The 121,072-nt window shown below is 46.3% G+C and overlaps 1 protein-coding gene across 5 annotated transcripts; it reads left to right on the top strand.

Moving 5' to 3' along the window:
- The first annotated feature begins 35,268 nt into the window (after window positions 1-35,268).
- Window positions 35,269-103,383, top strand: LOC135531966 (selection and upkeep of intraepithelial T-cells protein 6-like). 5 transcript variants are annotated; one of them, XM_064959653.1, is made up of 14 exons: window positions 35,269-35,535; window positions 68,345-68,701; window positions 72,670-72,954; window positions 73,134-73,250; window positions 82,836-82,862; window positions 84,041-84,067; window positions 84,756-84,788; window positions 86,702-86,728; window positions 88,258-88,290; window positions 89,779-89,808; window positions 90,646-90,678; window positions 92,224-92,247; window positions 93,644-93,880; window positions 102,663-103,377. In XM_064959653.1, exons 1-14 carry the CDS (start codon window positions 35,463-35,465, stop codon window positions 103,343-103,345), a joined length of 1,986 nt encoding a protein of 661 aa, XP_064815725.1. In that variant the 5' UTR covers window positions 35,269-35,462; the 3' UTR covers window positions 103,346-103,377. The 5 variants fall into 5 exon arrangements, with proteins under 5 accessions (XP_064815725.1, XP_064815730.1, XP_064815726.1 ...); XM_064959658.1 differs by lacking the exon at window positions 73,134-73,250 and having other exon boundaries at window positions 102,663-103,383; XM_064959654.1 differs by lacking the exon at window positions 84,756-84,788 and having other exon boundaries at window positions 102,663-103,378.
- Window positions 103,384-121,072: the final 17,689 nt, after the last annotated feature.

Genomic DNA, 121,072 nt, shown 5'->3' with positions numbered 1-121,072 from the left:
TAGCACCATGTCAGGGGATGGTCTGGTTAATATAGCACCATGTCAGGGGATGGTCTGGTTAATATAGCACCATGTCAGGGGATGGTCTGGTTAATATAGCACCATGCCAGGGGATGGTCTGGTTAATATAGCACCAGCAGGGGACTGGTACCAGGGGATGGTCTGGTTAATATAGCACTGTACCAGGGGATGGTCTGGTTAATATAGCACTGTACCAGGGGATGGTCTGGTTAATATAGCACCATGCCAGGGGATGGTCTGGTTAATATAGCACCATGCCAGGGGATGGTCTGGTTAATATAGCACCATGTCAGGGGATGGTCTGGTTAATATAGCACCATGTCAGGGGATGGTCTGGTTAATATAGCACCATGCCAGGGGATGGTCTGGTTAATATAGCACCATGTCAGGGGATGGTCTGGTTAATATAGCACTGTGCCAGGGGATGGTCTGGTTAATATAGCACCATGTCAGGGGATGGTCTGGTTAATATAGCACCATGTCAGGGGATGGTCTGGTTAATATAGCACCATGTCAGGGGATGGTCTGGTTAATATAGCACCATGTCAGGGGATGGTCTGGTTAATATAGCACCATGTCAGGGGATGGTCTGGTTAATATAGCACAATGTCAGGGGATGGTCTGGTTAATATAGCACCATGTCAGGGGATAGTCTGGTTAATATAGCACCATGTCAGGGGATGGTCTGGTTAATATAGCACCATGTCAGGGGATGGTCTGGTTAATATAGCACCATGTCAGGGGATGGTCTGGTTAATATAGCACCATGTCAGGGGATGGTCTGGTTAATATAGCACCATGTCAGGGGATGGTCTGGTTAATATAGCACCATGTCAGGGGATGGTCTGGTTAATATAGCACTGTGTCAGGGGATGGTCTGGTTAATATAGCACTGTACCAGGGGATGGTCTGGTTAATATAGCACTGTACCAGGGGATGGTCTGGTTAATATAGCACTGTGTCAGGGGATGGTCTGGTTAATATAGCACTGTGCCAGGGGATGGTCTGGTTAATATAGCACTGTGCCAGGGGATGGTCTGGTTAATATAGCACTGAACCAGGGGATGGTCTGGTTAATATAACACTGTGCCAGGGGATGGTCTGGTTAATATAGCACCATGTCAGGGGATGGTCTGGTTAATATAGCACTGTGCCAGGGGATGGTCTGGTTAATATAGCACCATGTCAGGGGATGGTCTGGTTAATATAGCACTGTGCCAGGGGATGGTCTGGTTAATATAGCACTGTACCAGGGGATGGTCTGGTTAATATAACACTGTGTCAGGGGATGGTCTGGTTAATATAGCACTGTGCCAGGGGATGGTCTGGTTAATATAGCACTGTGCCAGGGGATGGTCTGGTTAATATAGCACTGAACCAGGGGATGGTCTGGTTAATATAACACTGTGCCAGGGGATGGTCTGGTTAATATAGCACCATGTCAGGGGATGGTCTGGTTAATATAGCACTGTGCCAGGGGATGGTCTGGTTAATATAGCACCATGTCAGGGGATGGTCTGGTTAATATAGCACTGTGCCAGGGGATGGTCTGGTTAATATAGCACTGTACCAGGGGATGGTCTGGTTAATATAACACTGTGTCAGGGGATGGTCTGGTTAATATAGCACCATGTCAGGGGATGGTCTGGTTAATATAGCACCATGTCAGGGGATGGTCTGGTTAATATAGCACCATGTCAGGGGATGGTCTGGTTAATATAGCACTGTGTCAGGGGATGGTCTGGTTAATATAGCACTGTGTCAGGGGATGGTCTGGTTAATATAACACTGTACCAGGGGATGGTCTGGTTAATATAGCACTGTACCAGGGGATGGTCTGGTTAATATAGCACTGTGCCAGGGGATGGTCTGGTTAATATAGCACTGTACCAGGGGATGGTCTGGTTAATATAGCACTGTGCCAGGGGATGGTCTGGTTAATATAGCACTGTGCCAGGGGATGGTCTGGTTAATATAGCACTGTGTCAGGGGATGGTCTGGTTAATATAACACTGTACCAGGGGATGGTCTGGTTAATATAGCACTGTACCAGGGGATGGTCTGGTTAATATAGCACTGTGCCAGGGGATGGTCTGGTTAATATAGCACTGTACCAGGGGATGGTCTGGTTAATATAGCACTGTGTCATTCCAGGGGATGGTCTGGTTAATATAGCACCATGTCAGGGGATGGTCTGGTTAATATAACACTGTGCCAGGGGATGGTCTGGTTAATATAGCACTGTACCAGGGGATGGTCTGGTTAATATAGCACTGTGCCAGGGGATGGTCTGGTTAATATAGCACTGTACCAGGGGATGGTCTGGTTAATATAGCACTGTGCCAGGGGATGGTCTGGTTAATATAGCACTGTACCAGGGGATGGTCTGGTTAATATAGCACTGTGCCAGGGGATGGTCTGGTTAATATAGCACTGTACCAGGGGATGGTCTGGTTAATATAGCACTGTACCAGGGGATGGTCTGGTTAATATAGCACTGTACCAGGGGATGGTCTGGTTAATATAGCACTGTGCCAGGGGATGGTCTGGTTAATATAGCACTGTACCAGGGGATGGTCTGGTTAATATAGCACTGTGCCATGCCAGGGGATGGTCTGGTTAATATAGCACCATGCCAGGGGATGGTCTGGTTAATATAGCACTGTGCCAGGGGATGGTCTGGTTAATATAGCACTGTACCAGGGGATGGTCTGGTTAATATAGCACTGTACCAGGGGATGGTCTGGTTAATATAGCACTGTACCAGGGGATGGTCTGGTTAATATAGCACTGTACCAGGGGATGGTCTGGTTAATATAGCACTGTACCAGGGGATGGTCTGGTTAATATAGCACTGTGCCAGGGGATGGTCTGGTTAATATAGCACTGTACCAGGGGATGGTCTGGTTAATATAGCACTGTACCAGGGGATGGTCTGGTTAATATAACACTGTGCCAGGGGATGGTCTGGTTAATATAGCACTGTGCCAGGGGATGGTCTGGTTAATATAGCACTGTACCAGGGGATGGTCTGGTTAATATAGCACTGTGCCAGGGGATGGTCTGGTTAATATAACACTGTGCCAGGGGATGGTCTGGTTAATATAACACTGTGCCAGGGGATGGTCTGGTTAATATAGCACTGTACCAGGGGATGGTCTGGTTAATATAGCACTGTACCAGGGTATGGTCTGGTTAATATAGCACTGTGCCAGGGGATGGTCTGGTTAATATAACACTGTACCAGGGGATGGTCTGGTTAATATAGCACTGTACCAGGGGATGGTCTGGTTAATATAACACTGTATCAGGGGATGGTCTGGTTAATATAGCACTGTACCAGGGGATGGTCTGGTTAATATAGCACTGTACCAGGGGATGGTCTGGTTAATATAGCACTGTACCAGGGGATGGTCTGGTTAATATAGCACTGTACCAGGGGATGGTCTGGTTAATATAACACTGTGCCAGGGGATGGTCTGGTTAATATAGCACTGTACCAGGGGATGGTCTGGTTAATATAGCACTGTACCAGGGGATGGTCTGGTTAATATAGCACTGTGTAATACCAGGGGATGGTCTGGTTAATATAACACTGTACCAGGGGATGGTCTGGTTAATATAGCACTGTACCAGGGGATGGTCTGGTTAATATAGCACTGTACCAGGGGATGGTCTGGTTAATATAGCACTGTACCAGGGGATGGTCTGGTTAATATAGCACTGTTCCAGGGGATGGTCTGGTTAATATAACACTGTGCCAGGGGATGGTCTGGTTAATATAGCACTGTGCCAGGGGATGGTCTGGTTAATATAGCACTGTGCCAGGGGATGGTCTGGTTAATATAGCACTGTACCAGGGGATGGACTGGTTAATATAGCACTGTGACATGCCAGGGGATGGTCTGGTTAATATAACACTGTGTCAGGGGATGGACTGGTTAATATAGCACTGTACCAGGGGATGGTCTGGTTAATATAGCACTGTACCAGGGGATGGACTGGTTAATATAGCACTGTGACATGCCAGGGGATGGTCTGGTTAATATAGCACTACCAGGGGATGGTCTGGTTAATATAGCACTGTGCCAGGGGATGGTCTGGTTAATATAGCACCATGCCAGGGGATGGTCTGGTTAATATAGCACTACCAGGGGATGGTCTGGTTAATATAGCACTGTGCCAGGGGATGGTCTGGTTAATTATAACACTGTGTCAGGGGATGGTCTGGTTAATATAGCACTGTGCCAGGGGATGGTCTGGTTAATATAACACTGTACCAGTGGATGGTCTGGTTAATATAGCACTGTACCAGGGGATGGTCTGGTTAATATAGCACTGTACCAGGGGATGGTCTGGTTAATATAGCACTGTGCCAGGGGATGGTCTGGTTAATATAGCACTGTGCCAGGGGATGGTCTGGTTAATATAGCACCATGCCAGGGGATGGTCTGGTTAATATAGCACTGTGTCAGGGGATGGTCTGGTTAATATAGCACTGTACCAGGGGATGGTTAATATAGCACTCTACCAGGGGATGGTCTGGTTAATATAGCACTGTACCAGGGGATGGTCTGGTTAATATAACACTGTACCAGGGGATGGTCTGGTTAATATAGCACTGTACCAAGGGATGGTCTGGTTAATATAGCACTGAACCAGGGGATGGTCTGGTTAATATAACACTGTACCAGGGGATGGTCTGGTTAATATAGCACTGTACCAGGGGATGGTCTGGTTAATATAGCACTGTGTCAGGGGATGGTCTGGTTAATATAGCACTGTACCAGGGGATGGTCTGGTTAATATAGCACTGTGCCAGGGGATGGTCTGGTTAATATAGCACTGTACCAGGGGATGGTCTGGTTAATATAGCACTGTACCAGGGGATGGTCTGGTTAATATAGCACTGTACCAGGGGATGGTCTGGTTAATATAGCAACATGCCAGGGGGTGGTCTGGTTAATATAGCACTGTGTCAGGGGATGGTCTGGTTAATATAGCACCACAGCAAGGGATGGTCTGGTTAATATAGCACCATGCCAGGGGATGGTCTGGTTAATACAGCACTGTACCAGGGGATGGTCTGGTTAATATAGCACCATGCCAGGGGATGGTCTGGTTAATATAGCACCATGCCAGGGGGTGGTCTGGTTAATATAGCACTGTGCCAGAGGATGGTCTGGTTAATATAGCACCATGCCAGGGGATGGTCTGGTTAATATAGCACTGTACCAGGGGATGGTCTGGTTAATATAGCACTGTGCCAGGGGATGGTCTGGTTAATATAGCACTGTACCAGGGGATGGTCTGGTTAATATAGCACTGTGCCAGGGGATGGTCTGGTTAATATAGCACTGTGTCAGGGGATGGTCTGGTTAATATAGCACTGTACCAGGGGATGGTCTGGTTAATATAGCACTGTGCCAGGGGATGGTCTGGTTAATATAGCACTGTGCCAGGGGATGGTCTGGTTAATATAGCACTGTGCCAGGGGATGGTCTGGTTAATATAACACCATACCAGGGGATGGTCTGGTTAATATAGCACTGTGCCAGGGGATGGTCTGGTTAATATAGCACTGTGTCAGGGGATGGTCTGGTTAATATAGCACTGTACCAGGGGATGGTCTGGTTAATATAGCACTGTGCCTGGGGATGGTCTGGTTAATATAGCACTGTGCCAGGGGATGGTCTGGTTAATATAGCACTGTGCCAGGGGATGGTCTGGTTAATATAGCACTGTGCCAGGGGATGGTCTGGTTAATATAGCACTGAACCAGGGGGTGGTCTGGTTAATATAGCACTTTGCCATGCCAGGGGGTGGTCTGGTTAATATAGCACTTTGCCATGCCAGGGGATGGTCTGGTTAATATAGCACTGTGCCAGGGGATGGTCTGGTTAATATAGCACTGTGCCAGGGGATGGTCTGGTTAATATAGCACCATGCCAGGGGGTGGTCTGTTTAATATAGCACTGTGCCAGGGGGTGGTCTGGTTAATATAGCACTGTGCCAGGGGATGGTCTGGTTAATATAGCACTGTGCCAGGGGATGGTCTGGTTAATATAGCACTGTGCCAGGGGATGGTCTGGTTAATATAGCACCATGCCAGGGGGTGGTCTGTTTAATATAGCACTGTGCCAGGGGGTGGTCTGGTTAATATAGCACTGTGCCAGGGGGTGGTCTGGTTAATATAGCACCATGCCAGGGGGTGGTCTGGTTAATATAGCACTGTGCCAGAGGATGGTCTGGTTAATATAGCACCGTGCCAGGGGATGGTCTGGTTAATATAGCACTGTGCCAGGGGGTGGTCTGGTTAATATAGCACTGTGCCATGCCAGGGGATGGTCTGGTTAATATAGCACTGTGCCATGCCAGGGGATGGTCTGGTTAATATAGCACTGTACCAGGGGATGGTCTGGTTAATATAGCACTGTGCCAGGGGATGGTCTGGTTAATATAGCACTGTACCAGGGGATGGTCTGGTTAATATAGCACTGTGTCAGGGGATGGTCTGGTTAATATAGCACTGTACCAGGGGATGGTCTGGTTAATATAACACTGTGTCAGGGGATGGTCTGGTTAATATAGCACTGTACCAGGGGATGGTCTGGTTAATATAGCACTGTACCAGGGGATGGTCTGGTTAATATAGCACTGTACCAGGGGATGGTCTGGTTAATATAGCACTGTGTCAGGGGATGGTCTGGTTAATATAGCACTGTGCCAGGGGATGGTCTGGTTAATATAGCACTGTGCCAGGGGATGGTCTGGTTAATATAGCACTGTACCAGGGGATGATCTGGTTAATAAAACACTGTGCCAGGGGATGGTCTGGTTAATATAGCACTGTGCCAGGGGATGGTCTGGTTAATATAGCACTGTACCAGGGAATGGTCTGGTTAATATAGCACTGTGCCAGGGGATGGTCTGGTTAATATAGCACTGTACCAGGGGATGGTCTGGTTAATATAACACTGTGTCAGGGGATGGTCTGGTTAATATAGCACTGTGCCAGGGGATGGTCTGGTTAATATAGCACTGTGCCAGGGGATGGTCTGGTTAATATAGCACTGTGCCAGGGGATGGTCTGGTTAATATAGCACTGTACCAGGGGATGGTCTGGTTAATATAGCACTGTACCAGGGGATGGTCTGGTTAATATAGCACTGTACCAGGGAATGGTCTGGTTAATATAGCACTGTGTCAGGGGATGGTCTGGTTAATATAGCACTGTGCCAGGGGATGGTCTGGTTAATATAGCACTGTGCCATGCCAGGGGATGATCTGGTTAATATAGCACTGTGCCAGGGGATGGTCTGGTTAATATAGCACTGTGTCAGGGGATGGTCTGGTTAATATAACACTGTACCAGGGGATGGTCTGGTTAATATAACACTGTACCAGGGGATGGTCTGGTTAATATAGCACTGTGCCAGGGGATGGTCTGGTTAATATAGCACTGTGCCAGGGGATGGTCTGGTTAATATAACACTGTGCCAGGGGATGGTCTGGTTAATATAGCACTGTGCCAGGGGGTGGTCTGGTTAATATAGCACTGTACCAGGGGATGGTCTGGTTAATATAGCACTGTGCCAGGGGATGGTCTGGTTAATATAGCACTGTGTCAGGGGATGGTCTGGTTAATATAGCACTGTACCAGGGGATGGTCTGGTTAATATAGCACCATGTCAGGGGATGGTCTGGTTAATATAGCACTGTACCAGGGGATGGTCTGGTTAATATAGCACTGTGCCAGGGGATGGTCTGGTTAATATAGCACTGTACCAGGGGATGGTCTGGTTAATATAGCACCATGTCAGGGGATGGTCTGGTTAATATAGCACTGTACCAGGGGATGGTCTGGTTAATATAGCACTGTGCCAGGGGATGGTCTGGTTAATATAACACTGTGCCAGGGGATGGTCTGGTTAATATAACACTGTACCAGGGGATGGTCTGGTTAATATAGCACTGTACCAGGGGATGGTCTGGTTAATATAGCACTGTACCAGGGGATGGTCTGGTTAATATAGCACTGTACCAGGGGATTGTCTGGTTAATATAGCACTGTGCCAGGGGATGGTCTGGTTAATATAACACTGTGCCAGGGGATGGTCTGGTTAATATAGCACTGTACCAGGGGATGGTCTGGTTAATATAACATAGTACCAGGGGATGGTCTGGTTAATATAACACTGTGCCAGGGGATGGTCTGGTTAATATAGCACTGTACCAGGGGATGGTCTGGTTAATATAGCACTGTACAAGGGGATGGTCTGGTTAATATAGCACTGTACCAGGGGATGGTCTGGTTAATATAGCACCACAGCAAGGGATGGTCTGGTTAATATAGCACCATGCCAGGGGGTGGTCTGGTTAATATAGCACTGAACCAGGGGATGGTCTGGTTAATATAACACTGTGCCATGCCAGGGGATGGTCTGGTTAATATAGCACTGTGCCAGGGGATGGTCTGGTTAATATAGCACTGTACCAGGGGATGGTCTGGTTAATATAACACTGTACCAGGGGATGGTCTAGTTAATATAGCACTGTACCAGGGGATGGTCTGGTTAATATAGCACTGTGCCAGGGTATGGTCTGGTTAATATAACACTGTGTCAGGGGATGGTCTGGTTAATATAACACTGTGCCAGGGGATGGACTGGTTAATATTGCACTGTACCAGGGGATGGACTGGTTAATATTGCACTGTACCAGGGGATGGTCTGGTTAATATAGCACTGTGCCAGGGGATGGTCTGGTTAATATAGCACCATGTCAGGGGATGGTCTGGTTAATATAGCACTGTACCAGGGGATGGTCTGGTTAATATAGCACTGTACCAGGGGATGGTCTGGTTAATATAGCACTGTGCCAGGGGATGGTCTGGTTAATATAGCACTGTGCCAGGGGATGGTCTGGTTAATATAGCACTGTACCAGGGGATGGTCTGGTTAATATAGCACTGTACCAGGGGATGGTCTGGTTAATATAGCACTGTGCCAGGGGATGGTCTGGTTAATATAACACTGTGTCATTCCAGGGGATGGTCTGGTTAATATAGCACTGTACCAGGGGATGGTCTGGTTAATATAGCACTGTACCAGGGGATGGTCTGGTTAATATAGCACTGTGTCAGGGGATGGTCTGGTTAATATAGCACTGTACCAGGGGATGGTCTGGTTAATATAGCACTGTACCAGGGGGTGGACTGGTTAATATAGCACTGTACCAGGGGATGGTCTGGTTAATATAGCACTGTACCAGGGGATGGTCTGGTTAATATAGCACTGTACCAGGGGATGGTCTGGTTAATATAGCACTGTGCCAGGGGATGGTCTGGTTAATATAGCACTGTGTCAGGGGATGGTCTGGTTAATATAGCACTGTACCAGGGGATGGTCTGGTTAATATAGCACTGAACCAGGGGGTGGTCTGGTTAATATAGCACTTTGCCATGCCAGGGGGTGGTCTGGTTAATATAGCACTTTGCCATGCCAGGGGATGGTCTGGTTAATATAGCACTGTGCCAGGGGATGGTCTGGTTAATATAACACTGTGTCAGGGGATGGTCTGGTTAATATAGCACTGTGCCAGGGGATGGTCTGGTTAATATAGCACTGTGCCAGGGGATGGTCTGGTTAATATAACACTGTGCCATGCCAGGGGATGGTCTGGTTAATATAGCACTGTACCAGGGGATGGTCTGGTTAATATAGCACTGTACCAGGGGATGGTCTGGTTAATATAGCACTGTACCAGGGGATGGTCTGGTTAATATAGCACTGTACCAGGGGATGGTCTGTGTTAATATAGCACTGTGCCAGGGGATGGTCTGGTTAATATAGCACTGTACCAGGGGATGGTCTGTGTTAATATAGCACTGTGCCAGGGGATGGTCTGGTTAATATAACACTGTGCCAGGGGATGGTCTGGTTAATATAGCACTGTACCAGGGGATGGTCTGGTTAATATAGCACTGTACCAGGGGATGGTCTGGTTAATATAGCACTGTACCAGGGGATGGTCTGGTTAATATAGCACTGTACCAAGGGATGGTCTGGTTAATATAGCACTGTGCCATGCCAGGGGATGGTCTGGTTAATATAGCACTGTGCCATGCCAGGGGATGGTCTGGTTAATATAGCACTGTGCCAGGGGATGGTCTAGTTAATATAACACTGTACCAGGGGATGGTCTGGTTAATATAGCACTGTGCCAGGGGATGGTCTGGTTAATATAGCACTGAACCAGGGGATGGTCTGGTTAATATAGCACCATGTCAGGGGATGGTCTGGTTAATATAGCACTGTGTCAGGGGATGGTCTGGTTAATATAGCACTGTACCAGGGGATGGTCTGGTTAATATAGCACTGTACCAGGGGATGGTCTGGTTAATATAGCACTGTGCCAGGGGATGGTCTGGTTAATATAGCACTGTACCAGGGGATGGTCTGGTTAATATAGCACTGTACCAGGGGATGGTCTGGTTAATATAGCACTGTACCAGTGGATGGTCTGGTTAATATAGCACTGTACCAGGGGATGGTCTGGTTAATATAGCACTGTGTCAGGGGATGGTCTGGTTAATATAGCACTGTACCAGGGGATGGTCTGGTTAATATAGCACTGTACCAGGGGGTGGACTGGTTAATATAGCACTGTACCAGGGGATGGTCTGGTTAATATAGCACTGTGCCAGGGGATGGTCTGGTTAATATAGCACTGTGTCAGGGGATGGTCTGGTTAATATAGCACTGTACCAGGGGATGGTCTGGTTAATATAGCACTGAACCAGGGGGTGGTCTGGTTAATATAGCACTTTGCCATGCCAGGGGTGGTCTGGTTAATATAGCACTTTGCCATGCCAGGGGATGGTCTGGTTAATATAGCACTGTGCCAGGGGATGGTCTGGTTAATATAACACTGTGTCAGGGGATGGTCTGGTTAATATAGCACTGTGCCAGGGGATGGTCTGGTTAATATAGCACTGTGCCAGGGGATGGTCTGGTTAATATAACACTGTGCCATGCCAGGGGATGGTCTGGTTAATATAGCACTGTACCAGGGGATGGTCTGGTTAATATAGCACTGTACCAGGGGATGGTCTGTGTTAATATAGCACTGTACCAGGGGATGGTCTGGTTAATATAACACTGTGCCAGGGGATGGTCTGGTTAATATAGCACTGTGCCAGGGGATGGTCTGGTTAATATAGCACTGAACCAGGGGATGGTCTGGTTAATATAACACTGTGCCATGCCAGGGGATGGTCTGGTTAATATAACACTGTGCCAGGGGATGGTCTGGTTAATATAGCACTGTGTCAGGGGATGGTCTGGTTAATATAGCACTGTACCAGGGGATGGTCTGGTTAATATAGCACTGTGTCAGGGGATGGTCTGGTTAATATAGCACTGTACCAGGGGATGGTCTGGTTAATATAGCACTGTGCCAGGGGATGGTCTGGTTAATATAGCACTGTGCCAGGGGATGGTCTGGTTAATATAGCACTGAACCAGGGGATGGTCTGGTTAATATAACACTGTGCCATGCCAGGGGATGGTCTGGTTAATATAACACTGTGCCAGGGGATGGTCTGGTTAATATAGCACTGTGTCAGGGGATGGTCTGGTTAATATAGCACTGTACCAGGGGATGGTCTGGTTAATATAGCACTGAACCAGGGGATGGTCTGGTTAATATAGCACTGTGTCAGGGGATGGTCTGGTTAATATAGCACTGTGTCATGCCAGGGGATGGTCTGGTTAATATAGCACTGTACCAGGGGATGGTCTGGTTAATATAGCACTGTACCAGGGGATGGTCTGGTTAATATAGCACTGTGTCATTCCAGGGGATGGTCTGGTTAATATAGCGCTGTGTTGGGGATGGTCTGGTTAATATAACACTGTACCAGGGGATGGTCTGGTTAATATAGCACTGTACCAGGGGATGGTCTGGTTAATATAGCACTGTGTCATTCCAGGGGATGGTCTGGTTAATATAGCGCTGTGTTGGGGATGGTCTGGTTAATATAGCACTGTGTCAGGGGATGGTCTGGTTAATATAACACTGTGCCAGGGGATGGTCTGGTTAATATAGCACTGTGCCAGGGGATGGTCTGGTTAATATAGCACTGTACCAGGGGATGGTCTGGTTAATATAGCACCGTGCCAGGGGGTGGTCTGTGTTAATATAGCACTGTACCAGGGGATGGTCTGGTTAATATAGCACTGTGTCAGGGGTTGGTCTGGTTAATATAGCACTGTGCCAGGGGATGGTCTGGTTAATATAACACTGTACCAGGGGATGGTCTGGTTAATATAGCACCATGCCAGGGGATGGTCTGGTTAATATAGCACTGTACCAGGGGATGGTCTGGTTAATATAGCACTGTACCAGGGGATGGTCTGGTTAATATAGCACTGTGCCAGGGGATGGTCTGGTTAATATAGCACTGTGCCAGGGGATGGTCTGGTTAATATAGCACTGTACCAGGGGATGGTCTGGTTAATATAGCACCGTGCCAGGGGGTGGTCTGTGTTAATATAGCACTGTACCAGGGGATGGTCTGGTTAATATAGCACTGTGTCAGGGGTTGGTCTGGTTAATATAGCACTGTGCCAGGGGATGGTCTGGTTAATATAGCACTGTACCAGGGGATGGTCTGGTTAATATAGCACTGTACCAGGGGATGGTCTGGTTAATATAGCACTGTACCAGGGGATGGTCTGGTTAATATAGCACTGTACCAGGGGATGGTCTGGTTAATATAACACTGTGCCAGGGGATGGTCTGGTTAATATAGCACTGTACCAGGGGATGGTCTGGTTAATATAGCACTGTGTCATGCCAGGGGATGGTCTGGTTAATATAGCACTGTACCAGGGGATGGTCTGGTTAATATAGCAACATGCCAGGGGGTGGTCTGGTTAATATAGCACTGTGTCAGGGGATGGTCTGGTTAATATAGCAACATGCCAGGGGGTGGTCTGGTTAATATAGCACTGTACCAGGGGATGGTCTGGTTAATATAGCACTGTACCAGGGGATGGTCTGGTTAATATAGCACTGTACCAGGGGATGGTCTGGTTAATATAGCACTGTACCAGGGGATGGTCTGGTTAATATAACACTGTGCCAGGGGATGGTCTGGTTAATATAGCACTGTACCAGGGGATGGTCTGGTTAATATAGCACTGTGTCATGCCAGGGGATGGTCTGGTTAATATAGCACTGTACCAGGGGATGGTCTGGTTAATATAGCACTGTGTCAGGGGATGGTCTGGTTAATATAACACTGTGTCAGGGGATGGACTGGTTAATATAGCACTGTACCAGGGGATGGTCTGGTTAATATAGCTCCATGCCATGAGATGGTCTGGTTAATATAGCACTGTGCCAGGGGATGGTCTGGTTAATATAGCACTGTGCCAGGGGATGGTCTGGTTAATATAGCACTGTACCAGGGGATGGTCTGGTTAATATAGCACCGTGCCAGGGGATGGTCTGGTTAATATAGCACTGTACCAGGGGGTGGTCTGTGTTAATATAGCACTGTACCAGGGGATGGTCTGGTTAATATAGCACTGTGTCAGGGGTTGGTCTGGTTAATATAGCACTGTGCCAGGGGATGGTCTGGTTAATATAACACTGTACCAGGGGATGGTCTGGTTAATATAGCACCATGCCAGGGGATGGTCTGGTTAATATAGCACTGTACCAGGGGATGGTCTGGTTAATATAGCACTGTACCAGGGGATGGTCTGGTTAATATAGCACTGTGCCAGGGGATGGTCTGGTTAATATAGCACTGTGCCAGGGGATGGTCTGGTTAATATAGCACTGTACCAGGGGATGGTCTGGTTAATATAGCACCGTGCCAGGGGGTGGTCTGTGTTAATATAGCACTGTACCAGGGGATGGTCTGGTTAATATAGCACTGTGTCAGGGGTTGGTCTGGTTAATATAGCACTGTGCCAGGGGATGGTCTGGTTAATATAACACTGTACCAGGGGATGGTCTGGTTAATATAGCAACATGCCAGGGGGTGGTCTGGTTAATATAGCACTGTGTCAGGGGATGGTCTGGTTAATATAGCACCACAGCAAGGGATGGTCTGGTTAATATAGCACCATGCCAGGGGATGGTCTGGTTAATACAGCACTGTACCAGGGGATGGTCTGGTTAATATAGCACCATGCCAGGGGATGGTCTGGTTAATATAGCACCATGCCAGGGGGTGGTCTGGTTAATATAGCACTGTGCCAGGGGATGGTCTGGTTAATATAGCACCGTGCCAGGGGATGGTCTGGTTAATATAGCACTGTACCAGGGGATGGTCTGGTTAATATAGCACTGTACCAGGGGATGGTCTGGTTAATATAGCACTGTGCCAGGGGATGGTCTGGTTAATATAGCACTGTACCAGGGGATGGTCTGGTTAATATAGCACTGTACCAGGGGATGGTCTGGTTAATATAGCACTGTACCAGGGGATGGTCTGGTTAATATAGCACTGTACCAGGGGATGGTCTGGTTAATATAGCACTGTGTCAGGGGATGGTCTGGTTAATATAGCACTGTACCAGGGGATGGTCTGGTTAATATAGCACTGTACCAGGGGGTGGACTGGTTAATATAGCACTGTACCAGGGGATGGTCTGGTTAATATAGCACTGTGCCAGGGGATGGTCTGGTTAATATAACACTGTGCCAGGGGATGGTCTGGTTAATATAGCACTGTGTCAGGGGATGGTCTGGTTAATATAGCACTGTACCAGGGGATGGTCTGGTTAATATAGCACTGAACCAGGGGGTGGTCTGGTTAATATAGCACTTTGCCATGCCAGGGGGTGGTCTGGTTAATATAGCACTTTGCCATGCCAGGGGATGGTCTGGTTAATATAGCACTGTGCCAGGGGATGGTCTGGTTAATATAACACTGTGTCAGGGGATGGTCTGGTTAATATAGCACTGTGCCAGGGGATGGTCTGGTTAATATAGCACTGTGCCAGGGGATGGTCTGGTTAATATAACACTGTGCCATGCCAGGGGATGGTCTGGTTAATATAGCACTGTACCAGGGGATGGTCTGGTTAATATAGCACTGTACCAGGGGATGGTCTGGTTAATATAGCACTGTACCAGGGGATGGTCTGGTTAATATAGCACTGTACCAGGGGATGGTCTGTGTTAATATAGCACTGTACCAGGGGATGGTCTGGTTAATATAACACTGTGCCAGGGGATGGTCTGGTTAATATAGCACTGTACCAAGGGATGGTCTGGTTAATATAGCACTGTGCCATGCCAGGGGATGGTCTGGTTAATATAGCACTGTGCCATGCCAGGGGATGGTCTGGTTAATATAGCACTGTGCCAGGGGATGGTCTGGTTAATATAGCACTGTGCCAGGGGATGGTCTGGTTAATATAGCACTGAACCAGGGGATGGTCTGGTTAATATAACACTGTGCCATGCCAGGGGATGGTCTGGTTAATATAACACTGTGCCAGGGGATGGTCTGGTTAATATAGCACTGAACCAGGGGATGGTCTGGTTAATATAACACTGTGCCAGGGGATGGTCTGGTTAATATAGCACTGTACCAGGGGATGGTCTGGTTAATATAGCACTGTACCAGGGGATGGTCTGGTTAATATAGCACTGTACCAGGGGATGGTCTGGTTAATATAGCACTGTACCAGGGGATGGTCTGGTTAATATAACACTGTGCCAGGGGATGGTCTGGTTAATATAACACTGTACCAGGGGATGGTCTGGTTAATATAGCACTGTACCAGGGGATGGTCTGGTTAATATAGCACTGTACCAGGGGATGGTCTGGTTAATATAACACTGTGCCAGGGGATGGTCTGGTTAATATAGCACTGTGCCAGGGGATGGTCTGGTTAATATAGCACTGTACCAGGGGATGGTCTGGTTAATATAGCATTGTTCCAGGGGATGGTCTGGTTAATATAGCACTGTGCCAGGGGATGGTCTGGTTAATATAGCACTGTGCCAGGGGATGGTCTGGTTAATATAACACTGTGCCAGGGGATGGTCTGGTTAATATAGCACTGTGCCAGGGGATGGTCTGGTTAATATAGCACTGTACCAGGGGATGGTCTGGTTAATATAACACTGTGCCAGGGGATGGTCTGGTTAATATAGCACTGTACCAGGGGATGGTCTGGTTAATATAGCACTGTACCAGGGGATGGTCTGGTTAATATAGCACTGTGTCAGGGGATGGTCTGGTTAATATAGCACTGTGTCAGGGGATGGTCTGGTTAATATAGCACTGTGTCAGGGGATGGTCTGGTTAATATAGCACTGTGCCATGCCAGGGGATGGTCTGGTTAATATAGCACTGTGCCAGGGGATGGTCTGGTTAATATAGCACTGAACCAGGGGATGGTCTGGTTAATATAACACTGTGCCATGCCAGGGGATGGTCTGGTTAATATAACACTGTGCCAGGGGATGGTCTGGTTAATATAGCACTGTGTCAGGGGATGGTCTGGTTAATATAGCACTGAACCAGGGGATGGTCTGGTTAATATAACACTGTGCCAGGGGATGGTCTGGTTAATATAGCACTGTACCAGGGGATGGTCTGGTTAATATAGCACTGTACCAGGGGATGGTCTGGTTAATATAGCACTGTACCAGGGGATGGTCTGGTTAATATAACACTGTGCCAGGGGATGGTCTGGTTAATATAACACTGTACCAGGGGATGGTCTGGTTAATATAGCACTGTACCAGGGGATGGTCTGGTTAATATAGCACTGTACCAGGGGATGGTCTGGTTAATATAGCACTGTACCAGGGGATGGTCTGGTTAATATAACACTGTGCCAGGGGATGGTCTGGTTAATATAGCACTGTACCAGGGGATGGTCTGGTTAATATAGCACTGTACCAGGGGGTGGTCTGTGTTAATATAGCACTGTACCAGGGGATGGTCTGGTTAATATAGCACTGTACCAGGGGATGGTCTGGTTAATATAGCACTGTACCAGGGGATGGTCTGGTTAATATAGCACTGTACCAGGGGATGGTCTGGTTAATATAGCACTGTGCCAGGGGATGGTCTGGTTAATATAGCACTGTGCCAGGGGATGGTCTGGTTAATATAGCACTGTACCAGGGGATGGTCTGGTTAATATAGCACTGTACCAGGGGATGGTCTGGTTAATATAGCACTGTGCCAGGGGATGGTCTGGTTAATATAGCACTGTACCAGGGGATGGTCTGGTTAATATAGCACTGTGTCAGGGGATGGTCTGGTTAATATAGCACCATGTCAGGGGATGGACTGGTTAATATAGCACTGTGCCAGGGGATGGTCTGGTTAATATAGCACTGTACCAGGGGATGGTCTGGTTAATATAGCACCGTGCCAGGGGGTGGTCTGTGTTAATATAGCACTGTACCAGGGGATGGTCTGGTTAATATAGCACTGTGTCAGGGGTTGGTCTGGTTAATATAGCACTGTGCCAGGGGATGGTCTGGTTAATATAACACTGTACCAGGGGATGGTCTGGTTAATATAGCACCATGCCAGGGGATGGTCTGGTTAATATAGCACTGTACCAGGGGATGGTCTGGTTAATATAGCACTGTACCAGGGGATGGTCTGGTTAATATAGCACTGTGCCAGGGGATGGTCTGGTTAATATAGCACTGTGCCAGGGGATGGTCTGGTTAATATAGCACTGTACCAGGGGATGGTCTGGTTAATATAGCACTGTGCCAGGGGTGGTCTGTGTTAATATAGCACTGTACCAGGGGATGGTCTGGTTAATATAGCACTGTGTCAGGGGTTGGTCTGGTTAATATAGCACTGTGCCAGGGGATGGTCTGGTTAATATAACACTGTACCAGGGGATGGTCTGGTTAATATAGCAACATGCCAGGGGGTGGTCTGGTTAATATAGCACTGTGTCAGGGGATGGTCTGGTTAATATAGCACCACAGCAAGGGGTGGTCTGGTTAATATAGCACCATGCCAGGGGATGGTCTGGTTAATACAGCACTGTACCAGGGGATGGTCTGGTTAATATAGCACCATGCCAGGGGATGGTCTGGTTAATATAACACCATGCCAGGGGGTGGTCTGGTTAATATAGCACTGTGCCAGGGGATGGTCTGGTTAATATAGCACTGTACCAGGGGATGGTCTGGTTAATATAGCACTGTACCAGGGGATGGTCTGGTTAATATAGCACTGTGCCAGGGGATGGTCTGGTTAATATAGCACTGTGTCAGGGGATGGTCTGGTTAATATAGCACTGTACCAGGGGATGGTCTGGTTAATATAGCACTGTGCCAGGGGATGGTCTGGTTAATATAGCACTGTGCCAGGGGATGGTCTGGTTAATATAGCACTGTGCCAGGGGATGGTCTGGTTAATATAGCACTGAACCAGGGGGTGGTCTGGTTAATATAGCACTTTGCCATGCCAGGGGGTGGTCTGGTTAATATAGCACTTTGCCATGCCAGGGGATGGTCTGGTTAATATAGCACTGTGCCATGCCAGGGGATGGTCTGGTTAATATAGCACTGTGCCAGGGGATGGTCTGGTTAATATAGCACCATGCCAGGGGATGGTCTGGTTAATATAACACTGTACCAGGGTATGGTCTGGTTAATATAGCACTGTGCCAGGGGATGGTCTGGTTAATATAGCACCATGCCAGGGGATGGTCTGGTTAATATAGCACTGAACCAGGGGGTGGTCTGGTTAATATAGCACTGAACCAGGGGGTGGTCTGGTTAATATAGCACCATGCCAGGGGGTGGTCTGGTTAATATAGCACCATGCCAGGGGATGGTCTGGTTAATATAGCACTGTACCAGGGGATGGTCTGGTTAATATAGCACTGTGCCATGCAAGGGGATGGTCTGGTTAATATAGCACTGTACAAGGGGATGGTCTGGTTAATATAGCACTGTGCCAGGGGATGGTCTGGTTAATATAACACTGTACCAGGGGATGGTCTGGTTAATATAGCACTGTGCCAGGGGATGGTCTGGTTAATATAGCACTTTGCCATTGGATGGTCTGGTTAATATAGCACTGTGCCAGGGGGTGGTCTGGTTAATATAGCACTGTGCCAGGGGATGGTCTGGTTAATATAGCACTGTGCCAGGGGATGGTCTGGTTAATATAGCACTGTACCAGGGGATGGTCTGGTTAATATAGCACCATGCCAGGGGATGGTCTGGTTAATATAGCACCATGCCAGAGGATGGTCTGGTTAATATAGCACTGTGTCAGGGGATGGTCTGGTTAATATAACACTGTGCCAGGGGATGGTCTGGTTAATATAACACTGTGCCAGGGGATGGTCTGGTTAATATAGCACTGTGTCAGGGGATGGTCTGGTTAATATAGCACTGTGCCAGGGGATGGTCTGGTTAATATAACACTGTGCCAGGGGATGGTCTGGTTAATATAGCACTGTACCAGGGGATGGTCTGGTTAATATAGCACTGTGTCAGGGGATGGTCTGGTTAATATAGCACTGTGCCAGGGGATGGTCTGGTTAATATAACACTGTGCCAGGGGATGGTCTGGTTAATATAGCACTGTGTCAGGGGATGGTCTGGTTAATATAGCACTGTGTCATTCCAGGGGATGATCTGGTTAAATTCTCCAGCCATTGTTGGGCTCAAGAGATTTCACTTCACACTTCAGTACTAATTGAAGTAGCAGCCGAGCAGCTTAGTTAGTTATTTATTATGTATTATATAACAAAAGAGAGTCTTATACTTGTTTGCTTCAGAAGTAGGTTCAGAATGACTCTCTCTGTGTTGGTATTTCCAGGTTCCGCTGCGTTTCTTCTACTAGTTTTGGTTTGTTAGAAGTTTGTTATTTGGGTGGGGGTGGGGGGGGTGGAGGAGGCTGTGAAACTGCTGCCATTTGTTGGGCTCAAGAGTTTTCACACATCTCACTTCACACCTCAGTGCTAATTGAGGTCTGTTCTGCCCTAGCTTTATTAAAATGACCCAGAGATTATTATATTTTACTTTTGGTTTCAGAAGGTTCAGACTAAACATTACTCACTCAGTGTAGGATTGTATTTCCAGGTATATGCAGGTTTTGGTTTGTTAGTTGTTTTTTCTTGATAGTCCTTGGTAGTAAGAATCCAATCTTGACAAAATCAAATTATTATGAATTTGTGAATTTATGATTTGAAGGTTTTGATGTAGAGGGTAGTATCCTGTATATGTCCTTGTGGAAAAAAAAATCAGCAATTATATTTTTTGAAAGAATATTTCAGGAGCATCACGATCTCTTTCTCCTGTCCCCCCCCCTCTCTCTCTCTCTCTCTCTCTCTCTCTCTCTCTCTCTCTCTCCCTCTTTCTCTCTCAGTTCTCTCTCTTTCAGCCTCTCTGAGTGTCAGTCCTGACAGATCTCAGTTCTTTGAATATGAGTCTGTCACTCTGAGCTGTGAGGTTCAGGGGAATTCGACTGGATGGAGAGTGGTGAGGAACACATCGAGAGGAATCCTTTCAGAGTGTAATACTGACTGGGGAGAACAAAAAGGGTCTTCATGCATCGTGTTGCTAATACCATCAGACAGTGGAGTGTACTGGTGTGAGTCTGGGTCTGGAGAACACAGCCATGCTGTCAACATCACAGTACATGGTATGTCCACATACACCATCTACTGACATAGTGTTTAGTGATTCATCTGGTTTCAGATAGCTGATGTTATGTTTATATATGATGTTTATATATTATATACAGCTGGAGCTGTGATCCTGGAGAGACCTGTTTATATATGATGTTTATATATTATATACAGCTGGAGCTGTGATCCTGGAGCGACCTGTTTATATATGATGTTTATATATTATATACAGCTGGTGCTGTGATCCTGGAGAGACCTGTTTATATATGATGTTTATATATTATATACAGTTGGAGCTGTGATCCTGGAGAGACCTGTTTATATATGATGTTTATATATTATATACAGCTGGAGCTGTGATCCTGGAGAGACCTGTTTATATATGATGTTTATATATTATATACAGCTGGAGCTGTGAGACCTGTTTATATATGATGTTTATATATTATATACAGCTGGTGCTGTGAGAGAGCCCTGTTTATATATGATGTTTATATATTATATACAGCTGGAGCTGTGATCCTGGAGAGCCCTGTTTATATATGATGTTTATATATTATATACAGCTGGAGCTGTGATCCTGGAGAGACCTGTTTATATATGATGTTTATATATTATATACAGCTGGAGCTGTGATCCTGGAGAGACCTGTTTATATATGATGTTTATATATTATATACAGCTGGAGCTGTGATCCTGGAGAGGCCTGTTTATATATGATGTTTATATATTATATACAGCTGGTGCTGTGATCCTGGAGAGACCTGTTTATATATGATGCTTATATATTATATACAGCTGGAGCTGTGATCCTGGAGAGACCTGTTTATATATGATGTTTATATATTATATACAGCTGGAGCTGTGATCCTGGAGAGACCTGTTTATATATGATGTTTATATATTATATACAGCTGGAGCTGTGATCTTGGAGAGCCCTGCCCTTCAGATTATTTAGTTGTTCTTTACACTGTTAAGAGGTGCTGAAACCTGCATTATAAACTGGGTGGTTCTTCTTTACACTGTTAAGAGGTGCCACTGCTGGTGGGGTCTCTCTATCTGTAAATAATTATATAATAATAATATATTGCTCATAATACAGATCTCATTCTTTCTCCAGCTGCAGGTCCATCTCCCATTCCATCTCCAGCAGTCCCAGTGTTGTCCATGTCTCTACCCAGGCTGCTGTGTAGTCTACTGGTGGGGTCTCCCTACCTGCTGGTGACCATCATACTGCTGGTGAAAGGCTGCAGGAGCAGGGCTCAAGGTGAGAACCTGAGTTCATACAGGATCACCTCATTCCAACTCCAGCCCTCCACTAATATTGGCACCGTTGTTAAATATGAGCAACATTTTTATTTTAATCATCTTGGTCTTTAATTAAAAACAAAAATCCAAAATATAATTGAAGTGAAATGATTGAAAACAATATTTTTCTCCGGAACATTATTATTATTGTTATTATTATATTGTATTATTATTATTAAACATAAATTCTTATGAGTGAAGTATATTCCTACAGGATGCAGGAGGCAGATGTTTGGAGTCTCTGATATTTATTAAAAAATACAAATCAAATCAAATGTATTTATAAAGCCCTTCTTACATCAGCTGATATATCAAAGTGCTGTACAGAAACCCAACCTAAAAACCCCAAACAGCAAGTAATGCAGGTGTAGAAGTACGGTGGCTAGGAAAAACTCCCTAGGAAGGCCAAAACCTAGGAAGAAACCTAGAGAGGAACCAGGCTATGAGGGGTGGCCAGTCCTCTTCTGGCTGTGCCGGGTTGAGATTATAACAGAACATGGCCAAGATCAAATGTTCATAAATGACCAGCATCAAAAAATAGTAATCACAGTGAACAGATCAGAGTTCCATAGCCGCAGGCAGAACAGTTGAAACTGGAGCAGCAGCATGGCCAGGTGGACTGGGGACAACAAGGAGTCATCATGCCAGGTAGTCCTGGGGCATGGTCCTAGGGCTCAGGTCCTCCGAGAGAGAGAAATAAATAAAGAGAGAATTAGAGAACGCACACTTAAATTCACACAGGACACCGGATAAGACAGGAGAAGTACTCCAGATATAACAGACTGACCCTAGCCCCCCGACACAAACTACTGCAGCATAAATACTGGAGGCTGAGACAGGAGGGGTCAGGAGACACTGTGACCCCATCCGATGATACCCTGGTCAGGGCCAAACAGACAGGGGCAGGTCAGGGACAGGCAGAAGTCTGCAAACCAGGTCAGAGTCCAAAAGGTACAGGGCGGCAGGCAGGCTGAATGGTATGGCAAGTGGGCTCAGTGTCAGGGCAGGCAGATTAGGTCGGAACCAGGAGGACTAGAAAACAGGGACTAAAAGACAGGAGTATGGAACAACACGCTGCTAGGCTTGACGAGACAAGACGAATTGGCAACAGGCAGACAGAAAACACCGGTATAAATACATAGGGAATAATGGGGTGCCGGCGATGACAACCGGGACCGGACAATCCTCTCCTCTGGGCCATAACCCTCCCAGTCAACCTCGGAGGAATGAGCCGAATCCAGGACCGGAACCAAATCTGAACAAACATCCGGTTAAACCACCCACTGTAGCAGCAAGACATGAGGTGAGGAGGATGGTCACAGAGCAGATCTATACAGGCGAGAGAGAGTGTCAAGCTTCATATTCTTGGAGCCTGGGCAGTAGGAGATGGTAAAGTTGAATCTGATGAATAACAGAGCCCAACAGGCTCATCATTGACCAGGACCTGGAACACTGAGGGAGCGTTGGAGTCCAAACGGAATGACCAGGTGCTCATAGTGTCCATTAGCAGTGTTGAAGGCTGTCTTCCACTTGTCTCCTTCGCGTATCCGAACTAGGCATTCCAAAGGTCCAACTTGGAAAAGATGGTTGGAGAGGATTGAAACCCGAGGAGAGGAGTGGTAAAGGGTAACAATTCTTAAATGTTATTGAGGTCCCGATAGTCATGGATGCAGGGTCTAGTCCTTATTTTCCACAAAGAAGAAGCCTGTGCCATCAGTTAAGGCAGGAGGACGAATGCTCCCAGCAGCCAGAGAGTCCTCAATGTACTTCTCCTTGGTCTCAGGGCCAGACAGGGAATATAGCCGCCCACTAGGCAGTGTGGTACCCAGGAGGAGGGCAATCGTAGGGACGATGCAGAGGAAGGGAGGTGGTGCAAGCCTAGCTGAAAACCTCCAGGAGGTCCTGGTACTCCACGGGAGAAAAACAAGGCTTTACCAGAGCCCAGAGGAGGACGTTCCGGAGCAGGCTGCGCCGCCTTAACAATCGTGTCTATATTGAGAGGAGAGAGGAGGATCCCAGTGGACAAAAAAATCTCCAAGGATCACAGCTGGAGAATCTGGGGACAGAAAGTCTCCAAAACCACAATCAGAGGCCACCTATTTATTTAACTAGGCAGGTCAGTAAAAAACAAATTCTTAATTTCAATGACAGCCTCGGAACTTCCTTGTTCAGGGACAGAACAACAGATTTTTTTTTACCTTGTCAGCTTTGGGATTCAATCTTGCAACCTTTTGGTTACCAGTCCACCGCTGTAACCACTAGGCTACCCCTATATAACCAGAAGTTGTTTGCCATATGTTATTGTAACTTTCAATTGGACCGGGTTCTATGGCCAGATGAGACCAAAATAGAGCTTTTTCTAAACAAATACCAGAGGTGGGTTTGGTGTAGTCAGAAAGAAAAGCACCTCATCCCCACTGGGAAGTTTGGTGGGACTGTTTTACTTCAGACGCCTAACAAGGCCCTCATCCCCGTCATTCGCAGGAGAAAGAGACAGTGATATCAAGGACAAAGAGCCTTGTAAGGATCCAATGGCGAGAGTGTAATCTACATTTTATTTATTATTTATTATTACCATAGGTCCTAGCCAATAATCAATCAATAATATCAATAGATGATCATGTATATCCTACCAACAGGACATTAAAAACGGTAATATCTTAGGTTTCACTGAGTCTGAATAAATGAATAACATACAGCTGCAGGGTTTTACACTTTTTCGGCAGAATAGAACAGCAGCCTCTGGTAAGACAAGGGATGGCAGTCTATGTATATTTGTAAACAACAGCTGGTGCACCATATCTAAGGTAGTCTCGAGGTTATGCTCGCCTGAGGTAGAGTATCACATGATAAGCTGTAGACCATACTGTTTACACAGAGAGTTTTCATCTATATTTTCGTTGCTGTCTATATACCACCACAAACTGATGCTGGCACTAAGACTGCACTCAATGAGCTGTATAAGCAAACAGGAAAACGCTCAACCTAGTGGCCAGAGACTTTAATGCAGGGAAACTCAAATCCGTTTTGCCTCATTTCTACCAGAGGGAAAGACTCCTTTATTCCACACACGGAGAAGCGTATAAAGCTCTCTCTCGCATTTGGAAAATCTGACCATAATTCTATCCTCCTGATTCCTGCTTACAAGCAAAACCTATAGCAGGAAGTACCAGTGACTCACTCAATAAGAAAGTGGTCAGTGGTCAGATGAAGCAGATGCAGAGGACTGTTTTGCACAGACTGTTTTGGTAGCACAGACTGGAACATGTTCCGGGAGTCTTCCGATGGCATTGAGGAGTACACCACATCAGTCACTGGCTTCATCAATAAATGCATCGATGACATCATACCCACAGTAGTGACAGTACGTACATAACCCAACCAGAAGCCATGGATTACAGGCAACATCCGCACTGAGCTAAAAGCTAGAACTGCCGCTTTCAAGGAGCGGGACTCCTACCCGGAAGCTTATAAGAAATCCCGCTATGCCCTTCGAAGAACCATCAAACAGGCAAAGCGGCAGGACGATTGAGTCGTAGTACACCGGCTCTGACGCTCGTGGTAAACCATTACAGACTACAAAGGGAAGCCGAGAGCTGCCCAGTGACACGAGCCTCCCAGATAAGCTAAATAGGTTCTATGCTCGCTTCGAGGCAAGTAACACTTTAAACAGGTCAACATTCACAAGGTTGCAGGGCCAGACGGATTACCAGGACGTGTACTGCGAGCATGCGCTGACCAACTGCCACGTGTCTTCACTGACATTTTCAACCTGTCCCTGATGGAGTCTGTAATACCAACTTGTTTCAAGCAGACCACTTTAGTCCCTGTGCCCAAAAATACTAAGGTAACCTGCCTAAATGACTTCCGACCCGTAGCACTCACGTCTGTAGCCATGAAGTGCTTTGAAAGGCTGGTCATGGCTAACATCAACACCATTATCCCATAAACCCTAGATCCAATTTGCAAACTACCCAACAGATCCACAGATGATGCAATCTCTGTTGAACTCCACACTGCCCTTTCACACCTGGACAAAAGGAACACCTGTGTGAGAATGCTATTCATTGATTACAGCTCAGCGTTCAACACCATAGTGCCCTCAAAGCTCATCAATAAGCTAAGGACCCTGAGACTAAACACCTCCCTCTGCAACTGGATACTGGACTTCCTGACGGGCCGCCCCAGGTGGTAAGGGTAGGTAGCAACACATCCGCCACGCTGATTCTCAACATGGGGCCCCTCAGGGGTGCGTGCTCTGTCCCTTCCTGTACTCCCTGATCACTCATGACTGCATGGCCAGGCATGACTCCAACACCATCATCAAGTTTGCCAAATACACTGATTGAACCAGGTTGTAAAGTGTTGATAACTGTAGCTCTGATTGAACCATGTTGTAAAGTGTTGATAACTGTATCTCTGATTGAACCATGTTGTAAAGTGTTGATAACTGTAGCTCTGATTGAACCATGTTGTAAAGTGTTGATAACTGTATCTCTGATTGAACCATGTTGTAATGTGTTGATAACTGTAGCTCTGATTGAACCATGTTGTAATGTGTTGATAACTGTTGCTCTGATTGAACCATATTGTAAAGTGTTGATAACTGTATCTCTGATTGAACCATATTGTAAAGTGTTGATAACTGTATCTCTGATTGAACCATATTGTAAAGTGTTGATAACTGTCTGTTTAGGGGAAACCAGGATACCCAGGAAGACCAACCAAGACCAGTTAGGTGAGTTTCTACCTTACAACACAATCGCTGCAGGGGCACAATATGGTATTCTGAACACAGTGTGTACTATATTATATTACCTCTTAGTAGAAGTAGAAAATAGGATGGATTAGAGTCAACTACCACAATATGGTAATCTGAACACAGTGTGTACTATATTATGTTACCTCTTAGTGGAAGTAGAAAGTAGGATGGATTAACTACCACAATATGGTATTCTGAACACAGTGTGTACTATATTATATTACCTCTTAGTAGAAGTAGAAAGTAGGATGGTTTAGAGTCAACTACCACAATATGGTATTCTGAACACAGTGTGTACTATATTATATTACCTCTTAGTAGAAGTAGAAAGTAGGATGGTTTAGAGTCAACTAAGGCAAATGACAGACGGAGTATATACAGTGATAGAGTGGGGATTGGAACCATGTGTGTGTAATGATGACGAGACGAGTCCGGAGTTGATGAGTGAAGGGCAGCAGCAGGTTCGGCAAAAAAGGCCGGCGACGCCGAACGCCTGAGCTGGACAGGAGGGGAGAAGAGAAGGCTGGTGTTACTACCACAATAACGGAACTGATAACAGAACTGATATGAATTCATGCATTTAGGAGTAAATATCCCAGTATTGATAAAGAGTAAATAACCCTGGTATTGATATTGGAGAGCTGGACATAAGCAGGAGCCTCATTGGAAGTCATTTGATAGGATTCTAAGTAGCACAGTATTGACTAGTCAATCATCTGATATGATTTACATTTCTAAGTGGTTCTGTATTGGATAAGTAAATACATGGCCACACTGATGAACTACTTCTGTGTTGAACAGGTGATCATGTTGAAGAAGAGTGAGGCTGAGATCACCTGATCACCATAACAACCATCAGAATGGAACTCATGGAATTCTAATATAGAACTGTGAGTCACAATGCTGTATGTTGTTACATTGTAGCTCCACCTGCTGGAACAATAGTGGCATTTGATCTAATGTGATCTATTAACTGATACATGTATTATTCTGATTGGAATGTGTTTTAATATAATGTGTGTTGTATTATTCATTCAGCAGCTGTCCATTAACATCAGCCATATACTGGTCATATACTGTGTAGCATTATGGTTGATACATTGTAAATGCCTTAACTTTTCATGTCTATACAGATCAACTGAGAGGTGTTGTGGTTCAGGCATTATTGTCACAGGTTCAGTATAATGTTATACCGTTACATGTTACAGAGATAGAAAACATACAGGAGAGGAGAATTCACTTATTATAATTATTTACTTTATTTTCCCATTTTGGTCTCATTATGTTATTTTGTTTAAACATGAAACTAATGTAGTCCTTTTGTTTTATTGTGGTTGTTTTGTGCAAAACCATTATTTTTCATTTAATCATCTAGCTAAGATTTTGCTTTTGTCTTTGTAGCATATAGAGTTAAATAAATTACTTTCCTCAATCATGTAGCCCGTTTTTAATCTGTTCTGAATGACATCAAAACCACTCTGTTTTAATCCCCCTACAGCCCCCAGGGTTTTTTATTTTATTTATATTTTTCACCTTTATTTAACCAGGTAGGCTAGTTGAGAACAAGTTCTCATTTGCAACTGCGACCTGGCCAAGATAAAGCTTAGCAGTGTGAACAGACAACACAGAGTTACACATGGAGTAAACAATTAACAAGTCAATAACACAGTACAAAAAAGGCGAGTCTATATACATTGTGTGCAAAAGGCATGAGGAGGTAGGCGAATAATTACAATTTTGCAGATTAGCACTGGAGTGATAAATGATCAGATGGTCATGTACAGGTAGAGATACTGGTGTGCAAAAGAGCAGAAAAGTAAATAAATAAAAACAGTGTGGGGATGAGGTAGGTGAAAATGGGTGGGTTATTTACCAATAGACTATGTACAGCTGCAGCGATCGGTTAGCTGCTCAGATAGCACATGTTTGAAGTTGGTGAGGGAGATAAAAGTCTCCAACTTCAGGGATTTTTGCAATTCGTTCCAGTCACAGGCAGCAGAGTACTGGAACGAAAGGCGGCCAAATGAGGTGTTGGCTTTAGGGATGATCAGTGAGATACACCTGCTGGAGGGCGTGCTACGGATGGCTGTTGCCATCGTGACCAGTGAACTGAGATAAGGCGGAGCTTTACCTAGCATGGACTTGTAGATGACCTGGAGCCAGTGGGTCTGGCGACGAATATGTAGCGAGGGCCAGCCGACTAGAGCATACAAGTCGCAGTGGTGGGTGGTATAAGGTGCTTTAGTGACAAAACGGATGGCACTGTGATAAACTGCATCCAGTTTGCTGAGTAGAGTGTTGGAGGCAATTTTGTAGATGACATCGCCCAAGTCGAGGATCGGTAGGATAGTCAGTTTTACTAGGGTAAGTTTGGCAGCGTGAGTGAAGGAGGCTTTGTTGCGGAATAGAAAGCCGACTCTTGATTTGATTTTCGATTGGAGATGTTTGATATGAGTCTGGAAGGAGAGTTTACAGTCTAGCCAGACACCTAGGTACTTATAGGTGTCCACATATTCAAGGTCGGAACCATCCAGGGTGGTTATGCTCGTCGGGCATGCGGGTGCAGGCAGCGATCGGTTGAAAAGCATGCATTTGGTTTTACTAGCGTTTAAGAGCAGTTGGAGGCCACGGAAGGAGTGTTGTATGGCATTGAAGCTCGTTTGGAGGTTAGATAGCACAGTGTCCAAGGACGGGCCGGAAGTATATAGAATGGTGTCGTCTGCGTAGAGGTGGATCAGGGAATCGCCCGCAGCAAGAGCAACATCATTGATATATACAGAGAAAAGAGTCGGCCCGAGAATTGAACCCAGTGGCACCCCCATAGAGACTGCCAGAGGACCGGACAGCATGCCCTCCGATTTGACACACTGAACTCTATCTGCAAAGTAATTGGTGAACCAGGCAAGGCAGTCATCCGAAAAACCGAGGCTACTGAGTCTGCCGATAAGAATATGGTGATTGACAGAGTCGAAAGCCTTGGCAAGGTCGATGAAGACGGCTGCACAGTACTGTCTTTTATCGATGGCGGTTATGATATCGTTTAGTACCTTGAGTGTGGCTGAGGTGCACCCGTGACCGGCTCGGAAACCAGATTGCACAGCGGAGAAGGTACGGTGGGATTCGAGATGGTCAGTGACCTGTTTGTTGACTTGGCTTTCGAAGACCTTAGATAGGCAGGGCAGGATGGATATAGGTCTGTAACAGTTTGGGTCCAGGGTGTCTCCCCCTTTGAAGAGGGGGATGACTGCGGCAGCTTTCAATCCTTGGGGATCTCAGACGATATGAGAGAGAGGTTGAACAGGCTGGTAATAGGGGTTGCGACAATGGCGGCGGATAGTTTCAGAAATAGAGGGTCCAGATTGCCAAGCCCAGCTGATTTGTACGGGTCCAGGTTTTGCAGCTCTTTCAGAACATCTGCTATCTGGATTTGGGTAAAGGGTCTTGAGTATCTTCTAAATACTCGATTCCAGGTTTTCCCTACAGCCCCCAGGGTCTTGTATCTTCTAAATGCTCCATTCCATACAGCCCCCAGGGCCTATCTTCTAAATGCTCCATTCCAGGTCCCCCTACAGCCCCCAGGGCCTTGAGTATCTTCTAAATGCTCAATTCCAGGTTCCCCCTACAGCCCCCAGGGCCTTGAGTATCTTCTAAATGCTCCATTCCAGGTTTCCCCTACAGCCCCCAGGGCCTTGAGTATCTTCTAAATGCTCCATTCCAGGTTCCCCCTACAGCCCCCAGGGCCTTGGGCATTCATTACATGATCAAAGTATGTGGACACCTGCTCATTGAACATCTCATTCCAAAATCATGGGCATTAATATGGAGTTGGTCCCCCTTTGTTGCTATAACAGCCTCCACTCTTCTGGGAAAGATTTTCACTATATGTTGGAATGTTGCTGCAGGATTTGCTTCCATTCAGCCATAAGAGCATTAGTGAGGTCAGGCCCTGGTGTTGGGCGATTAGACCTGGTTCACTGTTGGCTTCTTATTCATCCCAAAGGTGTTCGATTGGGGTAGAGGTCAGGGCTCTGTGCAGGCCAGTCAAGTTCTTCCACACCAATCTCAACAAACCATTTCTGTATGGACCTCGCTTTGTGCACGGGGGCCTGAAACAGGAAAGGGCCTTCCCCAAACTGTTGCCACAAAGTTGGAAGCACATAATCGTCTAGTGTCATTGTATCCTGTAATGTTAAGATGTCCCTTCCCTGTAACTAAGAGGCCAAAAACATGAAAAACAGTTCCAGACCAATATTCCTCCCCACCAAACTTTACAGTTGGCACTATGCATTGGGGCATCCGCTAAACCCAGATTCGTCTGTCAGACTGACAGATTCATCCGTCAGACAGCCAGATGGTGAAGCGTGATTCATCACTCCAGAGAACACGTTTCCACTGATCCAGAGTCCAATGGCGGTGAGCTTTACACCACTCCAGCCAACGCTTGGCATTGCGCATGGTGATCTTAGGCTTGTGTGCGGCTGCTCGGCCACCATTTCATTTCATGAAGCTCCAGACAAACAGTTATTTTGCTGAAGTTGCTTCCAGAGGCAGTTTAGAACTCAGGTGGTAAGAAAAATCCTACTCAAGTAGAAGTTACTTTAATGAAATTGTAATCAAGTAAAAGTAAAAAGTAGCACATTTAAAAAGTACTTAGAGTAAAAAGTTACTTCTAAATTGATTTGCTACTTTGACGGTTATTTTCAAGAATGGAAGTTCATGTGAAAAGGAGTGGCAACTAAATGCTTCATAAACAAATGAATATTTAAAAAGATAATTGTATATATATATATATATATATATTTTAATATATATATATATTGAAATATATATATATATATTATATATTTAAAAAATAATTCTGCAGAATTGAGTGTTATTTGTCTGCGTGCTCACGCTGTTCCTGTCTCGTTCCATATTAAATGTTTGACTCCCCTGCTTCGCCTCTCAGCAGCATCCCTTGACATTGTATGTTAAGTTGAAGATTTAATATAAAATCAGCTGGATCTTGTTGGTTAATTTCTGGTGTTTTATGGAACATTTAGCCTCAAGCATTACATGTAAACAACATTACATATACAGAAGTACATAGAAAATTATTTTTTTAACAACTTCCACACTTGTTATTCTCAGATACTGAGATTGATTTGAGTTGTTCAAATACATTCAGACCACAAATTCTCTAATGTTGATTTGAGTCCATGTCTGTACATAGTTACTGTTGAAGTAGGACACGTTTATTCCTTTGTTTTGTCTTTGTTTATATGGTCAGGGCGCGAGTTGGGTGGGCAATCTGTTTGTTTTTCTATGTTTGGCCTAGTATGGTTCTCAATCAGAGGCAGGTTTCGTTAGTTGTCTCTGATTGAGTCGTACTTAGGTAGCCTTTTCCCACGTGTTTCGTGGGTGTTTGTCTTACGTGTCAGTCGCCACACGGGACTGTTTCGTTGATGCACGTTTATTTTGTTCCAGTGTTCAGTTGTGTTTTTGAATAAATCAATATGGACACTTACCACGCTGTGTTTTGGTCCGATCCTTGCTTCTCCTCCTCAGATGAAGAGGACGTTACAACACCTTAGCCAAATACATTTAAACTCATTTTTTCCACAATTCCTGACATGTAATCCTAGTAAAAATTTCCTGTCTTAGGTCAGTTAGTATCACCACTTTATTTTAAGAATGTGAAATGTCAGAATAATAGTAGAGTGATTTATTTCAGTTTTTCCCAGTGGGTCAGAAGTTTACATACACTCAATTAGTATTCGGTAGCATTGCCTTTACATTGTTGAACTTGGGTCAAACGTTTCAGGCCTTCCACAAGCTTCCCACAATAAGTTGGGTGAATTTTGGCCCATTCCCCCTGACAGAGCTGGTGGAACTGAGTCAGGTTTGTAGGCCTCCTTGCTCGCACACACTTTTTCAGTTTTGCCCACACATTTTCTGTAGGAGGTCAGGGCTTTGTGATGGCCACTCATATACCTTGACTTTGATGTCCTTAAGCCATTTTGCCAACTTTGGAAGTATGCTTGGGGTCATTGTCCATTTGGAAGACCCATTTGCGACCAAGCTTTAACTTCCTGACTGATGTCTTGAGATTGTACTTCAATATATCTACGTAATTTTTCCTTCCACATGTAGCCATCTATTTTGTGAAGTGCACCAGTCATTCCTGCAGCAAAGCACCCCCACAACATGATGCTGCCACCCCCGTGCTTCACAGTTGGGATTTTTATGCCGGTTTTGGAGCAGTGGCTTCCCTATAGGACTCGTTTTACTGTGGATATAGATACTTTTGTACCTGTTTCCTCCAGCATCTTCACAAGGTCCTTTGCTGTTGTTCGGGGATTGATTTGCACTTTTCGCACCAAAGTACATTCATCTCTAGGAGACAGAACGCATCTCCTTCCTGAGCGGTATGACAGCTGCGTGGTCCTACGGTGTTTATACTTGCGTACTATTGTTTGTACAGATTAACGTGGTACCTTCAGGCGTTTGGAAATTGTTACCAATGATGAACCAGACTTGTGAAGTTCTACTATTGTTTTTTTTGTAGGTCTTGCCTGATTTCTCTTTATTTTCCAATGATGCAATGACGCAAAGCGGCACTGAGTGTGAAGGTAGGCCTTGAAATACTACCACAGGTACACCTTCAATTGACTCATTATGTCAATTAGCCTATCAGAAGCTTCTAAAGCCATGACATCATTATCTGGAATTTTTCAAGCTGTTTAAAGGCACAGTCAACATAGTGTATGTAAACTTCTGACCCACTGGAATTGTGATACAATGAATTATAAGTGAAATAATCTGTCTGTAAACAATTGTTGGAAAAATTACTTGTGTCATGCACAAAGTAGATGTCCTACCTGATTTGCCAATACTATAGTTTGTTAACAAGATGTGTGTAGTGATTGAAAAATGAGTTTTAATGACTCCAACCTAAGTGTATGTAAACTTCTGACTTCAACTGTATATGCAAAGGTTATTGTCCAGTACCTGTAAATAATGAAAAAAATAAAAACATAACAAAAAAACAATTAAAGAGTCAAAGAGCAAAATATATCATCATATGGACAATTAAAACCTCTTGGAGTAAAGAAATCATTCAGACTGTGATGACATCAGCTTTGTCAGTCCCAGACGTCTTGAACTTTGGCAGAAGGATTGCAGCAGCAATCTGAATGGCACATTTGGCTTCCAGCCTTTTGAAGTTTAGTTTTTAGTAAGAAGATCTGGCAGCAGCGTGTTAGATGCTTCCTCTGTGGACAAAATGGTTACATCAATCTGGGCAAAATGTATACAGCCTGACCAGTTTGGTTTTATACAAATGATCTTAAACCAGCATCTGTAATTATTTGGTCAATGACAACATTTTTGTTTTGGCTCTGTAGTCCAGCACATTGGATTTTAAAAGATACAATGGGGTGAAAGTGCAGACTGTTAAGAAGGTGTTTTATTCATAACAAATTAACCATTTAGAAATTACAGCACGTTTTGAATAATGTCACTGTCCAAATACATACGGATATTAGGGAATATTGTTTTCTTTCCCCCAGTTATAAGAACTATTGTTTTACCAAGCATTATTCTTGGCTATTATTGGAAACTCAGTGATCCAACCAGATATAGCTAGGTAATACGCAAGCAAAACAAAATAATAGACTTACCTAAAAATCCCAGGTCTCAAAATTATTTATTTATTTTATCTTCACAAGTTCATTAATTAGTTCCTGCAGCTGTGTAAAGACGTTGTTCAGGCTTCTAACTAGCTAGCAACACGAGCTAGCTAACGTTAGCATTATGCTACTGATTTAATGCAATGGAACTGGATAGTAGCAACACTTAGCTACATTACACAACAAACGCCATTCATGCCAATAAAATATATTTACAACATGTTGATGTGTATCCTTTTTCTAGATTGTTGGTTTTGAAAATGTACTTAAGTAAAAGTACAGCTTTTGAAAAATACAAAAAAAAAGTACAAGTCCACCGAAAGCTACTCAATTACAGGAACGTGAGTAATTTGTTACTTCCACCCCTGGAACTCGGTAGTTGTAACTGAGGACAGATGATTTTTACAAGCCACGTGCTTCAGCCCTCGGCGGTCCCTTTCTGTGAGTTTGTGTGGCCTACCACTTCGCGGCATGTTGACTCTACCTTTCTCTCTGATACAATTAGTGTAATTTCTGCCATACTGCTCACACCTGTCTAGATAGTCAACAACTGAAAGTGAATATCACATATATTTTATATGATCAATGTTCTTGGGTCATTTCACATCGTAAATTGTTTCTAGTTGAAATATTTACTACAGCCTAGTTGTTGTCACATTCATTTCACGATTCACATTAGTGCTCGTATGTGTTTGAGGAAATTTGACAGGAAGTTAATGTCCATATCAGAACACTAGATGGAGCTAGATATCGCGAGATGGCATGAAGTTAATGTTCATATCAGAACACAAGACGGAACTAGATATCGCGAGATGATATTCAACTAGAAGTACTGTAAGTGAAAGTGAAAGTGAAAGTAAAGTGTGAAACTCCACCACCCTTTTCCCCCGTTATTTCTGGAACAGACGTCGTGTTACATTCTGTTCGTTGACAAATTAGTCATTCAACTGTTTTGGTTTATTTTTCTAAACTCCTAATAGTTTTATTCACCAGTTACAAACAGCTTTACCTTGGAGTCAGACTTGTTTTGTTCATGAAATGAAGACCTTTCCGACCTCGGCGGTCTGGTGTTTTGGGATTCTGTTCATCAGTGTTTCATTGATAACGACAGGTAGGACACAACATTATTCCTTCATTATTTAGCCTGTAGGCTATTTTATTATCTGAACATAATATTAATAAGAAAGAAACGGGGAGAATTGAAGTGCAGGATCATAACCGAGTGCATGAAATGTCGATGTCTTGTCGTTGCTGTGTTGTCTGATCAGACGGGGTAGTTTGGGTGTGGTGCTGTAGGGTGGCAGACAAAAACTATTTACACAGTACTTCGATACGGCAGTGACTGTTTCGCAGCAGGTTAGGAGAATTAGTTGAATTATTTAAAGGTTAGGAAAATGGTTCGTGAAAGTGCTCTCATAAAATGTTACGAAAATCGTAACTGTATCGAAGTGGCGTGAAAATAGTGTCCGCACAAGGTAGAGAACGGCGAAACTTGTTAGGCAGGAAGAGGAAGTGTCGCCATGTTTATGACTAAAAAGAGGAGACGTTTTACCATCTAAGTTGAAGAGACAAAGAATTCCTAACGTAAAACCTCAGGCCGCCATTACTGTGGTTACATTTTCAGTTCATGTATTTCCCTTCAAACCAACACACCTAAGAATTGTGCAGTGGATATACACAAATACGTGACTCGTTTCAGGAATTTTTATTTTATTTTTTACATTTACTTTGAATGACATTACATACCAGACATTTTTAGTAGAAGCTGTTTCATGTGTTTCTGTGACGATTCTATAACCATTTGGGATGTTGGAAGTTCTGTGCAACTTCCTTGGCCATTTACACCAAAACATAAAAGATAGTTTTTGACCTAATTGTCACATAACAGCTAGCCATTCATTATTGAAAATATAACTATCAAACCTGCATTACAAAGACCCGCAGCTGAAGGTGTCCTGCTGCATGGTGGGAGTTATTTCCCCTCCCTTCCACTTCATGTCCACCCAGTCGTCTTTTCCATGGCAGGATCTTCTCATTTTGAAGTATTCTCTTTTTTATGTAATTAATGAATGTAATTCTGATTAGTTATAGGCAAATTAATACACAGGCCACATTTGTATGCTGTTTACCTTATCAGCATAATCTAGTAGAGGTAATTTCCTTTATGCCCCATTCTACACACAGACTAAATTATAGGCACTGAGCCATTTTCATCTTCATATCAGTACCATTATAGATCATGGTAATGACCATAGAGATAAGTCTTTATATCAGTACCATTATAGATTAGGGTAATGACTATAGAGATAGGTCTTTATATCAGCAGACTGATCAGTAGACGGAGTGTTCAGTAGACGGAGTGTTCAGTAGACGGAGTGTTCAGTAGACGGAGTGTTCAGTAGACGGAGTGTTCAGTAGACGGAGTGTTCAGTGTGTACCGTAGATGGAGTGTTCAGTAGACGGAGTGTTCAGTAGACGGAGTGTTCAGCAGATCGAGGGATCAGTGTGTTCAGTAGATGGAGTGTTCGGCAGACGGAGTGTTCAGCAGATCGAGGGATCAGTGTGTTCAGTAGATGGAGTGTTCAGTAGATGGAGTGTTCAGTAGATGGAGTGTTCAGTAGATGGAATGTTAAAGATCATGTTGCTATAGGTTACTATTAAACTGTGTATGGTGCAATAGATGATAGGACACAAAACACACTGTTGACCAATTAGAAATAATCAAATAAAACAATCACCTAACAATCACATATCCCGTAAAAAAAAAAAGTGTAATCATTCTTTGTATGATAACTAGTACAAAATATTTTGATAATTGTGCACATTTTCGCCCTAATTATTAATTTACAAAGTATAGATGACGGGAGTCTTATTCTGAAGAAATCCAGAAATATGTGACCTGGAAGTTCTTCTTGCTTCACAGCAGTCACAAGGCATTACCATATAGAATGACAGAGGCCTGTAATGGCCAATAGGCTGTTTAAGCATGTGCAGCACCATTTAGGGCTTCCACCATTTTCAAGGGGTCAAAGTAGTCAACTAGGTGGGGTTGTAGCCTCAATGGCACTGCCCATGCTGAAACAGATCAAATTAAATCAAGCTTTATTTATACAGCACATTTCAGACATGAAACACAATGTGCTTCACAGTAAAAAAAAAAAAAAGAAAGAGGAAAAAAAAAGAGGAAAATAAAAACTAAAATATTAGTTAATATTAATATTAATATTAATATTATTATTTACAGATTCAGCCCCCCTCAGGTTCTCTGGCAGGCTATTCCAGAGGCTGGGGGCATAATAGTAACTAGAGGCTGGGGGCATAATAGTAACTAGAGGCTGGGGGCATAATAGTAACTAGAGGCTGGGGGCATAATAGTAACTAGAGGCTGGGGGCATAATAGTAACTAGAGGCTGGGGGCATACTAGTAACTAAAGGCTGGGGGCATAATAGTAACTAGAGGCTGGGGGCATAATAGTAACTAGAGGCTGGGGGCATAATAGTAACTAGAGGCTGGGGGCATAATAGTAACTACAGGCTGGGGGCATAATAGTAACTACAGGCTGGGGGCATAATAGTAACTAGAGGCTGGGGGCATAATAGTAACTAGAGGCTGGGGGCATAATAGTAACTAGAGGCTGGGGGCATAATAGTAACTAGAGGCTGGGGGCATAATAGTAACTAATGGCTGGGGGCATAATAGTAACTACAGGCTGGGGGCATAATAGTAACTAGAGGCTGGGGGCATAATAGTAACTAGAGGCTGGGGGCATACTAGTAACTAGAGGCTGGGGGCATAATAGTAACTACAGGCTGGGGGCATAATAGTAACTAGAGGCTGGGGGCATAATAGTAACTAGAGGCTGGGGGCATAATAGTAACTACAGGCTGGGGGCATAATAGTAACTAATGGCTGGGGGCATAATAGTAACTAGAGGCTGGGGGCATACTAGTAACTAGAGGCTGGGGGCATACTAGTAACTACAGGCTGGGGGCATAATAGTAACTAGAGGCTGGGGGCATAATAGTAACTAGAGGCTGGGGGCATAATAGTAACTACAGGCTGGGGGCATACTAGTAACTAGAGGCTGGGGGCATAATAGTAACTAGAGGCTGGGGGCATAATAGTAACTAGAGGCTGGGGGCATAATAGTAACTAGAGGCTGGGGGCATAATAGTAACTAGAGGCTGGGGGCATAATAGTAACTAGAGGCTGGGGGCATAATAGTAACTGCAGGCTGGGGGCATAATAGTAACTAGAGGCTGGGGGCATAATAGTAACTAGAGGCTGAGGGCATAATAGTAACTAGAGGCTGGGGGCATAATAGTAACTAGAGGCTGGGGGCATAATAGTAACTAGAGGCTGGGGACATAATAGTAACTACAGGCTGGGGGCATAATAGTAACTAGAGGCTGGGGGCATAATAGTAACTAGAGGCTGGGGGCATAATAGTAACTAGAGGCTGGGGGCATAATAGTAACTACAGGCTGGGGGCATAATAGTAACTAGAGGCTGGGGACATAATAGTAACTAGAGGCTGGGGGCATAATAGTAACTACAGGCTGGGGGCATAATAGTAACTAGAGGCTGGGGGCATAATAGTAACTAGAGGCTGGGGCATAATAGTAACTAGAGGCTGGGGGCATAATAGTAACTACAGGCTGGGGGCATACTAGCATAATAGTAACTAGAGGCTGGGGGCATAATAGTAACTAGAGGCTGGGGACATACTAGTAACTAGAGGCTGGGGGCATAATAGTAACTAGAGGCTGGGGGCATAATAGTAACTAGAGGCTGGGGGCATAATAGTAACTAGAGGCTGGGGACATACTAGTAACTAGAGGCTGGGGGCATAATAGTAACTAGAGGCTGGGGGCATACTAGTAACTAGAGGCTGGGGGCATACTAGTAACTAGAGGCTGGGGGGCATACTAGTAACTAGAGGCTGGGGACATACTAGTAACTAGAGGCTGTGGGCATAATAGTAACTAGAGGCTGGGGGCATAATAGTAACTAGAGGCTGTGGGCATAATAGTAACTACAGGCTGGGGGCATACTAGTAACTAGAGGCTGGGGGCATAATAGTAACTAGAGGCTGGGGGCATAATAGTAACTAGAGGCTGGGGGCATAATAGTAACTAGAGGCTGGGGGCATAATAGTAACTAGAGGCTGTGGGCATAATAGTAACTAGAGGCTGGGGGCATAATAGTAACTAGAGGCTGTGGGCATAATAGTAACTACAGGCTGGGGGCATACTAGTAACTAGAGGCTGGGGGCATACTAGTAACTAGAGGCTGGGGGCATAATAGTAACTAGAGGCTGGGGGCATAATAGTAACTAGAGGCTGGGGACATACTAGTAACTACAGGCTGGGGGCATAATAGTAACTAGAGGCTGGGGGCATAATAGTAACTAGAGGCTGGGGGCATAATAGTAACTACAGGCTGGGGGCATAATAGTAACTAGAGGCTGGGGCATAATAGTAACTAGAGGCTGTGGGCATAATAGTAACTAGAGGCTGGGGGCATACTAGTAACTACAGGCTGGGGGCATAATAGTAACTAGAGGCTGGGGGCATAATAGTAACTACAGGCTGGGGGCATAATAGTAACTAGAGGCTGGGGGCATAATAGTAACTAGAGGCTGGGGGCATAATAGTAACTAATGGCTGGGGGCATAATAGTAACTAGAGGCTGGGGGCATAATAGTAACTAGAGGCTGGGGGCATACTAGTAACTACAGGCTGGGGGCATAATAGTAACTAGAGGCTGGGGCATAATAGTAACTAGAGGCTGGGGGCATAATAGTAACTACAGGCTGGGGGCATACTAGTAACTAGAGGCTGGGGGCATAATAGTAACTAGAGGCTGGGGCATAATAGTAACTAGAGGCTGGGGGCATAATAGTAACTAGAGGCTGGGGGCATAATAGTAACTAGAGGCTGGGGGCATAATAGTAACTAGAGGCTGGGGGCATAATAGTAACTGCAGGCTGGGGGCATAATAGTAACTAGAGGCTGGGGGCATAATAGTAACTAGAGGCTGAGGGCATAATAGTAACTAGAGGCTGGGGGCATAATAGTAACTGCAGGCTGGGGGCATAATAGTAACTAGAGGCTGGGGGCATAATAGTAACTAGAGGCTGAGGGCATAATAGTAACTACAGGCTGGGGGCATAATAGTAACTAGAGGCTGGGGACATACTAGTAACTAGAGGCTGGGGGCATAATAGTAACTAGAGGCTGGGGGCATACTAGTAACTAGAGGCTGGGGGCATAATAGTAACTAGAGGCTGGGGACATAATAGTAACTACAGGCTGGGGGCATAATAGTAACTAGAGGCTGGGGGCATAATAGTAACTACAGGCTGGGGGCATAATAGTAACTAGAGGCTGGGGGCATAATAGTAACTAGAGGCTGGGGGCATAATAGTAACTAGAGGCTGGGGGCATAATAGTAACTAGAGGCTGGGGGCATAATAGTAACTAGAGGCTGGGGGCATACTAGTAACTAAAGGCTGGGGGCATAATAGTAACTAGAGGCTGGGGGCATAATAGTAACTAGAGGCTGGGGGCATAATAGTAACTAGAGGCTGGGGGCATAATAGTAACTAGAGGCTGGGGGCATAATAGTAACTACAGGCTGGGGGCATAATAGTAACTAGAGGCTGGGGGCATAATAGTAACTAGAGGCTGGGGGCATAATAGTAACTAGAGGCTGGGGGCATAATAGTAACTAGAGGCTGGGGGCATAATAGTAACTAATGGCTGGGGGCATAATAGTAACTACAGGCTGGGGGCATAATAGTAACTAGAGGCTGGGGGCATAATAGTAACTAGAGGCTGGGGGCATACTAGTAACTAGAGGCTGGGGGCATAATAGTAACTACAGGCTGGGGGCATAATAGTAACTAGAGGCTGGGGGCATAATAGTAACTAGAGGCTGGGGGCATAATAGTAACTACAGGCTGGGGGCATAATAGTAACTAATGGCTGGGGGCATAATAGTAACTAGAGGCTGGGGGCATACTAGTAACTAGAGGCTGGGGGCATACTAGTAACTACAGGCTGGGGGCATAATAGTAACTAGAGGCTGGGGGCATAATAGTAACTAGAGGCTGGGGGCATAATAGTAACTACAGGCTGGGGGCATACTAGTAACTAGAGGCTGGGGGCATAATTAGAGGCTGGGGGCATAATAGTAACTAGAGGCTGGGGGCATAATAGTAACTAGAGGCTGGGGGCATAATAGTAACTAGAGGCTGGGGGCATAATAGTAACTAGAGGCTGGAGGCATAATAGTAACTGCAGGCTGGGGGCATAATAGTAACTAGAGGCTGGGGGCATAATAGTAACTAGAGGCTGGGGGCATAATAGTAACTAATGGCTGGGGGCATAATAGTAACTACAGGCTGGGGGCATAATAGTAACTAGAGGCTGGGGGCATAATAGTAACTAGAGGCTGGGGGCATACTAGTAACTAGAGGCTGGGGGCATAATAGTAACTACAGGCTGGGGGCATAATAGTAACTAGAGGCTGGGGGCATAATAGTAACTAGAGGCTGGGGCATAATAGTAACTACAGGCTGGGGGCATAATAGTAACTAATGGCTGGGGGCATAATAGTAACTAGAGGCTGGGGGCATACTAGTAACTAGAGGCTGGGGGCATACTAGTAACTACAGGCTGGGGGCATAATAGTAACTAGAGGCTGGGGGCATAATAGTAACTAGAGGCTGGGGGCATAATAGTAACTACAGGCTGGGGGCATACTAGTAACTAGAGGCTGGGGGCATAATAGTAACTAGAGGCTGGGGGCATAATAGTAACTAGAGGCTGGGGCATAATAGTAACTAGAGGCTGGGGGCATAATAGTAACTAGAGGCTGGGGGCATAATAGTAACTGCAGGCTGGGGGCATAATAGTAACTAGAGGCTGGGGGCATAATAGTAACTAGAGGCTGAGGGCATAATAGTAACTAGAGGCTGGGGGCATAATAGTAACTAGAGGCTGGGGGCATAATAGTAACTAGAGGCTGGGGACATAATAGTAACTACAGGCTGGGGGCATAATAGTAACTACAGGCTGGGGGCATAATAGTAACTAGAGGCTGGGGGCATAATAGTAACTAGAGGCTGGGGGCATAATAGTAACTAGAGGCTGGGGGCATAATAGTAACTACAGGCTGGGGGCATACTAGTAACTACAGGCTGGGGGCATAATAGTAACTAGAGGCTGGGGGCATAATAGTAACTAGAGGCTGGGGACATACTAGTAACTAGAGGCTGGGGGCATAATAGTAACTAGAGGCTGGGGGCATAATAGTAACTAGAGGCTGGGGGCATAATAGTAACTAGAGGCTGGGGACATACTAGTAACTAGAGGCTGGGGGCATAATAGTAACTAGAGGCTGGGGGCATACTAGTAACTAGAGGCTGGGGGCATACTAGTAACTAGAGGCTGGGGGCATACTAGTAACTAGAGGCTGGGGACATACTAGTAACTAGAGGCTGTGGGCATAATAGTAACTAGAGGCTGGGGGCATAATAGTAACTAGAGGCTGGGGGCATAATAGTAACTAGAGGCTGTGGGCATAATAGTAACTACAGGCTGGGGGCATACTAGTAACTAGAGGCTGGGGGCATACTAGTAACTAGAGGCTGGGGGCATAATAGTAACTAGAGGCTGGGGGCATAATAGTAACTAGAGGCTGGGGACATACTAGTAACTACAGGCTGGGGGCATAATAGTAACTAGAGGCTGGGGGCATAATAGTAACTAGAGGCTGTGGGCATAATAGTAACTACAGGCTGGGGGCATAATAGTAACTAGAGGCTGGGGGCATAATAGTAACTAGAGGCTGTGGGCATAATAGTAACTAGAGGCTGGGGGCATACTAGTAACTACAGGCTGGGGGCATAATAGTAACTAGAGGCTGGGGCATAATAGTAACTACAGGCTGGGGGCATAATAGTAACTAGAGGCTGGGGGCATAATAGTAACTAGAGGCTGGGGGCATAATAGTAACTACAGGCTGGGGGCATACTAGTAACTACAGGCTGGGGGCATAATAGTAACTAGAGGCTGGGGACATAATAGTAACTAGAGGCTGGGGACATAATAGTAACTACAGGCTGGGGGCATAATAGTAACTAGAGGCTGGGGACATAATAGTAACTACAGGCTGGGGGCATAATAGTAACTACAGGCTGGGGGCATAATAGTAACTAGAGGCTGGGGGCATAATAGTAACTACAGGCTGGGGGCATAATAGTAACTAGAGGCTGGGGGCATAATAGTAACTAGAGGCTGGGGGCATAATAGTAACTAGAGGCTGGGGGCATAATAGTAACTAGAGGCTGGGGGCATAATAGTAACTAGAGGCTGGGGGCATAATAGTAACTAGAGGCTGGGGGCATACTAGTAACTAAAGGCTGGGGGCATAATAGTAACTAGAGGCTGGGGGCATAATAGTAACTAGAGGCTGGGGGCATAATAGTAACTAGAGGCTGGGGGCATAATAGTAACTAGAGGCTGGGGGCATAATAGTAACTAGAGGCTGGGGGCATAATAGTAACTACAGGCTGGGGCATAATAGTAACTAGAGGCTGGGGGCATAATAGTAACTAGAGGCTGGGGGCATAATAGTAACTAGAGGCTGGGGGCATAATAGTAACTAGAGGCTGGGGGCATAATAGTAACTAATGGCTGGGGGCATAATAGTAACTACAGGCTGGGGGCATAATAGTAACTAGAGGCTGGGGGCATAATAGTAACTAGAGGCTGGGGGCATAATAGTAACTACAGGCTGGGGGCATAATAGTAACTAGAGGCTGGGGGCATAATAGTAACTAGAGGCTGGGGGCATAATAGTAACTACAGGCTGGGGGCATACTAGTAACTAGAGGCTGGGGGCATAATAGTAACTAGAGGCTGGGGGCATAATAGTAACTAGAGGCTGGGGGCATAATAGTAACTAGAGGCTGGGGGCATAATAGTAACTAGAGGCTGGGGGCATAATAGTAACTAGAGGCTGGGGGCATAATAGTAACTGCAGGCTGGGGGCATAATAGTAACTAGAGGCTGGGGGCATAATAGTAACTAGAGGCTGAGGGCATAATAGTAACTAGAGGCTGGGGGCATAATAGTAACTAGAGGCTGGGGGCATAATAGTAACTAGAGGCTGGGGACATAATAGTAACTACAGGCTGGGGGCATAATAGTAACTACAGGCTGGGGGCATAATAGTAACTAGAGGCTGGGGGCATAATAGTAACTAGAGGCTGGGGGCATAATAGTAACTAGAGGCTGGGGGCATAATAGTAACTAGAGGCTGGGGCATAATAGTAACTACAGGCTGGGGGCATAATAGTAACTACAGGCTGGGGGCATAATAGTAACTACAGGCTGGGGGCATAATAGTAACTAGAGGCTGGGGACATACTAGTAACTAGAGGCTGGGGGCATAATAGTAACTAGAGGCTGGGGGCATACTAGTAACTAGAGGCTGGGGCATAATAGTAACTAGAGGCTGGGGGCATACTAGTAACTAGAGGCTGGGGGCATAATAGTAACTAGAGGCTGGGGACATAATAGTAACTACAGGCTGGGGGCATAATAGTAACTAGAGGCTGGGGGCATAATAGTAACTACAGGCTGGGGGCATAATAGTAACTAGAGGCTGGGGGCATAATAGTAACTAGAGGCTGGGGGCATAATAGTAACTAGAGGCTGGGGGCATAATAGTAACTAGAGGCTGGGGGCATAATAGTAACTAGAGGCTGGGGGCATACTAGTAACTAAAGGCTGGGGGCATAATAGTAACTAGAGGCTGGGGCATAATAGTAACTAGAGGCTGGGGGCATAATAGTAACTAGAGGCTGGGGGCATAATAGTAACTAGAGGCTGGGGGCATAATAGTAACTACAGGCTGGGGGCATAATAGTAACTAGAGGCTGGGGGCATAATAGTAACTAGAGGCTGGGGGCATAATAGTAACTAGAGGCTGGGGGCATAATAGTAACTAGAGGCTGGGGGCATAATAGTAACTAATGGCTGGGGGCATAATAGTAACTACAGGCTGGGGCATAATAGTAACTAGAGGCTGGGGGCATAATAGTAACTAGAGGCTGGGGGCATAATAGTAACTAGAGGCTGGGGGCATAATAGTAACTAGAGGCTGGGGGCATAATAGTAACTACAGGCTGGGGGCATAATAGTAACTACAGGCTGGGGGCATAATAGTAACTACAGGCTGGGGGCATAATAGTAACTAGAGGCTGGGGACATACTAGTAACTAGAGGCTGGGGGCATAATAGTAACTAGAGGCTGGGGCATACTAGTAACTAGAGGCTGGGGGCATAATAGTAACTAGAGGCTGGGGACATAATAGTAACTACAGGCTGGGGGCATAATAGTAACTAGAGGCTGGGGACATACTAGTAACTAGAGGCTGGGGGCATAATAGTAACTAGAGGCTGGGGGCATACTAGTAACTAGAGGCTGGGGGCATAATAGTAACTAGAGGCTGGGGACATAATAGTAACTACAGGCTGGGGGCATAATAGTAACTAGAGGCTGGGGGCATAATAGTAACTACAGGCTGGGGGCATAATAGTAACTAGAGGCTGGGGGCATAATAGTAACTAGAGGCTGGGGGCATAATAGTAACTAGAGGCTGGGGGCATAATAGTAACTAGAGGCTGGGGGCATAATAGTAACTAGAGGCTGGGGGCATACTAGTAACTAAAGGCTGGGGGCATAATAGTAACTAGAGGCTGGGGGCATAATAGTAACTAGAGGCTGGGGGCATAATAGTAACTAGAGGCTGGGGGCATAATAGTAACTAGAGGCTGGGGGCATAATAGTAACTACAGGCTGGGGGCATAATAGTAACTAGAGGCTGGGGGCATAATAGTAACTAGAGGCTGGGGGCATAATAGTAACTAGAGGCTGGGGGCATAATAGTAACTAGAGGCTGGGGGCATAATAGTAACTAATGGCTGGGGGCATAATAGTAACTACAGGCTGGGGGCATAATAGTAACTAGAGGCTGGGGGCATAATAGTAACTAGAGGCTGGGGGCATACTAGTAACTAGAGGCTGGGGGCATAATAGTAACTACAGGCTAGGGGCATAATAGTAACTAGAGGCTGGGGGCATAATAGTAACTAGAGGCTGGGGGCATAATAGTAACTACAGGCTGGGGGCATAATAGTAACTAATGGCTGGGGGCATAATAGTAACTAGAGGCTGGGGGCATACTAGTAACTAGAGGCTGGGGCATACTAGTAACTACAGGCTGGGGGCATAATAGTAACTAGAGGCTGGGGGCATAATAGTAACTAGAGGCTGGGGGCATAATAGTAACTACAGGCTGGGGGCATACTAGTAACTAGAGGCTGGGGGGCATAATAGTAACTAGAGGCTGGGGGCATAATAGTAACTAGAGGCTGGGGGCATAATAGTAACTAGAGGCTGGGGGCATAATAGTAACTAGAGGCTGGGGGCATAATAGTAACTAGAGGCTGGGGGCATAATAGTAACTGCAGGCTGGGGGCATAATAGTAACTAGAGGCTGGGGGCATAATAGTAACTAGAGGCTGGGGCATAATAGTAACTACAGGCTGGGGGCATACTAGTAACTAGAGGCTGGGGGCATAATAGTAACTAGAGGCTGGGGGCATAATAGTAACTAGAGGCTGGGGGCATAATAGTAACTAGAGGCTGGGGGCATAATAGTAACTAGAGGCTGGGGGCATAATAGTAACTAGAGGCTGGGGGCATAATAGTAACTGCAGGCTGGGGGCATAATAGTAACTAGAGGCTGGGGCATAATAGTAACTAGAGGCTGGGGACATAATAGTAACTACAGGCTGGGGGCATAATAGTAACTAGAGGCTGGGGACATAATAGTAACTACAGGCTGGGGGCATAATAGTAACTAGAGGCTGGGGGCATAATAGTAACTACAGGCTGGGGGCATAATAGTAACTAGAGGCTGGGGGCATAATAGTAACTAGAGGCTGGGGGCATAATAGTAACTACAGGCTGGGGGCATACTAGTAACTAGAGGCTGGGGGCATAATAGTAACTAGAGGCTGGGGGCATAATAGTAACTGCAGGCTGGGGGCATAATAGTAACTAGAGGCTGGGGACATAATAGTAACTAGAGGCTGGGGACATAATAGTAACTACAGGCTGGGGGCATAATAGTAACTAGAGGCTGGGGACATAATAGTAACTACAGGCTGGGGGCATAATAGTAACTAGAGGCTGGGGACATAATAGTAACTAGAGGCTGGGGACATAATAGTAACTAGAGGCTGGGGGCATACTAGTAACTACAGGCTGGGGGCATAATAGTAACTAGAGGCTGGGGACATAATAGTAACTAGAGGCTGGGGACATAATAGTAACTACAGGCTGGGGGCATAATAGTAACTAGAGGCTGGGGACATAATAGTAACTACAGGCTGGGGGCATAATAGTAACTAGAGGCTGGGGACATACTAGTAACTAGAGGCTGGGGACATAATAGTAACTACAGGCTGGGGGCATAATAGTAACTACAGGCTGGGGGCATAATAGTAACTAGAGGCTGGGGGCATAATAGTAACTAGAGGCTGGGGGCATAATAGTAACTAGAGGCTGGGGGCATAATAGTAACTAGAGGCTGGGGCATAATAGTAACTAGAGGCTGGGGGCATAATAGTAACTAGAGGCTGGGGGCATACTAGTAACTAAAGGCTGGGGGCATACTAGTAACTAAAGGCTGGGGGCATAATAGTAACTAGAGGCTGGGGGCATAATAGTAACTAGAGGCTGGGGCATAATAGTAACTAGAGGCTGGGGGCATAATAGTAACTAGAGGCTGGGGGCATAATAGTAACTACAGGCTGGGGGCATAATAGTAACTAGAGGCTGGGGGCATAATAGTAACTAGAGGCTGGGGGCATAATAGTAACTAGAGGCTGGGGGCATAATAGTAACTAGAGGCTGGGGGCATAATAGTAACTAATGGCTGGGGGCATAATAGTAACTACAGGCTGGGGGCATAATAGTAACTAGAGGCTGGGGGCATAATAGTAACTAGAGGCTGGGGGCATAATAGTAACTAGAGGCTGGGGGCATAATAGTAACTAGAGGCTGGGGGCATAATAGTAACTACAGGCTGGGGGCATAATAGTAACTAATGGCTGGGGGCATAATAGTAACTAGAGGCTGGGGGCATACTAGTAACTAGAGGCTGGGGGCATACTAGTAACTACAGGCTGGGGGCATAATAGTAACTAGAGGCTGGGGGCATAATAGTAACTAGAGGCTGGGGGCATAATAGTAACTACAGGCTGGGGGCATAATAGTAACTAGAGGCTGGGGGCATAATAGTAACTACAGGCTGGGGGCATAATAGTAACTAATGGCTGGGGGCATAATAGTAACTAGAGGCTGGGGGCATACTAGTAACTAGAGGCTGGGGGCATACTAGTAACTACAGGCTGGGGGCATAATAGTAACTAGAGGCTGGGGGCATACTAGTAACTAGAGGCTGGGGGCATACTAGTAACTACAGGCTGGGGGCATAATAGTAACTAGAGGCTGGGGCATAATAGTAACTAGAGGCTGGGGGCATAATAGTAACTACAGGCTGGGGGCATACTAGTAACTAGAGGCTGGGGGCATAATAGTAACTAGAGGCTGGGGGCATAATAGTAACTAGAGGCTGGGGGCATAATAGTAACTAGAGGCTGGGGCATAATAGTAACTAGAGGCTGGGGGCATAATAGTAACTAGAGGCTGGGGGCATAATAGTAACTGCAGGCTGGGGGCATAATAGTAACTAGAGGCTGGGGGCATAATAGTAACTAGAGGCTGAGGGCATAATAGTAACTAGAGGCTGGGGGCATAATAGTAACTAGAGGCTGGGGGCATAATAGTAACTAGAGGCTGGGGACATAATAGTAACTACAGGCTGGGGGCATAATAGTAACTACAGGCTGGGGGCATAATAGTAACTAGAGGCTGGGGGCATAATAGTAACTAGAGGCTGGGGGCATAATAGTAACTAGAGGCTGGGGGCATAATAGTAACTAGAGGCTGGGGGCATAATAGTAACTACAGGCTGGGGGCATAATAGTAACTACAGGCTGGGGGCATAATAGTAACTACAGGCTGGGGGCATAATAGTAACTAGAGGCTGGGGACATACTAGTAACTAGAGGCTGGGGGCATAATAGTAACTAGAGGCTGGGGGCATACTAGTAACTAGAGGCTGGGGGCATAATAGTAACTAGAGGCTGGGGACATAATAGTAACTACAGGCTGGGGGCATAATAATAACTAGAGGCTGGGGACATACTAGTAACTAGAGGCTGGGGGCATAATAGTAACTAGAGGCTGGGGGCATACTAGTAACTAGAGGCTGGGGGCATAATAGTAACTAGAGGCTGGGGACATAATAGTAACTACAGGCTGGGGGCATAATAGTAACTAGAGGCTGGGGGCATAATAGTAACTACAGGCTGGGGGCATAATAGTAACTAGAGGCTGGGGGCATAATAGTAACTAGAGGCTGGGGGCATAATAGTAACTAGAGGCTGGGGGCATAATAGTAACTAGAGGCTGGGGGCATAATAGTAACTAGAGGCTGGGGGCATAATAGTAACTAGAGGCTGGGGGCATAATAGTAACTAGAGGCTGGGGGCATAATAGTAACTAGAGGCTGGGGGCATACTAGTAACTAAAGGCTGGGGGCATACTAGTAACTAAAGGCTGGGGGCATAATAGTAACTAGAGGCTGGGGGCATAATAGTAACTAGAGGCTGGGGGCATAATAGTAACTAGAGGCTGGGGGCATAATAGTAACTAGAGGCTGGGGGCATAATAGTAACTACAGGCTGGGGGCATAATAGTAACTAGAGGCTGGGGGCATAATAGTAACTAGAGGCTGGGGGCATAATAGTAACTAGAGGCTGGGGGCATAATAGTAACTAGAGGCTGGGGGCATAATAGTAACTAATGGCTGGGGGCATAATAGTAACTACAGGCTGGGGGCATAATAGTAACTAGAGGCTGGGGGCATAATAGTAACTAGAGGCTGGGGGCATAATAGTAACTACAGGCTGGGGGCATAATAGTAACTACAGGCTGGGGGCATAATAGTAACTAGAGGCTGGGGGCATAATAGTAACTACAGGCTGGGGGCATAATAGTAACTAATGGCTGGGGGCATAATAGTAACTAGAGGCTGGGGGCATACTAGTAACTAGAGGCTGGGGGCATACTAGTAACTACAGGCTGGGGGCATAATAGTAACTAGAGGCTGGGGGCATAATAGTAACTAGAGGCTGGGGGCATAATAGTAACTACAGGCTGGGGGCATACTAGTAACTAGAGGCTGGGGGCATAATAGTAACTAGAGGCTGGGGGCATAATAGTAACTAGAGGCTGGGGGCATAATAGTAACTAGAGGCTGGGGGCATAATAGTAACTAGAGGCTGGGGGCATAATAGTAACTAGAGGCTGGGGGCATAATAGTAACTGCAGGCTGGGGGCATAATAGTAACTAGAGGCTGGGGGCATAATAGTAACTAGAGGCTGAGGGCATAATAGTAACTAGAGGCTGGGGGCATAATAGTAACTAGAGGCTGGGGGCATAATAGTAACTAGAGGCTGGGGACATAATAGTAACTACAGGCTGGGGGCATAATAGTAACTACAGGCTGGGGGCATAATAGTAACTAGAGGCTGGGGGCATAATAGTAACTAGAGGCTGGGGGCATAATAGTAACTAGAGGCTGGGGGCATAATAGTAACTAGAGGCTGGGGGCATAATAGTAACTACAGGCTGGGGGCATAATAGTAACTACAGGCTGGGGGCATAATAGTAACTACAGGCTGGGGGCATAATAGTAACTAGAGGCTGGGGACATACTAGTAACTAGAGGCTGGGGGCATAATAGTAACTAGAGGCTGGGGGCATACTAGTAACTAGAGGCTGGGGGCATAATAGTAACTAGAGGCTGGGGACATAATAGTAACTACAGGCTGGGGGCATAATAGTAACTAGAGGCTGGGGACATACTAGTAACTAGAGGCTGGGGGCATAATAGTAACTAGAGGCTGGGGGCATACTAGTAACTAGAGGCTGGGGGCATAATAGTAACTAGAGGCTGGGGACATAATAGTAACTACAGGCTGGGGGCATAATAGTAACTAGAGGCTGGGGGCATAATAGTAACTAGAGGCTGGGGGCATAATAGTAACTAGAGGCTGGGGGCATAATAGTAACTAGAGGCTGGGGCATAATAGTAACTAGAGGCTGGGGGCATAATAGTAACTAGAGGCTGGGGGCATAATAGTAACTAGAGGCTGGGGGCATACTAGTAACTAAAGGCTGGGGGCATAATAGTAACTAGAGGCTGGGGGCATAATAGTAACTAGAGGCTGGGGGCATAATAGTAACTAGAGGCTGGGGGCATAATAGTAACTAGAGGCTGGGGGCATAATAGTAACTACAGGCTGGGGGCATAATAGTAACTAGAGGCTGGGGCATAATAGTAACTAGAGGCTGGGGGCATAATAGTAACTAGAGGCTGGGGGCATAATAGTAACTAGAGGCTGGGGGCATAATAGTAACTAATGGCTGGGGGCATAATAGTAACTACAGGCTGGGGGCATAATAGTAACTAGAGGCTGGGGGCATAATAGTAACTAGAGGCTGGGGGCATAATAGTAACTACAGGCTGGGGGCATACTAGTAACTACAGGCTGGGGGCATAATAGTAACTAGAGGCTGGGGGCATAATAGTAACTAGAGGCTGGGGACATACTAGTAACTAGAGGCTGGGGCATAATAGTAACTAGAGGCTGGGGGCATAATAGTAACTGCAGGCTGGGGGCATAATAGTAACTAGAGGCTGGGGGCATAATAGTAACTAGAGGCTGGGGGCATAATAGTAACTAGAGGCTGGGGGCATAATAGTAACTACAGGCTGGGGGCATACTAGTAACTAGAGGCTGGGGGCATAATAGTAACTAGAGGCTGGGGGCATAATAGTAACTAGAGGCTGGGGGCATAATAGTAACTAGAGGCTGGGGGCATAATAGTAACTAGAGGCTGGGGGCATAATAGTAACTAGAGGCTGGGGGCATAATAGTAACTGCAGGCTGGGGGCATAATAGTAACTAGAGGCTGGGGGCATAATAGTAACTAGAGGCTGAGGGCATAATAGTAACTAGAGGCTGGGGCATAATAGTAACTAGAGGCTGGGGGCATAATAGTAACTAGAGGCTGGGGACATAATAGTAACTACAGGCTGGGGGCATAATAGTAACTACAGGCTGGGGGCATAATAGTAACTAGAGGCTGGGGGCATAATAGTAACTAGAGGCTGGGGGCATAATAGTAACTAGAGGCTGGGGGCATAATAGTAACTAGAGGCTGGGGGCATAATAGTAACTACAGGCTGGGGGCATAATAGTAACTACAGGCTGGGGGCATAATAGTAACTAGAGGCTGGGGACATACTAGTAACTAGAGGCTGGGGACATACTAGTAACTAGAGGCTGGGGGCATAATAGTAACTAGAGGCTGGGGGCATAATAGTAACTACAGGCTGGGGGCATAATAGTAACTAGAGGCTGGGGGCATAATAGTAACTACAGGCTGGGGGCATAATAGTAACTAGAGGCTGGGGACATACTAGTAACTAGAGGCTGGGGGCATAATAGTAACTAGAGGCTGGGGGCATACTAGTAACTAGAGGCTGGGGGCATAATAGTAACTAGAGGCTGGGGACATAATAGTAACTACAGGCTGGGGGCATAATAGTAACTAGAGGCTGGGGACATACTAGTAACTAGAGGCTGGGGGCATAATAGTAACTAGAGGCTGGGGGCATACTAGTAACTAGAGGCTGGGGGCATAATAGTAACTAGAGGCTGGGGACATAATAGTAACTACAGGCTGGGGGCATAATAGTAACTAGAGGCTGGGGGCATAATAGTAACTACAGGCTGGGGGCATAATAGTAACTAGAGGCTGGGGGCATAATAGTAACTAGAGGCTGGGGGCATAATAGTAACTAGAGGCTGGGGGCATAATAGTAACTAGAGGCTGGGGGCATAATAGTAACTAGAGGCTGGGGGCATAATAGTAACTAGAGGCTGGGGGCATAATAGTAACTAGAGGCTGGGGGCATAATAGTAACTAGAGGCTGGGGGCATACTAGTAACTAAAGGCTGGGGGCATACTAGTAACTAAAGGCTGGGGGCATAATAGTAACTAGAGGCTGGGGGCATAATAGTAACTAGAGGCTGGGGGCATAATAGTAACTAGAGGCTGGGGGCATAATAGTAACTAGAGGCTGGGGGCATAATAGTAACTACAGGCTGGGGGCATAATAGTAACTAGAGGCTGGGGGCATAATAGTAACTAGAGGCTGGGGGCATAATAGTAACTAGAGGCTGGGGGCATAATAGTAACTAGAGGCTGGGGGCATAATAGTAACTAATGGCTGGGGGCATAATAGTAACTACAGGCTGGGGGCATAATAGTAACTAGAGGCTGGGGGCATAATAGTAACTAGAGGCTGGGGGCATAATAGTAACTACAGGCTGGGGGCATAATAGTAACTACAGGCTGGGGGCATAATAGTAACTACAGGCTGGGGGCATAATAGTAACTAGAGGCTGAGGGCATAATAGTAACTAGAGGCTGGGGGCATAATAGTAACTAGAGGCTGGGGGCATAATAGTAACTAGAGGCTGGGGGCATAATAGTAACTGCAGGCTGGGGGCATAATAGTAACTACAGGCTGGGGGCATAATAGTAACTAGAGGCTGAGGGCATAATAGTAACTAGAGGCTGGGGCATAATAGTAACTAGAGGCTGGGGCATAATAGTAACTAGAGGCTGGGGACATAATAGTAACTAGAGGCTGGGGACATAATAGTAACTAGAGGCTGGGGGCATAATAGTAACTAGAGGCTGGGGGCATAATAGTAACTACAGGCTGGGGGCATAATAGTAACTAGAGGCTGGGGGCATAATAGTAACTAGAGGCTGGGGGCATAATAGTAACTAGAGGCTGGGGGCATAATAGTAACTAGAGGCTGGGGACATAATAGTAACTACAGGCTGGGGGCATAATAGTAACTACAGGCTGGGGACATAATAGTAACTACAGGCTGGGGGCATAATAGTAACTAGAGGCTGGGGACATACTAGTAACTAGAGGCTGGGGGCATAATAGTAACTAGAGGCTGGGGGCATACTAGTAACTAGAGGCTGGGGGCATAATAGTAACTAGAGGCTGGGGACATAATAGTAACTACAGGCTGGGGGCATAATAGTAACTAGAGGCTGGGGGCATAATAGTAACTAGAGGCTGGGGGCATAATAGTAACTAGAGGCTGGGGGCATAATAGTAACTAGAGGCTGGGGGCATAATAGTAACTAGAGGCTGGGGGCATAATAGTAACTAGAGGCTGGGGGCATAATAGTAACTAGAGGCTGGGGGCATACTAGTAACTAAAGGCTGGGGGCATAATAGTAACTAGAGGCTGGGGGCATAATAGTAACTAGAGGCTGGGGGCATAATAGTAACTAGAGGCTGGGGGCATAATAGTAACTAGAGGCTGGGGCATAATAGTAACTACAGGCTGGGGGCATAATAGTAACTAGAGGCTGGGGGCATAATAGTAACTAGAGGCTGGGGGCATAATAGTAACTAGAGGCTGGGGGCATAATAGTAACTAGAGGCTGGGGGCATAATAGTAACTAATGGCTGGGGGCATAATAGTAACTACAGGCTGGGGGCATAATAGTAACTAGAGGCTGGGGGCATAATAGTAACTAGAGGCTGGGGCATACTAGTAACTAGAGGCTGGGGGCATAATAGTAACTACAGGCTAGGGGCATAATAGTAACTAGAGGCTGGGGGCATAATAGTAACTAGAGGCTGGGGGCATAATAGTAACTACAGGCTGGGGGCATAATAGTAACTAATGGCTGGGGGCATAATAGTAACTAGAGGCTGGGGGCATACTAGTAACTAGAGGCTGGGGGCATAATAGTAACTAGAGGCTGGGGGCATAATAGTAACTAGAGGCTGGGGGCATAATAGTAACTAGAGGCTGGGGGCATAATAGTAACTAGAGGCTGGGGGCATAATAGTAACTGCAGGCTGGGGGCATAATAGTAACTAGAGGCTGGGGGCATAATAGTAACTAGAGGCTGGGGGCATAATAGTAACTACAGGCTGGGGGCATACTAGTAACTAGAGGCTGGGGGCATAATAGTAACTAGAGGCTGGGGGCATAATAGTAACTAGAGGCTGGGGGCATAATAGTAACTAGAGGCTGGGGGCATAATAGTAACTAGAGGCTGGGGGCATAATAGTAACTAGAGGCTGGGGGCATAATAGTAACTGCAGGCTGGGGGCATAATAGTAACTAGAGGCTGGGGGCATAATAGTAACTAGAGGCTGAGGGCATAATAGTAACTAGAGGCTGGGGGCATAATAGTAACTAGAGGCTGGGGGCATAATAGTAACTAGAGGCTGGGGACATAATAGTAACTACAGGCTGGGGGCATAATAGTAACTAGAGGCTGGGGGCATAATAGTAACTAGAGGCTGGGGGCATAATAGTAACTAGAGGCTGGGGGCATAATAGTAACTAGAGGCTGGGGGCATAATAGTAACTAGAGGCTGGGGGCATAATAGTAACTACAGGCTGGGGGCATAATAGTAACTACAGGCTGGGGGCATAATAGTAACTACAGGCTGGGGGCATAATAGTAACTAGAGGCTGGGGGCATAATAGTAACTAGAGGCTGGGGGCATAATAGTAACTAGAGGCTGGGGGCATAATAGTAACTACAGGCTGGGGGCATACTAGTAACTACAGGCTGGGGGCATAATAGTAACTAGAGGCTGGGGGCATAATAGTAACTAGAGGCTGGGGACATACTAGTAACTAGAGGCTGGGGGCATAATAGTAACTAGAGGCTGGGGGCATAATAGTAACTGCAGGCTGGGGGCATAATAGTAACTAGAGGCTGGGGGCATAATAGTAACTAGAGGCTGGGGGCATAATAGTAACTAGAGGCTGGGGGCATAATAGTAACTAGAGGCTGGGGGCATAATAGTAACTAGAGGCTGGGGACATAATAGTAACTACAGGCTGGGGGCATAATAGTAACTACAGGCTGGGGGCATAATAGTAACTAGAGGCTGGGGGCATAATAGTAACTAGAGGCTGGGGGCATAATAGTAACTAGAGGCTGGGGGCATAATAGTAACTAGAGGCTGGGGGCATAATAGTAACTAGAGGCTGGGGGCATAATAGTAACTACAGGCTGGGGGCATAATAGTAACTACAGGCTGGGGGCATAATAGTAACTAGAGGCTGGGGGCATAATAGTAACTAGAGGCTGGGGGCATAATAGTAACTAGAGGCTGGGGGCATAATAGTAACTACAGGCTGGGGGCATAATAGTAACTAGAGGCTGGGGGCATAATAGTAACTAGAGGCTGGGGGCATAATAGTAACTACAGGCTGGGGGCATAATAGTAACTAGAGGCTGGGGGCATAATAGTAACTAGAGGCTGGGGGCATAATAGTAACTAGAGGCTGGGGGCATAATAGTAACTACAGGCTGGGGGCATACTAGTAACTACAGGCTGGGGGCATAATAGTAACTAGAGGCTGGGGGCATAATAGTAACTAGAGGCTGGGGACATACTAGTAACTAGAGGCTGGGGGCATAATAGTAACTAGAGGCTGGGGGCATAATAGTAACTGCAGGCTGGGGGCATAATAGTAACTAGAGGCTGGGGGCATAATAGTAACTAGAGGCTGAGGGCATAATAGTAACTAGAGGCTGGGGGCATAATAGTAACTAGAGGCTGGGGTCATAATAGTAACTAGAGGCTGGGGACATAATAGTAACTACAGGCTGGGGGCATAATAGTAACTACAGGCTGGGGGCATAATAGTAACTAGAGGCTGGGGGCATAATAGTAACTAGAGGCTGGGGGCATAATAGTAACTAGAGGCTGGGGGCATAATAGTAACTAGAGGCTGGGGGCATAATAGTAACTAGAGGCTGGGGGCATAATAGTAACTAGAGGCTGGGGGCATAATAGTAACTAGAGGCTGGGGGCATAATAGTAACTAGAGGCTGGGGGCATAATAGTAACTGCAGGCTGGGGGCATAATAGTAACTAGAGGCTGGGGGCATAATAGTAACTAGAGGCTGGGGGCATAATAGTAACTACAGGCTGGGGGCATACTAGTAACTAGAGGCTGGGGGCATAATAGTAACTAGAGGCTGGGGGCATAATAGTAACTAGAGGCTGGGGGCATAATAGTAACTAGAGGCTGGGGGCATAATAGTAACTAGAGGCTGGGGGCATAATAGTAACTAGAGGCTGGGGGCATAATAGTAACTGCAGGCTGGGGGCATAATAGTAACTAGAGGCTGGGGGCATAATAGTAACTAGAGGCTGAGGGCATAATAGTAACTAGAGGCTGGGGGCATAATAGTAACTAGAGGCTGGGGGCATAATAGTAACTAGAGGCTGGGGACATAATAGTAACTACAGGCTGGGGGCATAATAGTAACTACAGGCTGGGGGCATAATAGTAACTAGAGGCTGGGGGCATAATAGTAACTAGAGGCTGGGGGCATAATAGTAACTAGAGGCTGGGGGCATAATAGTAACTAGAGGCTGGGGGCATAATAGTAACTACAGGCTGGGGGCATAATAGTAACTACAGGCTGGGGGCATAATAGTAACTACAGGCTGGGGGCATAATAGTAACTAGAGGCTGGGGGCATAATAGTAACTAGAGGCTGGGGGCATAATAGTAACTAGAGGCTGGGGGCATAATAGTAACTACAGGCTGGGGGCATACTAGTAACTACAGGCTGGGGGCATAATAGTAACTAGAGGCTGGGGGCATAATAGTAACTAGAGGCTGGGGACATACTAGTAACTAGAGGCTGGGGGCATAATAGTAACTAGAGGCTGGGGGCATAATAGTAACTGCAGGCTGGGGGCATAATAGTAACTAGAGGCTGGGGGCATAATAGTAACTAGAGGCTGAGGGCATAATAGTAACTAGAGGCTGGGGGCATAATAGTAACTAGAGGCTGGGGGCATAATAGTAACTAGAGGCTGGGGACATAATAGTAACTACAGGCTGGGGGCATAATAGTAACTACAGGCTGGGGGCATAATAGTAACTAGAGGCTGGGGGCATAATAGTAACTACAGGCTGGGGGCATACTAGTAACTAGAGGCTGGGGGCATACTAGTAACTAGAGGCTGGGGGCATACTAGTAACTACAGGCTGGGGGCATAATAGTAACTAGAGGCTGGGGGCATAATAGTAACTAGAGGCTGGGGGCATAATAGTAACTAGAGGCTGGGGACATACTAGTAACTAGAGGCTGGGGCATAATAGTAACTAGAGGCTGGGGGCATAATAGTAACTGCAGGCTGGGGGCATAATAGTAACTAGAGGCTGGGGGCATAATAGTAACTAGAGGCTGAGGGCATAATAGTAACTAGAGGCTGGGGGCATAATAGTAACTAGAGGCTGGGGGCATAATAGTAACTAGAGGCTGGGGACATAATAGTAACTACAGGCTGGGGGCATAATAGTAACTACAGGCTGGGGCATAATAGTAACTAGAGGCTGGGGCATAATAGTAACTACAGGCTGGGGGCATACTAGTAACTAGAGGCTGGGGGCATAATAGTAACTAGAGGCTGGGGGCATAATAGTAACTAGAGGCTGGGGGCATAATAGTAACTAGAGGCTGGGGGCATAATAGTAACTAGAGGCTGGGGGCATAATAGTAACTACAGGCTGGGGGCATACTAGTAACTACAGGCTGGGGGCATAATAGTAACTAGAGGCTGGGGGCATAATAGTAACTAGAGGCTGGGGACATACTAGTAACTAGAGGCTGGGGGCATAATAGTAACTAGAGGCTGGGGGCATAATAGTAACTAGAGGCTGGGGACATACTAGTAACTAGAGGCTGGGGGCATAATAGTAACTAGAGGCTGGGGGCATACTAGTAACTAGAGGCTGGGGGCATAATAGTTACTAGAGGCTGGGGGCATAATAGTAACTAGAGGCTGGGGACATACTAGTAACTAGAGGCTGTGGGCATAATAGTAACTAGAGGCTGTGGGCATAATAGTAACTACAGGCTGGGGGCATACTAGTAACTAGAGGCTGGGGGCATAATAGTAACTAGAGGCTGTGGGCATAATAGTAACTAGAGGCTGGGGGCATAATAGTAACTAGAGGCTGTGGGCATAATAGTAACTAGAGGCTGGGGGCATAATAGTAACTAGAGGCTGGGGGCATAATAGTAACTAGAGGCTGTGGGCATAATAGTAACTACAGGCTGGGGGCATACTAGTAACTAGAGGCTGGGGGCATACTAGTAACTAGAGGCTGGGGGCATAATAGTAACTAGAGGCTGGGGGCATAATAGTAACTACAGGCTGGGGGCATACTAGTAACTAGAGGCTGGGGGCATACTAGTAACTAGAGGCTGGGGGCATAATAGTAACTACAGGCTGGGGGCATACTAGTAACTAGAGGCTGGGGACATAATAGTAACTAGAGGCTGGGGACATAATAGTAACTACAGGCTGGGGGCATAATAGTAACTAGAGGCTGGGGACATAATAGTAACTACAGGCTGGGGGCATAATAGTAACTAGAGGCTGGGGGCATAATAGTAACTAGAGGCTGGGGGCATAATAGTAACTACAGGCTGGGGGCATAATAGTAACTAGAGGCTGGGGACATAATAGTAACTACAGGCTGGGGGCATAATAGTAACTAGAGGCTGGGGCATAATAGTAACTAGAGGCTGGGGACATAATAGTAACTAGAGGCTGGGGGCATAATAGTAACTACAGGCTGGGGGCATAATAGTAACTAGAGGCTGGGGGCATAATAGTAACTACAGGCTGGGGGCATAATAGTAACTAGAGGCTGGGGGCATAATAGTAACTAGAGGCTGGGGGCATAATAGTAACTAGAGGCTGGGGGCATAATAGTAACTAGAGGCTGGGGACATAATAGTAACTACAGGCTGGGGGCATAATAGTAACTAGAGGCTGGGGACATACTAGTAACTACAGGCTGGGGGCATAATAGTAACTACAGGCTGGGGGCATAATAGTAACTAGAGGCTGGGGGCATAATAGTAACTAGAGGCTGGGGGCATAATAGTAACTACAGGCTGGGGGCATAATAGTAACTACAGGCTGGGGGCATAATAGTAACTAGAGGCTGGGGGCATAATAGTAACTAGAGGCTGGGGACATAATAGTAACTACAGGCTGGGGGCATAATAGTAACTAGAGGCTGGGGGCATAATAGTAACTACAGGCTGGGGGCATAATAGTAACTAGAGGCTGGGGACATAATAGTAACTACAGGCTGGGGGCATAATAGTAACTAGAGGCTGGGGGCATAATAGTAACTACAGGCTGGGGCATAATAGTAACTAGAGGCTGGGGGCATAATAGTAACTACAGGCTGGGGGCATAATAGTAACTAGAGGCTGGGGGCATAATAGTAACTACAGGCTGGGGGCATAATAGTAACTAGAGGCTGGGGACATAATAGTAACTACAGGCTGGGGGCATAATAGTAACTAGAGGCTGGGGCATAATAGTAACTACAGGCTGGGGGCATAATAGTAACTAGAGGCTGGGGGCATAATAGTAACTACAGGCTGGGGGCATAATAGTAACTAGAGGCTGGGGGCATAATAGTAACTAGAGGCTGGGGACATAATAGTAACTACAGGCTGGGGGCATACTAGTAACTAGAGGCTGGGGGCATAATAGTAACTAGAGGCTGGGGACATAATAGTAACTACAGGCTGGGGACATAATAGTAACTAGAGGCTGGGGGCATAATAGTAACTAGAGGCTGGGGGCATAATAGTAACTACAGGCTGGGGACATAATAGTAACTAGAGGCTGGGGGCATAATAGTAACTAGAGGCTGGGGGCATAATAGTAACTAGAGGCTGGGGGCATAATAGTAACTACAGGCTGGGGGCATAATAGTAACTAGAGGCTGTGGGCATAATAGTAACTAGAGGCTGGGGACATACTAGTAACTAGAGGCTGGGGGCATAATAGTAACTAGAGGCTGGGGGCATAATAGTAACTAGAGGCTGGGGGCATAATAGTAACTAGAGGCTGGGGGCATACTAGTAACTACAGGCTGGGGGCATAATAGTAACTAGAGGCTGGGGGCATAATAGTAACTAGAGGCTGGGGGCATAATAGTAACTAGAGGCTGGGGACATACTAGTAACTACAGGCTGGGGGCATAATAGTAACTAGAGGCTGGGGGCATAATAGTAACTACAGGCTGGGGACATAATAGTAACTAGAGGCTGGGGGCATAATAGTAACTAGAGGCTGGGGGCATAATAGTAACTACAGGCTGGGGGCATAATAGTAACTAGAGGCTGGGGGCATAATAGTAACTAGAGGCTGGGGGCATAATAGTAACTACAGGCTGGGGGCATAATAGTAACTACAGGCTGGGGGCATAATAGTAACTAGAGGCTGGGGGCATAATAGTAACTAGAGGCTGGGGGCATAATAGTAACTAGAGGCTGGGGGCATAATAGTAACTACAGGCTGGGGACATAATAGTAACTAGAGGCTGGGGGCATAATAGTAACTAGAGGCTGGGGGCATAATAGTAACTACAGGCTGGGGGCATAATAGTAACTAGAGGCTGGGGGCATAATAGTAACTAGAGGCTGGGGGCATAATAGTAACTACAGGCTGGGGCATAATAGTAACTAGAGGCTGGGGGCATAATAGTAACTAGAGGCTGGGGGCATAATAGTAACTAGAGGCTGGGGGCATAATAGTAACTAGAGGCTGGGGGCATAATAGTAACTACAGGCTGGGGACATAATAGTAACTAGAGGCTGGGGGCATAATAGTAACTAGAGGCTGGGGGCATACTAGTAACTAGAGGCTGGGGGCATAATAGTAACTACAGGCTGGGGGCATAATAGTAACTAGAGGCTGGGGGCATAATAGTAACTACAGGCTGGGGGCATAATAGTAACTACAGGCTGGGGGCATAATAGTAACTAGAGGCTGGGGGCATAATAGTAACTAGAGGCTGGGGGCATAATAGTAACTAGAGGCTGGGGGCATAATAGTAACTAGAGGCTGGGGGCATAATAGTAACTACAGGCTGGGGACATAATAGTAACTACAGGCTGGGGGCATAATAGTAACTAGAGGCTGGGGGCATAATAGTAACTAGAGGCTGGGGGCATAATAGTAACTAGAGGCTGGGGGCATAATAGTAACTACAGGCTGGGGGCATAATAGTAACTAGAGGCTGGGGGCATAATAGTAACTACAGGCTGGGGGCATAATAGTAACTAGAGGCTGGGGGCATAATAGTAACTAGAGGCTGGGGGCATAATAGTAACTACAGGCTGGGGGCATAATAGTAACTAGAGGCTGGGGGCATAATAGTAACTAGAGGCTGGGGGCATAATAGTAACTAGAGGCTGGGGGCATAATAGTAACTAGAGGCTGGGGACATAATAGTAACTAGAGGCTGGGGGCATAATAGTAACTAGAGGCTGGGGGCATAATAGTAACTACAGGCTGGGGGCATAATAGTAACTAGAGGCTGGGGGCATAATAGTAACTAGAGGCTGGGGGCATAATAGTAACTAGAGGCTGGGGGCATAATAGTAACTAGAGGCTGGGGGCATAATAGTAACTAGAGGCTGGGGGCATAATAGTAACTACAGGCTGGGGACATAATAGTAACTAGAGGCTGGGGGGCATAATAGTAACTAGAGGCTGGGGACATACTAGTAACTAGAGGCTGGGGACATACTAGTAACTACAGGCTGGGGGCATAATAGTAACTAGAGGCTGGGGGCATAATAGTAACTAGAGGCTGGGGGCATAATAGTAACTAGAGGCTGGGGGCATAATAGTAACTAGAGGCTGGGGGCATAATAGTAACTAGAGGCTGGGGGCATAATAGTAACTAGAGGCTGGGGGCATAATAGTAACTACAGGCTGGGGGCATAATAGTAACTACAGGCTGGGGGCATAATAGTAACTAGAGGCTGGGGGCATAATAGTAACTAGAGGCTGGGGGCATAATAGTAACTAGAGGCTGGGGGCATAATAGTAACTAGAGGCTGGGGGCATAATAGTAACTACAGGCTGGGGGCATAATAGTAACTAGAGGCTGGGGGCATAATAGTAACTAGAGGCTGGGGGCATAATAGTAACTACAGGCTGGGGGCATAATAGTAACTAGAGGCTGGGGGCATAATAGTAACTAGAGGCTGGGGGCATAATAGTAACTACAGGCTGGGGGCATAATAGTAACTAGAGGCTGGGGCATAATAGTAACTAGAGGCTGGGGGCATAATAGTAACTAGAGGCTGGGGGCATAATAGTAACTAGAGGCTGGGGGCATAATAGTAACTACAGGCTGGGGGCATAATAGTAACTAGAGGCTGGGGACATAATAGTAACTAGAGGCTGTCTCTCCATGCCTCTTGGTCCTAGGCTTTGGGATAGTTAAAATGCCAGTACCTTAAAACCGGTGTAATGTGTTCTCTGTCTGGTCTTGGTCAGTACCCTGCAGCATTCTGTATGTTTTGTAGTACAGAGACCTTAAAACCGGTGTAATGTGTTCTCTGTCTGGTCTTGGTCAGTACCCTGCAGCATTCTGTATGTTTTGTAGTACAGAGACCTTAAAACCGGTGTAATGTGTTCTCCGTCTGGTCTTGGTCAGTACCCTGCAGCATTCTGTATGTTTTGTAGTACAGAGACCTTAAAACCGGTGTAATGTGTTCTCCGTCTGGTCTTGGTCAGTACCCTGCAGCATTCTGTATGTTTTACAGTACATGATCTATAACAGAGGAAGACGATATGTCACAGCTATAAAGAGGAATCCTCTTTAATGGTAATCTAATCTATAATGGTACTGATATGAAGACCTATCTCTATCTCTATAGTCATTACCCTAATCTATAATGGTACTGATATAAAGATGAATCCTCTAACTCTATAGTCATTACCCTAATCTATAATGGTACTGATATAAAGACCTATCTCTATAGTCATTACCCTAATCTATAATGGTACTGATATAAAGACCTATCTCTATAGTCATTACCCTAATCTATAATGGTACTGATATAAAGACCTATCTCTATAGTCATTACCCTAATCTATAATGGTACTGATATAAAGACCTACCTCTACAGTCATTACCCTAATCTATAATGGTACTGATATAAAGACCTATCTCTATAGTCATTACCCTAATCTATAATGGTACTGATATAAAGACTGATATAACTACCAGTCTGTCTATCCACCATTCATAGTGACAATATAGACCACCAATCTGTCTATCCTGTCCTCTCGCCACCATTCATAGTGACAATATAGACTACCAGTCTGTCTATCCACCATTCATAGTGACAATATAGACTACCAGTCTGTCTATCCACCAAGGGGTCTCCCAGAAGGCCATGAGTTGGTCATGCGCGTGGCCGTGAGAGCGACCTGCTTTCCATTGCATTTCTAAAGACAAAGGAATTCTCCGGTTGGAACATTATTGAAGATTTAAAAACATCCTAAAGATTGATTCTATTTTTTGACATGTTTCTACGAACTGTAATATGACTTTTATTCTGAACTTTTGCCTGACCTGCCCGCGCGTCGTGAGTTTGGATTTGTGAACTGAACGCGTGAACCAAAAGGAGGTATTTGTACATAAATTATGGACTATATCGAACAAAACATAAATTTATTGTGGAACTGGGATTCCTGGGAGTCCATTCTGATGAAGATCATCAAAGGTAAGTGAATATTTCTGACTTCTGTTGACTCCACAACATGGCGGATATCTGAAAGGCTTGTTTTTGTGTCTTAGCGCTGTACTCAGATTATTGCATGGTGTGCTTTTTCCGTAAAGGTTTTTTGAAATCTGACACAGCGGTTGCATTAAGGAGAAGTATATCTCTAATTCTGTGCATAACACTTGTATCTTATATTAAAGTTTATGATGACTATTTCTGTAAATTGATGTGGCTCTATTTCTGCTTTTTGTGACTCCTCTCTTTGGCTGGAAAAATGGAGGTGTTTTGTGAGTAGGTGCAGACCTAACATAATCGCATGGTATGCTTTTTTCGTAAAGCCTTTTTGAAATCGGACACTGTGGTGGGATTAACAACAAGTTTATCTTTAAAATGGTGTATAATAATGTTTGAGGAAATGTAATTATGAGAACACTGTTATTTGAATTTGGCGCCCTGCACTTTCACTGGATGCTGGTCAGGTGGGACGTTAGCGTTAGAGAAGTTAACACCCCGGCCGTCCCAGAATCTACGCTAAATGCCCTCAATCTCACACAAAATCATCAAGGAATTTACCAGGTACAACCCCAAATCCGTAACCATGGGCACCGTCTTGGATATCATCCTGACAAACCTGCCCTCTAACTACACCTCTGCTGTTTTCAAACAGGATCTCAGTGATCACTGCCTCATTGCCTGCGTCCGTAAGGGATCTGCGGTCAAACGACCACCCCTCATCACTGTCAAATGCTCCCCAAAACACTTCCGCGAGCAGGCCTTTCTAATCGACCTGGCCCGGGTATCCTGGAAGGATATTGACCTCATTCAGTAGAGGTAGAGGATGCCTGGTTATTCTTTAAAGGTGGTTTCCTTACCATCTTAAATAAGCATGCCCCATTCAAAAAATGTACAACCAGGAACAGATTTAGTCCTTTGTTCTCTCCAGACCTGTCTGCCCCTGACCAGCACAAAGACATCCTGTGGCGTTCTGCATTAGCATGGAATAGCCCCCGTGATTTGCAATTTTTCAGGGAAGTTTGGAACCAATATAAACAGGCAGTTAGGAAAGCTAAGGCTAGCTTTTTCAAACAGAAATTTTCATCCTGTAGCACAAACTCCAAAAAGTTCTGGGACACTGTAAAGTCCATGGAGAATAAGAGCACCTCCTCCCAGCTGCCCACTGCACTGAGGCTAGGAAACACTGTCACCACCGATAAATGCATGATAATTGAGAATTTCAATAAGCATTTCTCTACGGCTGGCCATGCTTTCCACCTGGCTACCCCTACCTCGGTCAAAAACCCTGCATCCCCCACAGCAACTTGCCCAAGCCTCCCCTTTTTTTTCCACCCAAATCCAGATAGCTGATGTTCTGAAAGAGCTGCAAAATCTGGACCCTACAAATCGGCCGGACTAGACAATCTGGACCCTCTTTCTAAAATGATCCGCCGAAATTGTTGCAACCCCTATTACTAGCCTGTTCAACCTCTCTTTCATATCGTTTGAGATTCCCAAAAATTGGAAAGCTGCCGCTGTCAACCCCCTCTTCAAAGAGGGAGACACTAGACCCAAACTGCTACAGACCTATATCTAACCTACCCTGCTTTTCTAAGGTCTTCGAAAGCCAAGTTAACAAACAGATTACAGACCATTTCGAATCCCGCCGTACCTTCTCCGCTATACAATCTGGTTTCCGAGCTGGTCATGGGTGCACCTTAGCCACGCTCATAACTGCCATTGATAAAGGACAGTACTCTGCAGCTGTCTTCATCGACCTGGCCAAGGCTTTCGACTCTGTCAATCACAGCATTCTTATCGGCAGACTCAGCAGCCTTGGTTTCTCAAATGACTGCCTCGCCTGGTTCACCAACTACTTCTCAGATAGAGTTCAGTGTGTCAAATCGGAGGGCCTGTTGTCCGGACCTCTGCCAGTCTCTATGGGGGTGCCACAGGGTTAAATTCTCCGGCAGACTCTTTTCTCTGTAAACATCAATGATGTCGCTCTTGCTGCTAGTGATTCTCTGATCCACCTCTATGCAGACGACACCATTTGTATACTTCTGGCCCTTCTTTGGACACTGTGTTAACTAACCTCCAGACGAGCTTCAATGCCATACAACACTCCTTCCGTGGCCTCCAACTTCTCTTAAATGCAAGTAAAACTAAATGCATGCTCTTCAACCGATCGCTGCCCACACCTCGCCGCCTGTCCAGCATCGCTACCCTGGACGGTTCTGACTTAGAATACGTGGATAACTACAAATACCTAGGTGTCTGGTTAGACTGTAACCTGTCCTTCCAGACTCACATCAAACATCTCCAATCCAAAATTAAATCTAGAATTGGCTTCCTATTTCGCAACAAAGCCTCCTTCACTCATGCTGCCAAACTTACCCTTGTAAAACTTGACTATCCGACTGATCTTTGACTTTGGCGATGTCATTTACAAAATGTCACATTAATGTCTTGAATCGTGTAGTCTACACTGTCACACAAAATTCCCTCAGAATTGTTATCCCGTATCTGGGTATTTTTTCACCCTAGGCATGTCTGTACGCTTTCCCTCCATGGTAGTCATTCATACCTGTGTGTGAATCCTTTATCTTATAACCTGTTGTTGCTAGCCTGAGCATAGCTTTCACCTGGATTCACCTGGTCAGTCTGTGATGGAAAGAGCAGGTGTTCATAATGTTTTGTATACTCAGTGAAATGTTGCTAATGGCAGCCTGCAGTACCCCAGTTGGCCTTCAACTTGAGTTACTTAATGAGAGGGGGCAGCACTGAGCTAGTGTGTAACGTCACTTCCTGGAGTAGCTCAAACTGTCTACATAAATCTCCCACATGAGACGCCATCTTAAATGACTATATTTAGCTTCAATGCTGTTGAGTCTTCACATAGGAATGAATGGTGTCATAATGGGCCAGAATCCATGGAGCAACAGGAAGTTACCAGGTGTCTTTAACTATGTGTCATTTGTTTTTCTCCAGGGTCGTCTGAGGTTCAGGTTGTTGGACCGGCTGACCCAGTCGTTGCCTTAGCTGGTGATGACATCATTCTACCATGTTCCCTGAAACCCAATGTCAGTGCTGAGGACATGATAGTGAGGTGGACAAGATTGAACCCGACAGCAGAAAAGGTCCACCTTTACCGTCAAGGAAGAGACTCCAATGAGGATCAGTCTCGATCCTACAGGGGAAGGACATCAATGTTTCATGAAGAACTGAAGAACGGCAACGTCTCCTTAAAGCTGAACAGAGTGACTCTCTCTGATGCTGGAAGCTACAGGTGCTTCTTCCCAACACTGACCAGCCGGGTGAAGGAAACCTCCGTTCAACTCTTTGTTGGTGAGTCATGAATACTGGAGATGTGATCAGAGGTTGTTTTGGTAAATCTGGCTGTTTTATGTTTTTGCACAAAAATAATCTTAATGTTGATAGCCAATTATGGAAAATAAGAAACAGGATTTTTAATATATATACATATATTTTGATGGCTATATATAATACAAATGGAGGTGAGGGCGATGGAAATGCATTTGGTCTACTTCTGTTCTGTAAATGGTGTGTGCTCTTTTCAAAGGATGGATCCCAGTCGGGATACAGGGGGTCGAGGGTGGTCTGCCGGGCATTGGGATGACAAACCAACTCGGGATGAGGAGGGCTTTTAGCGGGTGGAATAGTGGGGACCAATTGGAGGTTTACTTAGTAGCAATGCAAATATCATGGTACAGCCATATAGACACTCAATCATCATGTTACTTTTTAATGGTACGTTTACAAACATATTTTTTGATAAATTTAATTGAAAGTTGAGTCTCATTATGGTAAGTGGTGAAATAAGTATAGCCAGTTATAATTGTAATGGCTTAGCAGATAATAAGAAAAGACGATCAGTATTTACCTGGCTAAAGGAGAAGGAATATAATATCTATTGTTTACAGGAAACTCATTCAACAAGTTTAGATGAAGTTTTGTGGAAAAAGGACTGGGGGGGATATATTTAAGTTTTGTGGAAAAGGATGAAATATACTTCTCCCATGGGCAAAGAAATGCAAAAGGGTTGATGATGGGGCGACAGGTAGCCTAGTGGTGAGAGTGTAGGGGCGACAGGGTGGCCTAGTGGTGAGAGTGTAGGGGCGACAGGGTGGCCTAGTGGTGAGAGTGTAGGGGCGACAGGTAGCCTAGTGGTTAGAGTGTAGGGGCGGCAGGTAGCCTAGTGGTTAGAGTGTAGAGGAGGCAGGTAGCCTAGTGGTTAGAGTGTAGGGGCGACAGGTAGCCTAGTGGTGAGAGTGTAGGGGGCGACAGGTAGCCTAGTGGTGAGAGTGTAGGGGCGACAGGTAGCCTAGTGGTGAGAGTGTAGGGGCGACAGGTAGCCTAGTGGTGAGAGTGTAGGGGCGACAGGTAGCCTAGTGGTGAGAGTGTAGGGGCGACAGGTAGCCTAGTGGTGAGAGTGTAGGGGCGACAGGGTGGCCTAGTGGTTAGAGTGTAGGGGCGACAGGGTGGCCTAGTGGTTAGAGTGTAGGGGCGACAGGGTGGCCTAGTGGTTAGAGTGTAGGGGCAACAGGGTGGCCTAGTGGTTAGAGTGTAGAGGAGGCAGGTAGCCTAGTGGTTAGAGTGTAGAGGAGGCAGGTAGCCTAGTGGTTAGAGTGTAGGGGTGGCAGGTAGCCTAGTGGTTAGAGTGTAGAGGAGGCAGGTAGCCTAGTGGTGAGAGTGTAGGGGCGACAGGTAGCCTAGTGGTGAGAGTGTAGGGGCGACAGGGTGGCCTAGTGGTTAGAGTGTAGAGGCGACAGGGTGGCCTAGTGGTTAGAGTGTAGGGGCGACAGGGTGGCCTAGTGGTTAGAGTGTAGAGGAGGCAGGTAGCCTAGTGGTTAGAGTGTAGAGGAGGCAGGTAGCCTAGTGGTTAGAGTGTAGAGGAGGCAGGTAGCCTAGTGGTTAGAGTGTAGGTGTGGCAGGTAGCCTAGTGGTTAGAGCGTTGGACTAGTAACCAAAAGGTTGCAAGATCTAATCCCTGAGCTGACAAGGTAAAAATCTGTTGTTCTGCCCCTGAACAGGCAGTTAACCCACTGTTCCCCGTCATAACTGACTTGACAAGTTAAATGAAGGTATAATTTTTATTTTTTTATTTACAGTAATTTTTATCCAAATGTGGAAATTGTCCAAACAGATCCTCAAGGTAGATGGAATATTTTAAACATATATGGCTTATTAACCTGTCTGAATAATGATGATCCAAGCTTCTTTGAAAATATATACGAATTGATCAACTCTACAAGCAACACTAGACGCTATTATTATGGTGGGAGATTTTAATACGGTCTTGAATACCTCTATGGACCGGTAAAGGAAATCACACTACAATATATCACCCTCAGGCACTTACGAAAATCATGAATGTCATGGATATATTGGAATTAGTGGAGTATGGAGTCTTAAATACCTAGTGAGCTATTCATGGCGGAGGCTTAATCAATCATCTTGACTACTTTCTATTTCTCACCAAATGTTTGGAAAGTGTTGATAGGGGACAGAATGCTGTCGGATCGTCACATAATTGGCATATATATTACTCTTACAGAATTTCCACATGGGCGAGGATATTGGAAATTTAATCAAAGCCTACTAGATGATAAATTGTTTAGAAAATAGGACAGAAGAATTTATAACTGACTTTTTCAAACATAACAGGTACAGCAGATCCCCTTAGTGTATAGGACACTTTTAAATGTGTCTTTAGAGGCCCTGCAATTCAGTACTCATCTATAAAACTAAAGCAATTTAGATCAATAGAGTCCATATTAACAAAGGCAATTGAAGGACTAACAGTACAGTTAGATAGCAATAAAAACGGTACTATAGAGGCACAGAATAAGTTAGAGGGAAAACAAAAAGAAATGGAGGAACTTATTCAAGAAAGATCTAGTGTAATGTATTATAAAAAATAAAGCCAACTGGATGGAATATGGGGAAAAATGCAAAATGCTTGGAGCATAGAATTGAAAAGGTCAGATATTATTCATCCTAATCAGACAGGTTTTTTTTACATTGGAGATATATAAGACAAGTACTGGAAACAATAGAACACTATGAAATATCGGGGACACCAGGCCTGGTTTTCATAGCTGATTTAGAAAAGGCTTTTGATAAAGTACAACTGGAGTTTATATTTAAATGCTTGGAATATTTCAATTTTGGGGAATCTCTTATAAAATGTGTTAAAGTTATGTATAGGAACCCTAGGTGTAAAATAGTAAGTAATGGCTACATCTTAGAAAGTTGAAAACTATCTAGAGGAGTAAAACAAGGTTGTCCCCTATCGACATATCATCATTCCTTCCTCTGTTAGAGATCATGTATTCAGCTGGTCTGCCTCCCTCATCATGTATTCAGCTGGTCTTCCTCCCTCATCATGTATTCAGCTGGTCTTCCTCCCTCATCATGTATTCAGCTGGTCTTCCTCCCTCATGTATTCAGCTGGTCTTCCTCCCTCATCATGTATTCAGCTGGTCTTCCTCCCTCATCATGTATTCAGCTGGTCTTTCAGCACACAGCCTTCACAACACACTCCTCACACATCAAAACCTCCCACACTGTTACACTGCTGTGTCCCAATATTCCTACTACCTGCTGTTTTCTCACTGTCTGTGTCCCAATATTCCTAGGTGCTGTATCCCAGCCAGTGATCTCTGTTTTATCTTGTATCTGTAGGTGCTGTATCCCAGCCAGTGATCTCTGTTTTATCTTGTATCTGTAGGTGCTGTATCTCAGCCAGTGATCTGTTTTATCTTGTATCTGTGTAGGTGCTGTATCCCAGCCAGTGATCTCTGTTTTATCTTGTATCTGTGTAGGTGCTGTATCCCAGCCAGTGATCTCTGTTTTATCTTGTATCTGTAGGTGCTGTATCTCAGCCAGTGATCTCTGTTTTATCTTGTATCTGTGTAGGTGCTGTATCCCAGCCAGTGATCTCTGTTTTATCTTGTATCTGTGTAGGTGCTGTATCCCAGCCAGTGATCTCTGTTTTATCTTGTATCTGTGTAGGTGCTGTATCTCAGCCAGTGATCTCTGTTTTATCTTGTATCTGTGTAGGTGCTGTATCCCAGCCAGTGATCTCTGTTTTATCTTGTATCTGTAGGTGCTGTATCTCAGCCAGTGATCTGTTTTATCTTGTATCTGTAGGTGCTGTATCCCAGCCAGTGATCTCTGTTTTATCTTGTATCTGTAGGTGCTGTATCCCAGCCAGTGATCTCTGTTTTATCTTGTATCTGTGTAGGTGCTGTATCCCAGCCAGTGATCTCTGTTTTATCTTGTATCTGTAGGTGCTGTATCTCAGCCAGTGATCTCTATTGATGGAACTAAAGGCTGGGGGGTGGTCCTGAAGTGTGAGTCTGGAGGCTGGTTTCCTGAACCTCAGATGGAGTGGCTGGACAGTTCTGGAACCATCCTCCCTGCTGATGGACCTCCAGAGAAATACAGAGACTCAGAGGGCCGCTACGCTCTGAGACGACATGTCACTGTGAACAAGACTGACACCAACAGGTTCACCTGTAGAGTTCACCAGACGGAGATCAACCACCTGAAGGAGACAGAGATCCATGTCCCAGGTGAGGTCTTCATTGGTTAACCCAAATACCTGAGACCTCTAGTTAGACTAGTTAGTGGAGGACGGTTTCCTAGGGGATGACCTTATTGGTCTGTTCAGTAGTATTTATAAATGATGCTTTACTTCCTGTACAGTATATATGTAGTGTTGTAATGGTTTGACATGGCTTCTCTGTTTCAGATGAAGTGTTTCCTAAATCACAAGTAGGGTTGATTGTTGGTCTGTCAATAGCAGCAGCAGCTGTTGTAGTTCTTGCAGCTTATATTGGTGTCTACATGTGGAGAAAACATATTGAAGGTGAGTTTAACCTTGATCTCTGACTGGTCCTTGATCTCTGACTGGTTCTTGACCTCTGACTGGTCCTTGACCTCTGACTGGTCCTTGACCTCTGACTGGCCCTTGATCTCTGACTGGTCCTTGATCTCTGACTGGTCCTTGATCTCTGACTGGTCCTTGATCTCTGACTGGTCCTTGATCTCTGACTGGTCCTTGATCATCTCTGACTGGTCCTTGATCTCTGACTGGTCCTTGATCTCTGACTGGTCCTTGATCTCTGACTGGTCCTTGATGTCTCATCATTAAACAAGTGTGATATTTCAGTTATTAATTTTGTTGTTGTTGATGAGGGAAAACTATTTAAGTCATTTTAGAACAACGAACAACAATACTCTATTCACTTCTATTCATTTATACCAGGTTACCTTCAGACCAGTCCTGTATTAGATCAGGATATAACTAGGAATGACCCATATACTGTCCATTAGACTCTATTCATTTATACCAGGTTACCTTCAGACCAGTCCTGTATTAGATCAGGATATAACTAGGAATGACCCATATACTGTCCATTAGACTCTATTCATTTATACCAGGTTACCTTCAGACCAGTCCTGTATTAGATCAGGATATAACTAGGAATGACCCATATACTGTCCATTAGACTCTATTCATTTATACCAGGTTACCTTCAGACCAGTCCTGTATTAGATCAGGATATAACTAGGAATGACCCATATACTGTCCATTAGACTCTATTCATTTATACCAGGTTACCTTCAGACCAGTCCTGTATTAGATCAGGATATAACTAGGAATGACCCATATACTGTCCATTAGACTCTATTCATTTATACCAGGTTACCTTCAGACCAGTCCTGTATTAGATCAGGATATAACTAGGAATGACCCATATACTGTCCATTAGACTCTATTCATTTATACCAGGTTACCTTCAGACCAGTCCTGTATTAGATCAGGATATAACTAGGAATGACCCATATACTGTCCACTAGACTCTATTCATTTATACCAGGTTACCTTCAGACCAGTCCTGTATTAGATCAGGATATAACTAGGAATGACCCATATACTGTCCATTAGACTCTATTCATTTATACCAGGTTACCTTCAGACCAGTCCTGTATTAGATCAGGATATAACTAGGAATGACCCATATACTGTCCATTAGACTCTATTCATTTATACCAGGTTACCTTCAGACCAGTCCTGTATTAGATCAGGATATAACTAGGAATGACCCATATACTGTCCACTAGACTCTATTCATTTATACCAGGTTACCTTCAGACCAGTCCTGTATTAGATCAGGATATAACTAGGAATGACCCATATACTGTCCATTAGACTCTATTCATTTATACCAGGTTACCTTCAGACCAGTCCTGTATTAGATCAGGATATAACTAGGAATGACCCATATACTGTCCATTAGACTCTATTCATTTATACCAGGTTACCTTCAGACCAGTCCTGTATTAGATCAGGATATAACTAGGAATGACCCATATACTGTCCATTAGACTCTATTCATTTATACCAGGTTACCTTCAGACCAGTCCTGTATTAGATCAGGATATAACTAGGAATGACCCATATACTGTCCATTAGACTCTATTCATTTATACCAGGTTACCTTCAGACCAGTCCTGTATTAGATCAGGATATAACTAGGAATGACCCATATACTGTCCATTAGACTCTATTCATTTATACCAGGTTACCTTCAGACCAGTCCTGTATTAGATCAGGATATAACTAGGAATGACCCATATACTGTCCACTAGACTCTATTCATTTATACCAGGTTACCTTCAGACCAGTCCTGTATTAGATCAGGATATAACTAGGAATGACCCATATACTGTCCATTAGACTCTATTCATTTATACCAGGTTACCTTCAGACCAGTCCTGTATTAGATCAGGATATAACTAGGAATGACCCATATACTGTCCATTAGACTCTATTCATTTATACCAGGTTACCTTCAGACCAGTCCTGTATTAGATCAGGATATAACTAGGAATGACCCATATACTGTCCACTAGACTCTATTCATTTATACCAGGTTACCTTCAGACCAGTCCTGTATTAGATCAGGATATAACTAGGAATGACCCATATACTGTCCATTAGACTCTATTCATTTATACCAGGTTACCTTCAGACCAGTCCTGTATTAGATCAGGATATAACTAGGAATGATCCATATACTGTCCATTAGACTCTATTCATTTATACCAGGTTACCTTCAGACCAGTCCTGTATTAGATCAGGATATAACTAGGAATGACCCATATACTGTCCATTAGACTCTATTCATTTATACCAGGTTACCTTCAGACCAGTCCTGTATTAGATCAGGATATAACTAGGAATGACCCATATACTGTCCATTAGACTCTATTCATTTATACCAGGTTACCTTCAGACCAGTCCTGTATTAGATCAGGATATAACTAGGAATGACCCATATACTGTCCATTAGACTCTATTCATTTATACCAGGTTACCTTCAGACCAGTCCTGTATTAGATCAGGATATAACTAGGAATGACCCATATACTGTCCATTAGACTCTATTCATTTATACCAGGTTACCTTCAGACCAGTCCTGTATTAGATCAGGATATAACTAGGAATGACCCATATACTGTCCATTAGACTCTATTCATTTATACCAGGTTACCTTCAGACCAGTCCTGTCAGGATTTGGCCAGGGTTGTTCCAGTTGTTGTCAGTAGATGTCCCCATTGTGCTTTTTGTCCCTGTGTTTTTCCCTTGACCCCCATTATTGTTTGCACCTGTGTCTTGTTTCCCCTGAGTGTATTTAAACCCTTTGTTTCCCTCAGTTCTGTGCTCTGTGTTTGTATGTTGGCACCCTGCCCTAGTGTTCTGTGTGCTCTTGTCGATTCCGGGTAACGTTCTTGTGGTATTCTGTTTTTTGTTTTAGTTTAGTTTTGGTGAGTTTCTTTTTAGATTCTTTTGTGTTTTTCCTTCCACCTTTTTGGTTTTGCCATTTTGTATTTTTGGATTTTTTCTTTATTAAATTCACCGTCTTAAGTACTGCTGTGTCTGCCTCATCTTCTGGGTTCTGCTGTCTATTCGTGGCTCAGTTGGTTAAGTGACTGTTTCTCACTCCGGAGACCCAGGTTCGAAACCGGGTCTTGACAGAAACACAGAGCCAAAAATGAACCCAGAGGCAGCCAGTTCCCAGGACCTTTTTGCCACGCTGTCCCACCACCAGGAGACTGTCCAACGCCACGAAGCCGCCCTGGTTCAGCAAGAGGCCTTAATGGCTAGACATTCTCATCTTCTGTCGGAGATGCTGACTTCCATTAAGCAAATATCTGATCGACTTACCCCGGCAACAGTTCCCGTCCCAGTATCTCAAGTTCACGTACCCATGGCAGTTAACCCCTGGCTGAACCTCGTCTTCCACCTCCCCAACGGTTCTCAGGTGATCCAAGTGCTTGTAAAGGGTTTCTCACTCAATGTTCTCTCTCCTTTGAGCTGCAACCCTCGTCGTTTCCCACCGACCGGTCTAAGATCGCATATATCATCACCCTGCTGTCGGGAAAAGCCCTGGCCTGGGCTACTGCTGTGTGGGATGCCCATAGTTCCTGCTGTGCCAGCTACTCTGCCTTTGCTGAGGAATTCAAACGAGTGTTTCAAGGCCCAAGCAGTGGTTCTGACTCAGCCAAACAGCTCCTGACTCTCCATCAAGGTTGGCGCAGCGTGACGGACTATGCCATCCAGTTCCGCACGGTGGCAGCAGCGAGTGGCTGGAACAACGAGGCGCTCACGGTGTGCTTTCTGAAAGGCCTTTCCGACACTATCCAAGATGAACTGGCCACTCGGGAACCACCGGACAATCTCGAGTCCCTGATCAAGTTGGCCTCACGCATTGACCAGCGTCTGAGAGAGAGAGAACTCAACCGTAGACCTCTAGCCCCTATCAGTCCCAGCTCCGAGTCCCCACCTTTATCATCACTGGCTCCACCGGAACCCATGCAGATTGGACGCATCTCCCAGGCTGAGAGAGACCGCCGGATGAGGGAGCGACGCTGTCTATATTGCGGCAAACCGGGCCATTTCCGTTCCACGTGTCCCGGGCTCCAGGGAAACGCTCTGTCCCGTACAGACCGGGGGAACTGTAACGGGAAACATAACCTCCTCCCATCCATCCAACTCCCGTCTGCTCATTCCAGTCACCCTCTCCTGGGACAACCACAAGCTTCACCTTCAAGCCTTGGTAGACTCTGGAGCCGCAGGTAACTTCATGGATGGTGTCTGGGCGAAGGAGAATGGCGTTCCTCTGAACCTCTAAGTGACCCCATGAAGGTTACTACATTGGATGGAAGCCCTTTGGGATCTGGACTTGTCACTCATGTCACTACCTCCTTGAAACTTTCAGTTTCACAACACCAGGAATTGATGAACTTTCATTTGATCTCCTGTTCCGAGTTCCCTCTCGTCCTTGGATACCCCTGGCTTCACAGCCATAACCCTCACATCGACTGGTCTGTGGGCACTATCAAGCAGTGGGGTCCTACGTGCCAAGCTACTTGTATTTTCCAGGATTCCCCGAGTTCTACTCCCGAGTCTTTAGAATCCATCGACCTGACCCGAGTTCCCGAGTGTTACCATGACCTCAAACTGGTGTTTAGCAAACAGAGGGCCACCATGCTACCACCCCATAGATCTTACGATTGCCCCATCGACCTGTTTCCGGGCACTTGCCCCCCCAGGGGTCGGATCTTTTCCCTATCTCCACCCGAACGAGCTGCTATGGATACCTACATCAAGGACTCTCTGGAAGCAGGCCTCATGCGTCCATCCACCTCCCGGCGGGAGCAGGGTTTTTCTTTGTGGCCAAGAAAGACGGTGGGTTACGTCCCTGCATCGACTACCGGGGACTCAATGACATAACCGTCCGTAACCGTTACCCGCTACCCCTTATGGCCACAGCCTTCGAGCTGCTCCAGGAAGCAGTTGTTTTCACTAAGCTTGACCTGCGGAACGCATACCATCTTGTGCGGATCAGACCTGGTGACGAGTGGAAGACCGCTTTCAACACGCCTACTGGTCACTATGAATACTTGGTGATGCCCTTCGGCCTGACCAACGCCCCCAGCGGTGTTCCAAGCGCTCATAAACGATGTGCTTAGGGATATGCTTAACATATTTGTGTTCGTTTACTTGGATGACATCCTCATCTTTTCGAGCTCCCTTCAAGAACACACTAAGCATGTCAGACAAGTACTCAAACGCCTCCTGGACAGCCATCTGTACGTTAAGCCGGAAAATGTGAATTCCATTCATCCCGAGTACAATTCCTGGGATTTGTAGTGGAACCCGGTCGAATCCAAATGGACCCTAGGAAGGTAGGGGCGGTAGCGGATTGGCCCACCCCCAAATCCGTTAAGGATGTTCAGCGTTTCCTGGGCTTCACAAACTTTTACCGCAAGTTCATCAAGAACTTCAGTTTGGTGGCAGCTCCTCTCTCAGCTTTAACCAAAGGTGGCAATGCAAGGTTTTTTTGGGGAAGAGAAGCTGAGACGGCCTTCCAAGGACTCAAGCAGCGCATCCTCTCTGCTCCCATCCTGATACTACCGACTACGGATGAACCATTTGTGGTGGAGGTAGACGCATCAGAGGTTGGTGTCGGAGCTGTCCTGTCTCAGAGGGGTGAAGACAAGAAGCTTCATCCGTGCGCTTTCTTCTCACACCGGCTTACCCCGACTGAGAGGAACTACGATGTGGGGGATCGTGAACTCCTAGCGGTTAAGATGGCATTGAAGGAATGGAGACACTGGCTCGAGGGGGCTTCTCACCCGTTTCAAGTGCTTACGGACCACAAAATCTGGAGTATATCCAGCAGGCGAAGCGATTGAACTCTAGACAAGCTAGATGGTCTCTTTTCTTCAATCGATTCCAGTTTATCCTCACCAATCGGCCCGGGTCGAAGAATCTCAAACCGGATGCCCTGTCCCGAGTCTACGCTCCTGCCATTCGAGATGACACGGACATGCCTGTCCTTCCTGCTGCTAAGATTGTGGCTCCGATCTCGTGGCAAGTTGAGGATACCGTGAGACGTGCTCAAGCTAGCGAACCGGACCCTAAAGGAGGCCCTGCCAATCGGTTGTTTGTCCCCAAGGCAGTGAGGACTCAGGTCCTTCTGTGGGGGCACTCCTCTCGCCTCACCTGTCATCCGGGCGTAGGTCGCACCTTGGAGTTCATCCAGCGTAAGTTCTGGTGGCCTACCATAAGAGAAGACGTTGCCACTTTCGTCAATGCCTGCCCCGTGTGCTGCCAGGGCAAATCTTCTCACCTCCGCCTCAAGGACTCCTTCACCCTTTACCTGTTCCCCACAGACCCTGGTCCCATATCTCATTGGACTTTATTACTGGACTTCCTCCATCCCATGGCAATACTACTATCCTAGTCATAATCGACAGGTTTTCAAAGGCGGCCAGGTTCGTCCCTCTGACTAAGTTACCTTCTGCCAAGGAAACGGCTGAGTTGGTAATTAATCATGTGTTCCGAGTCTTCGGCATTCCTCAAGATGTGGTTTCTGACAGAGGTCCCCAGTTCGCCTCAAGGTTTTGGAAGGCCTTCTGCCAACTCATGGGGGCTTCTGCCAGTCTATCTTCAGGGTACCATCCGGAGTCCAACGGCCAAACAGAGAGGATGAATCAAGAGCTGGAAACCACCCTCCGATGTATGACTCGTGACAACCCGTCCACATGGTCATCCTTTATTGTTTGGGCCGAATACGCGCACAACACCTTGCGCTCCTCCTCCACTGGTATGTCCCCGCACGAGTGTCAGTTTGGCTATGCTCCTCCATTGTTCCCGGACCAGGAGGCAGAAGTCAGTGTGCCTTCAGCCTTGAGATTCGTCAGACGCTGTCGGCTTATGTGGAGGAAGACCCGTCTTAATCTGATGCGTTCCTCACAGAGGTATCAACAACAAGCCAACAGACGTCGCCGTCCCGGGCCTACCCTGCGCCCGGCCAGAGAGTCTGGCTCTCCACAAGAGACTTACCTCTACGGGTGGAGTCTCGCAAGCTGTCCCAAAAATACATCGGTCCCTTCAAGGTTGCCAGGAGAGTTAACCCAGTTTCTTATCGCCTACACTTACCCAGATCCCTTAAGATTAATCCCACATTTCATGTGTCTTTGTTAAAACCTGTTGTTTTTTCCCCTTGTCCCGGCAGACAGACCTCCCCCTCCGCCTCGTGTCATTGGAGGCCAGCCGGCTTATACCGTCCACCGGATACTGGATTCCCGCCGGGTGCAGCGGTCCTGGCAGTATCTGGTGGACTGGGAAGGCTACGGTCCTGAGGAGCGCTCCTGGGTTCCTGCCAGAGACATCCTGGACCCTGACCTCATTCGTCAGTTCAGGGTCCTCCACCCTGAGAGAGCTGGTAGGAACGTCAGGAGCCGTTCCTAGGGGGATTCTGTCAGGATTTGGCCAGGGTTGTTCCAGTTGTTGTCAGTAGATGTCCCCATTGTGCTTTTTGTCCCTGTGTTTTTCCCTTGACCCCCATTATTGTTTGCACCTGTGTCTTGTTTCCCCTGAGTGTATTTAAACCCTTTGTTTCCCTCAGTTCTGTGCTCTGTGTTTGTATGTTGGCACCCTGCCCTAGTGTTCTGTGTGCTCTTGTCGATTCCGGGTAACGTTCTTGTGGTATTCTGTTTTTTTGTTTTAGTTTAGTTTTGGTGAGTTTCTTTTTAGATTCTTTTGTGTTTTTCCTTCCACCTTTTTGGTTTTGCCATTTTGTATTTTTGGATTTTTTCTTTATTAAATTCACCGTCTTAAGTACTGCTGTGTCTGCCTCATCTTCTGGGTTCTGCTGTCTATTCGTGGCTCAGTTGGTTAAGTGACTGTTTCTCACTCCGGAGACCCAGGTTCGAAACCGGGTCCTGACAAGTCCTGTATTAGATCAGGATATAACTAGGAATGACCCATATACTGTCCATTAGACTCTATTCATTTATACCAGGTTACCTTCAGACCAGTCCTGTATTAGATCAGGATATAACTAGGAATGACCCATATACTGTCCATTAGACTCTATTCATTTATTTAGTTTATTTCACCTTTATTTAACCAGGTAGGCTAGTTGAGAACAAGTTCTCATTTACAACTGCGACCTGGCCAAGATAAAGCATAGCAGTGTGAACAGACAACACAGAGTTACACATGGAGTAAACAATTAACAAGTCAATAACACAGTAGAAAAAAAGGGAGTCTATACACATTGTGTGCAAAAGGCATGAGGAGGTAGGCGAATAATTACAATTTTGCAGATTAACACTGGAGTGATAAATGATCAGATGGTCATGTACAGGTATGTATTGGTGTGCAAAAGAGCAGGAAAGTAAATAAATAAAAACAGTATGGGGATGAGGTAGGTGAAAATGGGTGGGCTATTTACCAATAGATTATGTACAGCTGCAGCGATCGGTTAGCTGCTCAGATAGCTGATGTTTGAAGTTGGTGAGGGAGATAAAAGTCTCCAACTTCAGCGATTTTTGCAATTCGTTCCAGTCACAAGTAGCAGAGAACTGGAACAAAAGGCGGCCAAATGAGGTGTTGGCTTTAGGGATGATCAGTGAGATACACCTGCTGGAGCGCGTGCTACGGATGGGTGTTGCCATCGTGACCAGTGAACTGAGATAAGGCGGAGCTTTACCTAGCATGGACTTGTAGATGACCTGGAGCCAGTGGGTCTGGCGACGAATATGTAGCGAGGGCCAGCCGACTAGAGCATACAAGTCGCAGTGGTGGGTGGTATAAGGTGCTTTAGTAACAAAACGGATGGCACTGTGATAAACTGCATCCAGTTTGCTGAGTAGAGTATTGAAAGCTATTTTGTAGACGACATCGCCGAAGTCGAGGATCGGCAGCATAGTCAGTTTTACTAGGGTAAGTTTGGCGGCGTGAGTGAAGGAGGTCCTTGATCTCTGACTGGTCCTTGATCTCTGACTGGTCCTTGATCTCTGACTGGTCCTTGATCTCTGACTGGTCCTTGATCTCTGACTGGTCCTTGATCTCTGACTGGTCCTTGACGTCTGACTGGTCCTTGATGTCTGACTGGTCCTTGACCTCTGACTGGTCCTTGATGTCTGACTGGTCCTTGATCTCTGACTGGTCCTTGACCTCTGACTGGTCCTTGACCTCTGACTGGTCCTTGATCTCTGACTGGTCCTTGACCTCTGACTGGTCCTTGATCTCTGACTGGTCCTTGACCTCTGACTGGTCCTTGACCTCTGACTGGTCCTTGACCTCTGACTGGTCCTTGACCTCTGACTGGTCCTTGACCTCTGACTGGTCCTTGATGTCTGACTGGTCCTTGATGTCTCATCATTAAGAGTCCCTCAGTCAGAGATATTAAACATACTGAAGGTGGGTTTAACCAGGCTTTAATTTGCCGATTCTGAACAGCCAAATAGCACGGACAGTCTTGAAGTCACAGATTTTGGTTAAAGATTATTAGAGGAATTAATTAGGAATCGGCTCGAGGCTTTTAATGATTATTATTGTAATGATTTATACATTTGTTTTCTACAGAGAAGAAGAAGATTAGAGAAGAACAACGTAAGTGAACTGTTGTCTTGTTAGAGTTTCACATATAGAGATTATGATTATTACTATAATACTGATGGGTCAACTGTTAATCACAGACCTCCTGGTTTATTACTATAATACTGATGGGTCAACTGTTAATCACAGACCTCATGGTTTATTACTATAATACTGATGGGTCAACTGTTAATCACAGACCTCATGGTTTATTACTATAATACTGATGGGTCAACTGTTAATCACAGACCTCATGGTTTATTACTATAATACTGATGGGTCAACTGTTAATCACAGACCTCATGGTTTATTACTATAATACTGATGGGTCAACTGTTAATCACAGACCTCATGGTTTATTACTATAATACTGATGGGTCAACTGTTAATCACAGACCTCATGGTTTATTACTATAATACTGATGGGTCAACTGTTAATCACAGACCTCATGGTTTATTACTATAATACTGATGGGTCAACTGTTAATCACAGACCTCATGGTTTATTACTATAATACTGATGGGTCAACTGTTAATCACAGACCTCATGGTTTATTACTATAATACTGATGGGTCAACTGTTAATCACAGACCTCATGGTTTATTACTATAATACTGATGGGTCAACTGTTAATCACAGACCTCATGGTTTATTACTATAATACTGATGGGTCAACTGTTAATCACAGACCTCATGGTTTATTACTATAATACTGATGGGTCAACTGTTAATCACAGACCTCATGGTTTATTATTATAATACTGATGGGGAGGGGTCACCAGTCCACTACTGGCTGTACTGGGTAGAGAGGAACCAGGCTCTGAGGGGTGACCAGTCCTCTACTGGCTGTACTGGGTAGAGAGGAACCAGGCTCTGAGGGGTGACCAGTCCTCTACTGGCTGTACTGGGTAGAGAGGAACCAGGCTCTGAGGGGGGACCAGTCCTCTATTGGCTGTGCTGTTGTCTTGTTGTCCTTGATGTCTCATCATTAAGAGTCCCTCAGTCAGAGATATTAAACATACTGAAGGTGGGTTTAACCAGGCTTTAATTTGCCGATTCTGAACAGCCAAATAGCACGGACAGTCTTGAAGTCACAGATTTTGGTTAAAGATTATTAGAGGAATTAATTAGGAATCGGCTCGAGGCTTTTAATGATTATTATTGTAATGATTTATACATTTGTTTTCTACAGAGAAGAAGAAGATTAGAGAAGAACAACGTAAGTGAACTGTTGTCTTGTTAGAGTTTCACATATAGAGATTATGATTATTACTATAATACTGATGGGTCAACTGTTAATCACAGACCTCATGGTTTATTACTATAATACTGATGGGTCAACTGTTAATCACAGACCTCATGGTTTATTACTATAATACTGATGGGTCAACTGTTAATCACAGACCTCATGGTTTATTACTATAATACTGATGGGTCAACTGTTAATCACAGACCTCATGGTTTATTACTATAATACTGATGGGTCAACTGTTAATCACAGACCTCATGGTTTATTACTATAATACTGATGGGTCAACTGTTAATCACAGACCTCATGGTTTATTACTATAATACTGATGGGTCAACTGTTAATCACAGACCTCATGGTTTATTACTATAATACTGATGGGTCAACTGTTAATCACAGACCTCATGGTTTATTACTATAATACTGATGGGTCAACTGTTAATCACAGACCTCATGGTTTATTACTATAATACTGATGGGTCAACTGTTAATCACAGACCTCATGGTTTTAATGGTTATACTGTATTTTCATTTATGTTTTTAAAAGACTGTGTGTGTTTACAACGAGAAAACACAGAATATTAATCAATATTCATATTTCCAGTCTTTATGATTATTATTGTAATGCTTTTATACATTTGTTTTATTTTGTCTACAGAGAAGAAGCTGAGAGAAGATTTTGAGGAGCAAGGTAAGTGGGCTGTTGACTTGTTAGAGTTTCACATATAGAGATTATGATGATTACTATAATACTGATGGGTCAACTGTTAATCACAGACCTCATGGTTTATTACTATAATACTGATGGGTCAACTGTTAATCACAGACCTCATGGTTTATTACTGTAATACTGATGGGTCAACTGTTAATCACAGACCTCATGGTTTATTACTATAATACTGATGGGTCAACTGTTAATCACAGACCTCATGGTTTATTACTATAATACTGATGGGTCAACTGTTAATCACAGACCTCATGGTTTATTACTATAATACTGATGGGTCAACTGTTAATCACAGACCTCATGGTTTATTACTATAATACTGATGGGTCAACTGTTAATCACAGACCTCATGGTTTATTACTATAATACTGATGGGTCAACTGTTAATCACAGACCTCATGGTTTATTACTATAATACTGATGGGTCAACTGTTAATCACAGACCTCATGGTTTATTACTATAATACTGATGGGTCAACTGTTACTCACAGACCTCATGGTTTATTACTATAATACTGATGGGTCAACTGTTAATCACAGACCTCATGGTTTATTACTATAATACTGATGGGTCAACTGTTAATCACAGACCTCATGGTTTATTACTATAATACTGATGGGTCAACTGTTAATCACAGACCTCATGGTTTATTACTATAATACTGATGGGTCAACTGTTAATCACAGACCTCATGGTTTATTACTATAATACTGATGGGTCAACTGTTAATCACAGACCTCATGGTTTATTACTATAATACTGATGGGTCAACTGTTAATCACAGACCTCATGGTTTATTACTATAATACTGATGGGTCAACTGTTAATCACAGACCTCATGGTTTATTACTATAATACTGATGGGTCAACTGTTAATCACAGACCTCATGGTTTATTACTATAATACTGATGGGTCAACTGTTAATCACAGACCTCATGGTTTATTACTATAATACTGATGGGTCAACTGTTAATCACAGACCTCATGGTTTATTACTATAATACTGATGGGTCAACTGTTAATCACAGACCTCATGGTTTATTACTATAATACTGATGGGTCAACTGTTAATCACAGACCTCATGGTTTATTACTATAATACTGATGGGTCAACTGTTAATCACAGACCTCATGGTTTATTACTATAATACTGATGGGTCAACTGTTAATCACAGACCTCATGGTTTATTACTATAATACTGATGGGTCAACTGTTAATCACAGACCTCATGGTTTATTACTATAATACTGATGGGTCAACTGTTAATCACAGACCTCATGGTTTATTACTATAATACTGATGGGTCAACTGTTAATCACAGACCTCATGGTTTATTACTATAATACTGATGGGTCAACTGTTAATCACAGACCTCATGGTTTATTACTATAATACTGATGGGTCAACTGTTAATCACAGACCTCATGGTTTATTATTATAATACTGATGGGGAGGGGTCACCAGTCCACTACTGGCTGTACTGGGTAGAGAGGAACCAGGCTCTGAGGGGTGACCAGTCCTCTACTGGCTGTACTGGGTAGAGAGGAACCAGGCTCTGAGGGGTGACCAGTCCTCTACTGGCTGTACTGGGTAGAGAGGAACCAGGCTCTGAGGGGGGACCAGTCCTCTATTGGCTGTGCTGTTGTCTTGTTGTCCTTGATGTCTCATCATTAAGAGTCCCTCAGTCAGAGATATTAAACATACTGAAGGTGGGTTTAACCAGGCTTTAATTTGCCGATTCTGAACAGCCAAATAGCACGGACAGTCTTGAAGTCACAGATTTTGGTTAAAGATTATTAGAGGAATTAATTAGGAATCGGCTCGAGGCTTTTAATGATTATTATTGTAATGATTTATACATTTGTTTTCTACAGAGAAGAAGAAGATTAGAGAAGAACAACGTAAGTGAACTGTTGTCTTGTTAGAGTTTCACATATAGAGATTATGATTATTACTATAATACTGATGGGTCAACTGTTAATCACAGACCTCATGGTTTATTACTATAATACTGATGGGTCAACTGTTAATCACAGACCTCATGGTTTATTACTATAATACTGATGGGTCAACTGTTAATCACAGACCTCATGGTTTATTACTATAATACTGATGGGTCAACTGTTAATCACAGACCTCATGGTTTATTACTATAATACTGATGGGTCAACTGTTAATCACAGACCTCATGGTTTATTACTATAATACTGATGGGTCAACTGTTAATCACAGACCTCATGGTTTATTACTATAATACTGATGGGTCAACTGTTAATCACAGACCTCATGGTTTATTACTATAATACTGATGGGTCAACTGTTAATCACAGACCTCATGGTTTATTACTATAATACTGATGGGTCAACTGTTAATCACAGACCTCATGGTTTATTACTATAATACTGATGGGTCAACTGTTAATCACAGACCTCATGGTTTATTACTATAATACTGATGGGTCAACTGTTAATCACAGACCTGTTAATCACGTGGTTTATTACTATAATACTGATGGGTCAACTGTTAATCACAGACCTCATGGTTTATTACTATAATACTGATGGGTCAACTGTTAATCACAGACCTCATGGTTTATTACTATAATACTGATGGGTCAACTGTTAATCACAGACCTCATGGTTTATTACTATAATACTGATGGGTCAACTGTTAATCACAGACCTCATGGTTTATTACTATAATACTGATGGGTCAACTGTTAATCACAGACCTCATGGTTTATTACTATAATACTGATGGGTCAACTGTTAATCACAGACCTCATGGTTTATTACTATAATACTGATGGGTCAACTGTTAATCACAGACCTCATGGTTTATTACTATAATACTGATGGGTCAACTGTTAATCACAGACCTCATGGTTTATTACTATAATACTAATGGGTCAACTGTTAATCACAGACCTCCTGGTTTATTACTATAATACTGATGGGTCAACTGTTAATCACAGACCTCATGGTTTATTACTATAATACTGATGGGTCAACTGTTAATCACAGACCTCATGGTTTATTACTATAATACTGATGGGTCAACTGTTAATCACAGACCTCATGGTTTATTACTATAATACTGATGGGTCAACTGTTAATCACAGACCTCATGGTTTATTACTATAATACTGATGGGTCAACTGTTAATCACAGACCTCATGGTTTATTACTATAATACTGATGGGTCAACTGTTAATCACAGACCTCATGGTTTATTACTATAATACTGATGGGTCAACTGTTAATCACAGACCTCATGGTTTTAATGGTTATACTGTATTTTCATTTATGTTTTTAAAAGACTGTGTGTGTTTACAACGAGAAAACACAGAATATTAATCAATATTCATATTTCCAGTCTTTATGATTATTATTGTAATGCTTTTATACATTTGTTTTATTTTGTCTACAGAGAAGAAGCTGAGAGAAGATTTTGAGGAGCAAGGTAAGTGGGCTGTTGACTTGTTAGAGTTTCACATATAGAGATTATGATGATTACTATAATACTGATGGGTCAACTGTTAATCACAGACCTCATGGTTTATTACTATAATACTGATGGGTCAACTGTTAATCACAGACCTCATGGTTTATTACTATAATACTGATGGGTCAACTGTTAATCACAGACCTCATGGTTTATTACTGTAATACTGATGGGTCAACTGTTAATCACAGACCTCATGGTTTATTACTATAATACTGATGGGTCAACTGTTAATCACAGACCTCATGGTTTATTACTATAATACTGATGGGTCAACTGTTAATCACAGACCTCATGGTTTATTACTATAATACTGATGGGTCAACTGTTAATCACAGACCTCATGGTTTATTACTATAATACTGATGGGTCAACTGTTAATCACAGACCTCATGGTTTATTACTATAATACTGATGGGTCAACTGTTAATCACAGACCTCATGGTTTATTACTATAATACTGATGGGTCAACTGTTAATCACAGACCTCATGGTTTATTACTATAATACTGATGGGTCAACTGTTAATCACAGACCTCATGGTTTATTACTATAATACTGATGGGTCAACTGTTAATCACAGACCTCATGGTTTATTACTATAATACTGATGGGTCAACTGTTAATCACAGACCTCATGGTTTATTACTATAATACTGATGGGTCAACTGTTAATCACAGACCTCATGGTTTATTACATTTACATTTTTACTATAATACTGATGGGTCAACTGTTAATCACAGACCTCATGGTTTATTACTATAATACTGATGGGTCAACTGTTAATCACAGACCTCATGGTTTATTACTATAATACTGATGGGTCAACTGTTACTCACAGACCTCATGGTTTATTACTATAATACTGATGGGTCAACTGTTAATCACAGACCTCATGGTTTATTACTATAATACTGATGGGTCAACTGTTAATCACAGACCTCATGGTTTATTACTATAATACTGATGGGTCAACTGTTAATCACAGACCTCATGGTTTATTACTATAATACTGATGGGTCAACTGTTAATCACAGACCTCATGGTTTATTACTATAATACTGATGGGTCAACTGTTAATCACAGACCTCATGGTTTATTACTATAATACTGATGGGTCAACTGTTAATCACAGACCTCATGGTTTATTACTATAATACTGATGGGTCAACTGTTAATCACATACCTCATGGTTTATTACTATAATACTGATGGGTCAACTGTTAATCACAGACCTCATGGTTTATTACTATAATACTGATGGGTCAACTGTTAATCACAGACCTCATGGTTTTAATGGTTATACTGTATTTTCATTTGTGTTTTTAAAAGACTATGTGTGTGTTTACAACGAGAAAACACAGAATATTAATCAATATTCATATTTCCAGTCTTTATGATTATTATTGTAATGCTTTTATACATTTGTTTTATTTTGTCTACAGTGAAGAAGCTTGGAAAAGATTCGGAAGAAGGTAAGTGGGCTGTTGACTTGTTAGAGTTTCACATATAGAGATTATGATGATTACTATAATACTGATGGGTCAACTGTTAATCACAGACCTCATGGTTTATTACTATAATACTGATGGGTCAACTGTTAATCACAGACCTCATGGTTTATTACTATAATACTGATGGGTCAACTGTTAATCACAGACCTCATGGTTTATTACTATAATACTGATGGGTCAACTGTTAATCACAGACCTCATGGTTTATTACTATAATACTGATGGGTCAACTGTTAATCACAGACCTCCTGGTTTATTACTATAATACTGATGGGTCAACTGTTAATCACAGACCTCATGGTTTATTACTATAATACTGATGGGTCAACTGTTAATCACAGACCTCATGGTTTATTACTATAATACTGATGGGTCAACTGTTAATCACAGACCTCATGGTTTATTACTATAATACTGATGGGTCAACTGTTAATCACAGACCTCCTGGTTTATTACTATAATACTGATGGGTCAACTGTTAATCACAGACCTCATGGTTTATTACTATAATACTGATGGGTCAACTGTTAATCACAGACCTCATGGTTTATTACTATAATACTGATGGGTCAACTGTTAATCACAGACCTCATGGTTTATTACTATAATACTGATGGGTCAACTGTTAATCACAGACCTCATGGTTTTAATGGTTATACTGTATTTTCATTTGTGTTTTTAAATGACCGTGTGTTTGTTTACAACGAGAAAACACAGAATATTAATCAATATTCATATTTCTAGTCTTTATGATTATTATTATAATGCTTTTATACATTTGTTTTATTTTGTCTACAGTGAAGAAGCTGGGAAAAGATGTTGAGGAACAAGGTAAGTGGGCTGTTGACTTGTTAGAGTTTCACATATAGAGATTATGATGATTACTATAATACTGATGGGTCAACTGTTAATCACAGACCTCATGGTTTATTACTATAATACTGATGGGTCAACTGTTAATCACAGACCTCATGGTTTATTACTATAATACTGATGGGTCAACTGTTAATCACAGACCTCATGGTTTATTACTATAATACTGATGGGTCAACTGTTAATCACAGACCTCATGGTTTATTACTATAATACTGATGGGTCAACTGTTAATCACAGACCTCATGGTTTATTACTATAATACTGATGGGTCAACTGTTAATCACAGACCTCATGGTTTATTACTATAATACTGATGGGTCAACTGTTAATCACAGACCTCATGGTTTATTACTATAATACTGATGGGTCAACTGTTAATCACAGACCTCATGGTTTATTACTATAATACTGATGGGTCAACTGTTAATCACAGACCTCATGGTTTATTACTATAATACTGATGGGTCAACTGTTAATCACAGACCTCGTGGTTTATTACTATAATACTGATGGGTCAACTGTTAATCACAGACCTCATGGTTTATTACTATAATACTGATGGGTCAACTGTTAATCACAGACCTCATGGTTTATTACTATAATACTGATGGGTCAACTGTTAATCACAGACCTCATGGTTTATTACTATAATACTGATGGGTCAACTGTTAATCACAGACCTCATGGTTTATTACTATAATACTGATGGGTCAACTGTTAATCACAGACCTCATGGTTTATTACTATAATACTAATGGGTCAACTGTTAATCACAGACCTCCTGGTTTATTACTATAATACTGATGGGTCAACTGTTAATCACAGACCTCATGGTTTATTACTATAATACTGATGGGTCAACTGTTAATCACAGACCTCATGGTTTATTACTATAATACTGATGGGTCAACTGTTAATCACAGACCTCATGGTTTATTACTATAATACTGATGGGTCAACTGTTAATCACAGACCTCATGGTTTATTACTATAATACTGATGGGTCAACTGTTAATCACAGACCTCATGGTTTATTACTATAATACTGATGGGTCAACTGTTAATCACAGACCTCATGGTTTATTACTATAATACTGATGGGTCAACTGTTAATCACAGACCTCATGGTTTATCACTATAATACTGATGGGTCAACTGTTAATCACAGACCTCATGGTTTATTACTATAATACTGATGGGTCAACTGTTAATCACAGACCTCATGGTTTATTACTATAATTCTGATGGGTCAACTGTTAATCACAGACCTCATGGTTTATTACTATAATTCTGATGGGTCAACTGTTAATCACAGACCTCATGGTTTATTACTATAATACTGATGGGTCAACTGTTAATCACAGACCTCATGGTTTATTACTATAATTCTGATGGGTCAACTGTTAATCACAGACCTCATGGTTGTAATGTATTGTCATGTGTTTTAAAACCAGAAAACACATATTAATCAATATTCGTAATACTGCATTTCCTCCACAGACAAATTGAAAAGGGAAGTGAAGCGTGAGTCTCTCTTTTCTAACCTTTTTTGTTCTACAGTATATAACTCTACATCTAACCTGACTAGTAATGTCCTCTACATCTAACCTGACTAGTAATGTCCTCTTGTTCTGCAGTATATAACTCTACATCTAACCTAACTAGTAATGTCCTCTTGCTCTACAGTATATAACTCTACATCTAACCTGACTAGTAATGTCCTCTACATCTAACCTGACTAGTAATGTCCTCTACATCTAACCTGACTAGTAATGTCCTCTACATCTAACCTGACTAGTAATGTCCTCTTGTTCTGCAGTATATAACTCTACATCTAACCTGACTAGTAATGTCCTCTTGTTCTACACTATATAACTCTACATCTAACCTGACTAGTAATGTCCTCTTGTTCTACAGTATATAACTCTACATCTAACCTGACTAGTAATGTCCTCTTGTTCTACAGTATATAACTCTACATCTAACCTGACTAGTAATGTCCTCTTGTTCTACAGTATATAACTCTACATCTAACCTGACTAGTAATGTCCTCTTGTTCTACAGTACATAACTCTACATCTAACCTGACTAGTAATGTCCTCTACATCTACCCTGACTAGTAATGTCCTCTTGTTCTACAGTATATAACTCTACATCTAACCTGACTAGTAATGTCCTCTACATCTAACCTGACTAGTAATGTCCTCTACATCTAACCTGACTAGTAATGTCCTCTTGTTCTACAGTATATAACTCTACATCTAACCTGACTAGTAATGTCCTCTTGTTCTACAGTATATAACTCTACATCTAACCTGACTAGTAATGTCCTCTTGTTCTACAGTACATAACTCTACATCTAACCTGACTAGTAATGTCCTCTACATCTACCCTGACTAGTAATGTCCTCTTGTTCTACAGTATATAACTCTACATCTAACCTGACTAGTAATGTCCTCTACATCTAACCTGACTAGTAATGTCCTCTTGTTCTACAGTATATAACTCTACATCTAGCCTGACTAGTAATGTCCTCTACATCTAACCTGACTAGTAATGTCCTCTTGTTCTACAGTATATAACTCTACATCTAACCTGACTAGTAATGTCCTCTACATCTAACCTGACTAGTAATGTCCTCTACATCTAACCTGACTAGTAATGTCCTCTACATCTAACCTGACTAGTAATGTCCTCTTGTTCTACAGTATATAACTTTACATCTAACCTGGCTAGTAATGTCCTCTACATCTAACCTGACTAGTAATGTCCTCTTGTTCTACAGTATATAACTCTACATCTAACCTGACTAGTAATGTCCTCTACATCTAACCTGACTAGTAATGTCCTCTACATCTAACCTGACTAGAAATGTCCTCTTGTTCTACATTATATAACTCAACATCTGTTTTCGTTCTAGGTGATGTCTGCTTTTTGAACAGAAACAAGGTTTACCTCATCCAGAGTGTTACCATGGCGATTCCCATGGCATTTTACTTGTTCCGTTCTGAGAGGTACTCTAAGATCCTTGCTGCCAGGACCAGACAGGGCCAGATGGAACTGTTGTACGAGGCTCTAACCTTTGGAGGGGACAAGGTGAAATCAGACTTTTACAGGATTCTACTGGATCTGGAACCTGACCTTGTCAACGACCCGGGTAAGAACCTCTCTACCTCTGGTTACATATCACTGGAATATAAACCTTATCTAGTCTATCACCTGGGTAAGAACCTCTCTACCTCTGGTTACATATCACTGGAATATAAACCTTATCTAGTCTATCACCTGGGTAAGAACCTCTCTACCTCTGGTTACATATCACTGGAATATAAACCTTATCTAGTCTATCACCTGGGTAAGAACCTCTCTACCTCTGGTTACATATCACTGGAATATAATCCTTATCTAGTCTATCACCTGGGTAAGAACCTCTCTACCTCTGGTTACATATCACTGGAATATAAACCTTATCTAGTCTATCACCTGGGTAAGAACCTCTCTCCTCTGGTTACATATCACTGGAATATAAACCTTATCTAGTCTATCACCTGGGTAAGAACCTCTCTCCCTCTGGTTACATATCAATGGAATATAAACCTTATCTAGTCTATCACCTGGGTAAGAACCTCTCTACCTCTGGTTACATATCACTGGAATATAAACCTTATCTAGTCTATCACCTGGGTAAGAACCTCTCTCCCTCTGGTTACATATCACTGGAATATAAACCTTATCTAGTCTATCACCTGGGTAAGAACCTCTCTCCCTCTGGTTACATGTCACTGGAATATAAACCTTATCTAGTCTATCACCTGGGTAAGAACCTCTCTACCTCTGGTTACATATCACTGGAATATAAACCTTATCTAGTCTATCACCTGGGTAAGAACCTCTCTACCTCTGGTTACATATCACTGGAATATAAACCGTATCTAGTCTATCACCTGGGTAAGAACCTCTACCTCTGGGTACATATCACTGGAATATAAACCTTATCTAGTCTATCACCTGGGTAAGAACCTCTCTACTGGTTGTACTGGGTAGAGAGGAACCAGGCTCTGAGGGGTGACCAGCCCTCTACTGGCTGTACTGGGTAGACCAGAGGAACCAGGCTCTGAGGGGTGACCAGTCCTCTACTGGCTGTACTGGGTAGACCAGAGGAACCAGGCTCTGAGTGGTGACCAGTCTTCTACTGGCTGTACTGGGTAGAGAGGAACCAGGCTCTGAGGGGTGACCAGTCCTCTACTGGCTGTACTGGGTAGACCAGAGGAACCAGGCTCTGAGGGGTGACCAGTCCTCTACTGGCTGTACTGGGTAGAGAGGAACCCGGCTCTGAGGGGTGACCAGTCCTCTACTGGCTGTACTGGGTAGACCAGAGGAATCCGGCTCTGAGGGGTGACCAGTCCTCTACTGGCTGTACTGGGTAGACCAGAGGAACCCGGCTCTGAGGGGTGACCAGTCCTCTACTGGCTGTACTGGGTAGACCAGAGGAACCAGGCTCTGAGGGGTGACCAGTTCTCTACTGGCTGTACTGGGTAGACCAGAGGAACCAGGCTCTGAGGGGTGACCAGTCCTCTACTGGCTGTACTGGGTAGACCAGAGGAACCCGGCTCTGAGGGGTGACCAGTCCTCTACTGGCTGTACTGGGTAGAGAGGAACCAGGCTCTGAGGGGTGACCAGTCCTCTACTGGCTGTACTGGGTAGACCAGAGGAACCAGGCTCTGAGGGGTGACCAGTCCACTACTGGCTGTACTGGGTAGAGAGGAACCAGGCTCTGAGGGGTGACCAGTCCTCTACTGGCTGTACTGGGTAGACCAGAGGAACCAGGCTCTGAGGGGTGACCAGTCCACTACTGGCTGTACTGGGTAGAGAGGAACCAGGCTCTGAGGGGTGACCAGTCCTCTACTGGCTGTACTGGGTAGACCAGAGGAACCAGGCTCTGAGGGGTTACCAGTACTCTACTGGCTGTATACTTTACATATATATATAAACTCAAATCCACTCACACTTTATTTGTCACATACACATGGTTAGCAGATGTTAATGTGGGTGTAGTTAAATGCTTGTGCTTCTAGTTCCGTAATATCTAACAAGTAATCTAACAATTCCACAATAACTACCTTATACACACAAATCTAAGTAAAGGGATGGAATAAGAACATATACATATAAATATATGGATGAGCGATGGCCGTGCAGCATAGGCAAGATGCAGTAGATGGTATAGAGGTCAGAATATACATATGAGATGAGTAATGTATGGGTATTTTAAACATGATATGATAAAGTAAATGATATGATATGATAAAGTGGCTAGAGATTTGAGTCAGTATGTTGGCAGCAGCCACTTGTGAGGCCATAGTGTTGAGGATCAGCAAAGTGGAGATGTCCCTTCCCTTCACCACCTGGGGGCAGCCTGTCAGAAAATCCAGGGCTTGAGACTAGAGGTTGACCGATTAATCGGAATGTGAATGAATCAAGTTTTCATAACAATCAGATAAATCTGTATTTTTGGACGCCGATTTTATGTTTTATTTAAAAAATATATATATATATATATATTTTACACCTTTATTTAATCTGTATTTAAATAGGCAAGTCAGTTAAGAACACATTCGTATTTTCAATGACGGCCTAGGAACGGTGGGTTAACTGCCTCGTTGAGGGGCAGAAAGACAGATTTCACATTACAGTTAACTAGTCCAACGCAATAACGACCTGCCTCTCTCTCGTCGCACTCCACAAGGAGAATACCTGTTACGCGAATGCAGTAAACCAAGGTAAGTTGCTAGCTAGCATTATTAAACTTATCTTATAAAAAACAATCAATCATAATCACAAGTTAACTACACATGGTTGATGATATTACTAGATATAATCTGACTGAGCATACAAGTATCTGACTGAGCGGTGGTAGGCAGAAGCAGGCGCGTAAACATTCATTCAAACAGCTCTTTCGTGCGTTTTGCCAGCAGCTCTTCGTTGTGCGTCAAGCATTGTGCTGTTTATGACTTCAAGCCTATCAACTCTCGAGATGAGGCTGGTGTAACTGAAGTGAAATGGCTAGCTAGTTAGCACACGCTAATAGCGTTTCAAACTTCACTCGCTCTGAGCCTTGGGGTGGTTGTTTCCCTTGCTCTGTATGGGTAATGCTGCTTCGATGTGGTGGCTGTTGTCATTGTGTTTCTGGTTCGATCCCAGGGAGGAGCGAGGAGAGGGACGGAAGCTATACTGTTACACTGGCAATACTAAAGTGCCTATAAGAACATCCAATAGTCAAAGGTTAATTAAATACAAATGGTATAGAGAGAGTCCTATAATTCCTATAATAACTACAACCTAAAACTTCTTACCTGGGAATATTGAAGACTCATGTTAAAAGGAATCACCAGCTTTCATATGTTCTCATGTTCTGAGCGAGGAACTGAAACGTTAGCTTTCTTACATAGCACATATTGCACTTTTACGTTCTTCTCAACACTTTGTTTTTACATTATTTAAACCAAATTGAACATGATTCATTATTTATTTGAGGCTAAATTGATTTTATTGATGTATTATATTAAGTTAAAATAAGTGTTCATTCAGTATTGTTGTAATTGTCATTATTACAAAAAATATATTTTTTTAAATCAGCCGATTAATCGGTATCTGCTTTTTTGGTCCTCCAATAATCGGTGTTGAAAAATCATAATCGGTCGACCTCTAGTTGTGACCCAGGGTCTCGAGCTTGATGACGAGTTTGGAGAGTACTATGGTGTTAAATGCCGAGCTGTAGTCGATGAACAGCATTCTCACATAGGTATTCCTCTTGTCCAGATGGGTTAGGGCAGTGTGCAGTATGGTTGCAATTGTGTGTCTGTTGACCTATAGGGGCGGTAAGCAAATTGGAGTGGGTCTAGGGTGTCAGGTAGGGTGGAGGGGATATGGTCCTTGACTAGTCTCTCAAAGCACTTTATGATGACTGAGGTGACTGCTATGGGGCGGTAGTCATTTAGCTCTGGTACCTTAGCTTTCTTGGGAACAGGGACAATGGTGGCCCTCTTGAAGTTATACACGGCTGTGATTATAATCTAAGAGAATTCTCTTGGTACATAATGCAGTCGGCATTTGAATGTAAGGAATTCTAGGTCAGGTGAACAGAAGGACTTGAGTTCCTGTATGTTGTTATGATCACACCACGTCTCGTTAATCATAAGGCATACGCCCCCGTCCTTCTTCTTACCAGAAAGATGCTTGTTTCTGTCGGCACGATGCGTGAAGAAACCAGGTGGCTGTACCAACTCCGATAGCATGTCTCGAGTGAGCCATGTTTCCATGAAACAGAGAACGTGACAATCTCTGATGTCTCTCTGGAAGGAAACCAATGCTCGGATTTCGTCTACCTTGTTGTCAAGAGACTGGACATTGGCGAGTAGTATGCTAGGGAGTGGTGCGCGATGTGACCTCCATCTCAGCAAAAAAAGAAACGTCCTCTCACTGTCAACTGCGTTTCTTTTCAGCAAACTTAACGTGTGTAAATATTTGTATGAACTTAACAAGATTCAACAACCGAGACATGAACTGAACAAGTTCCACAGACATGTGACTAACAGGAATGGAATAATGTGTCCTGAACAAATGGGGGGTCAAAAGTAACAGTCAGTATCAGCTCAGTCAGCTGCATTAAGTACTATTGTGCATCTCCTCCTCATGGACTGCACCAGATTTGCCAGTTCTTGCTGTGAGATGTTACCTCACTCTTCCACCAAGGCACCTGCTAGTTTCCGGACTCTGGGGGGAATGGCCCGAGCCCTCGCCCTCCAATCCAACAGGTCCCAGACGTGCTGACTGGGATTGAGATCCGGGCTCTTTGCTGGCCATGGCAGAGCACTGACATTCCTGTATTGCAGGAAATCACGCACAGAACGAGCAGTATGGCTGGTGGCATTGTCATGCTGGAGGGTCATGTCAGGATGAGCCTGCAGGAAGGGTACCACATGAGGGAGGAGGATGTCTTCCCGGTCACTCAAGAGCATTGAGATTGCCTTCAATGACAACAAGCTCAGTCCGATGATGCTGTGACACCAACCTCCCTCCAAATCGATCCACCCCCAGACCCTGACGGACCCTCCACCTCCAAATCGATCCCACTAAAGAGTACAGGCCTCGGTGTAACGCTCAGTCCTTCGACGATAAACGCAAATCCGACCATCACCCCTGGTGAGACAAAACCGTGACTCGTCAGTGAAGAGCACTTTTTGCCAGTACTGTCTGGTCCAGCGATGGTGGGTTTGTGCCCATAGGCGATGTTGTTGCTGGTGATGTCTGGTGAGGACCTGCCTTAAAACAGGCCTACAAGCCCTCAGTCCAGCCTCTCTCAGCTTATTGCGGACAGTCTGAGCACTGATGGAGGGATTGTGCATTCCTGGTGTAACTCGGGCAGTTGTTGTTGCCATCCTGAACCTGTCCCGCAGGTGTGATGTTCAAATGTACCGATCCTGTGCAGGTGTTGTTACACGGGGTCTGCCACTGCAAGGATGATCAGCTGTCCGTTCTGTCTCCCTGTAGCGCTGTCTTAGGCGTCTCACAGTACGGACATTGCAATTTATTCCCCTGGACACATCTGCAGTCCTCATGCCTCCTTGCAGCATGCCTAAGGCACGTTCATGCAGATGAACATGGACCCTTCTTTGGTGTTTTTCAGAGTCAGTATAAAGGCCTCTTGAGTGTCCTACGTTTTCATAACTGTGACCTAAACTACCTACTGTCTGTAAGCTGTTAGTGTCTTAACGACCGTTCCACAGGTGCATGTTCATTAATTGTTAATGGTTCATTGAACAAGCATGGGAAACAGTGTTTAAACCCTTTACAATGAAGATCTGTGAATTATTTGGATTTTTTCAAATTATCGTTGAAAGATCCTGAAAAAGGGACGTTTCAACCTAGTTTAGGTTGGGAATGAAAATGTAGCTGTTAATGGTTAATGTTAGGATGAAACAACCAGTCCCTGTGATTCACATGAAGAAAATAAGTATATAACAACTCTTCTCTACTAGTAATGTCCTCTTGTTCTACAGTATATAACTCTACATCTAACCTGACTAGTAATGTCCTCTACATCTAACCTGACTAGTAATGTCCTTCTTCATCTAACCTGACTAGTAATGTCCTCTACATCTAACCTGACTAGTAATGTCCTCTAGTTCTACAGTATATAACTCTACATCTAATCTGACTAGTAATGTCCTCTACATCTAACCTGACTAGTAATGTCCTCTTGTTCTACAGTATATAACTCTACATCTAACCTGACTAGTAATGTCCTCTACATCTAACCTGACTAGTAATGTCCTCTACATCTACCCTGACTAGTAATGTCCTCTTGTTCTACAGTATATAACTCTACATCTAACCTGACTAGTAATGTCCTCTTGTTCTACAGTATATAACTCTACATCTAACCTGACTAGTAATGTCCTCTTGTTCTACAGTATATAACTGTACATCTAACCTGACTAGTAATGTCCTCTACATCTAACCTGACTAGTAATGTCCTCTAGTTCTACAGTATATAACTCTACATCTAACCTGACTAGTAATGTCCTCTACATCTTACCTGACTAGTAATGTCCTCTTGTTCTACAGTATATAACTCTACATCTAACCTGACTAGTAATGTCCTCTACATCTAACCTGACTAGTAATGTCCTCTAGTTCTACAGTATATAACTCTACATCTAACCTGACTAGTAATGTCCTCTTGTTCTACAGTATATAACTCTACATCTAACCTGACTAGTAATGTCCTCTTGTTCTACAGTATATAACTCTACATCTAACCTGACTAGTTCTACAGTATGTAACTCTACATCTAACCTGACTAGTAATGTCCTCTACATCTAACCTGACTAGTAATGTCCTCTTGTTCTACAGTATATAACTCTACATCTAACCTGACTAGTAATGTCCTCTTGTTCTACAGTATATAACTCTACATCTAACCTGACTAGTAATGTCCTCTACATCTAACCTGACTAGTAATGTCCTCTACATCTAACCTGACTAGTAATGTGCTCTTGTTCTACAGTATATAACTCTACATCTAACCTGACTAGTAATGTCCTCTACATCTAACCTGACTAATAATGTCCTCTTGTTCTACAGTATATAACTCTACATCTAACCTGACTAGTAATGTCCTCTTGTTCTACAGTATATAACTCTACATCTAACCTGACTAGTAATGTCCTCTTGTTCTACAGTATATAACTCTACATCTAACCTGACTAGTAATGTCCTCTACATCTAACCTGACTAGTAATGTCCTCTTGTTCTGCAGTATATAACTCTACATCTAACCTGACTAGTAATGTCCTCTTGTTCTACAGTATATAACTCTACATCTAACCTGACTAGTAATGTCCTCTACATCTAACCTGACTAGTAATGTCCTCTTGTTCTACAGTATATAACTCTACATCTAACCTGACTAGTAATGTCCTCTACATCTAACCTGACTAGTAATGTCCTCTTGTTCTACAGTATATAACTCTACATCTAACCTGACTAGTAATGTCCTCTACATCTAACCTGACTAGTAATGTCCTCTACATCTAACCTGACTAGTAATGTCCTCTAGTTCTACAGTATATAACTCTACATCTAACCTGACTAGTAATGTCCTCTTGTTCTACAGTATATAACTCTACATCTAACCTGTCTAGTAATGTCCTCTACATCTAACCTGACTAGTAATGTCCTCTTGTTCTACAGTATATAACTCTACATCTAACCTGACTAGTAATGTCCTCTACATCTAACCTGACTAGTAATGTCCTCTTGTTCTACAGTATATAACTCTACATCTAACCTGACTAGTAATGTCCTCTACATCTAACCTGACTAGTAATGTCCTCTTGTTCTGCAGTATATAACTCTACATCTAACCTGACTAGTAATGTCCTCTACATCTAACCTGACTAGTAATGTCCTCTAGTTCTACAGTATATAACTCTACATCTAACCTAACTAGTAATGTCCTCTTGCTCTACAGTATATAACTCTACATCTAACCTGACTAGTAATGTCCTCTACATCTAACCTGACTAGTAATGTCCTTCTTCATCTAACCTGACTAGTAATGTCCTCTACATCTAACCTGACTAGTAATGTCCTCTAGTTCTACAGTATATAACTCTACATCTAACCTGACTAGAAATGTCCTCTTGTTCTACAGTATATAACTCTACATCTAACCTGACTAGTAATGTCCTCTTGTTCTACAGTATATAACTCTACATCTAACCTGACTAGTAATGTCCTCTTGTTCTACAGTATATAACTCTACATCTAACCTGACTAGTAATGTGCTCTTGTTCTACAGTCTATAACTCTACATCTAACCTGACTAGTAATGTCCTCTACATCTAACCTGACTAGTAATGTCCTCTTGTTCTGCAGTATATAACTCTACATCTAACCTGACTAGTAATGTCCTCTTGTTCTACACTATATAACTCTACATCTAACCTGACTAGTAATGTGCTCTTGTTCTACAGTATATAACTCTACATCTAACCTGACTAGTAATATCCTCTTGTTCTACACTATATAACTCTACATCTAACCTGACTAGTAATGTCCTCTTGTTCTACAGTATATAACTCTACATCTAACCTGACTAGTAATGTCCTCTACATCTAACCTGACTAGTAATGTCCTCTTGTTCTACAGTATATAACTCTACATCTAACCTGACTAGTAATGTCCTCTTGTTCTACAGTATATAACTCTACATCTAACCTAACTAGTAATGTCCTCTACATCTAACCTGACTAGTAATGTCCTCTACATCTAACCTGACTAGTAATGTCCTCTTGTTCTACAGTATATAACTCTACATCTAACCTGACTAGTAATGTCCTCTACATCTAACCTGACTCTACATCTCTTTTCAGGAGCCATATTTGTGGACGTCCATAAGGATCAACTCATTCAGAGGGTTACCAAGGTGATGCCCATCCTTCATGAGCTGTTCTATGAGGAGTTGTACTGTAACACCAGGATCCAACAGATGACCAGCCAGGACCAGATGAGACAGTTGTACCAGGCCCTAGAAGAAGCAGAAGACTCAAGAAGTGTGAAATTAGACTTTTACAGGATTCTCCTGGATCTGGAATCTAACCTTGTCAGAGACTTGGGTAAGAACCTCTCTACCTCTGGTTACATATCACTGGAATATAAACCTTATCTAGTCTATCACCTGGGTAAGAACCTCTCTACCTCTGGTTACATATCACTGGAATATAAACCTTATCTAGTCTATCACCTGGGTAAGAACCTCTCTACCTCTGGTTACATATCACTGGAATATAAACCTTATCTAGTCTATCACCTGGGTAAGAACCTCTCTACCTCTGGTTACATATCACTGGAATATAAACCTTATCTAGTCTATCACCTGGGTAAGAACCTCTCTACCTCTGGTTACATATCACTGGAATATAAACCTTATCTAGTCTATCACCTGGGTAAGAACCTCTCTACCTCTGGTTACATATCACTGGAATATAAACCTTATCTAGTCTATCACCTGGGTAAGAACCTCTCTACCTCTGGTTACATATCACTGGAAGACTAGATAAGGTTTATATATCACCTGGGTAAGAACCTCTCTCCCTCTGGTTACATATCACTGGAATATAAACCTTATCTAGTCTATCACCTGGGTAAGAACCTCTCTACCTCTGGGTACATATCACTGGAATATAAACCTTATCTAGTCTATCACCTGGGGGTGACCTCTGGTTACATATCACTGGAATATAAACCTTATCTAGTCTATCACCTGGGTAAGAACCTCTCTACCTCTGGTTACATATCACTGGAATATAAACCTTATCTAGTCTATCAGGTAAGAACCTCTCTACCTCTGGGTACATATCACTGGAATATAAACCTTATCTAGTCTATCACCTGGGTAAGAACCTCTCTACCTCTGGTTACATATCACTGGAATATAAACCTTATCTAGTCTATCACCTGGGTAAGAACCTGACCTACCCTGGTTACATATCACTGGAATATAAACCTTATCTAGTCTATCACCTGGGTAAGAACCTCTCTACCTCTGGTTACATATCACTGGAATATAAACCTTATCTAGTCTATCACCTGGGTAAGAACCTCTCTACCTCTGGTTACATATCACTGGAATATAAACCTTATCTAGTCTATCACCTGGGTAAGAACCTCTCTACCTCTGGTTACATATCACTGGAATATAAACCTTATCTAGTCTATCACCTGGGTAAGAACCTCTCTACCTCTGGTTACATATCACTGGAATATAAACCAGGCTCTGTGTGGTGACCAGTCCTCTACTGGCTGTACTGGTTAGACCAGAGGAACCAGGCTCTGAGGGTGACCAGTTCTCTACTGGCTGTACTGGATAGAGAGGAACCAGGCTCTGAGGGGTGACCAGTCCTCTACTGGCTGTACTGGGTAGACCAGAGGAACCAGGCTCTGAGGGGTGACCAGTTCTCTACTGGCTGTACTGGGTAGAGAGGAACCAGGCTCTGAGGGTTGACCAGTTCTCTACTGGCTGTACTGGGTAGACCAGAGGAACCAGGCTCTGAGGGGTGACCAGTCCTCTACTGGCTGTACTGGGTAGACCAGAGGAACCAGGCTCTGAGGGGTGACCAGTCCTCTACTGGCTGTACTGGGTAGACCAGAGGAACCAGGCTCTGAGGGGTGACCAGTCCTCTACTGGCTGTACTGGGTAGAGAGGAACCAGGCTCTGTGGGGGGACCAGTCCTCTACTGGCTGTACTGGGTCCTCTAGACCAGAGGAACCAGGCTCTGAGGGTGACCAGTCCTCTACTGACTGTACTAGAGAGAGGAACCAGGCTCTGAGGGGTGACCAGTCCTCTACTGGCTGTACTGGGTAGAGAGGAACCAGGCTCTGAGGGGTGACCAGTCCTCTACTGGCTGTACTGGGTAGACCAGAGGAACCAGGCTCTGAGGGGTGACCAGTCCTCTACTGGCTGTACTGGGTAGACCAGAGGAACCAGGCTCTGAGGGGTGACCAGTCCTCTACTGGCAGTACTGGGTAGAGAGGAACCAGGCTCTGAGGGGTGACCAGTCCTCTACTGGCTGTACTGGGTAGAGAGGAACCAGGCTCTGAGGGGTGACCAGTCCTCTACTGGCTGTACTGGGTAGACCAGAGGAACCAGGCTCTGAGGGGTGACCAGTCCTCTACTGGCTGTACTGGGTAGAGAGGAACCAGGCTCTGAGGGGTGACCAGTACTCTACTGGCTGTACTGGGTAGAGAGGAACCAGGCTCTGAGGGGTGACCAGTACTCTACTGGCTGTACTGGGAGAGAGGAACCAGGCTCTGAGGGTTGACCAGTCCTCTACTGGCTGTACTGGGTAGAGAGGAACCAGGCTCTGGGGGTGACCAGTCCTCTACTGGCTGTACTGGGTAGACCAGAGGAACCAGGCTCTGGGGGGTGACCAGTCCTCTACTGGCTGTACTGGGTAGACCAGAGGAACCAGGCTCTGAGGGGTGACCAGTCCTCTACTGGCTGTACTGGGTAGAGAGGAACCAGGCTCTGAGGGGTGACCAGTCCTCTACTGGCTGTACTGGGTAGAGAGGAACCAGGCTCTGAGGGGTGACCAGTCCTCTACTGGCTGTACTGGGTAGACCAGAGGAACCAGGCTCTGAGGGGTGACCAGTCCTCTACTGGCTGTACTGGGTAGACCAGAGGAACCAGGCTCTGAGGGGTGACCAGTCCTCTACTGGCTGTACTGGGTAGACCAGAGGAACCAGGCTCTGAGGGGTGACCAGTCCTCTACTGGCTGTACTGGGTAGAGAGGAACCAGGCTCTGAGGGGTGACCAGTCCTCTACTGGCTGTACTGGGTAGAGAGGAACCAGGCTCTGAGGGGTGACCAGTACTCTACTGGCTGTACTGGGTAGAGAGGAACCAGGCTCTGAGGGGTGACCAGTCCTCTACTGGCTGTACTGGGTAGAGAGGAACCAGGCTCTGAGGGATGACCAGTCCTCTACTGGCTGTACTGGGTAGACCAGAGGAACCAGGCTCTGAGGGGTGACCAGTCCTCTACTGGCTGTACTGGGTAGAGAGGAACCAGGCTCTGAGGGGTGACCAGTCCTCTACTGGCTGTACTGGGTAGAGAGGAACCAGGCTCTGAGGGGTGACCAGTCCTCTACTGGCTGTACTGGGTAGAGAGGAACCAGGCTCTGAGGGGTGACCAGTCCTCTACTGGCTGTACTGGGTAGAGAGGAACCAGGCTCTGAGGGGTGACCAGTCCTCTACTGGCTGTACTGGGTAGACCAGAGGAACCAGGCTCTGAGGGGTGACCAGTCCTCTACTGGCTGTACTGGGTAGACCAGAGGAACCAGGCTCTGAGGGGTGACCAGTCCTCTACTGGCTGTACTGGGTAGAGAGGAACCAGGCTCTGAGGGGTGACCAGTCCTCTACTGGCTGTACTGGGTAGACCAGAGGAACCAGGCTCTGAGGGGTGACCAGTCCTCTACTGGCTGTACTGGGTAGACCAGAGGAACCAGGCTCTGAGGGGTGACCAGTCCTCTACTGGCTGTACTGGGTAGAGAGGAACCAGGCTCTGAGGGGTGACCAGTCCTCTACTGGCTGTACTGTAGAGAGGAACCAGGCTCTGAGGGGTGACCAGTACTCTACTGGCTGTACTGGGTAGAGAGGAACCAGGCTCTGAGGGGTGACCAGTCCTCTACTGGCTGTACTGGGTAGAGAGGAACCAGGCTCTGAGGGGTGACCAGTCCTCTACTGGCTGTACTGGGTAGAGAGGAACCAGGCTCTGAGGGGTGACCAGTCCTCTACTGGCTGTACTGGGTAGACCAGAGGAACCAGGCTCTGGGGGTGACCAGTACTCTACTGGCTGTACTGGGTAGACCAGAGGAACCAGGCTCTGAGGGGTGACCAGTCCTCTACTGGCTGTACTGGGTAGAGAGGAACCAGGCTCTGAGGGGTGACCAGTCCTCTACTGGCTGTACTGGGTAGACCAGAGGAACCAGGCTCTGAGGGGTGACCAGTCCTCTACTGGCTGTACTGGGTAGAGAGGAACCAGGCTCTGAGGGGTGACCAGTCCTCTACTGGCTGTACTGGGTAGAGAGGAACCAGGCTCTGAGGGGTGACCAGTCCTCTACTGGCTGTACTGGGTAGAGAGGAACCAGGCTCTGAGGGGTGACCAGTCCTCTACTGGCTGTACTGGGTAGAGAGGAACCAGGCTCTGGGGGTGACCAGTCCTCTACTGGCTGTACTGGGTAGACCAGAGGAACCAGGCTCTGAGGGGTGACCAGTCCTCTACTGGCTGTACTGGGTAGACCAGAGGAACCAGGCTCTGAGGGGTGACCAGTCCTCTACTGGCTGTACTGGGTAGACCAGAGGAACCAGGCTCTGAGGGGTGACCCGTCCTCTACTGGCTGTACTGGGTAGAGAGGAACCAGGCTCTGAGGGGTGACTAGTCCTCTACTGGCTGTACTGGGTAGACCAGAGGAACCAGGCTCTGAGGGGTGACCAGTCCTCTAGAGAGGAACCAGGCTCTGAGGTGGGACCAGTCCTCTACTGGCTGTACTGGGTAGACCAGAGAACCAGGCTCTGATGGGTGACCAGTCCTCTACTGGCTGTACTGGGTAGACCAGAGGAACCAGGCTCTGAGGGGTGACCAGTCCTCTACTGGCTGTACTGGGTAGACCAGAGGAACCAGGCTCTGTGGGGTGACCAGTCCTCTACTGGCTGTACTGGGTAGAGAGGAACCAGGCTCTGAGGGGTGACCAGTCCTCTACTGGCTGTACTGGGTAGAGAGGAACCAGGCTCTGAGGGGTGACCAGTCCTCTACTGGCTGTACTGGGTAGACCAGAGGAACCAGGCTCTGAGGGGTGACCAGTCCTCTACTGGCTGTACTGGGTAGACCAGAGGAACCAGGCTCTGAGGGGTGACCAGTCCTCTACTGGCTGTACTGGGTAGACCAGAGGAACCAGGCTCTGAGGGGTGACCAGTCCTCTACTGGCTGTACTGGGTAGAGAGGAACCAGGCTCTGAGGGGTGACCAGTACTCTACTGGCTGTACTGGGTTGAGAGGAACCAGGCTCTGAGGGATGACCAGTCCTCTACTGGCTGTACTGGGAAGAGAGGAACCAGGCTCTGAGGGTGACCAGTCCTCTACTGGCTGTACTGGGTTGAGAGGAACCAGACTCTGAGGGTTGACCATTCCTCTACTGGCTGTACTGGGTAGAGAGGAACCAGGCTCTGAGGGGTGACCAGTCCTCTACTGGCTGTACTGGGTAGAGAGGAACCAGGCTCTGAGGGATGACCAGTCCTCTACTGGCTGTACTGGGTAGAGAGGAACCAGGCTCTGAGGGGTGACCAGTACTCTACTGGCTGTACTGGGTAGAGAGGAACCAGGCTCTGAGGGATGACCAGTCCTCTACTGGCTGTACTGGGTAGAGAGGAACCAGGCTCTGAGGGGTGACCAGTACTCTACTGGCTGTACTGGGTAGAGAGGAACCAGGCTCTGGGGGTGACCAGTCCTCTACTGGCTGTACTGGGTAGACCAGAGGAACCAGGCTCTGAGGGATGACCAGTCCTCTACTGGCTGTACTGGATAGACCAGAGGAACCAGGCTCTGAGGTGTGACCAGTCCTCTACTGGCTGTACTGGGTAGACCAGAGGAACCAGGCTCTGAGGGGTGACCAGTCCTCTACTGGCTGTACTGGGTAGAGAGGAACCAGGCTCTGAGGGGTGACCAGTCCTCTACTGGCTGTACTGGGTAGACCAGAGGAACCAGGCTCTGGGGGTGACCAGTCCTCTACTGGCTGTACTGGGTAGACCAGAGGAACCAGGCTCTGAGGGGTGACCAGTCCTCTACTGGCTGTACTGGGTAGACCAGAGGAACCAGGCTCTGAGGGGTGACCAGTCCTCTACTGGCTGTACTGGGTAGACCAGAGGAACCAGGCTCTGAGGGGTGACCAGTCCTCTACTGGCTGTACTGGGTAGACTAGAGCAACCACGCTCTGATGGGTGACCAGTCCTCTACTGGCTGTACTGGGTAGACCAGAGGAACCAGGCTCTGAGGGGTGACCAGTCCTCTACTGGCTGTACTGGGTAGACCAGAGGAACCAGGCTCTGAGGGGTGACCAGTCCTCTACTGGCTGTACTGGGTAGAGAGGAACCAGGCTCTGAGGGGTGACCAGTCCTCTACTGGCTGTACTGGGTAGAGAGGAACCAGACTCTGAGGGTTGACCAGTCCTCTACTGGCTGTACTGGGTAGACCAGAGGAACCAGGCTCTGAGGGGTGACCAGTCCTCTACTGGCTGTACTGGGTAGACCAGAGGAACCAGGCTCTGAGGGGTGACCAGTCCTCTACTGGCTGTACTGGGTAGACCAGAGGAACCAGGCTCTGAGGGGTGACCAGTCCTCTACTGGCTGTACTGGGTAGAGAGGAACCAGGCTCTGAGGGGTGACCAGTCCTCTACTGGCTGTACTGGGTAGAGAGGAACCAGGCTCTGAGGGGTGACCAGTCCTCTACTGGCTGTACTGGGTAGAGAGGAACCAGGCTCTGAGGGATGACCAGTCCTCTACTGGCTGTACTGGGTAGAGAGGAACCAGGCTCTGAGGGGTGACCAGTCCTCTACTGGCTGTACTGGGTAGACCAGAGGAACCAGGCTCTGAGGGGTGACCAGTCCTCTACTGGCTGTACTGGGCAGAGAGGAACCAGGCTCTGAGGGGTGACCAGTCCTCTACTGGCTGTACTGGGTAGAGAGGAACCAGGCTCTGAGGGGTGACCAGTACTCTACTGGCTGTACTGGGTAGAGAGGAACCAGGCTCTGGGGATGACCAGTCCTCTACTGGCTGTACTGGGTAGAGAGGAACCAGGCTCTGAGGGGTGACCAGTCCTCTACTGGCTGTACTGGGTAGACCAGAGGAACCAGGCTCTGAGGGGTGACCAGTCCTCTACTGGCTGTACTGGGTAGACCAGAGGAACCAGGCTCTGAGGGTGACCAGTCCTCTACTGGCTGTACTGGGTAGACCAGAGGAACCAGGCTCTGAGGAGGGACCAGTCCTCTACTGGCTGTACTGGGTAGACCAGAGGAACCAGGCTCTGAGGGGTGACCAGTCCTCTACTGGCTGTACTGGGTAGACCAGAGGAACCAGGCTCTGAGGGGTGACCAGTCCTCTACTGGCTGTACTGGGTAGACCAGAGGAACCAGGCTCTGGGGGTTGACCAGTCCTCTACTGGCTGTACTGGGTGGAGAGGAACCAGGCTCTGGGGGTGACCAGTCCTCTACTGGCTGTACTGGGTAGAGAGGAACCAGGCTCTGAGGGGTGACCAGTCCTCTACTGGCTGTACTGGGTAGACCAGAGGAACCAGGCTCTGAGGGGTGACCAGTCCTCTACTGGCTGTACTGGGTAGACCAGAGGAACCAGGCTCTGAGGGGTGACCAGTTCTCTACTGGCTGTACTGGATATAGAGGAACCAGGCTCTGAGGGGTGACCAGTCCTCTACTGGCTGTACTGGGTAGACCAGAGGAACCAGGCTCTGAGGGTTGACCAATCCTCTACTGGCTGTACTGGGTAGACCAGAGGAACCAGGCTCTGAGGGGTGACCAGTCCTGTACTGGGTAGACCAGAGGAACCAGGCTCTGAGGGGTGACCAGTCCTCTACTGGCTGTACTGGGTAGACCAGAGGAACCAGGCTCTGGGGGTGACCAGTCCTCTACTGGCTGTACTGGGTAGAGAGGAACCAGGCTCTGAGGGGTGACCAGTACTCTACTGGCTGTACTGGGTAGAGAGGGACCAGGCTCTGAGGGGTGACCAGTCCTCTACTGGCTGTACTGGGTAGACCAGAGGAACCAGGCTCTGAGGGGTGCCCAGTCCTCTACTGGCTGTACTGGGTAGACCAGAGGAACCAGGCTCTGAGGGGTGACCAGTCCTCTACTGGCTGTACTGGGTAGAGAGGAACCAGGCTCTGGGGGTGACCAGTCCTCTACTGGCTGTACTGGGTAGACCAGAGGAACCAGGCTCTGAGGGTTGACCAGTCCTCTACTGGCTGTACTGGGTAGATAGGAACCAAGCTCTGAGTGGTTACCAGTCCTCTACTGGCTGTACTGGGTAGACCAGAGGAACCAGGCTCTGAGGGGTGACCAGTCCTCTACTGGCTGTACTGGGTAGACCAGAGGAACCAGGCTCTGAGGGGTGACCAGTCCTCTACTGGCTGTACTGGGTAGACCAGAGGAACCAGGCTCTGAGGGGGACCAGTCCTCTACTGGCTGTACTGGGTAGAGAGGAACAAGGCTCTGAGGGGTGACCAGTCCTCTACTGGCTGTACTGGGTAGAGAGGAACCAGGCTCTGGGGGTGACCAGTCCTCTACTGGCTGTACTGGGTAGACCAGAGGAACCAGGCTCTGAGGGGTGACCAGTCCTCTACTGGCTGTACTGTGTATAGAGGAACCAGGCTCTGAGGGGTGACCAGTTCTCTACTGGCTGTACTGGGTAGACCAGAGGAACCAGGCTCTGAGGGGTGACCAGTCCTCTACTGGCTGTACTGGGTAGACCAGAGGAACCAGGCTCTGGGGGTTGACCAGTCCTCTACTGGCTGTACTGGGTGGAGAGGAACCAGGCTCTGAGGGGTGACCAGTACTCTACTGGCTGTACTGGGTAGACCAGAGGAACCAGGCTCTGAGGGGTGCCCAGTCCTCTACTGGCTATACTGGGTAGACCAGAGGAACCAGGCTCTGAGGGATGACCAGTCCTCTACTGGCTGTACTGGGTAGACCAGAGGAACCAGGCTCTGAGGGGTGACCAGTACTCTACTGGCTGTACTGGGTAGAGAGGAACCAGGCTCTGAGGGATGACCAGTCCTCTACTGGCTGTACTGGGTAGAGAGGAACCAGGCTCTGAGGGGTGACCAGTACTCTACTGGCTGTACTGGGTAGAGAGGAACCAGGCTCTGAGGGGTGACCAGTCCTCTACTGGCTGTACTGGGTAGAGAGGAACCAGGCTTTGAGGGATGACCATTCCTCTACTGGCTGTACTGGGTAGAGAGGAACCAGGCTCTGAGGGGTGACCAGTCCTCTACTGGCTGTACTGGGTAGACCAGAGGAACCAGGCTCTGAGGGGTGACCAGTCCTCTACTGGCTGTACTGGGTAGAGAGGAACCAGGCTCTGAGGGGTGACCAGTCCTCTACTGGCTGTACTGGGTAGACCAGAGGAACCAGGCTCTGAGGGGTGACCAGTCCTCTACTGGCTGTACTGGGTAGACCAGAGGAACCAGGCTCTGAGGGGTGACCAGTCCTCTACTGGCTGTACTGGGTAGACCAGAGGAACCAGGCTCTGAGGAGGTGACCAGTCCTCTACTGGCTGTACTGGGTAGACCAGAGGAACCAGGCTCTGAGGGGTGACCAGTCCTCTACTGGCTGTACTGGGTAGACCAGAGGAACCAGGCTCTGGGGGTTGACCAGTCCTCTACTGGCTGTACTGGGTGGAGAGGAACCAGGCTCTGGGGGTGACCAGTCCTCTACTGGCTGTACTGGGTAGAGAGGAACCAGGCTCTGAGGGGTGACCAGTCCTCTACTGGCTGTACTGGGTAGACCAGAGGAACCAGGCTCTGAGGGTTGACCAGTCCTCTACTGGCTGTACTGGGTAGACCAGAGGAACCAGGCTCTGAGGGTTGACCAGTCCTCTACTGGCTGTACTGGGTAGACCAGAGGAACCAGGCTCTGAGGGTTGACCAATCCTCCTGGCTGTACTGGGTAGACCAGAGGAACCAGGCTCTGAGGGGTGACCAGTCCTGTACTGGGTAGACCAGAGGAACCAGGCTCTGAGGGGTGACCAGTCCTCTACTGGCTGTACTGGGTAGACCAGAGGAACCAGGCTCTGAGGGGTGACCAGTCCTCTACTGGCTGTACTGGGTAGACCAGAGGAACCAGGCTCTGGGGGTGACCAGTCCTCTACTGGCTGTACTGGGTAGAGAGGAACCAGGCTCTGAGGGGTGACCAGTCCTCTACTGGCTGTACTGGGTAGAGAGGACCAGGCTCTGAGGGGTGACCAGTCCTCTACTGGCTGTACTGGGTAGACCAGAGGAACCAGGCTCTGAGGGGTGCCCAGTCCTCTACTGGCTGTACTGTGTAGATAGGAACCAGGCTCTGGGGGTGACCAGTCCTCTACTGGCTGTACTGGGTAGACCAGAGGAACCAGGCTCTGAGGTTGACCAGTCCTCTACTGGCTGTACTGGGTAGATAGGAACCAGGCTCTGAGTGGTTACCAGTCCTCTACTGGCTGTACTGGGTAGACCAGAGGAACCAGGCTCTGAGGGGTGACCAGTCCTCTACTGGCTGTACTGGGTAGACCAGAGGAACCAGGCTCTGAGGGGTGACCAGTCCTCTACTGGCTGTACTGGGTAGACCAGAGGAACCAGGCTCTGAGGGGTGACCAGTCCTCTACTGGCTGTACTGGGTAGAGAGGAACCAGGCTCTGGGGGTGACCAGTCCTCTACTGGCTGTACTGGGTAGACCAGAGGAACCAGGCTCTGAGGGGTGACCAGTCCTCTACTGGCTGTACTGCAGAGAGGAACCAGGCTCTGGGGGTGACCAGTCCTCTACTGGCTGTACTGGGTAGACCAGAGGAACCAGGCTCTGAGGGGTGACCAGTCCTCTACTGGCTGTACTGTGTAGAGAGGAACCAGGCTCTGAGGGGTGACCAGTCCTCTACTGGCTGTACTGGGTAGAGAGGGACCAGGCTCTGAGGGGTGACCAGTCCTCTACTGGCTGTACTGGGTAGACCAGAGGAACCAGGCTCTGAGGGGTGACCAGTCCTCTACTGGCTGTACTGTGTAGATAGGAACCAGGCTCTGGGGGGTGACCAGTCCTCTACTGGCTGTACTGGGTAGACCAGAGGAACCAGGCTCTGAGGGTTGACCAGTCCTCTACTGGCTGTACTGGGTAGATAGGAACCAAGCTCTGAGTGGTTACCAGTCCTCTACTGGCTGTACTGGGTAGACCAGAGGAACCAGGCTCTGAGGGGTGACCAGTCCTCTACTGGCTGTACTGGGTAGACCAGAGGAACCAGGCTCTGAGGGGTGACCAGTCCTCTACTGGCTGTACTGGGTAGACCAGAGGAACCAGGCTCTGAGGGGTGACCAGTCCTCTACTGGCTGTACTGGGTAGACCAGAGGAACCAGGCTCTGGGGGTGACCAGTCCTCTACTGGCTGTACTGGGTAGACCAGAGGAACCAGGCTCTGAGGGGTGACCAGTCCTCTACTGGCTGTACTGTGTAGAGAGGAACCAGGCTCTGAGGGGTGACCAGTCCTCTACTGGCTGTACTGGGTAGACCAGAGGAACCAGGCTCTGAGGGGTGACCAGTCCTCTACTGGCTGTACTGGGTAGATCAGAGGAACCAGGCTCTGAGGGGTGACCAGTACTCTACTGGCTGTACTGGGTAGACCAGAGGAACCAGGCTCTGAGGGGGACCAGTCCTCTACTGGCTGTACTGGGTAGAGAGGAACCAGGCTCTGAGGTGTGACCAGTCCTCTACTGGCTGTACTGGGTAGAGAGGAACCAGGCTCAGGGGTGACCAGTCCTCTACTGGCTGTACTGGGTAGAGAGGAACCAGGCTCTGGGGGGTGACCAGTCCTCTACTGGCTGTACTGGGTAGACCAGAGGAACCAGGCTCTGAGGGGTGACCAGTCCTCTACTGGCTGTACTGGGTAGACCAGAGGAACCAGGCTCTGAGGGGGACCATTCCTCTACTGGCTGTACTGGGTAGATCAGAGGAACCAGGCTCTGAGGGGTGACCAGTCCTCTACTGGCTGTACTGGGTAGATCAGAGGAACCAGGCTCTGAGGGGTGACCAGTCCTCTACTGGCTGTACTGGGTAGACCAGAGGAACCAGGCTCTGAGGGGTGACCAGTCCTCTACTGGCTGTACTGGGTAGACCAGAGGAACCAGGCTCTGAGGGGGACCAGTCCTCTACTGGCTGTACTGGGTAGACCAGAGGAACCAGGCTCTGAGGGGGACCAGTCCTCTACTGGCTGTACTGGGTAGACCAGAGGAACCAGGCTCTGAGGGGTGACCAGCCCTCTACTGGCTGTACTGGGTAGACCAGAGGAACCAGGCTCTGAGGGGGACCAGTCCTCTACTGGCTGTACTGGGTAGAGAGGAACCAGGCTCTGAGGGGTGACCAGTCCTCTACTGGCTGTACTGGGTTGAGAGGAACCAGGCTCTGAGGAGGGACCAGTCCTCTACTGGCTGTACTGGGTAGATCAGAGGAACCAGGCTCTGAGGGGTGACCAGTCCTCTACTGGCTGTACTGGGTAGACCAGAGGAACCAGGCTCTGAGGGTGACCAGTCCTCTACTGGCTGTACTGGGTAGACCAGAGGAACCAGGCTCTGAGTGGTGACCAGTCCTCTACTGGCTGTACTGGGTAGACCAGAGGAACCAGGCTCTGAGGGTGACCAGTCCTCTACTGGCTGTACTGGGTAGAGAGGAACCAGGCTCTGAGGGGTGACCAGTCCTCTACTGGCTGTACTGGGTAGACCAGAGGAACCAGGCTCTGAGGGGTGACCAGTCCTCTACTGGCTGTACTGGGTAGACCAGAGGAACCAGGCTCTGAGTGGTGACCAGTCCTCTACTGGCTGTACTGGGTAGACCAGAGGAACCAGGCTCTGAGGGGTGACCAGTCCTCTACTGGCTGGGTAGAGAGGAACCAGGCTCTGAGGGGTGACCAGTCCTCTACTGGCTGTACTGGGTAGACCAGAGGAACCAGGCTCTGAGGGGGACCATTCCTCTACTGGCTGTACTGGGTAGATCAGAGGAACCAGGCTCTGAGGGGTGACCAGTCCTCTACTGGCTGTACTGGGTAGACCAGAGGAACCAGGCTCTGAGGGGGACCAGTCCTCTACTGGCTGTACTGGGTAGAGAGGAACCAGGCTCTGAGGGGTGACCAGTCCTCTACTGGCTGTACTGGGTAGACCAGAGGAACCAGGCTCTGAGGGGTGACCAGTCCTCTACTGGCTGTACTGGGTAGAGAGGAACCAGGCTCTGAGGGGTGACCAGTCCTCTACTGGCTGTACTGGGTTGAGAGGAACCAGGCTCTGAGGAGGGACCAGTCCTCTACTGGCTGTACTGGGTAGACCAGAGGAACCAGGCTCTGAGGGTGACCAGTCCTCTACTGGCTGTACTGTAGACCAGAGGAACCAGGCTCTGAGGGGTGACCAGTCCTCTACTGGCTGTACTGGGTAGACCAGAGGAACCAGGCTCTGAGTGGTGACCAGTCCTCTACTGGCTGTACTGGGTAGACCAGAGGAACCAGGCTCTGAGGTGTGACCAGTCCTCTACTGGCTGTACTGGGGAGAGAGGAACCAGGCTCTGAGGGGGACCAGTCCTCTACTGACTGTACTGGGTAGAGAGGAACCAGGCTCTGAGGGGTGACCAGTCCTCTACTGGCTGTACTGGGTAGACCAGAGGAACCAGGCTCTGAGGGGTGACCAGTCCTCTACTGGCTGTACTGGGTAGACCAGAGGAACCAGGCTCTGAGGGGTGACCAGTCCTCTACTGGCTGTACTGGGTAGACCAGAGGAACCAGGCTCTGAGGGGTGACCAGTACTCTACTGGCTGTACTGGGTAGACCAGAGTAACCAGGCTCTGAGGGGTGACCAGTCCTCTACTGGCTGTACTGGGTAGACCAGAGGAACCAGGCTCTGAGGGGGACCAGTCCTCTACTGGCTGTACTGGGTAGACCAGAGGAACCAGGGAGGGGGACCATTCCTCACTGGCTACTGGGTAGATCAGAGGAACCAGGCTCTGAGGGTGACCAGTCCTCTACTGGCTGTACTGGGTAGATCAGAGGAACCAGGCTCTGAGGGGTGACCAGTCCTCTACTGGCTGTACTGGGTAGACCAGAGGAACCAGGCTCTGAGGGGTGACCAGTCCTCTACTGGCTGTACTGGGTAGGGAGGAACCAGGCTCTGAGGGGTGACCAGTCCCTACTGGCTGTACTGGGTAGAGAGGAACCAGGCTCTGAGGGGTGACCAGTCCTCTACTGGCTGTACTGGGTAGACCAGAGGAACCAGGCTCTGAGGGGGACCAGTCCTCTACTGGCTGTACTGGGTAGACCAGAGGATCCAGGCTCTGAGGGGTGACCAGTCCTCACTGGCTGTACTAGAGAGGAACCAGGCTCTGAGGGGTGACCAGTCCTCTACTGGCTGTACTGGGTAGACCAGAGGAACCAGGCTCTGAGGGGGACCAGTCCTCTACTGGCTGTACTGGGTAGACCAGAGGAACCAGGCTCTGAGGGGTGACCAGTCCTCTACTGGCTGTACTGGGCAGACCAGAGGAACCAGGCTCTGAGGGGTGACCAGTCCTCTACTGGCTGTACTGGGTAGACCAGAGGAACCAGGCTCTGAGGGGTGACCAGTCCTCTACTGGCTGTACTGGGTAGACCAGAGGAACCAGGCTCTGAGGGGTGACCAGTCCTCTACTGGCTGTACTGGGTAGACCAGAGGAACCAGGCTCTGAGGGGGACCAGTCCTCTACTGGCTGTACTGGGTAGATAGGAACCAGGCTCTGAGGTGTGACCAGTCCTCTACTGGCTGTACTGGGTAGAGAGGAACCAGGCTCTGGGGGTGACCAGTCCTCTACTGGCTGTACTGGGTAGACCAGAGGAACCAGGCTCTGAGGGGTGACCAGTCCTCTACTGGCTGTACTGGGTAGACCAGAGGAACCAGGCTCTGAGGGGTGACCAGTCCTCTACTGGCTGTACTGGGTAGACCAGAGGAACCAGGCTCTGAGGGGTGACCAGTACTCTACTGGCTGTACTGGGTAGACCAGAGTAACCAGGCTCTGAGGGGTGACCAGTCCCTCTACTGGCTGTACTGGGTAGACCAGAGGAACCAGGCTCTGAGGGGGAACCAGTCCTCTACTGGCTGTACTGGGTAGAGAGGAACCAGGCTCTGAGGGTGACCAGTCCTCTACTGGCTGTACTGGGTAGACCAGAGGAACCAGGCTCTGAGGGGGACCAGTCCTCTACTGGCTGTACTGGGTAGACCAGAGGAACCAGGCTCTGAGGGGTGACCAGTCCTCTACTGGCTGTACTGGGTAGACCAGAGGAACCAGGCTCTGGGGGTGACCAGTCCTCTACTGGCTGTACTGGGTGGAGAGGAACCAGGCTCTGGGGGTGACCAGTCCTCTACTGGCTGTACTGGGTAGAGAGGAACCAGGCTCTGAGGGGTGACCAGTCCTCTACTGGCTGTACTGGGTAGACCAGAGCAACCAGGCTCTGAGGGGTGACCAGTCCTCTACTGGCTGTACTGGGTAGACCAGAGGAACCAGTCTCTGGGGGGTGACCAGTCCTCTACTGGCTGTACTGGGTAGACCAGAGCAACCAGGCTCTGAGGGGTGACCAGTCCTCTACTGGCTGTACTGGGTAGACCAGAGGAACCAGGCTCTGAGGGGTGACCAGTCCTCTACTGGCTGTACTGGGTAGACCAGAGGAACCAGGCTCTGAGTGGTGACCAGTCCTCTACTGGCTGTACTGGGTAGACCAGAGGAACCAGGCTCTGAGGTGTGACCAGTCCTCTACTGGCTGTACTGGGGAGAGAGGAACCAGGCTCTGAGGGGGACCAGTCCTCTACTGACTGTACTGGGTAGAGAGGAACCAGGCTCTGAGGGGTGACCAGTCCTCTACTGGCTGTACTGGGTAGACCAGAGGAACCAGGCTCTGAGGGGTGACCAGTCCTCTACTGGCTGTACTGGGTAGACCAGAGGAACCAGGCTCTGAGGGGTGACCAGTCCTCTACTGGCTGTACTGGGTAGACCAGAGGAACCAGGCTCTGAGGGGTGACCAGTACTCTACTGGCTGTACTGGGTAGACCAGAGTAACCAGGCTCTGAGGGGTGACCAGTCCTCTACTGGCTGTACTGGGTAGACCAGAGGAACCAGGCTCTGAGGGGGACCAGTCCTCTACTGGCTGTACTGGGTAGACCAGAGGAACCAGGCTCTGAGGGGGACCATTCCTCTACTGGCTGTACTGGGTAGATCAGAGGAACCAGGCTCTGAGGGGTGACCAGTCCTCTACTGGCTGTACTGGGTAGATCAGAGGAACCAGGCTCTGAGGGGTGACCAGTCCTCTACTGGCTGTACTGGGTAGACCAGAGGAACCAGGCTCTGAGGGGTGACCAGTCCTCTACTGGCTGTACTGGGCAGATAGGAACCAGGCTCTGAGGGGTGACCAGTCCTCTACTGGCTGTACTGGGTAGAGAGGAACCAGGCTCTGAGGGGTGACCAGTCCTCTACTGGCTGTACTGGGTAGACCAGAGGAACCTGGCTCTGAGGGGGACCAGTCCTCTACTGGCTGTACTGGGTAGACCAGAGGATCCAGGCTCTGAGGGGTGACCAGTCCTCTACTGGCTGTACTGGGTAGAGAGGAACCAGGCTCTGAGGGGTGACCAGTCCTCTACTGGCTGTACTGGGTAGACCAGAGGAACCAGGCTCTGAGGGGGACCAGTCCTCTACTGGCTGTACTGGGTAGACCAGAGGAACCAGGCTCTGAGGGGTGACCAGTCCTCTACTGGCTGTACTGGGTAGACCAGAGGAACCAGGCTCTGAGGGGTGACCAGTCCTCTACTGGCTGTACTGGGTAGACCAGAGGAACCAGGCTCTGAGGGGTGACCAGTCCTCTACTGGCTGTACTGGGTAGACCAGAGGAACCAGGCTCTGAGGGGGACCAGTCCTCTACTGGCTGTACTGGGTAGATAGGAACCAGGCTCTGAGGTGTGACCAGTCCTCTACTGGCTGTACTGGGTAGAGAGGAACCAGGCTCTGGGGGGTGACCAGTCCTCTACTGGCTGTACTGGGTAGACCAGAGGAACCAGGCTCTGAGGGGTGACCAGTCCTCTACTGGCTGTACTGGGTAGACCAGAGGAACCAGGCTCTGAGGGGTGACCAGTCCTCTACTGGCTGTACTGGGTAGACCAGAGGAACCAGGCTCTGAGGGGTGACCAGTACTCTACTGGCTGTACTGGGTAGACCAGAGTAACCAGGCTCTGAGGGGTGACCAGTCCTCTACTGGCTGTACTGGGTAGACCAGAGGAACCAGGCTCTGAGGGGGAACCAGTCCTCTACTGGCTGTACTGGGTAGAGAGGAACCAGGCTCTGAGGGGTGACCAGTCCTCTACTGGCTGTACTGGGTAGACCAGAGGAACCAGGCTCTGAGGGGGACCAGTCCTCTACTGGCTGTACTGGGTAGACCAGAGGAACCAGGCTCTGAGGGGTGACCAGTCCTCTACTGGCTGTACTGGGTAGACCAGAGGAACCAGGCTCTGGGGGGTGACCAGTCCTCTACTGGCTGTACTGGGTGGAGAGGAACCAGGCTCTGGGGGTGACCAGTCCTCTACTGGCTGTACTGGGTAGAGAGGAACCAGGCTCTGAGGGTGACCAGTCCTCTACTGGCTGTACTGGGAAGAGAGGAACCAGGCTCTGAGGGGTGACCAGTCCTCTACTGGCTGTACTGGGTAGACCAGAGGAACCAGGCTCTGAGGGGTGACCAGTCCTCTACTGGCTGTACTGGGTAGACCAGAGGAACCAGGCTCTGGGGGTGGCCAGTCCTCTACTGGCTGTACTGGGTAGAGAGGAACCAGGCCCTGAGGGTGACCAGTCCTCTACTGGCTGTACTGGGTAGAGAGGAACCAGACTCTGAGGGTTGACCATTCCTCTACTGGCTGTACTGGGTAGACCAGAGGAACCAGGCTCTGAGGGTGACCAGTACTCTACTGGCTGTACTGGGTAGACCAGAGGAACCAGGCTCTGAGGGGTGACCAGTCCTCTACTGGCTGTACTGGGTAGAGAGGAACCAGGCTCTGAGGGGTGACCAGTCCTCTACTGGCTGTACTGGGTAGACCAGAGGAACCAGGCTCTGGGGGGTGACCAGTCCTCTACTGGCTGTACTGGGTAGACCAGAGGAACCAGGCTCTGAGGGGTGACCAGTCCTCTACTGGCTGTACTGGGTAGACCAGAGGAACCAGGCTCTGAGGGGTGACCAGTCCTCTACTGGCTGTACTGGGTAGACCAGAGGAACCAGGCTCTGAGGGTTGACCAGTCCTCTACTGGCTGTACTGGGTAGACTAGAGCAACCAGGCTCTGATGGGTGACCAGTCCTCTACTGGCTGTACTGGGTAGACCAGAGGAACCAGGCTCTGAGGGGTGACCAGTCCTCTACTGGCTGTACCGGGTAGAGAGGAACCAGGCTCTGAGGGGTGACCAGTCCTCTACTGGCTGTACTGGGTAGACCAGAGGAACCAGGCTCTGGGGGGTGACCAGTC

Source organism: Oncorhynchus masou, unplaced genomic scaffold (genome assembly GCF_036934945.1).
Source record: "Oncorhynchus masou masou isolate Uvic2021 unplaced genomic scaffold, UVic_Omas_1.1 unplaced_scaffold_1684, whole genome shotgun sequence".
Lineage (NCBI taxonomy): Eukaryota > Metazoa > Chordata > Actinopteri > Salmoniformes > Salmonidae > Oncorhynchus > Oncorhynchus masou.
This window is presented reverse-complemented; position numbering and strand designations above follow the sequence as displayed.

Excerpts from the sequence above, each read along its gene's own strand:
- LOC135531966 (XM_064959653.1), top strand. The coding sequence starts at position 35,463 with ATGAAGACCTTTCCGACCTCGGCGGTCTGGTGTTTTGGGATTCTGTTC. Across the intron at positions 89,809-90,645 it reads TGGAAAAGATTCGGAAGAAG|TGAAGAAGCTGGGAAAAGAT; the intron begins GTAAGTGGGCTG and ends TTTTGTCTACAG. Across the intron at positions 90,679-92,223 it reads AAAAGATGTTGAGGAACAAG|ACAAATTGAAAAGGGAAGTG; the intron begins GTAAGTGGGCTG and ends TTTCCTCCACAG.